Genomic DNA, 116,694 nt, shown 5'->3' on the forward strand with positions numbered 1-116,694 from the left:
CGCAGATATAAAATATAACCCGTCTCTATAGATATTTATAGAATTACATTCATTAATCTATAATGAAATCTTTGTTTGGCATTAAAAAAAAAAAAAGAGATATTGCATTCGACCATTTGATTCAGTCAACTTATGTATAATTCTTTGCGTAAAATGTAAAATTAATTTTTTATTTAAATAAAAAAGTGTAACAATATAAAAATAGGGATGTCGTAACTTCGTATGTACATACTAATTTAGAGATAGATTAATACGAACAGCAAAACTTTTTTTTATACTAATTTTTTTGGATATATAATAAGTCACAATTTTTAAATAAATAATAAATATAGATATTGAGATTTAAATTTAAATTTAAAAATTTTTAAATGTCATTAAGTTTCGGATTTATCATTGTAACTTAATATCAATCAACAATTTTGAGATGAAGCCACCAGTTTGGAATCGGGCTTGACGGGGTTGATCCTTTCGAAATGTGTTGTTTTAAGTCTTAACCCAAGCTGGACCGCTTGACTATTGTTGGTGGCATGTCTATTGCTTGTTTGATTGCTGCTTATGTTTCGTAATTTTAGAATTGAAAAACTGAAAAACCAACTTGATCTGAGTTTAATTTTAAAACTAGAAAGAGACTGCCCAAGTTGACGAGGTAATATCACGAGGAGCGAAACTGAACGTCGAAGTAGGGGTTATTAATTATTTTTGTCTTTCCTCTGTTTATCTTCTACGTAGAGAAGGATGTCAACCCACCAACCGATATACGCCACGTGGCTTCAACTGTTTATCTCAATGTAGTCTTTTTTTTCTCTTTTATTCCTTCTCCAAAATACTTGTCGTTAAATCATTTAAAGGCCGTAATTCCTACTTGAAATGACCAAAATATCCCTAAAAGTGAAGCCTGATTTTGGAGCGCCCTTTCGTCAGTTGGCAGCCAGTTTCGGGAAATGAAAGGAGGGTGTTTGGTAAATTAAAGAAAGCGTGTAGCCATGCAAGCCGCGAGCTGATAGCCGACAACGTGGACTTACGGTTCTTTGGCGGCAACACGTGGCCATGGTTTTCGTTATGCATACCAACGTGGCAGTTGTCAGAAAGTTTTAAAACGAAAAGGCCAAATGGCAAGGGAAATTATTGAAAAATGTAATTTTACCATACCAAAAAAACAACATTAATTCCAATGCCAAGTTAATTAGAAGTGCGCAAATACTTGAAAACAAACAAAAGAAAAGGAGAAGAAAAAGAAACAATTCATAATGATTCTCCATACCAAAAAAAAAAAGAATTAAAATGAAAAAAAAGTAGTATACCCTTTATGATCGAATTTTCTATTTCGAGAAAATATGAATATTAATTTATTCTTGCATGAAAAGCTTGATATTAGGATTTCAAGAACCTAACATATGCATATGAAACGTAATTATATTGAGTCTAGCATTAACTAAAAGCATCTTTTCAACATTGTTACAAGAAGCTACGAACTTATATCCCATGACCATAATTACAACTGAAATTTCAGTGAAAAGAAAAAATAAGGTTTCATGTGCAAGGGAATGAAAATTTCGTGAGATCTTCATCATTTGAAATGTATATCTGTCAATCGAGTTCTTCATTTTTTTTTTTTAACTTTTCTCATTGTGAACTGACAAATTTGGGTCCACTAAGAAAAGAAGAAAGTTAAACGATCGAAATGGTATATTGACTTGTTCATGAAATGCCGCGTAAGGTAGAGGTTAGAGAAGAGGGTAGGAAGCTAGGCATTGACGTAAGCAACTGGGGACAGCTATCAACCATGCGCAATCGAGCGGTCCTCCACCCCACCCATCCCTTCCCTTTTATACGGTCTTCATCTCTATCCCTCTCATTTGTCTGTCTGTCTGTTCTTTAATTCTTCTTCTCCTTCATTCTTCTGTCTCAAACCGAATAATCAACTTAACCACTAGTTCATCCAGGTAAGCTTTTGCATTTGCATGCAAAATCATCTTTGCTTTCAACATTCTATAGTCTCAATATTGTTTAGTACTTTCTCATGTCACCTTCTTTGTAGAATTTTTGCATCAGCTTATTATCGCTTGCCTAGATTACATATTTGGATGTCAAACCCCATTTTCTCTATTTTTCACATAATTTTGTTTGGTCAAAGAAGCCAACTTATTCCACAGAAGTGTAAAATTTGGTAAAATTTTGTTAAAAACTTATTTCTTTACATTTGCAAATTCTAACACTAACCCACCAACCAGTTTTATATATAATTTTTGCTGAACTTTCCAATGGAGATGGAGTCTTTCTTTTTCCTACTTAGCAAATTAACCTAGTTGAGAGACAAGCCTGAGTCGGACTCTCTCTCCCCATCTCTTTTTCAGTACTCTAGCTGGATAGCAACTTGTTGACAAAATAACCTTAACCGATTGACTCTCACCTGTGAAAAAATGAATGCCTACCTTACCAAAATCTGAATAAGTTTAGAAGTCATTTTTTTATATATTAAACGTTTGGAAACTATAGCTATTTGAGAATCGGGAGCCAAACCTTGTAGATGGTTTTTTTATTTATTCATTTTGGGGTCGGCATTTTTCTCTGATATCTGTCAATCAAAGAAAAGAGGTCAGAAGTGCTATGGAAATTCAAGACAAACAGACAAAGTGGACAGTCCATTTCATTCGCAATGAGACACAGCTTCTGCAAGTGCCTCATCAACACTGCTTTTCGTTTCTCTTTATATAGTTTTTATCCCTTAACTCTTTGTCAGGTCTTGATCGAATGGAAACGGTGTCTGTCTTTTTACCTCTCAAGAAGAAAAAAACACTTTTTTTTTGTTTGTTTTTTTCTCTTTCAAACAAACGCATGCTTAATTGTGATAACATCATCCATCTTATCCATTCGTCCATCAATATTCGAAACCAGTGTAAAACAGAAAAAACCCAATCTCAAGTTATAGAGAAGATCTCGAAATCTCAAACTTAAATGTATTTATAGTAACATTTCTTTGATTAATTTATATTTTTTTTGAAAAAAGTAATTTTCATTTGTTTCAACCCTTTTACTAAAACTCACTTGATGAGTTTGAAATCTAGACTTTCTTTTTTTAAAGAATAATTTGTTTATATAGTACTATTTGTTATAATAGTTTAGTAATGGAAACCCCGTTCTTGATGCATCATTTCTACCATTCACCAACACAAGACAACATCATTAGCTCAAACCTCTAGTTGTCCGTTTCCTTGAGAGAGCTGCACCACAAAGAGAGAGAGAGAGAGAGAGAGAGAGAGAGAGAGAGAGAGAGAGAGAGGGCTGTGTTCCAACTTCTCTTGGTTTTCATCAAAAACCCTCATGATTCTGTCTTTTTTCTTTTTTTTTTACTGTTTTCACCTTTTCTCCTTTTATCTATGAAATAATGGGTTTTGTTTTATAACACGCGCTAAGTATAATTTTCTTTCATCAGAGAGATAAAGAACATTGGGGGTGAGTGCTGCTCACTACCAAATGAGCTAGCAATCTGATGATTATGATAACGCTCGTCACCTTTTTAATTGGAGAGATCTCTCCAATTTGTTGATTATGATTTTGAGATGATGAAGTACAAGAGTGGGTAGTGCTAATTGCGGTGGTGAATTTGATGCAGAAACAACAGTTATGATGGAGTCAATGGAGTCATGTGTCCCACCTGGATTCCGGTTCCATCCGACAGACGAGGAGCTTGTTGGGTATTATCTGAGGAAGAAAGTTGCATCACAGAAGATTGATCTTGATGTTATCAGAGACATTGATCTCTACAGGATCGAACCATGGGATCTTCAAGGTATATAACTCACCAACATCCTTGTTTTTTTTTTTTTCTTTTGGTTTTGATCATCTTTTAGGGATTTTGTTTTACTGATCAATTATGCAGTCTGGGTTAAAATCCACAGTTAGGGTTTCACTCTTGCATGAGAACTTAATAACCCAAGGCATGGATGTTAACCTGAATATCTTTTACTCTTTTAATTATACAAATATATTAATGTTGATGAGCAGAGAGATGCCGAATCGGATATGAGGAGCAAAACGAGTGGTATTTCTTCAGCCACAAGGATAAAAAGTATCCAACAGGGACAAGAACTAACAGAGCAACCATGGCTGGTTTTTGGAAAGCAACAGGACGAGACAAAACAGTGTATGATAAATCAAAGCTGATTGGCATGAGGAAGACTCTAGTTTTCTACAAAGGAAGAGCTCCAAATGGACAGAAAACTGAGTGGATCATGCATGAATACAGGCTTGATGAATCCCAAGAGAATGGACCTCCACAGGCAAGCATACATATATATATATTAATATATTTGTTTTCAAAGAAAGAGTTAGGCATCCATTACTATCAGTGATGAAATAAAAAAATTTAGTGTCTGCCTTGTAAATTCTCCACATGTAACCTAACTTTTAGTGACGAAATAGATTTAGTTGAAACTTTGTCGCCGTACACAACTTAATATGAGGAATGGAATCACTTTTTTGCTTTTCATACAAAGATCATTTGCTTTACGAGTTTATATTTGCTTTTCTTCGAATTCCTTTTCTGACATGGGCTTTTCATCTCTCCCTTATTTATCAGTTTGTTAAAAGCAAAATTCCATTTCTCCTCTATGGTTTTCATATGTCATCACCTTTGGTTATAATATCTACTTCTCGTTACCAAACAGAAAGAAAGAAACGCTTGCAAAAGCCAAAAGAACACATATTCAAATTGAAAAAGGAAAAACTTTAAATTATCTGAAAATATAAATTAAAGCAAACAGAAAGCTTTTTTAATTAGTTTCTTAAGTTTTTGCAGGAGGAAGGATGGGTGGTTTGTCGAGCGTTCAAGAAGAGAACCACTGGTCAAACCAAGAGCAATGAAGGAGGGGACTCAAGCTATTTCTATGCTGAAGCAAGTGGTATTAGCTCCGTGGTTGATCCAATCAATTACAAATCGAGGCAACCCAATAGTTTTTTACCCCAAAATTTTTTGTGTAAGCAAGAGACAGACGCAGATAATTTAAACTGTGTCCACTCTGATCAGTTTGTACAGCTTCCTCAGCTGGAGAGCCCATCACTGCCATTAATAAAGAGGCCAAGCACGATATCTCTAATATCAGAGAATACTAATTATGAAGGAGAAGAAGAACAGAATACAATAATGTGCAACACCACCAAGAGAGTCACTGATTGGAGAGCCTTTGACAAGTTTGTTGCTTCTCAACTGAGCCAAGAAGACAGATATGATGGTGATCAAGGACTTTCAAGCTTTGACGCCAATAATAATAATAACTCAGACATGGCATTGGCATTGCTGTTATTGCAGAGTAGCAGTAGACAAGAAGGGAACAAGCTGAGCGAGTTCTCGAATTAAAGTTCAGATTGTGATCTGGGAATATGAATATTTGATAAATGAAGGAAAAAAGAGATCACAAAGAGGCTTTTATCGTTTAGTATTATAAACATTTGATGCATAATGAGACATATATTTGTAAAAATATGGTTGCATGCAAAGTATTCAAATTAGCTGGAATTTTGGGGCTAAGAATTTTTTGTTAATGCAGTAGGCTAAGTTCTTACATGTAACAATATTGTCATGCGATCTCTCTCCCAAATAACGCAAAGGCTTAATTGAATAGGGTTTCTACCAACCATATGACTCCCATCATCCTTATTGGGACAGTGTGGTTGTGACTACAGACAAGGTCTGAACAAGACTTGAAGATAACTAGCATGCTACCATGATTCTTTCATGCTTGCTATTTTTTTCCCCGCATATATCTCTTGCCGGGGTCATGTTGAAGGGAGAAAAGTCAAGGTGAATGTCACAGTTCTGAAGCAGCTTCTCTTTTGTCTCAAGCAGCTATTCAAAGCTTCTACCACATTTTGTTTCAAGCGACTTGATTCTGCGCAATTAGAAAACTTTGGTTAATATGGCATAATACGTAATGAACCCTTGAAATGTTGCTAAGAAGCTGCAAGAAATTTACTCAAGTGCATGCAGACACAGTAACAGCAAGAAACTTTCAAAGAGCCTAGAAAATATAAGCCAATAATGTGAGGCCTGCCAAAGCTCATCCAACTTTGTCATACAAGTCTATTTGGTCTAAACTTTGTTTATATTCAGATTGGTTTCACTTTCATGACATTTTCTTGGCAACTGGATATGTATTACTATTCATGCTTAATTTGATTTTCTTGGCAACCGAACATGATGGAGAATAAAAGTAAGACCAAGGGCAATCTCCAGAAGAAAGTAGAAGAGAAAATGATTGATTTAACTTGATCAAACATAGTCAGCATGTTCGCATCTGGATGTGGGCTTGGTGGGTCCTTGGCTTGTCTAGCATGCGCTGGGCACGGTGGCTCCTGTTGGGCATGCCTTGCAATTGTCGTTATGTACAACTTTTTTTCTTTGACCCCGTTTATGGCTAGCCTTCCCATGTCCTCTTAGTGCCACACATCAATCAAACCGAGCCACAAGAACAACAACATTAATTTTCTTTAATTAACACTTGATAATTACTTTTTCATCATAATTAAGAGATAATTAATTACCTTTTCTCTAACAGTTGCACAAAGTTCTGAAGGGGTACATTAATTTGTCTGCTTTTCCTAATGTGAGTTTGTGACAAAATGATTCTGTGATTGGACAAAGAGAAACGTTTCGGGTGGACCAAACGGTCCTGATCCAACATTTTCCATTCATATTTAGGCCCTAACCTGATCTTTACTGTAATTGTCACGTTAGCATGTTTCTGTACTTTCTGGAAGTTTGTTATTGAGCCAATGGCTCTCCTTAACCCCTCATCATGTCAATGGAGAAGGTTTAATTTGTTCACTCTGGTTATTCGAATCACGTAAACTAATCAATCAAGTGTTTATACACAAAATGTTTTGATTGATGTAAACACATGTTCAATGCATTGGAAATGGTAACAGATCCCTCGACATTGAGCAATACTCCTAAATGAGGTCCCAACAATCAAACCAAATGGGCTGTGTCTGGAGAGTGATAAAATGAACCTAGGCCTGTTAAATTGGAGCTTTATAGAATGCCAAGAGGTTAAAGGAAAAAGTAAAGCAAACCAATGATTCATTCAATAAACCATTCCATGCGCATGATTCAAACAGCCAGCCCCAATTACTAACATCACCGTGCATGATGCATCAGATTATTCAAATATAGAACCTCCAAGATTAAGTCAGAGGAAATCTGACCAAAATTAACTAAGGAGGTCTTTATCAAAGTCACATAGAAAAACCAATAGAATCCACAATAGCATACATGCATCGCATCATAATTTTAGGATCACCGACCAACTTAAAATTCCAAAGAGAACTCTATTTTTTTGTTGGTGATGAGTTGGTGAGTCGAAGGTGATCTGGAGGTCAAGTTGGGACTGGAAGAGACTTACAATAAGAAAGTATGATCAGGGGCATTCAAGTTATATTTTGAGATGCGCTCTGACGCTAAATCAAACAAATATCAAAGGTTTGACGAAGATAATGTACAGAAAGAGGTTAAGGATGAAGGGCTTTGGAGGCTAGCACATGATCGTACCTGAACTTTTTCTTTACTTTATATAAGAATGAAACTTTTTTTTATTTTTTTTAGATAAACTGAATTTTTATTTATCCAAAATCATCAAAAATCTATTATAATATAACTATTTTATAACTTAACAAACAAACAAAAAAACAATTCGTTAATAATTTATTTTAAAAATTATCATCTTCCCTTGCTTGAATGGAACTTTTTCTTTCTTTACTTTATATAAGAATAATGTGAAGGTGATTTGGACGGTTATTAACTTAAGAGTAATTGGTCATTAATAAGAAATTTACGTGGAATTTAAAAAGAAATTACGTGAATAAATGCAGATCGCATTTAATGTGTTTTGACAAGTTGAAAGTAAATTGACCTATTGTGACATATTAATGTAACATTAGCGAAAGATTCAGGTCTTATTTAGGGAGAGAGCCTTAACAGGCGAGCTCTTTATAGGCGAACCTTTGGATATAGCAAAGAGTGTGGCGGCGAATTTCTATGATGATGTCGCCATTAATTATCTTTGACTTGATAATGTAAAGTTCGATTTCATTGACCAAACGATTGGGCATAACCGAACCAAAAGGAACAGTTAATCCTTTGATCATTGGAGATTATTAAGACAACGTAATACTAGTTACAAAACCTCTTCATTAAATATAGAATATTTATCTAACCAAAGCATTACATGCTTTCTCACCAATCGCAAGTTCTTACACCATTAAAATCGTCAATTTATTATCAGCAACCTTGTCAGGACTTGGGACAGAATTAGAAGAAACAAAAGAGACAAAATGCCACTACAGGTAAAATGACAGAGCAAGCAACACAACCGTCAAACATGATCAAGAAAAAATTCAGTCATAATATTACTAATATTATTTTTTTTTAGTTACGTTAAAAAGATAAAACTTTAATACAAATAAAAAAAGAAAAACTTTTGATATCTCTTCGATCGTGAAAACTTGAGAACAAAATATTACTATCATTATTCGTAATCTAGAAAAAAGATCCCACGGGCCCAAACCCAAACCACTGATGGCAAAGATACGTTCAGAATAAATGTACAAAAGTCCTAACGACACAAAACCCAACACCACTAATAATTTACCATGAGGCATGTGATGTGATAATCATGAATAGAATCATGTTCCCATTCCCATTGCCGTGCTTTGATTTTCATCTTATCATTATTTTACTTGATTCAGCACACAAAAATATGGAGAAAACCAAATTCTAAGGCGAATTCAAAGAGTTCCACACATACAAAAAGTCTGTTTTCCATTGCAGATCATAACTGATAAGATCAACCAAAAGCCCCCACCTTTTTTCAAAACCCATATTTAACTCATACAACCAGACTACAACTATATATCCACAAACATAAAACCTAAAGCACTTTCTACAATTTGTTTTAAGAAGTGGCCTTCTTGGCTTTTTTAGCAGCAGGTGACTTGATAGATTTAGGCTGCTTAGGTTTTGCAGGAGTTGATTTCTTCTTAGCTCCAACTTTCTTTGCTGGCTTCTTTGTTGCTTCAGACTTCCGTGGCTTTGCAGCAGCTCGCTTAGGTTTCTTCTCCGTTTTAGCCCTTGTAGCAGTGGCTTTCCCTTCTTTTCCAGCCTCGGAGAGCTTGTAAGAGGCCTTGATCTTTATCAGTTTGCCTCTGGCAGCTGAGTTTTTAAGCTGAAGAGCTAAAATTTTCCTGAAATTCGCTGGAAGCACCGCTTTGTGCTTCTCTTCCATGTACTTGGCTATGGCGTACGGACTCGAACCACTCTTATCGTTCAGAGCCAGGAGCGCCTCCTTAGTCATCTGCACAATAATCAACCGTTTATTGAACTTCAAAAAAAAAAAAAAAACCCATAAAAATAAAGATTTAAGAAACAAGAAATTACCTGGAAATAAGGAGGATGGGCAGCGGTTTTTGGCTGTTTAGGCCTTTTCTCCTTCGGAACTTTTGGTTTTTTCTCCTTTGGCACCGCTTTGCGTTTCCTCTCCTTGACAGGTTTCTCCGCCGGCTTTGGCTCCTCTGCTGCCGACGGCTGCTGCTCCGTAACCGCAACTTCAGGTTCAGCGGTGGCCATAAGTGATCACAGAAACAAAACAGGTACAATTGAGAAAGATTTCACAGTATCAAGGAAGGAACTCAGAGGAATCCAGAGGAAAGGCTTTGCTTTGATATTCAGTGGAAATGACACTCTGGGAATTTAAAGCCAGGGCGGGACCTGCGTCAGACGCCAGTGTCCGTCTATGATTGGTTGATTTAGAGAGACGAGGATTGCGAACATGGACAAAGAATTATTGGAGGCGTACACGTGGAACGAAATCAAAGCTTAGTTAGTCTGGTATTTTTACTTTGTAGTGCCAAAAATGGGATAATTCTGCTGCCTGTGTGGACAGGCTTTCAAAACATGGCTGTGGGTTTTTTTCTTTTTTTTTTTTCATTCCGGGGTGTGTTTTCTGATTGATTTTGGGGCTTTATTTCTTGGGATTGCCTTTGATTTTTGCCACGATTTTTTGGTCAGATTGTAGCTAAAGAAGAGGTGATTATAATGTGATTCAAACGGGGTAAAATGGTTGCAATTTGAAGGTGTGATTTGAAGCCTTTAATTAAAAACAGTTTGCTTCATGATTTTCTCTTTTTTTCCTTGGAAATATTTTGTTTTTCCATTTCACTTTTGAAATACTACAATCTTCAATCGTGTAATGTAGTAGTAAATGCAACTATTCATTAGTTAAACAAGTTTCAGAAATGAAAATATCACTATTTTTTTCCTCTACATCTTTTTTTCTATCCTAAATTGTTATTTTTACTTCTTGAAAATAGTTTTACCGTGTACTTATAACTAGTGTAATTTTACTAAAAAAATCCACTTGATTTTTTTCTTTTTTCTTTTATTTAAAATTACTTCATTTCAATGTTAAAGTATATTGTAGGCTTCAACAAAGACACATTGAATTTACATTAGATTTTTTTTTTTTCTAACTTGTTTAATTTTAGCAGCAGAATTGACTTATTTTTTAGGCCAAATAACGGAAAAACAATTTGACAAAGAAGAAGGTCCCTTGTTTAGAAAACAGCTGATACACCAAATTGAATCCATGGTTTTGATATTTGTTGGACATTTGAAAGGAATCTTATCCACCTGCCAGAAAAAAGAAACGAAAATTGAAACTTTTACTTCTTACTTCTAGCAATGGCTGATATTGTTGAATGCATATCAACGGAAAGCTCCCATTATCAGTCAGCTGGATCACACAGTTTTACTTAAATTAAGTACTTACCAGGCAACTTAGTAACGAAAGATGAACCAGATTTCAACATTAAGATTAATCCAACAATGTAGAGAGAGCAATATTGACTTGATATCTAGCCAATAATCAAGACAAAGTTGACACCAGATGCAATAGATGAATAAAAATGGAACTTAAACTTTCAGGGAATGGATTAAAAACAATAGTGATAACAAATGTAATTCAAGTTTGGACAAATTCATTGTCGGAAGAGATGGAAAACAACACAGAGGTTGCTGACACAAATAGTGTATCTTCAGACCAGAGTTATGCCTACGAATCAAAGTTCAATTTACAGAGAAGCTTAATTAGATTGACACTTTGACATATTCTTTTTTCCTTTATTATATATTGAGATTGATGTTTATTTTGTTCCTGACACCAATACAGATAACAGAGTAATGTTGCTAGATTTGTTTTGTTTTTTGTTTTTTTTTTATCAATAACTATGAATTAAAGACAACTTTCAACTCTTGTCACATAAAGAGAACTGCTGCAACTGCCGACAGAACATAGTTGTAGTAATAAGCCATTTTTTAAACCTTTCTTTTTCAAAAGTAATAATCAGGAATCACACCATTAAATCTTGATTAACAATTTTTGAGGGCATCAATCAAGGTTTTGGTTTTCCCAAGCTTATTTGGCCACTGGCCATGCATGTCTGGACACATCATGTGATCTAATAACTACAAGTACATGAGTAGCAACCCAAACCACTGACACAAACAGATCACAAGATGAACAAAAATTCATGCTCTGATCATGTACAATGTACATGCATTAACCCACTTTTACTTCGAACTGAAGTTATGAGATCCAGATTCCAGCATTCCAAGACAAGAATCAAGCTTAACCGAAAATTTATCATTACGAACTCCACGGAATTTAAAGAATCAAACAACAAAAACCTTCTAAAAGAAAACGTTAAATTAAACTATAAGAATCAAATAAATACCCTCCCCAACTATAAAGATCTAGAAAACCAACCAAAAGCAGGAAATTTTGGATGGCTATAAATCAAGGCTGTTGCTGGGCATCCATATAACCAGCATCAACCAATACCTTCTCCCTCCTAGCCAACTCAATATCTTCATCAACCATCATCTTCACCAATTGCTCAAACCCAACACTGGGTTTCCACCCAAGAATCTTCCTTGCCTTGCTCGAATCACCTTTCAAATTATCCACTTCTGCAGGCCTAAAATACCTCTTATCAATCACAACATGATCTTTCCAATTCAACCCAACATACCCAAATGCCACTTCCAAAAACTCCTCCACCGTATGCGACTCCTCCGTTGCCACCACGTAATCGTCCGGCTTCTCTTGTTGCAGCATCATCCACATCGCTTCGACGTAATCCCCAGCAAAACCCCAATCCCTCGAAGCTTGCAAATTCCCCAAAAACAACTTGCTTTGCAACCCAATCTTGATCCTCCCAACAGCACGAGTGATTTTACGGGTCACGAAATTCTCTCCTCTCCTGGGGGATTCGTGATTGAACAGAACTCCGTTACAGGCGAAAATCCCGTATGCTTCCCTGTAATTCACAGTGTACCAATGCGCAGCGCATTTGGAAACTGCGTATGGAGATCTGGGGTGGAATGGGGAATCTTCAGATTGCGGTGGAGGAGTGGAGCCAAACATTTCCGAGGATCCAGCTTGGTAATACTTGATATGGCTCCGGCCCGTGGTGGCGATGTGGGATCTAACAGCTTCCAACAATCGGAGGGCTCCCGTAGCCACCACGTCAGCAGTATAATCGGGGATTTCAAAAGAGACCGCTACGTGGGACTGGGCAGCCAGATTGTAAACCTCGTCGGGTTGGATAGTGTCGATCCAACAACGAAGCGAGGAAGCGTCGGTGAGGTCAGCGTAATGGAGCTTCATCCGAGCCTTGTGGGCATTGTGTGGGTCAATATAGATGTGATTAATACGCTGCGTATTGAAGTTGGAAGAGCGGCGGATCAAGCCGTGGACTTCGTAGCCCTTGTTGAGGAGGAACTCGGTCAGATATGAACCATCTTGACCGGTGATGCCAGTGATCAACGCGATCTTGCAGTCAGGAGTTGCGTCACCGTTAATGGTGGAAGATTCGAAACCGGCCCTGTCGGTTGCCATTTTTGGAGGTCGAATATGAGGGAAAAAGAAATTGACAACGGATTTCCAGAAACAAATGAAACAAGAACACGCTTCCAGTGATTTTAGTTCTAAGCGATTGGAGGTTTTAAAATAGTGAGAGGAGTTTAGAGAGGGTAAAATGGTCAATGAAGAAGATATAAACATCCTATGAACTTACGATTTTGTCCTTGAGAAGTTAATCGTTCGTCGTGCGGTGCAATTTGATTGGTTGAGTGTGGTGAATTGTCCAACTTGTTATTGGTTGATGACATGAGAGGATTGGACTTCATAGGTTATGCCAAACCATTATGTTTTTTTAATAGAATTTTATTAAATGTAGTAATCTAAAACATAACGTCAACACGATAACGAATATAAAATATAAATGTAATATAATTTAAATTTTAATAATAATTATATTTAAAATTAATAAAATTTTAAAAATATATTTTATATTTTTATATTAATACAAATTATAATATAATTTTTATGTAAAATACAATATAATTATATAAATTTTAATATTTTACATTATATAAATATATAAATTATCAAATTTACTTATTTTATTAACGTAGGTCATGTTAAAATTGTTAGAATGACAAATAAATCCGTTAACCTCACTAAAATCTCCCATGACCCAATCCCAACTTAAACATTTTTTTTTTTTTTTGGTTGAAACTTGAAATGCCTTTTAACTTCCTATCTTTTTCCTCTCCATAAATCAAGCACATAAAATTTCAAGACTCCTTTGTTCCACACAGGGCATTTCCATATCAAATGACCGTGTACAGAATTGTTGAGACATAAGGTCGTTGGTTGGGTTGGAGAGGGAGAAGGAGGAGAAATATATTCATTTAACCAAAGCTTTTATTTACTATAAACAAGCAGACAATCTCACACCAAAACAAAAATGGTTTCAAAATTAAATGTGCCTCAGCACACAAATCGTCCAAGCATTTAGGTCATTGTCAAGTGTATAAAAGCAATCAATAACATTGGCCATAGGCATTGCCGGAAGTAATTTCAGAATATTCTTGGATACATTTTCCGAACAGACTGAACTAATTGCTCAACATATCCAGGCATAATCACCAATAATCAACCGGTTCTCATGATGACGTGAACCCCGCTATCGGTGTCCACAACTTCACTTATCTCACCAACCTTAAGACCATATGTTGCATCCTCGAATGGCTTTTGCATCTGGCCCCGACCAAAAGGACCTGCATAAAAAGTTTGTATGAGGTATTTTTTGGATTATGGCCTGTAATGCTAGTACAAACTAATGCAAGGTCCTGGATAGTTAACAATAATCAGAATAGGGGCAGGTTATTTGTAGGATGTAGCAGTATTCAAGGTCAATAATGACATAAAATATATAGCATGACCATAATTGTAAAATGTCCTAGAATTGAATGATAGGCTAACGTTCTTTGCGGATGAACTAATGTGCCTTGGAACCTTGGGATCAAATCCTGTAGCCAAAACTCCATCATGAATAAGAATTAAGAAGAGTTATTGGGAAAATTCAAATTGTCCATTTTATATATGTATAAAAATCCATTTTTATCTTTATTTCTTTTTCAGAAGCACAAGATACAGAAGAACACAGGAAAAGGGCCTTAACCTAGTAAGACAATTGCTGAAATATTACCACCATGAGAAAGAAAATGAAATCAGATAACAGGCAAAAGAATGTGATGTAAAGGGATTTTGTCAAATTCTAAGCTTCTATGTGTTTAAAGTAAAATAAAATGCCATATCTCAATTGTAAAAACAGAGTCAAAATCTTGACTTTCAAAGCAAAACACAGCCACTGAAATTGATAAGACTTTAATCCTATAAAGCAATACACTAACACAGAAGCAAACTAATCAACAAAACTATAGTTTCTAACATATTGGATATCTCTTAAGCTGATGAATAACTCAGCAACAACCTGTTGAGCAAACCAAGTTGACAATCACACCTCCAATTGCAGGGGATCCCAAAATTCTAATATCTTTAAGACTTGAAACCCTAATTCCCCTTTAACCCTAGTAGTAACCAAAGTGCCCTATTAAACAAGTATATTGAGATTATCTTTTCAATTCTTGTATTAACTCCAAGCTTCCTTTTTTTCCTCTCATAATTCAGCTTCTGGCGAGTTTCTAAACAACCAAACAGAAAATAGAATTCAATTAAATGACAACTAGAGTTCCGAATAGAAGTCCCCTATTCTCATATCTAAAACTAAATCTGCAAAATCCTTAAAAGCTTCAACTTTTGCACAGCAATCAAGTCAACAAACTCACCGAGATCCCCGCCGCGTTTAGCGGAGCTGCAATCGGAGTAGCGAGAGGCAACCTCGTCGAACTTAGCCTTGCCTGAAATGATGTCGTCTCGAAGGGCTTTGAGCTGTGAGACAGCGGAGTCTCTGGTGGTGTTGGAGATGACGCGACCTTCTGGATCCTTCCAAGATGCCTTACGGCGAGAACCTTGATGCTTGATCAGTATGTGAGATGCCCTCACTTGATTGGCTGCCGTTGACGATGACATCTTGCTCTTCTTCTTGTGGTGGTGATGATAATTAGTGGAGATCGAGGATTTCTTCCTCTTATGGCCCGAATCTATACTCACAACGTCCGAGAAAGCAGGGTTTTACCTTCTGACGTGGCGCTCACTCATTGGTGGTAAAAATCAATTTAATTATCTTAAAATCCTATGTAGTTTCGGAGTTTTATATTGGATGAGACGTAAGCATATTAATTCTATTCGTTACATATTATTTTATTAGTGATCAGTCTTAAAAAAGACATCAAGATAAATTTTAGTTTTTTTTTCTTTTTTAATGTAAGATTTTATCCTCCTCGAATGATAAAAAATAAATAAATATTAATTTTTAAAATAAATATTTAAAATTTTAATTTTTTTTAAAAAATTTAATCATTATAATATAATATCATTAATTTATCTCCTTAAATAAATAATATCATCTAATTTATTAATAATATATCAAATTTATTTATTTATAATATATCAAATATAAATATATAATTAAGATATTCTTGTAATTCAATATACATATATATATTTTTGCTTTTTCATAACGATTTTCACAAGTACAAAACGTATTTAATCATTAAAATATTATTATAAATATGCAAAAATATAACATTAAATCCAATTTCCATCCAAACAGTCAACATATGCTAAGATCATATATGGAACCCACAAAATCAAGTCGCCCAGCCTGATGAAGCCAAACTGAGTTCATTCGTCTGAAGCTCGAATCCAATGGCCAACTAAACTATACATCTCTCAAAACAGGCCAACCTTTTCTAATAATTTCATTGATCTTTGCATCAATCTGTTTTTGAGTCCTTGGGGGGCAAAGCTCTGCAGCATATCCGTTTAATTTGGCTGCCAGACTTGACCTCTCCAGCTCATTTTCAGGCAGGTTTCCTATCAGTTGTAGAAGCAATGGATGGCGTTTGAGCTCAAATTTCTGTACATTTAGAAAATTGAAATGTATTAATCATTTTACCAGTCAGTTCCACAAATACGTTGACCTTCTAAATCTATACAGCACATCTGAGCAAGATAGCATACATTTTTCAGTTATCCAAATTCATATGCACATAGAAAACCCGGTTAGAGGATCAGTAGATAATTTTTGTAACACAACAGTCATGCTTGAGCTTGCCAACTACATTGATCTAAAAGCAAAAATTTTAAGCATTGTGGAATAATGGCAACTAAAATGACAAAGATTGCAAATAGACAAGAGGAAAAACAATTCTCTTCAAAACTGGGATGAAATTCAAATTATTTAGTTCTTCATACCGTCCATACCCAGCATTATCCTAACAACAGAAATCTTTAGAATCCTTATATATTGCTAAACAAGAATCCAACCCAATGATCGCGTTATTTCAGGTTAAAATGTACCCAAAAGTTAAAAAAAAGATATTCAAAGGCAAGTTACAACTTTTGAGCAACTTGTGGATCACAAGAAACAACAAACAATACCCAATTACTCAAACAAGAAAAGGAAAAAGGAGAGCATTAAACCTGATGTTCAGGTTCTGCAGGATAAAATGATCCAAGTTGTTGAATTTGAGTTGTCACAATGCTGCTCCGAGACTTGGTTTGTTCCCTTTCTTTGCTCATGGAAGCTAATCTAGCCTCTTCAGTCCCATTGATAAAAATAATAGACCTGGTTGAATTGAGATATGAAAGCTTATCAATAAAAGGTATGAAATGAAGTAATAATATGGTGTTTTTTGGGTCATGATGGTTACCTGTATTGGTTACCTACATCTGGACCTTGGCCAAATACCTGTCTTGGATCATGACTAGACCAAAAAATCTCCAGAAGTTGCCTGAAATTAATCGCCTTGGGATCATATTCAACCTGATCATCATTCACATACCCATATTCTATCAAATTCAAATGGAGATAACAACAAACTGTCACAACTCACAAACCCAGCAACTAACTCAATAACAGATCAGTGTCTACATTTTCTCAGGAATATAAACAAAATTATTCCTGATTAAATATGACCACAAAGTTTTATATTTCGAAACAATGAAAGGAAAATAAATATAAATGGCATTTTAAAAGAGACGAAGAGAAATAACAGACCAACACAGACTCGGCATGGTCGCCCAAACTTCTGTATTCGGGGTTGACTTTGGATCCACCAGTGTAACCAGCAGTAGTTCGAACGACACCGTTTAAACATCCGAAGACGGCTTCCGATCTCCAGAAGCTACCGAGAGATAAAACCGCGGTTTTCAGGGACGGTTCTGATAGTTCCCTGGGAATGCTTGAGATCCGATCCGGAATCCGAATGGAAAAAGCTGTATCGGCACAGAGAATTGACAATGAAGCCAAAGTTAAGAAATTGAGGAGAAGGTTCCTCTCAGCCGAAGCCATTTCTTTTCGGATTCTCTAACGGACAGAGAGAGAGTGTGAAAGAGAAGGAAATTCCGGGTCGGTCAAGTATCCATAGGCATGCTAAGAGTGGGCCACGTTTGTTTTGGAAAGGATGCTGAGCCCACTATAAAGTCCATTGGGCATTTGTGATTGTAAAGATACGCACCAGCAACCAAGATCCATATTTCTTTTTGTTTTTCGGCTCGTAAAACTTAAACCTTGTTCTTTTGACCAATATCAAATTCTTAATTCTTAATTCTGTAGCTGTCTGTAGCTGTCATAGGGAATTACTTTCTGGCACCATTCAGGATTCAGTTATGTTTGAAAACAGCCATTATGAAAGGCTACAGACAGAACAAGGATCTAAAACAATGACATAAAACATTTGAGTAAAAATCCAAATTGAAAACATAGACATCCCTCAACCAACTCCAAACAGTACCATTATCTGAAAATTCAAACAAAATTTCTAGCAAAAATGTGCTTAATACTCTTGAATGCGAATATAAAGGCCAAAAGAACTAAAACAAGTAAAATCATAGGCCTAAGCCTTATCAGCCTTGGCAGCAGTGGCAGCAGCTTGTCCTCTGAGCCTACCAGTCCTCCTTGCAGCAATAAGACCAACCTTCTGTCCAGGAGGAGCGTCACGCCTAACAGTACTAGCATGACCAATGTGTTGATGGTTACCACCTCCGTGGGGATGCTCAACTGGGTTCATAGCCACACCACGCACCTTAGGCCAGCAGTTCCTCTTCACCTTAAACTTGTGGTAAGCATTGCCAGCCTTAAGAAGAGGTTTCTCGGTCCTACCACCTCCTGCAACCTGGCCAACCATGGCACGACAGCCGCTTGGAACAATCTTCTTGGCACCAGATGGAAGCTTGATCCTGTAAAGATTACACACCAAAAGGTCATTGCCAAAACAACTAATTACTCCAAACTTCCACCACCATGTCCATCTATAATTGATCACTACCCAAAATTTCGCATGTAATCAACTAAACGACTAAGACAATAAAATTTAACATGACAGAGGCCAGTGAAAGTCAACTAAACACTATGCTAAAACCTGAATACCGGATTGAAATCAGAATCCGTGTGCTTACATTTCATCCATCAGTTAACACTATAACAACAATTGTATCCACCAATTGCATTAAAGTTCTTTTTCATTACCTAGGGGTACATTTAAGCACAGGCATAGATAGTAAACCCTAGATTGTAGCAAAATATACATATATAGGGCAAAGCAATAACCAAAGCAATACAAAAAAAAAAAAATCAAATAATAAATCCAAATAACAATAACATATAAAACAGATCAAAATCAAAATTTAAATTAAGAGAGAGTAAGAACCAGAAACCTGGTTGTGTCGTTATCAGGGTTGTGACTGATAACAATAGCATAATCACCAGAAGACCTAGCGAAAACCCCACGATCACCAACGTGATGTTCGACGTTGCAAACGACAGCTCCTTCAGGGATAGATCTAAGAGGCAACACATTTCCGACCATAAGAGTAGCCTTCTTACCACAGTACACGAACTGTCCAGTGTACATACCCTCGGCAGCAACGAACAGTTCCTTCTGCTTCTTGTAACGGAAAGGGTGACGGAAGACCACGCGGGCTAAGGGCGCGCCACGGCCCGGGTCGTGGATGACTTCGGTGACCACACCTTTTAGGTAACCATTTCGTTCGCCGAAGTCGAGACTGCGAAAACGGGCGGGACCCTTGCGGTGGTGGGTGTGGGCCTTGAAGACGGAACCCGCACCCTTACGTTGAGCTCGGATGACACGACCCATTCGGTGAAAGTTTGTGCGGCTATGAGGAGACCTCTCTCTCGCAGGCGGCCGATGGCAGCTAGCAGTGAAACGGGGGTTGAAGGCTAGGGTTTGGGGTCTAACAAATATATTTTCCTGATTCTAGGGTTTTAAGGGCTAATTGTTGGGCTTTCTTTGGGCTTTTGAGCTAAAAAGATAGAAATTAAAATGAAGAGGCCTAGATTTAGGCCTAATTACTCTGGGCCGGTCTTTAATTTAGAAGCCTTTAGAGACCCAAAGGCCAATTTCAACCCAAAAGAAATTTTTTGGACATAATTTTTTGCTATTTTACTTTTTAAATTTGCTTATTTCATAATACATTTTAATCTATCTTTAATGATGGTGAATCCAATGTTCAAATAACCCCTAATAGAAAAAATATCAAGTCCTTTAAGGATTATATTTTCTCTTATATTTTTTTCTTTATGTATTTTTTTATTTACTTAAAATTTTCTTTCGAATATTTGTAATTTAAAATAATTTTTATAAAAATAACAAAATATAAAAAATATCAACTTATACTTTTTAAATTTAAAAAAATGAAAATATGTTAAGACATGTAAAAAATATAACTATTTAAAAGATAAATTATATCAATAATTTTTTGAATCTATTCAATAAAATTTAATTTTGCAGTAATTAATTAAAAAATAATTTGAGCAAACATTCCAAGTCATAGGATAAATTAGTGAGTAATTTCACTATATTTTTAACTAATTAAAAATATTTTTTCGCTTAATTACGTCTACAAAATTTTAATCAAAATTAGCTCTTTTAATAAAAAAAAATCATATTTTATCCAATTGAAATGTTTAAAACAAAATCTATCTATTCATTTTAATTTTATAATTATAATTAAGTCAAGTCAAGATTTCACTATATTTTCAATCTTAATTTGTCTCCACATTAAACTCAAAATTTATATTGTGTCAAAAAAACTCAACATTTATGCAAGACAAAGGGAACACCTAACCTAAGGCTTCAATCTTCAATGAGCTTACCATGATTAAACCATTAACCTAAATTTGTACAATAAACCATTTAAAGAGAAATAAGTAGCACATCTTTTTTTTTTTTAAATTTGATTTCATTGAATGACTAACTCTAAATTGTAAAATTATAACATTATGAATTAGGTACATTGTTGATAAAAACCATTAAAATCCATCAACTTGTTGGTTATGAAATAAATTAGATATATGCAACTATTGGGACAATTTATCTTCACTTTATTTGATACAAAGTTGCAATTATTATAAAAAAAATAATAATGAAGGTTTCATAACTTTGAAGCATTAAAGAGGTTAACTAGAGTTGTACTTTTACCAACCATGTGGTGAAAATTAATGTAGTCCTTTCGTAAATTATTGAAAGCCCCACACCTTTGAAAAGAAATAATAATTAAGCTAAACCTTTAAAATAAACTTCAAATTTGATCTTGATTGTTTATAAAATGATATTTATTAATTTAATAATTTTTTTTATTAAAAATATAAAATATTAATAATTTATTTATTTTATATTTTATATAAAAATTATATATTAAGATTCATAATTTATATATTTTTAAATTTTTATTACATTGGTATATAATTTTTATTAAAATTTTAAGTTGTCATTTTTTATATTATTTTATTATATTTTAAATTATTAAATTTAATATTTTTTTACTCTCTCATAAAAAATATATATATTCTTTTAAAATTTAAAATAAATTACTTTATTCTAAAACTTATTTTAAAATAAATTATCTAACACTTTTTGCCCATGCCAATCAAAGATACCTTGTTCAATGGGGTCCCCAGAGAAGCCAAGTAATTATTAATTAATCAGTGTTAGCCCCAAATTTTTGTTCAATATTTGTCCCGAATAGCAAAAACTTTTGAATCTTGGCCGTTAATCGGCGCAAGGCAAACGGCCCACCAAGTGTCCACAATACACCATAGGACTCCGTCTAGGAGGGGAGATGCAGTGTTGCCCAGAATCCACTACCACGTGTCTGATGGTGACAAGTGCGCAAATCATCGGAAAATCAATTTCAAAGCTTTTTTAAAAGTTGACAAGACGCCGTCGCTGTTTCCCATTTCAGGGAGCGTTTTAAAAGTGGGCCAACCCGCTCCTGCCATCGTCTTGTCTCTGTTCTCTCTCCACATTGTGAAGAAGGATAAAATTTGTGAATGATTTTTAACTCTTCAAATCAATTCTGGTTCAGTGATCGCTGATAATCTGCATTTCATCTAGTAAGTTCAATTCAGTTTTTTCTTTTTTTTTATTACTTTCATAGTGAAAAACAAGAGTTTTATCTGTTTTTGTTTTTTTTTTTTGTTTTTCAGGGTATAAAATATATTCCGAAATGGACCGACGAGCTTGGCCATGGAAGAAGAAATCTTCCGAAAAAGCTGGAACTGACAAACAGGCAGTTGTGTCAGATGGAACCAGTGCTCCATTGTCTTCCTTAGCATCTCTTGGAGATCAGGTTGGGTATTTTTAGTTAAAAAGGCCATAAAATTAAACCATTTATGAAACTTGTTCCTGATTATTTGGTGTTTGGGTTTTGTTATGTTTTGCTGTTTGCTGACAGGAAAAATGTAAGAAGGCAAACTATATTCAAATATCCATGGAATCTTACTTACATTTGACGGGGTTGGAAGATGAAGTTCACAAGTTAAAGGATCAAGTCAAATTATCTGATGATGAAGTGAAGGATTTGAAAGGGAAGCTATCTGTAGCTCATTTGGAGATCAAATCTAAGGATGGTTTGATTAGCCAACATGCTAAAGTTGCTGAGGAAGCTGTTTCAGGTATGGGTTGGAAAATTATTTTCACTTGTAATCCTACCGCTAAGAGTTATGATTGAGAACTTTTATGTACTTTTTAGGATGGGAAAAGGCGGATGCAGAAGCTATTGCATTGAAACGACAACTTGAAACTGTTACTCTCTTGAAGCTTTCTGTAGAGGATAGAGCATCCCATCTAGATGGTGCTCTTAAGGAGTGTATGAGACAGGTAAGGAATGTGAAAGATGAAAGTGAGCAGAAATTGCATGATGTGGTTCTAGCCAAAACTATACAATGGGACAAAATAAAGCTTGGTCTTGAAGGGAAAATAGTTGAATTAAATCAAGGGCTTTTGAGGGCAGCAGCTGAAAACCAAGCACTTTCAAAGTCATTGCAGGAGAGGTCAAATTTGATAGTTCAGATTGAGGCAGAAAAATTTAAAGCAGAAGCTGAAATAGAACTTATGAAGGAAAACCTTGTGTCACGTGAGAAGGAAATAAGCTCACTGAAGTACGAGCTGCATATGGTTTCTAAGGAGCTAGAAATTCGCAATGAAGAAAAGAATATAAGTATGAGGTCTGCAGAAGCAGCAAACAAGCAACATTTAGGAAGTGTCAGCAAAATTGCTAAACTTGAGGCAGAGTGCCAAAGATTACGTGGCCTTGTTCGTAAGAGGTTGCCAGGGCCAGCTGCATTGGCCCAAATGAAGCAAGAAATTGGTAATTTTGGTCGAGATTTTAGTGGAACTCAATCAAGAAGGAATGTGATCAAGAATCCTATCCCAAATTTGTCTCCACAGATAGAATTTTCTGCTGACAACTTGCTGCAATCCCATAAAGAGATTGATTATCTTACTATGCGTTTGTTGGAGATGGAAGAGGAAACAAAGATGCTTAAAGAAGCTTTGGCTAGTCGCAATAGTGAACTGCAGGCTACCAGAGACATGTGTGCTAAGACAAGTGTAAGGGTCAAGAGCTTAGAAGCACAAATACAGGCCCTTAATCATAAAACAAGCTCCCCTAAGTCAAGCATTGGGCACCCTGCTGACGACCTTTCAAGTCAATATGCTAGCAATGCACCCAGTATTACTTCCCTGTCTGAAGATGGGATTGATGTGGAAGGACGTTCAGCTGAATCTTTGCTACTGGCAATCTCTGATATCTCTCATTTGGGGATGGAGAAGAGTACTCATAATGTTAACAAGCGAGAGAATTCCAGTTGCTTGGAATTGATGAATGACTTTCTGGAGATGGAGAAATTGGCCTGTCTGTCAAATGATGTTGGTGGAGCTAATGCTGTTTCAAGCAATCCTGATAATGCTGGAAATTATGAAGCAGAAGATAATACATCACGCAATGCAGCCAAAGGTCAGGACATATTCTCTGAGCAAGAGCTTGATTTTAGTCCATCATTAAAGCAGGGTTCGTCAAGCATAAGATCCTCAATGGAGCTTCGAAAGGATGTGGAAAATCTGCCTTTCCTAAAGCTTCAGTCTATGATTTTTACGATTTTTGAGTCTCAAACTAAGGACATGCATTTAGGAAAGGTCTTGGAGGATATCAAATGTGCTATGCTGGAAATACAAGGATCTCCGTCTCAGTACTCAGTCAACTATTTATATGAGGGAGCTCAAGTAGGTTGTGGTCCCTCCAATCAGAAGGGTGTACGTGGAGAGAGTTTGATTTTCTTAGATCAAGAGAATCTTGCAAAGCAAAATTTGGCATCTGCAATATCTCTGATTCATCAGGTTGTACTATCACTTGGCAGAGAAGCAATGGGAGTTCAGGATCCTCATTCTGATTGCCATGGGCTAAGGGAAAAATTAGACGACTTCTCTGCCTATTTGGATAAATTCGTTTTCAATGAGATGGGTTTGGTTGACTTCATCTTGAAACTTTCTCATGTTTTTGCCAAAGCTAAAGAGCTGAATCTTGGTGTCCTGGGATTTAGCGGTGATGATAGAAATGCCAGCAACAATGATTACATAGACAAGGTTTCTTTGCTGGAGAATGAGGCTGTACAAGGTAACCCATCAAAACATGCATGTAGCAGAGCGTGCCACCATATTTGTTATTCCTATCCCGACTCAGAGGTACTTCAGGACAGAATCTTGGATCCAAGTTTTCCACGAGATGTTACATCATGCTCATGCTTATTGAAAGAGTTGGAACAGCTGAAATTGGATAAAGAAAATATAGCTGTGGATCTTGCAAGAAGCACTGAAGATCTTGAAAATGCAAAGTTGCTGCTACAGGAGACACAGAAGAGTCTAACTGAACTGAAGTTACAGTTGGCTTCCTCTCAAAATCTCTACAGCCTAGCTGAAACTCAGCTGAAATGTATGACTGAGTCTTACAAGTTACTACAAGTGCGTACACAGGAGTTAGAAGCTGAGTTAAACCTTTTACAAGAAAAGTCAGCGAAGTTAGATGATGAGCTACTAGAAGAAAAGCGTGGTCATCAGGATGCCCTGGCTAGATGCAAGGATCTTGAGGACAAAGTGCAAAGGTAAGCAATGAACTATTCATATTGCTTGATGATCCTGTGAGCAACGACAATCTGCTAATAAGCAATCAATTGACCAAATAAGGTAAAGGGAATTCATCAAATCAATGACTTAAAGAGCATTCCGAAATGATAAACTATTTGTGAAAGTCATTGATTCTTTTGATGTTGCATTATAAGCTTCGTCAGTTGTTTTATTGGTGGTTATATTACATGAATCACTATCTTGTGAAGCATTATGTCTTCTAACTCTGTAAATAATCTGATTTTGTTAAAGGAACACTGCCTGCTTTGTATGTTCGTCATTAGCAATAGAAGATTCTGGCATGAAGATCAAACAGGTATGTCGCATAATAATAACTTTTTTGGAGAACCTACTCAGACAAAATATTAACAAGAAAATGTGAAAAATGATAATCATGATGGTCTTTCGGATATGCCTTTCTAAGATATCTCTAGAAGTGATCTATATGCTACCTTTTGCACTTCCTTTACATGCTCTTTTGTTATATAGAATGTTATCCGCTCTTCTGGCTTTTATTTTTTTTGCTTGACCTATTGTGTTCATCATCATATAAAGGCTGGAGGTTTGTTAATTGATCAGGATATTCCTTCCTTATTTGATGCTTTCAGAATGACTGTTAGCTTGAAAGCTTTAGCTGAAAGTGTCTGTCCTGTCACTCTCTTGGCAGGAAAGAGAGACAGAAGATGCAGCCCAAAAGCTTGCAGCATGCCAGGAGACCATTTACCTTCTTGGGAAGCAGTTGCAAGCTTTTCGCCCTCAGACAGAGAACCACCAGACTCAGTACAGTGACAAGCTGCTGGGTGAAAGTTCAGAAGGCAGACTGAATCATAGTGGTTCAAAGGCACAGGACATTCACTACTCTGATGATTTTAATCACATTGAGACAGACAGTGTAGCTTCTGCTGATGTGCAATCTGTGAGTGAGGAATCCTTGCGTTTTGGTCATTCCACCTCAAGTCACTGGGATTATGAGTCCAATCTTTCATTAAGGTCGTCAGTGAGCTCATCTCACCTCAATCATAGGCGTACCAAGTCAACATTCTCTGCTTCTACTCTTGAGGAAGTGAAACATTCGCGTAGTTTTGGCCGTCTTTTTTCTTTGAAAGGGAAGAATAGGCAATAGAATTATGCCCTATACTGTTGTATAGATTTCCGGGTTAATGGGATATATGGCAGGGGTCAAGATTGAAATGAATAGTTCATAGATACTCTTGAATTTGCCATAGCAATTGGCTAGCCCCATCCGTTCTAGATAAATTTCCTTTACTTCTCTTTTTCACTGGGATTGTAGTTGGGGTTCTAATTGGAACTCGCACATTGTAGAAATTACAGTAATGAGGAATTGAAATGGCAGATCAAATTACCTTTCTATCAGCCGAAGGAAAAAGTGCCTAGGTCTCTGACTTGGACCTTATATTAGATACAATGAACTAATGAACTGCAATTCTTTCCTTGTTGTAAATGCATAACAGATGCGTACACGATAACAACTATAAATGTAACAAACGGTCAATGCATTATTCACAGAAAAACAAAGGTGTCATCTCTGACATTGTTTGAGATAGCCAAATGCACTAAACAAGGGATGCATTTATGATATAACAAGCCTGATTCTATGGTGAGGCTGAGGCATGAAGAAAGAAGAAAATAGCAATCATTATGGAAACTCAGTTTTGGTTCCTGGAATTTTCAAGCACAATTCGCAAGCATCTCACATGCAGGATTAAACCAATCTGACCAGGAGACATCTCGAAGGTCAAAGCAAACCTGAAATCCTTTGCAAAAGAAAGCGTGCATGACTAAAGAAGCTGGAGGAACTCAAACGTGCGAGGCTGACAATGATGATGTCCTATTAAGCTGATTTGGCAAGTTGGGAAGATTTAAGTCTGGTTTTTTTATGGCATTGTAATCAAAGAAGGCATCCCAAAAAATGAGAACCAGAGTCGTATGGTGTAACCAACATGTCTGCGTTACAACTTAGTTTACCAAACCCACTTCCAGAAGTCTAGTGTTCTGTTTATGTCCCAGCTCAAGTTTGAACCCAGATCATTCTACGAAAATGATAATGGCATTGGCAAGTAGTATCTCAGGCTTCACTAACAAAGAACGGAATAAAGATCAATTTGAAACGAAATATCTATTAGTCCCATACAAGATCAGTTGAGTTGGCAACTAAGTGTATTTTTCAGCTCCAAATTATATTTGTTCATTACAGTGTGTTGGCATGTGAGCTTTGTCTCACATTAATCACAAGGCAGTGGAAGTGCGTTCCTAACTATTTATCACCAGCAGACATCAAATTACAGGCACTGATACAAATGTGAAAGACATGCAAAACAAATCTGAACCGTCAATTTGCAGGACCATCATCGTGAATGCAATAGTCCTAATAGATACTTGCCAATCAATAAACAGAAAAAGGTCTTTTTTGCTTATGCGAGTGGCTCAGGCAATCGAATTCAGCTGCTTCTGGACTGCTTAAATGGAGGGACTGCTTGACAGATACGCTCAATAGCACGTGGAATACGTGCCACTTGAGGGAAAAACTTACGTACATGCACAATATACTAATTTTGAATAATGAAAGAAGAAGAGAATGTCAATAAGTTATGGTTAGAAAAAACCACTCATGCATAAGGGTATATGAATATGACTGCATCATCTTTCTTCAATACCCTGACCAATCCTATGTATCAAGGTTTCTTCATCTGATCATGGCTGTTAGAGAGCGAAAAAAGACTTCTTCACAAGGAATTGTGAGGCCCATGTCGTGGTTAAAGCCAAACTGTTAGTGTGTTAGTGGTTGAAGCAACTAGGTATGGCATTTCTGCTGGAACTTTGTAACAGGTTCTGCCATCTGATCAGTTTAGGTAACATGATGGATCTGTGCATGGTGATCCATACTGTTAGGCAAACAACTATTGTAGTAGTTAAATAAACTTTTGTATGTTTAAAGCCTATATATTAATGAAATGAAGCTCATGATCTGCAAAGCCAATTTACTTCAAGTGACAGATTAGTTTCTGCTGTTTTTTTGTTCTTCCTCTGCTCTAAATCCTTCAATTGGTATCAGAGCATTCTTTAAGGTCTTAGAGGACCTATGAGTTCCAAAAAATTGAGTGAAAAGCCATCAAACACTTACCAGCCAACTTTTGTCAACCTTAAATGGCCTCAAGCAATTGCTCCATACCTCCACCTCCTATTTTTTCTAGTGAGAACTACCAGATATGGGCTGTCAAAATGAAGACTTATTTGAGTGCTTTTGATTTGTGGGAAGTGGTGGAAAATGAGAAGGAATCACCACAACTTCCTGCAAATCCAACAGTAACTCAAATGAAAAATTATAGTGAAGAAAAAGCAAAGAGGTACAAGGCTAAAAGCTGTATAGAGTCTTCAGTTTCTGATGACATATTCATTAGAATCATGACTTGTGAAACTGCAAAACAAGCTTGGGATGTGCTTATGGAAGAGTTTTAAGGCAGTGACAAGACAAGACAAATGCAAGTGTTGAATCTTAGAAGAGAGTTTGAAGCCTTAAAGATGAAGGAGTCTGAAAATTTAAAGCAGTACAATGACAGACTCATGAAGATAGTAAACAAGATTAGATTACTTGGTGAGGAGCTGTCAGACAAAAGAATTGTAGAGAAGGTTCTTGTCAGCTTACTAGAGAGGTTTGAGTAAAAAATCTCATCCCTTGAAGACTCCAAGGACCTGACCAAGATAACTTCAGCAGAATTGTTCAATGCTTTACAAGCTCAAGAGCAAAGAAGGGCTATCAGACAAGAGGATTCAACAGAAGGTGCTTTTACAGCCAAGGAGAAAGGCAAGATGCAAACAGAAAGCAAAGGCAGAAAACAAAGAGATCAAAGAAACAAAGGTTCTAGAAACAATGAAAAGAAAAGAAAGTTTCCACCTTGCTCTCACTGCAAAAAGACCACTCACTTGGAGAAATATTGTTGGTACAGACCTGACATACAATGTAAGTACTGTAAGTAGCTTGGTCACATAAAAAAGGTATGTAAAAACAAAAAACAGCAGCAGCCAGATTAACAAGCCAGAGTTGCTGACAATCAACAGCAGTTAGAAGAGTAAGTTTTTGTTGCAACTTGCTATGGAACCAGAACCTCCTCAAGTGTATGGCTCATTGACAGTGACTGCACACACCATATGGCATCTGATATCAACATGTTCAAAGAACTAGACAAGACCTGCACCTCTAAAGTCAGAATAGGTAATGGTGATTTCATAGAAGTCAAAGGAAAATGAGTAGTGACAGTTGAGACACCAACAGGTACCAAACTTATTTCAGATGTGTTATTTGTACGTAAAATAGATCAAAACCTGTTAAGTGTAGGACAGTTGCTAGAAAATAACTACTCTTTAGTTTTCAAAGATAAGGCATGCATAATTCATGATCCCACTGGCCATGAACTCTTTACTGTTAATATGAAAGGAAAATGTTTTTCCTTGAATTGGCATGAAGCAAACTCCTCTGCATATGCTACTTCACATGATGAATCTTCTTTATGGCATAAAAGGATGGGACACTTCAACTACAATGCATTGAATTTCATGCATAAAAATGATCTTGTATTAAACATGCCTACTGTTGCAGTCAGTGCTGGAGTGTGTGAAGTCTGTCAGCTAGGAAAACAAAGTAAGTTACCATTTGCAATTAACAAAGCATGGAGGGCAACTGAAAAACTACAACTTGTTCATACTGATGTTTGTGGTCCTATGAGAACCTTATCCTTGAATGGCAGTAGATATTTCATTGCTTTTATAGATGATTTTACCAGAATGTGTTGGATTTACTTCATGAAACAAAAGTCTGAAGTTGCAAATGTATTCTGGAAGTTCAAGGCTTGGATTGAGAATCAAAGTGGCTGCAAAATCAAGATCATAAGGTCAGACAATGGTACTGAATACACATCTGACAGATTTAATGAGTTTTGTGAAGTTGCAGAAATTGAACACCAACTGACAACAACTTACACTCCACAATAAAATGAAGTCAGTGAAAAGAAGAATAGAACAATCATAGAGATGGCAAGATGCATGCTGTTTGAGAAGAATCTTTCAAAGAAATTTTGGGCAGAGGCAGTCAATACCTTTGTCTACTTGCTCAACAGGCTGCCCACAAAAGCTTTGAAGGGAAACACTCTTTTCAAAGCCTGGTATGGAAGCAAACCATCAGTGCACCACCTCAGAGTTTTTGGCAGCATCTGTTATGTGTTCGTTCCTGATATCAAAAGGGACAAGCTTGATCAAAAAACAGAAATATGTATTTTTCTGGGCTATAGCAACATCACCAAAGGCTATAGGACTTACAATCCACTTACAGGCAAGATGATTGTAAGTAGAAATGTGAGATTTAATGAGCAAACTGCCTGGAATTGAGAAAAGTCAAAGGGAGAATCAGTCAAGCAAACTGCTACAGACATGATAAGTTTCCAAGATCAAGAAGAATATATGTTTGAAAATGAAATCATTCATCATGAACCAGTGAGAGGAATCAGACCACTCACAGATATTTATCAAAGATCAAATGTTACCATTCTTAAACCTGCAAGCTTTGAAGAAGCTGTCAAATTTTTAGAGTGGAGGAATGCCATGAAGGAGGAGATACAAATGATTGAGAAAAATCAAATATGGATACTGGTTGACAGACCAAGCAACAAAAACATCATTGGTGTTAAATGGATTTTCAGAACAAAGTTGAATGCTGATGGTTTCATCAACAAACTTAAAAGCTAGATTGGTAGCTAAAGGCTATTCCCAGCAGCTTGGTGTTGATTTTTCAGAGACATTTGCTCCAGTTGCAAGGTTGGACACCATAAGGCTGCTATTAGCCTTAGCAACTCAGCAAAGTTGGAAAATATACCAACTTGATGTCAAATCTGCCTTCTTGAATGGTTACCTTGAGGAGGAGATCTACATTGAACAACCTGATGGTTTTGTTGCCAAGGGACATGAAGGCAAAGTCTATCTACTCAAGAAGGCTTTGTATGGATTAAAACACGCTCCAAGAGTGTGGAATTCCAGAATTGATGATCATTTACTGAAGTTAAGATTTAAGAAAAGTCTCAGTGAAGCAACATTGTACATTAAAGTTTTTAACAGTAATGATCTGTTGATTGTTTCTTTGTATGTTGATGATCTTTTGGTGACAGGTAGCAAATCTACTCTTGTGGAGGATTTTAAGCTCCAAATGCAAGAAATTTTTGAGATGACAGATATGGGAGAAATGTCTTACTTTCTTAGAATGGAGATTCATCAAGACCAGCAAGGAATCTTCATTTGTCAAAAAAAATATGCAAATAAAAATCCTGAATAAGTTTGGGATGGAAAATTGCAAACCAGTCAACACTCATTTGGCTCAAAATGAGAAACTTGTTAAGGAAGATGGAGGTAACAAAGTTGATGGTTTTATTTATAGAAGCTTGGATGGTTGCTTATTGTATTTGACAGCAACAAGGCCAGACATCATGTATGCTGTAAATTTACTCTCTATGTTCATGCAAAATCCTAGTGAGTTGCATTTTAAGGCTGCAAAAAGAGTGTTGAGATATGTCAAAGGAACCAATGAACTTGGAATTTGGTTCAAGAAGAATGACAGTTCAAGATTGGTAGGATTCACAGATAGTGACTGGGCTGGCTCTCATGAAGACATGAAAAGCACTTCAGGCTATGTGTTTTTCATTGGATTAAATGTGTTCAGCTGAAATTCAAAGAAACAAGAAACTGTGGCTCAATCAACAGCAGAAGCAGAGTATATAGCTGCTGCAGCTGCTGTTAATCAAGCAATTTGGCTAAGAAAAATTCTGTTGGATTTGAGTCAAAAGCAAGATGATCCAACAGAAATTTTTTGTGATAATCAGTCAGCAGTTGCAATGGTCAAGAACCCTATGTTTCATGGAAGAACTAAGCATATTAAGATCAAGTATCACTTTATTAGAGAAGTTGAAGCTGAGAATGAAGTGAAACTGGTGCATTGCAAGTCAGAAGATCAAATTGCAGATATTCTGACCAAAGCCTTACCAAAGGCAAGGTTTGAAACATTAAGGAAAAGTCTTGGAGTTTCCAACAGAAATACCAAGGAGGAGTGTTAGTGTGTTAGTGGTTGAAGCAACTAGGTATGGCATTTCTGTTGAAACTTTGTAACAGGTTCTGCCATCTGATCAGTTTAGGTAACATGATGGATCTGTGCATGGTGATCCATACTGTTAGGCAAACAACTCTTGTAGTAGTTAAACAAACTTTTGTATGTTTAAAGCCTATATATTAATGAAATGAAGCTCATGATCTGCAGAGCCAATTTACTTCAAGTGACAGATTAGTTTCTGCTGTTTTTTTGTTCTTCCTCTGCTCTAAATCCTTCACAAACTCCTCTTCTGCTCTTTGAAGCGAGCTCCGAAACTCAGGGTGAGCCAACCATGATATTAGAACTATGTATCTGCTTCGGTTTTCTCCAACATGGACAACAAAATGGCCTTTAGGTACATCATCTGGAAGGCTTCCTCCATGAACACATCCATGTTTCTTGCCAAAACTTGAGCACCTTATGAGAATCTGTTTGATAGCTGCCGTTTGAGGTAGTATGTTTGATTTCTTGATAGCCATTTACTCAAGCTTTGATTTTTGGAGGGATAGTGGGGAAGGAATAAGGGAGGCTAAAACTGAGAGAAATGGAAAGAAAGGTGGTGGGGAAGAACTAAGGTCATAGAGGAATTTATATGGGGGAAGCGTGGGAAGATAGAATTTTGTATTGAAACAAAGTAATGTGGTATGTGGGAGAAATGAACAGACCAAGGATGTATTGCAGATGACTGTATGTAAAGGCAAGCAGGCTCCAATCATGGGACTTACCCTACCCTGTTGCCTCTACCAAGGACAACATGGGTCCATTTTTCTCTGTTTTTCCTTCCCAAGTTTTCCACCATATGTATCTTCTGATACATAACTTATTCTAAGGCTGAGAAAATTCATTACCACCATATAATTTCCAGTTGTCATCTTAAACTATGTGTCAATGTCTCTCTTTATCTCTCTCAGAAAAATAAAACAAAAACAAACGTCACTATCACTCTGTTTAGCATGATTCAGAATGTTCAACTTCTTAGCTTGACCATTGGCTTAAACTGCCTATAAGTACTATAAATATTTATTAAATCATTAATTACCACATTTTTTTCTTGAAAGGCATTAAATTTTCATCACATACTTAATTTACACGATTTGGCATGGCAGCTAGCTAGTTCTCAACTTTTGGTAGAAAAGGACCTGAAATGTTAGCTGGTTGCATACTTTCTTTAAACCTTTAAAGGACCACAGGAGACCAGTTCAGTCCCATCTTGTTGTCGTGGTACAATGTACGTGAATAAGATGAGGATTGTAATGGTAGTATAGGCCATAAGGGCATTGAATGCTTGCCTCAATCACGGAATGTCCAAAACTTGGTCCTTTCTTTATAGTCGGAGTTCGTCAGTCTCAAAGGAACTTATTTCCGGTTGTTTATGGACCAACACAACACAAAGCGAGCAGTCTTTTGTCCCACGTAACACAAATTTTGGCCTGTTGAGCAATTAGCTTGGTCGAGCTAAATTTGCGCTGCCTAGTCACAGCTCTTTATTGCTGATCAATTGAAAGTTTCCGGTTACTACAAACAAGGCTTAGCCCCACGTTGTCACAGTGTCATCGAAAGCGAAGCATGGCTTCTCCTCCTAAATTCCTCTTATGTCATCCACATTAGACAAATTTTTTTCATTGCTTTCGGCCTTACATTTCACCAACTCAAAGAGCACAATGTAACGTCACCCCAGGTTTTATATCCGTTACAACATATTTGCAAGCTGTCTCGCAAGGTTAGCTTAGTTGGCAAGCAAATATACTCTCACCATAACGACGACCAACTATTAGAACATCCAGACTTTGTCAGGTGCCAAGGTTAAGGACTAAGGGCAATTCAAGCATATGAGACACAAACTTAGCATATGGGGCTGCCCATGAGCTTCTGCCATAAACATGAAATTCTAAAACCACAATAATCACAATTGAGTACTGAAGCAAATGCATTCCTCCTTGATAAAGCACCACAAATACCTTGTTACAGCCTTTCAATCAGCCAACATGGGAGATATTTCCCATGTTCCAAAGGCCAAAAGCCGGCTTTACAAGCTACATGGTAATCTTATCTGTCTTCTTAAGTTCCTTGCTTCCTTTGTATTCTTTTTCAAATAACAGCTAGCAAACGAATATAATCTTGCATGCCAAAACCCAGAACAAATTTGTACTAATATTATAGCTAACTTCGTTACTTCAAAGTGACAAGGCCGTAACCTGAAGGTGTAAATTTAGAATGAGATGGGCCATGAGGCTTTGAAGTCTATTCTCCATGTTCTGTCAATGAAATAGATAGGCTATTCCATCATTTTCATTGAGGTTAGAGTCATAATAGATAAACTTTTTATGGCTAGCTGATAAAAAATCTTAGGCATTTTTTATGTTTCAGTAATGCGGTGATCCATTGGTGACCACATTCCAAATGATGATATGCATGTGAAGGCCATGTTACTTTTGTCTTGAAAACGCCTTAAAGAGACAAAAATGGTTAATGTAACTACGTAAGGCTGCTCAACATCACAAATTGCCACTGTGCCGGTGATATCTTCAGCTTTGCCAACTTTCCCCATTCAAAACTGCCTATTAATGACAACCTCTTCGACCAAACTCCTTCGTTAAGTCAGCTATCAGTGTTGGCTACAGGGTTAATATTGAAGTTAGTAACTCCAGATGGAGGCTTGATGATTCTTCATAATTCCAACCGGGATAGATACAGTAATTTAACACCAGATATCTAAGATCACACCATTAAGCTTTTGAAGGAATTAGGATAGAATTGGGGTGTGGGGACATTAAGCTTTTGTTAAATAATGGAGTAATAATGCATATCATGCTCTAAGATAATTCTAATATCAAAAGCTCAATGATTGAGTACTAAACTCAAATGACGAAAGGTCAATGGATAAGAACCTAGCATCATTTGTTCCAGCTTCGCTTTCTATTGCCACAGCCACAATCGAACTCCATTTAGATGGACAAGAAAAAGGGTGGCCCATAAAGCTCCATTTAGAAGTCATCGAACACAAAAAGATTTGTGAAATGGGCCCCACGGCTTGACAGGCTGCGGTCACAGGATTATATACTTGAGCAATTCCAAGCAAACTCAATGGCAATACACTGTATTTTTGAGGAAAATGCACACACCAAAGTCCAAACAACATGGAGTCTCGTTGGTGCAACACCTGGATAATCTGTTCCACCTGATCTATCCTACTTCAGACAACTTATCCACATTCCAAAGACCTTTCAATTCCTACATCCTCATTCATCCAAAATCAAGTCTATCTTTACAAGAGTGAAAATGTTTAATATGTTGTTAATGTAACTTAACACCAATGTTCAAACCTTATCTTCCATACTCTCGAACCCTTTCTCTTCAAGAAAGCTTTTGGTTCCTATTTAGCTAAAGCTAACTTCCATCGTCACTCACTTTATATATATGAACAAGAATTGAAGATGTCTGAAGGTAGTAAAAACTTCCAATTTCCTTATTCAAGAGCAAAATTTACACAGGCTAAATGAATCATCATACCATAGTACATACAACAATAGCAATAGGATTCCTAGGACCAATAGCAGAAGATGTAATCACGCACAAAAATACATTAGGAGAACATATGCCACAGCCCACAACAAATGTTAACCGCAATGACCATTGATAGTCAAAGCTAATATTATCAGGTGAGCTTTATTTTTTCTTTTCAGCTACTACCACATCATGGAAAGTTTCTACACTAAAATAGAAGCTTGCATATATATGTTCTCTTTCATGTCTTAGGTTGACAAAGGGCAAGATAATATCATCGACGGTTGTTAACATACTACTTAGGTCTTAGCTACAATCAATGCTCTTAAGGAAATAAGTTACAACTAAATCTAGAAAGAAGGTTGATACAGTTGATATCCACATCTTTACATCTTCTTCACAGTTCACTTTGTCATCCCCAATGTAAACTCGAAAAGTGAACTCCAATAGTAACCTATCATGATCATGTACATTCATAACTGGAGGCTGGTTTCAAAGGTTGAGGCATCCCATCAATCGCACTTAACTGTCTTCTCAGCTTAACAATATGGGCTTGCACCTATCATGTAATATAAACGGTCATAAGATATTGTCATTTGTCCCACAAGTTCATGAAAGATAAAAGAGCGTGAACATCAAACAACTGAATTAGACATGCATAGTGACACATAAAAGCCTGTAAGTCAGGCCAAAAGCTTATGGAGTTGACCCACATTCATGGCCAAGATAGCAGGTTACAAAGTGTGACTCAAAATTTTGTATCAAAATGGCAGAGGACAGACAAAACATCTACAAACCAGGTAATGCTGACTACATTATGGATTAAAAGACGCTTTAACTTGTACATCTGGCTAGACTTCTGTATAAGCATAGCATGCCTATTCATAACTAGTAGTATAACAGCAAATATAAACACCAGAACACTTCACAGTGGCTCAACCAAGTTAATTGCTAAAATGAAAAGCAACTTAGCTATTCCAACCTGCTGACGAGCTGCAGCAAGTTTCAAGAGTTCATCTGCCTCTGAGAAATTCATAAACCACTGACTGAGTGGATGATCCTTGGTATCACCCCTTCCATTCTCATTCATATTTTCAAGTGGTACTGCAGAAACAAGAAAAGTGATCCTCACAGAATTTTTTTGATGAGCAAGAGTCCAAAAAGAAGGCAGAACAAGTAAATTTACCTGGAGCAGGCAAGCTAAACCCAGCAGGCAGCCGTGGCACAAGAACAGCTGGATGATTTTGCACACGAGCAAAGAAACACTCAGAAGGATCTGGAAAAACAATCTCATTGTATGATTCCACAACAACGGGTTTCTTGGTTGACTGAGGGCCAGATTCATCTTCAGGATACAACTTCAAATGGTGATACCTATAAATATTGAAGCCTAGTTAGTAAACAAGGCACCACATCAAGTGAGCGACCAAATAAACAACTCACAAATCCAACTGCTTGTCGCAAACGTCACTGTGGAAGAAAAGGCTAATTCCAATTTCAAATTCACCCCAACCACATTCTGATAACTCAAAAGGTGGCGATTCAACAATTCTTGTAGGATTATTGAAACTGGGATGCAGTTGAAACACAACATGCTTTATCACCGCTCCAAGATCTTCATTTGTAGCCCCACGCACATAAACAGTCCACTTATGCGACTGCGACCTAATTGAAGGGGATAAATCTATTTAACCTTAGTCTACCACAAAACAAGAAAAGAAAAAAGGAAAATTTATATCATCGAAAAACATACTCGCTAGCCTTTCGACCAAGATAAAAAGCAATAGTTCCATATACAATTGGAACACAAATCTCAACATCTTTAACTCTCCTGTTTGTACTCTACAAATTATTCAGAAAACAAAACAAATAACGTCATTACAATGGAGATAGAGCTCAACAAAAACAAAAGGAAAAATCTTTCTAAGCAATAAAGAAACCAAATGCCAGTTCAACATTTCCCAGCTCTTGTTTTCAAATGTTAAAGCAAAATTATGCTTTAACTGTAATTAAGAATAGAAAATTTCAGTTCCCATGGACTTAAAAAACCCCACCAAAAAATTGAATGATTTCAAAAGCGTTAAAAAACTGCTACTACTTCCCTGGTACGATGCAAAAGGAATAATCTTCCTAAAAACTTGAGAAAACCCAGAAAATTTGAAACTTCGTTTTCGTAGGACATGCAGATAAAAGCCGCCAAACATAATTGAAGAAGCCAAAAAAAAGGACCTTTTTGTCGATATCATCAGAGGTTTTGCCAAGTTTGATGATGCGCTGCGGCTTTGAAGCAGACCCACCATCTTCAGCTTGGGCTTCGATAGCCGTATGAGGCATTTTAGCAGACAGTTGACGTGGGATCAAAACCAGAAGCCAATGAAGAGTTTCACTTTCAATTCAGGTATTAGAATTTAGGGATTTGTCTGATCAATTTTGAGCAGGGGAATTGGGGTTTTAGAGAAGGAAGTCTGGGCCATTTTTCATTTTGTTATTCTTGCTACGTCAGCTGTCATCTAGACGGATGTGTCGTACCTTGGAGTCGTCAAAATAACAACAGTGTCATTTGTCTTGTCTTGACGAAGGATATATGGTCAAAGTCCATTTGGTGTTTCCTTGTTTCCTCTTTTTTTTTCCCTCTAAAATTTAACAATGTCAATAAATGGGATGGCATACAATCCAAGTTATTCGACTCATAACCTGAGCTTGGAATCAAAGAATAACCATCATCTTGAATCTTTGTCATGATATGTTTTAGATATGTAATCCAAGTCATCCATCTAAAAAGCATAGAAAACAGTTTGTAATCCAGTGCCAGCCTACAAGGAACAAATTTTCATTGTGTTTATCACAACAGAGCATTATAATTTCATGCTGAAATGAAAAAGGTCAGTGGAGAGGGTGGGATGTTTGACAAACATAGTGACATCTCTACCCCTTACAGAAAAGATGGAATACACCAAATTCGAGTTCCAATAGCACAACAATATGCACCCACACATCATGTTTCAATGTTTGAAAGCACAACAATGGCACTAATTCAAGTTCCCTGGTCTCTTCATAGTGTTACACTTTCAAGAAAGTATCCGTTACAAATTTGCCTTCTCTGGATGGTCATCTAGTCCGCTGGAAGTAAACAACCAGGCACCAAAGTGCGACAGGCAGCAGAACGCAATAGCTAATCAGATCAGATCAAATATTCGAAGCACTTAAGGCCATTACTTTGCATTGTTCATTCATGGCCAAAAGCTGAGCTTCTTTCTTGTCAAGAAGGGCAGTCAACCTCACATTCTCTTCCATAAGCTTCTGAACTTCAGCCTCTTTCTGTTTTTTCTCGCCCTCTAGCTGCGTTGTCTTGGCAACTAGCCTGATTCACATCAAAATAAGGATAGGCTCATGAATAAGATTACCAACTAAAAGAAGCTAGTGTAAAAGAAAGACATTCAATAGTAGTGTCAAATACCACCACTCCCCAGCATATCCTCCTACCTACTCAGATGCAAAATGCAGTTTTGAACATATAAATCAAGTTCACACCTATACTGACATAAGCCCTAAAATTGCAAACTAGCCAAAAAAATACGACTCCTCAAATTGGGTTCCTCGGTAGGACAAAAGCAGAGTGAGCATAGGAAACCTACCGTCAAACAAACACCTGATTGATAGTTGAAAAGCAATGAGTGCAATGAGAGATCCATGCCATAATTTGCCAACAATATAGTAATATATAAATTACCAAAGAGTGTAGTAATAATACAATTAGTGTGGTTTGATACGGACATATATGAAGGAACAAAATTCATATTAATTGCTGGGCATGCTGAGAATGGAACAGACATTTAAGAAACAAGAACAAGTATAGTCAAGGAAATCATAGAACTCAAAAATCATACTGACCGTTCAAAGTGCCTTTCAATGGTTTGAAATTGCTTCTCTGATGAAAGAAGTGTTTCTCTTACACTAATGAGACTGCTAACATAAGATTTCAGGGACTCAAAATCCTGCTTCACACGAGAAAGCTCCTGTTCATTTTCAGCAGCTCGTTGCCTCTGTCTAGAAGTTTCTTCCACCAAGTCCTCAACCCTCTGCCTCATTTCATTAAGAATACTATTTGTACCCAGAGCAAACCTTTCCATCTCTTCCAACTTTATAGACATATTCTCAATTTGGACTGTCTTCTTTTTAATTTCTTCCTCGCCTAAAGTAGCCTTTTCTTTCTCAATAGCAGTTTCAGATTCCGCCATGATGACCCTCTTAACAAGAACTTCCATTACATCCGTGACCATTTGCACAGACTTGATTAATTCACCAATATAGGCTCCATCTTGTTCATCCAAAGAACCTTGTTGTCTACTAATTCCAATCCATGTTTCTTCATCAGTACAATCAAATGAAGAGAGATCAACACTCCTTGACCAACCAGACAACGGTGTACCTTCTTTATCCACAAGCCCCACCCCTTCTAATAGTTTGATGCCACATGATTTATGGGCTAAATCAGGAACAGCCAATACTCTTGCTTTTGATTTCAAGTAAGTCAATAAAGTTGCAGTAGTTTTTACCCTTCGCCAAAGAACATCCAACTCCTTCTTTGATTCCTCCTCCGACCCCTGAATGCATGCCTTTACCTCAACAATTTTGGCTTGTAATACATCTACTTGGCTCTGGCATTTTTCCATCTCATGCTTCCACATTTCATGAGTTTCACTTAGCTGAGACTGCAGAGTTAACAAGTCGAGATCATCCTCAGCTGCCATGCCCTTTCCTAAGTTATAAAAAACTAGGAATGAGATCACGGATGTTCAATGGCATAACAACTCATAATCACAACACAAGCAATAAAGATGCAAGTAGAACACATCATTGTTGCAAAAGGAAAGGGGTTGCAAAGCCTAAAGGGCAAATATTATGTACAACAAGATGTATGCTAAAATCCAATACCCACTCGACCCATCACAACCCCACCCCCCCCCCCCCCCCAAAAAAAAAAAAAAAGAAAAAGAAAGATGCAAAGCTCCCCATGGATTTAATTCACAAATAGGTTTCCGTCACACTTTCCACAGTTTAGCACCCCAGTGATGCAAACTTTCAATGCTATTAACCAAAACTAGACTCTATATCAGACGAAAATTGCATGCCCAGGCAAGATCTAGTTCTCATAGATTGCTATCTTCCAAAATCCAGCATCACGATAGATAGCAGGCAATAACAATGTCCATATCCAGTTGAACCATTTCATTCCAACTATGCTGGTTCAAGATGCTAGGAGAATGTCTTACATCAATCATGATAATATACTCAACCCAAATAATGTTTTCCAAATCTTATCTTCAAAACCTGGCATGAAAATAAAACAACCAGGCAATCCCATTAAAGCTAGCATTACTCTCTTACAGATGAATGTCATGCCTTTTGTAACATCAAGAACATTTGCTACCCATATCTTCAAGTTAATTTTTTAAAGTCTCTTTCAGCTTTCAAAAACATAAATTCACTCCAAGAAATTAGGGTAAGAAATTCACCAACATCATTACCATAAGGAAAGCAAAAAAAAAAAAAAAAACCCAATTCCACGATCTGAACCATCAAAGCCCTAGCAAACCACAATGACATGAAAATAAGCCAGAAAACTGCCAAAAAGAACCCTATTCCAATTACCCATTTACTGATCAAACACAAAAACGCGTTAAGACAAAAATTGAACCCTAACCCATCAACAGAAACGACAACAGTCAAAATTTCCGACCAGAAAAAAAAAACAAAAAATTCAAACTTGAAAGGAAAAAAAAATCACATTTTCATCTAAAAAGAAAAGAAAAATAGAAGGCAATGAAAGACAAACCCAAAAAGCTTCTACCTTTCTCCATTTCGGATTGGATAGAGCTTGAGAGAGAGATGCAGAGAAAGACAGAACCTTGTGATTGGAGGAAAAGGAAAGGAATAGCGTGGGGTTGACTGCACAAGATAATTCCAGGGCACCAGGGGAGAGGCTTTTGTTTTTTGTTGTTATTCTTCGTTCAGAAAAGCCTTTTCTTTTTTTTTTCTAAACTAAGGACATGTTTGGCAGCTGGGCAATTTCTCCTTTCTCCTTTTTCTTCTTAATAAAAAATTGTTTTCTAAAACTAATAAATAATAATACCCACAACACAAACAATATTCTAAAATTTTATTTGAATAATAAAATAAACACTTTCTAGTTTTCTTTCACAAAGATTTTTTCTTTTTGACTTTTTGTTGACGTAATGAAAATTTGGACAAAAGCAAACATGTCTTTATTATTTATTCTTCTATTTATTTGGAAATAAGCTAGCAGTAGTATAATTAGATGGCATGTATGAATACTTGTTAATGGTGAATGAAATTTTCAATTAAAAAAAATGTGAGAATTAATGACATATATCATTTTTTTTTTTGGCATCATTTTACAAGACGCAGATTTGATTTAACTTTGACAAGAAATGTAAAGAACAACGGAAGCTTAATGAAGCTATAAGATTCCATTCAAAAACTAGAAAAAAAAAAAAGAAAAGAAAAGAAAAGGCATTAGGAAAAGCTCTTTTGGCCTGTGAAAGAATCAGAGAGCCCAAGAGGAAGTTTTTCATTTTTTCTCATGTATCTTATAACTATGATTTACAGGCTCAAAACTTGCGAAGATCATCTGGCTTGTAGGAATTCCCACTGCTATATAGTGTTTTAGTCTGTGATTTGAGCATGTATCACTATATATAGCCTATAGCTAGGAATACAGAAGCCACAGGATGCTGCAGTGAGTTCCATTCTAGGATCCATATCAGGCCAACTGCAATGAAAGGATATTTCCAACTATAAAAATAGGCTGCTATAACATACTATCAGAATTAAAACAACGCACAACTTAGTAGTAGCTAGTATATTACCAAACTAGTACATTTCAACTTTAGGTGAAGGGGCCAGGGCTCCAAAAACAGAACCCTAACAAATGGAAGGAGACCTAAAAACTTGCGTGATGATCGGTATGACCTGCATTGTATGGCAGATTATTCTCAAGCATTCCGATTGACAGACTACCAGAATTCTGGTAACAGGGCTAAATGACTCTGGCTTATTGTTTAAGCCTATGCTTGGTCTTGTATCTTTTTCATGTAATCAAATTATTTTGTACCATATTGAACATTTAGTAAATTTTTAGTTCCTGTGAAGAAGAAGAAGAAGTATTTGAGCCTTGGCATAATAGACAGATTACAAATATCAATATCTTGAGAGAAGTTTAAAGCTGGACTTCGGTTGCAAGCTTAGAACTAGACAAGGAATGAAATAGGATTGAATCAGGATTTGGGTCAATAAAATGCTTTCCAAGGTAGAAAAGGGTGGTGAAAATAACAAAGCTCAATCATTTTTTCTTTTTCAGGAAGGCAAGTGATGAACTCCTAAATGGATTTGGCTACCAGGAAAGGTTGTAAAATGTAATATTTCAGCTGGTCCTCTGATATCCTTTAGAAACAATTAGAATCAGTGTTCTCCAAGAAATTTGGAATCAGTTTTCCTGATCAACAGATGCAGGAGATGGATCCCATTTTCCTACATGCGACCAGATGGATCTTGCTAATCTGGTGTTCCACAATTTCCATCAAACTGGTACTTACTGCCCAGGTTATTTTCAGAATAAATAATGTACTTCAGATATCCTACTTACAAATTACAAGAGAGTTTCTAACTCTGGGTAGCAGTAAGGAGGTGTGGATGGGATGCTGTTGAACTTCTTTACTAGACTAATGCATATTTAACAGTGGGATAAAATGAATCAAAGCAGCCCATCTACCAAAGACCTCTCATGGAAATAACTCAATTTTGCCTCAGTGCTTGAGATGTTTTCAGAATGTTTTTGGGTCACAACCTTCATTTTCTGAATTTGGAGGGATTTCTTTTGTAGCTCTGGTTTTTCTGTGTGGCAACTTTCCATCTCTTTCTCCATCTCAATTTCTTGAAGATTTTTCCTCGTCTTCCTTGAGGGTGGAAGAACGCCTGACTAATTGCACTGCCTCAATAATCTCATCTAGTCTCTTATGGAGCCAACTGATTTGCAGTTTGACTGATTCCAAATCAGAAACAGTTGTAAGCAAGGACTGGAGCTCAAGTTCCGTTATGCCTTCCAATTTCACTGCTTGTAGTTTTTGGATAATGCCACAGGCAATCTCAAGGAGAGATGAACGGCATTGCATTGAATTCAATGTGCTGTTGGCAACAATGTCTCCATGCTTCAAAAGAACTGCCCTAAGGATGGGTGCTAGTTCTACCTTTACTGTATACTCACCTACTGTCATTGCATTAGAACCAACAACGGGAAATGTAATTGCATTATGATTTGGAGAGTCACCATTGGTCATATCAGTTTTAGTGGAAGCCTTGCTTTGACATCCTTTCTCCTGCTTGTTATTGTTACCATCTTCTCCCTGTGGCTTTGTCTTTTCTGGAGTTGCCTGTGACTCCTGATGGGGGCAAAACAAGTGCAAAATACAGCTAAAAATGAAAATAGTAATTCACTAACTGCTGCCCGCAAGTCACTCATGCCAAGGGTCTGTCTGATCATGCATTAGACATTGAAATTAAATACTAGTAAACTATGCAGTTAACATATACTATATAGGACAACTATAACTTGGTTTCATTAATCTAAAGTGAACAAAAGTCGCATCCTTTTAGACTAGAAAGCTACCTTTCTGCCAGGCAGGAGACACCAATGATAACAGTCCATGGTCATAGTAAACTCCCATTTTCATATTAACTCACCATTGCTTTCATATTAACTCATCATTGCAACAGTTACAAAGATAGGAACACTAGTCCTCTGCCTGAACATATTTGCTATTATACCATTTTTTTCTGCTGTCTGCGAGGCTAAAATTATTGTAATATAGCTTTGAATTTCAATGAAACTTCCAGATTCTAAACCTGAAAGACCAATTTTAATAAGCAAAATTCCAGTAGTCAATAGGATGACCTGACATCGAATATACCTTGTTCAGAGCAAAGTCATTTTAAAATGCAGATCGGCCATGAAAAGCAACAAAATGCAAAATAAAATATGGGAGAGGGTCATTCGGCTTTCTGCGGTGTTGCTTTATTGACCCAAACCCATGGTTTAACTACATTCATGTGTATGTTATTATGTCAAATAATGATGCAGTGCAACTATGATTCAATGATACAGTTTCTTGTTTTCCTGCACTCTAGCCCCTTTTTCAATTTCAACTATGATGATGCAATGCAACATAAATTTATCAAGCAGCTTAATAATATCAACATGAATTGGCTGAAAATGAAGTTACCTTGCTCTCTAGAAACTGAATTAGGCCCTCTAGACAAGTTTTGGAATCTTTGGACTTCAATAGTTCACCAGCAACTTCAGCGGGGGACACTTTAATCTGTCCTATAATCTTTTCAATCCGAGAAAAAAGATCATGATTCGAAATGCCAAGGTGGATGGCTGCGAGTTGCTTGAAGGTAGAGAATGTGCAATATGACAAGCATATGTGCTTGTCCATGCGACCTGCTCGCAACAGCGCTGGATCAATTCTGTCCTTATAGTTGGTGGTGAAAACAATTATCCTCTCGTCTCCGCAGCATGACAATAGGCCGTCAATGGCATTCAAAAGTCCAGAGAGCGTCACCTGATGAAATGACGATGGAACACATAAAATTGAAGAGACTTAATACACAGGGAAGAATCAAGTCAAGATGATCATGAATTACATATTTTGTCAAACTAACCCTACAGGAAAGCAAATTCATTAGTTCAAAAACTTCCAAAATCTTTAAGAATGACTAGAACAAATAAATGAACAGTCAAGCAGGATACAGAATCATTCCAATATATAACATAATGAAATTCTGGGCATTTCTGTCTTTGACTTTCAGTCAAGAAAAAAGACATTTCCAGAATATAGATATACAAGCATAATAAAAAGCTTATCTCCAAGATCAGATTACTATCTAGTTTATGTGCATCTATATTGAGTTGAGAAAATACGACTAACCTGGAGATGTGGATAACTCGCCGTTTGATCCCCTGCTTCCCTGTTTTGTAGTTTGACTGTACAGTCAATATCTTCAATCACAAGAATGGAACGATTTGACACATGAAGCAACAAATACTCAAGAGATGAGTCCGACTTGACTGCAGATAAATTCAAGTTGAAAATATCAAAGTTCAGATGATTTGCCATGGCTGCAATGAAACTTGATTTTCCAGTTCCTGGTGGACCATGTAGCAAGTAACCTCGCTTCCACACTTTTCCAACTTTCTTGTAGTACTCCTTGCCATTGATAAAGCTATCAAGATCCTCCACAATATCCTTCTTGTGGTCTCCATCCATGGCTAGAGTGTCAAATGTCATGGGATGCTCTAGATTGACACCTTTTGAGCACCAACTCTCACTTCTGATAGTGTGAAATTTCACCATCCGGTTCCGGTCTTTCAGTTTTTTGGCCATGTCAATGACATGAGGGAGATACTCGCTCTCTACCATCTCAGCGTGCTTTTTCTTACAACTAAGCTCGTACCACCTTGATTCAGCTGTCAGTTGAATATTACTATTTGTGTTAACATCGGAATAGTATTTCCATTTCATGGGAACACCGTGGAAGAAATCCACAATCTCCGAGTGTCTATCAAGGCCAAATGTGAACTGCCTTACATTCTCATTCTTGCCTACAGTGAGCCGTTTGAGAGAACCATCAGCAGAAGAAGCAGACAGCACATGGCTACCCAGGTACGCCATGGCAGCCTTGTAAATATGGTTGCCTGATCCATGGTGTGATTCTTCTATAACCAAGGTGAATTCTGGTGAGAAACGGCGAATGAGACTCCAGAAGTACTCTCTTATTTCGTTTGGAAAGAATTCATTGAATGTGCTGCGGATAATGGTGAAAGCAGCCAACACTGATAGTGTTGATGCCATAGCAAGTTTTAGCCTACTGATTTCCTTTCACTAGTAGCAATTCTTTGGGCTAATTTATAAAGGACAGAAGTTATAGAAAAGGAGCTCTACTTTCTATTCATCACCGCCTTCTGGTTTGTGACAGAGAAATTTCCTTGTTTTCTTTTTGATACACTGCCCAGAGAAATTTCCGTGTTAAAAACTCATGATGTTGAAAAAAAGACGATAAAGACATAAAGTTCAGTCCTACATTTTCCCTGTCTGCAAGTCTTATTTGGTCAACAATGGAGATTATAATAGCATCTGAGCGTACCTATCCACGCAGGAGCCACGCTTAGCAAAAATGGAATCAAGCTGATAAAAGTAGGATCAGTTAAATTGATAGAAAGGAATCGAAAGCTCATGCTTGGATGCACGAATATAATGTACTACTATTTTCAAGTTCCAGCTCTTTCTGCCGTGAAAATTCCGTTCGTTAAGTGTCAATCTCAGTCTTGTCCTTTGGGCCTTGGCAATCCTGCCATACAAAAAAATACATCTCTGTTCACTTCACCCTTGTGGAAATTAGAGCATACATTAATAAATCTTGTCTTTAAATTTTTTTATAAAGTTTTCTTTATCTTGCTTTTGACGTTTGCCAACACCTTCGCTTTACGCTGGAAGAAAAAAAAAATTGAAGATTGGATGAATGATATATGAAGTTGCAGCTGGCGGCTATGGTTTGGCAGCTAATGACTCTATGGGTTTCATTCGCTACAAGTTGATAAAGTGCCATTCACTTCTGGTCCAGTTTACCCTTCCTCCTGGTCCCAGCCCAAAAGAAAAAACAAAGGTTAATAGTCCTAAAAGGAAAAATTTCAGATGAAGCAAAGAGTTCCACGGAAAATGCTAAACCTGTCCAAAGAACCTAAAGTGCTACAAAGAAATACATGGGACAAATGTCATAAATCACAAGTAATGCCAGCTTATTCTAACAATGCTTAAAAAAATAAAATAGAGGAGAAAAGCATGCTCTATATAGATAATGAAGTGGATTTGGCAGTCACTAAAGTGTCATTACAATTTAAAGGATCCCTTTTCAATTACTATATTTTAATTACCAGTAAACATCTTCAGTATGTTTAAAAGAGTATTCTGTCGACGCAATCCATCTCCTATTAACCTAAAGATCTCCAAGTTGACCCTAGCATCCGGGAAATATTTAGTGAGTTTCTTATATTTTGGCCATCATCTCAGCCAGTTTATTCAGAATCGGACTGGATTTCTTTTGCAGCAGTGTTATTTCTTCTTTGTAGCTTAATAGCTCCTTCTCCATGTCTTCAATGACTTCTAGGATATTATATCTGGAAGATTGGTCCTGGATCAAATCCTTCTTGTCAAAGTTGTTGCTACCTTCTTCTTGCGGTCTATTCTCAGTTAAATTTGATTCTGTTGTGGACTTCTGTTTATCAGCTGAAACATCTAGGTTGGCACCTGGGGACTTTACATCGTCCATACTAGTTTCATTGGATGCCAAAGGAATGGAAATTGAGGATTCCTGGACTTGGCAATTTGATGGATGAGAATGCCTGGGACTATCTTCAGAATTGCCATCTGCAAGCAACTGCAGAAAACTCCCAATTAATCACATTCAACATGAGGAAGATAACATGAACAATAGATAGAATCCATGTTCTTTCAGAGTAATCGGCACTCATCAAGCCCTAAATCTAGACAAGTCATTATGAAAAACAGTCCAGAAGGGACTAAGTCAAAGTAAAACTACTAATTTTCCTAAAAAAAAAGACAATGCTTCTATTTACCTTTTCCTCAAGATGATTGATCAGGCCCTCGAGAGAAGCCTTAGGATCCCTTGTCTTCATCAGTTCACCAGCAACCTCCGCAGGGGAAACTTCAACCTTTGTTAGAAGCTTTTCAATGTGATTGAAGAGACTGTGATCAGAAATCTCTAAATACTTCAAAGCCAATTGCTTGAAGGAAGAGAAACTGCAGTAGGTTAGGTAGATGTGCATGTCCATGCGACCAGCTCGAAGTAATGCAGGATCAATCCGATCTTTGTAATTGGTAGTAGTAACCAGAATCTTTCCCTCCCCACAGCAGGATAGGATACCATAAAAAAAGTTCAGGAGTCCAGAAAGCGTCACATGTGAGGACAACATGAAAGATGGACATAGCTAAAGTTAAAATTTGGAGTTATAAATCAATTGCTTGCGTACTGCATTTATTGTTTCAGGAGTTAAAAAGAAAAGAAATTTAGCCATGAAATTCAGAAAAGATTTTTCAATTTCTTTAACCAGGACATTCAAATCGTACCCTTGGATCCATAATCTAGAGACTAGATTAGCATTTAGAGTTCATTAGCAAGAATGTGCTCATATGAACCAATCAAACCGATCTAAACAAGTTTAACTCCTTTAAGAACATTGACATTTTAATAGCCCCAATTTCAATGAATTCACAGATTTCAGAATTCTGCATATTAGAGCCCCATTTCCAGTTCAAGACCGTTAATTCTATCCCATAAACATAAATATCCAGTTAAGTTCAAATTTATTTTGGTTATGTAAAATTGTATTATGATTGCATAATTTTGTATTATATCACAGACTAGCCTTGTTCTGCTGCCGATACTTTATAGCTTGCTCTACCCCTGATTCTCTGTTCTGCTGCTTCTCACAGCAGTCTATATCTTCTATCACAAGAATGGAACGATTGGCCATGCTAAGTAACAAATTTTGTAAAACAAAGTCTGAGGATACAGCTGAGAGATTCAAATTATAGATATCAGAATTTAGATGATTAGCCATAGCAGCAATCAAACTAGACTTTCCCGTGCCTGGAGGCCCATAAAACAAGTACCCCCTTTTCCATACTTTTCCAATCTGTTGGTAGTATTCCTTACTATTCATGAACGTGTTGCGATCCTCCACAAGTATGTTCTTGAGATCACCATTCATAGCCAAGGTCTCAAACGTCATCGGATGCTGAATTATCACAGGTTTTGAAGTCCAAACATCATGAGCAGCCGTGTGGAGCTTCACCACCTGGTTTCTCTCTTTGATCTTGTTGGCTTTTTCCAGGATGTGTGGCAAATAAGACCTGGTGACCACGTGCTTGCACTCTTTGTGAAATGACAGCTCGTACCATCCGATCTCCTGCTTAAACATTCCTTGGCTATATTCAGAGAAGTACTTCCACTTCATTGGTACATGTTCGAAGACATCAATCTGTCAAGCCTCGATATCAAGACGTAACATAGTTGTATTATCTTGAAAAAAATCTCAAAGTAATACAAATTTTTTTTTCTTAAACATTCTAAAATTTTTCAATAAAACAATCTACCAAGTAAAATCTATATGTTTAATCCAACTGATAATACATCTTTATATATCCAAATACAAACCATATAAAATACATAACTATCTCTTAAGATTTCATTAGCCAACATATTCTCCGATGACTAAGTAATCTTTTTCATTTCATCTTCTAGCTTCACACAAGACTAACCAAACTTATCACTTAATCATCTGTAAAGAAAAAGTAAAAAGGGAATGAGTAAATCATAGCTCAGTAAGTATAGGCTCACACACTTTATCAGATCAAGCATCGTTTTCTTACACATCATATAGATCATTTAAAACATTCATCAAATCATAATATCAAAACATTTCAAACTCATTGTTTTGTCAAATATTTCATAAATTCATAAATCAATGTCAAAATATGTCACTTCATAAATCATTGCAAAATATGCTATCATTCAAATATCATAATCAAACCAAATCATTGATCAATCATTAAAAATCATCGTAAATCATCATCATCATAAATCATCATTATCATTGGTTTATCGTTAGCTACGGTCACTGTTATAACCCGTGATATTGGTCGTATCGACAATTTCATCCTTATGATCATTGCTAACTATTATAACCCACTAGCCAGGGCCTTATGCTAACTACAATTACCCATTAGCCAGGGTCGTATGATCATGTCTTTGCTAATTACTATTACCCGTTAGTCAGGGTCGTAGAACTAGTTTTGGTGTCGATGATCCCACTTCCCCGGGATGTAAACATCATAAAATCATTTTCTAAACATAAATCATTTTCTCATTTCATTCATAAGCATGATCCATCATTTATATAGAAAAATACAAAATAATCATATGCTAGATTCTATTTTCATACATCGAAAATAATAAAATAAAATATTCATTCATTTAGAAACATACAAACATACATAGAGTCGAAAACAAATAAAGTGTGTGAGATTCTACTTACCTCCATTCGATTCCTCCACTTAGTTTTTCCCCCGAAATAATTAATGGTCTATCCAAGATCATTTTAACATATCAGAATTTAATCAACCCTTTTTGAGACCATTTATACAAAAATCAACTAAGTTACATAAGGATTAACTTAATTAATTAATATTAGCAGCTTGACCTCTTTTCATTAAAACAGTCATATCTCAATATATCCAAATCAGAATTATGATCTCTTTAAAGCGTTAGAAACTAAACTTGATAAGCTTTCTAGCCATATATGGCATACCTCGTAATTCTTTGTAGATTAATTATAACAATTTTTGAAATTCACGTCATATACTGTTACCAAACAGCCTGTATACTTTCTAATAAAAACTATATATTATTCATAGAAAACTCCAAATTCAATTCTGTTTATTTCATTGGAAAGTAGACCCAATAAGCTTTCCAAACATATATGGCTTAATCTGTAAATCCTTGTATACAAATTAAGAAGAATTTCGTAATTCAACCATGATACTGTTGTCTTACAGCCTGCATATCTTTAAGTTAAAATTAGACAACTCTTCATAAAAAAACTCATATTTGACTTTCGTTTGTTTAATTAGAAACTAGATTCAACATGCTTTCTAATGATATATAATAATCACAGCAATAATCTATCCATTAATACAAAATTTTATTTTAATTCATTATTCCGGATCACAACATCTCATTCAAAAATAGAATTTCTCATTCAATCTTTAAAAACTCAAATCCTTACTTTCAGCCTTCAAATTTCATTCAATAATCATCGATAAATCTTAAGAACATGGAATAAACAAAGCCCAATAATTTACTCAAATAGATCATCAAGATTAATGAAGGATTTCATGATTTTTCTCTCAAAACTTCAACTCCAAATAATAGCAATCAACTTGATATTTCTTCTTAAATAAAAAGAGGACATGTACTCACCTTTAAGGGATTAACTTGATTGTAACTTTTGTTTGTGAATCTTCAACTTGATTTTTTTATATTCTCTAACCCTAAGGAAGATGAGGAAGAAGAACTTTATTTCCTTTTTACGATAATTAGGTTTTCTTTCATCTAATACTTCAACCATTTTTTTTTACTAAATAATATTTTAATAAACTGATGGACTTTAGTATTAATCTAGCTCAATTATTATTTGAGCCGGGTATTACACAATCATTTCTGAGTTCTTATCCACGGAAAAGGTAAGATTCCTCACGGTCTTTGTCTTTTCTACCATCTCGCGAGGGGTTGAAATGGTGGGTAGTACTTCTCCAAGGTAAAGATTAGCAGCCTGAGAAAGCTGCTTTGATTGTCTCGAAACACCATTGTCTCCTCTGTGGTGAAATGGCTAGTCCACTCCTCAAAGCGTGAAGAGATGTATAAGCGCAGTGTTTCAGGGAGGTAGTTGTAGAGAGTGCTGCGAATCAGAGTAAGGGAAGCCAAAAACGCCCACAACGAGTTCATATTGGCCTTGCAATCTTTCTTTCACCTGTATGCCCAGTGCATCAGTTCTTTGATGGCTTACAGTTTACACCCCAAATCCACAACCTCACTGTTTTAGAATGAGGAGTTCCAGCCTTCCAGGCTTCAACTAGTATCTAAAGTTTTGGACTTTTAGTCTTTTTCTCTTACAGAAAAATTTAAAAAAAAGGAAAGAAGACAATCAGTGTACCATGAAATGAAGAAAGTAAGTCTGACATCACTAAAAGGAAAGTTGGCGTTTTCCACAATGAGTTTTTCTACATCAGCAGAGCAGATTTGACGGTCCTTTGAGCTTTAGACTTCACTACCAATATCTACTTGGATTGTCTAGTTTTTGAGTCATACTACCACTCAAGCCTTGGCTTTATCCCTAGTGCAGTCCACAGTGCATCTGCAAAGATTAGCCAATTTTGAATTTGCCTCCTCACCTCTCAATATCCACATTGATAGCAAAGTCTAGGCGCGAGCGAACGGTTGTGACTCGGGAATCTTGATTATTGATTTTGAGCACGCGAGCGATTAGCCACTCTTAGAAGCAAGTTTTCTTGGGCCGAAAAAGCAAAATTTTTTGGGCCGAAAAAGATAGGCCGGAATCCTGAAACTAAAACAGAGTCCACATAACCGTAACACCAAGTAAGAATATGAGCTTGATGGCCCTGATCATTGACCTGCTTTAGGCCCTGTCTGAGAAAGACTTTTCTCTTTCACCATATTGATTGAACACGATCGATCCCAACTCCGAAGACTTCGATATAATTTTCAGCAGTTTACATTTTTCTACTGCGTACACCCTCCTTTCTTTGGCTTCTAGAGAAACAAGCTCATTAGTCCTAGTCTCATAGCTCTTGCTATTATTTGAGTTATATATAAACAAACGAAGAAAGGCTACAAGAGAAAGAGAGAGAGGGAGAGAGGAGGAGGAATGGGAGAAGGAAGAGAAGGAGACTGGGAGTGCAGCGGATGCAAGAACAGGAACTACGCTTTTAGATCTTTCTGTAACAGATGTAAACAGCCTCGTCTTCTGGTTGACATCAAAACTCCAGCTGACTCTAAGTGGCTTCCTCGTATTGGTGATTGGATCTGCACTGGTCAGTTTATACTTCTATCGAAAACCTATCTTCCAGTGGTTTTTATTTTAACATCTTCTCTTCTTGGTCGTGTTGACTCAACTGGGTTTTGCTCTTTATTCTTTTTCTTCTTCCTTTATAAGTCAATTATTAAACTCAAGAATAGATATCTAAGATGGGTTTTTTTTTTTTTTTTTTTTTTGGAAACAGTTGGTTTCTGGGGTTTATATGGGCTCTGAGTTTTGATAATAAGTTCGAATTTCATTAGCTGAGATTTAACAATGGGCATGTCAAGATAAGATATTGCTTTTCCCAAGTTAACGTTTGCAGATAACCAAGAGCTTTATTGAACTTGTTTCTGCTTTAGTTTTGCTAATTTGCCATAAAGCAACTGGTTTTACATCAATTGTTGGCAAAGTTGCCATTGCGAAAGCATAACCCTTTACTGATGTCTTTTTACGAATGCAACCCGTTCAATGAATGTTCTGATATGTGCTTTATGAAGTTGAGGTTAGGAAATCTGAATCAATTAGGTTGAGTGGTTTGTGTTTTTTGTATGTGTACTTTGGTATGCGATGAACTGGTTGGTGTGCGTATGCTTGGCTTCCTTGTCCTCTTCGTGGCTGCATTGTATTGGGGTGTGTGTGGCAATGGATCAATAGGTTGCACTAACAACAATTATGCATCAAGAGAAAAGTGCAAAAAGTGCGGGCAACCAAAGGAGATAGCAGCAATGCCAGCAATTGCAATGCCTGGAGCTTCTCTCCCAACTTATTCACATTATTTTGCCAGGGCCCCAGGAGCACTGGAACAAAAGATGAATGTTGGATTTGTAGGCAGCGGTGCTCCCCAACAGTCACTTCCTTTGAGTTCCAACTGGTCTGTACACGGGGCTGATGATTATGGACTTCAATCAGCTTCTACATGGCCTGCAGCTGGAAACCAAACTTCTGGGGTTCCATATTTGAATCCTGGTAATCAGCCTCTTTCTGTTCCCAAAGGATGGCGAAATGGTGACTGGATTTGCAACTGTGGCTTCCATAATTACTCTTCACGTTCACAGGTATTATCTTACTGCCTAAACTGGATTCAGCATTCTTCTTCGTACTTATCACTAATTCTACAAAATATCTGGTGTCATTTCGATTCTGATCCAGTCTGATATTTTTGCAGTGCAAAAATTGCAATGCATCTATACCACCAGGTACATTCTGATTCTGGCCTGTGAAACAATATTTTCTTCATTTTGCTTTTAATGCTTATATTTGATCTGCTGTTGGTTCTGTTTCCAGTAACTGAGTCTTTGCATATTTTTATTTTCCTTTTTTGGGGTATATAGCTCTTGGAACCAAGCGATTAGCATCTGAAGAATTTGTTCATGACTGGGATAACAAAAGATTGAATTCAGGACATGTAAGGAATCAGTGTCTGTCCTGGCATTTATAATTAATGTTATTTTCTCAGCATGCTTTGACTCATTTAACCACTCCTGAACCACTTTATTCCCCTTTCCTGGGTTTGCAGGGTAATGGTCAGCCACAGTTGTACCCTGGATTTGACCAAATGGTAGGAGCCACCAATGACCCAAAACCTGGAGCATATCCTCCCTATCTCAGTCTAAACCCTGGTGCGCCTTCAAATTGGCAGGCACCCTTTCTATTTTCTCATCAAGCTGCAACACCAACCCTTCTTGGAAAAGGGTAAATGCGGATTAAGTTGCTCCTTATCCTTTATCTTGGACAAATTAGTTATTCATTTTGTGAGGATATATAATACTTTATTGTCAATCTATGGCATTGATAGCTTTTTTTTTAATTTTTAAATCCTTTAATCTTTTTGGATCTAGCAACTGACTTTTAACTTCTGGAACTGCTCCTGAGATTAATTTAAGTTGCTTCTAGAGTGATATTTTCAGTTGTCTTACCTCTTATTGATTGTATGCTTGAAAGAAGTATGCTAAAGAGATGGTCACTTTGTTGATACAGCATTATGAACTGTTTTTAAAATCCAATAAGGTTTATGTGCAGTTTTTTGTATTAAAATGCTGTCATATATCTAGCAAAAATGATATTCAGTATGAGATTCCAAGGATTGCTTTTTAGATCTACTAATACTTTGACGTGTTTCGTTTATCAGAGCAAAGCAATGGCGTAGTGGAGATTGGATGTGCACAAAATGCAACAATCACAATTATGCATCTCGAGCTCAATGCAATAGGTCAGTAGCTAAATTAGTGGCTTTTACATGCTAAATTATACAAGCATTGTGATCTGCTGAAATATGATTTGGCTTATACCCATCAATGTTTTGATATCTGAAGCGATTTGCTAGTTTTAGAAATGAAAACTGCTTAACGTATATCTGGTTGCCTGCATAAGATGTATGGCTTTTGTTCTTTTTGTCTTTTGTTCTTTTGTTCTGTCGGTGGTTTCCTGTACAGTGGTTAATCAAATCATTGCATATAATATAAATGACTATCATGGCAGTACTTTTTGATTCGTTATAACTTCCTCTTTTGGCGCATCTCTACAAGGTTAGGGTGAGTCAGTAAATGAACCCTGATCGTTGACCCTCCATGGGAGGGTAACAATCAATAGGTTGACACTGCAGACTTCCCTTAAAGGAAGATCTGTCACTTTGTTTTGGCGAAAACTCACGGCCTTGGTGGTTATTTTCCTTCTACAGGTGTAAGACTCAGAAGGATACCTTGACTCAGCCCGTAAATGCTGCATAGTCATAATTTAATGCAGGTTTTGATTCATAAAGATTTTTCTAGTACATTGGTCGGGTTCTTTTTTTTTTTTTTTCCCGTGTACAACAAAAACTAAAAGCTCGCTATAGGTTTGGTTTTATTATTTATGATAGTTTCCTTTACACAATGGTGGAGAGGTTTATATAACTTTTGTTTAATAGTAAATTTTGTAATTTGACTGGCATTTCTTGTATAAAAGGGTGAAAGCCTTGTGTTGTTTACACTTCAAACAGGTTGGACAGAGCTTTAACTGCTAATGTAGCTTTCTATTTGTTTCTTTGTGTATCTGATAGCAGTTTTGCATGGTTTTGAACCAGTTATGTTTTCACATGCTAGTTGTTGTAATACAAGCCTTTCAATCCCAATAATGTTATTAATTTTCAGCGAAGCAGAGAATATCTTAATGTGTATGCTTATGTGACGAAGAGATGTATTATTAAATTCAAAACTTAACTCGGTTGATTGATATAACTACAGCATCCAACAGATTTGAGTTCAAATTTTAGTATTTACAACCTCTTCTCTCAGCTTCGGAGAGATGATTTATTAGAAGAAAGAGGGCATTGCGAAGCATGTGAGATGAGGTTAAGGGATTAATCAATAACGAAATAATTAAGAATCAAATCTTAGAGATGCTATAGTGGCAATGAGTAAATTTACTCATCTAGACTAGATGCTACAAAATCTTGCAGACTGTAAAAAAGACATATTAATACATTGCATGGTGGTATCTATCAAGAACCCTTGAACATGGAGGTAGGAGACAAAGGAGGAGAATCGAGTTGGTAAAGATTGAGTGCAGGTCCAACAAACCGGAAAAGTATCCAAGCCCCAATGACAATGAAAATGGAAGCATAGGCAAACTTGTTGAGCCAGAAGAGCAAACCCTTCTCTCCCACATACAACTCTATAGCCTTCTCTGTGATGCTCATTTCTTCCCATTTCTTTGGAGTTGGATCAACTGCAGCCTTTGCCGCCATACGTTGCCCTCCCTCAAAACCATCTTCCTGCAGCTTTCTACGCCTCCTTGACCCTCTCTTAAACCGTATTCCAACGGTTTCCGGTGGCCTTATTGGTGGTGGTGCATCGCTGCCACTTGTGCTGCTGCTACCGTTATTGTCAGCGCTGCTGTTCGTGCAACAAACTTTAACAAAACGTCGATAGCGACGTGTACAGACCTGGGTATATGTTCTTGCAGAAGATGAAGCTTTTGGAAGAACAGGGTTGGTTGATGGGGGCGACTTTGAAGCGAAGGACTGGAGAATACTGGTATCCATTGCTTGCTTTCATGTGCTTTTCTTCTCTCCTAGCAGAGCTATGGATATGCTTATCCTTAGTGGCGTCTATCAGGCGGATATCTTCTGCGGGAGATATCATATCTCCTTACTTTTATGTGTTATCATTTCGTGCCATGTCATCAAGGTTTAGTTGAAGTTATTATTTTCAGTTTGAGTTTCCATTGAACTTTTTTAGTTAATTCAATTTAAATTAACAAAAAAAAACACTTTTTATTAGAGTAAATTCAACTAGTCTTGGGCCACAAAAGACACAAACCCAACTAGTGTGTGGTTTGTTGGGAATCATGGGCAGAACAGCAACGATCTAAAGCCCACTATCCAGTAAACCCATGTTGTATCTAAGAATCTTTGAAAAAGAAGAAGAGAGAATCCAGCATCTGGGGGGCATTTTCGGGGACATGGATTTAGCAAATCTAATGATTTCTCAAGGTCAGACTCTGATTTCTGGCTTTGATCAATAAATTCAACCCAATAGAAAAGCAGAAATGGAAAAATGCAAGAGCAGAAGCAAGTTTAAAGTTCTGCATCTAAACACAAATTGAAAAGGCCAAAAATATGATTCTACAACTGCCTGTAAATTTCATACACAAATCTGCAAATCTACATCTTGCACCCCAAATTATACATTATCCAATATTCATACTAAAACCAAAAGGTCAAGCATGGTACCTGAAGTTTTAATATATATAAAAAACTCACATATAAATCATGAAAATGTTTATCACATAACTGGAACCGGCATTACCACTTCACTGGTAGCATCCATATTTGAACTACTAGCACTGGAGTCCCGGTTTTCCTCCCTGGACGCCTTTTTCTTGATGAATTCGATACAATCTGCCACAGCTTCGCTATGGTGCGCATCAGCCGGGTAATATTTTCGCGGGACGACGGATGAGCCTGTGTGATTATGATGATGTGAGGCCTTGGTGACAGCTGACAGCATTATCAGGCGAAAAACTGCTTCTCGGAAGCGTTCTAGCAGGGTCATTGGTGATAAACGTTTGTTTTTGTTGTTGCCTTTGAACCTTGGCATGCATAGGCTACTGCTCTTCATTTTCTTGGGGCTGCCTCTGATTTTCTTCTCCATTCTCTGGTCGTTTACCTTTGAAAATAGAGGGCATATATAGGAGAATCTAATACACCAGAAAATTTTTATATGCATGTATTTTGTTCTGTAGCTTTAGCTTACCAAGTAAACATATATGTATCTCTTATTTATTACATATATGATATTGTAGAATTTCCAGGATTTGTTGTGATGGTTAATTTTTTGATAAACAAATTTGGAGAATTAACTTAATGGCATTAATGGTTGAAAAAGCAAGCATCATCGAGTTTTTCCAGTGGGACCTGGAAACCTTAATCCTTAATAATATAGTGTCAGAAATTTTGCTGGAAAATGGTGGCAATCAATTGGTCAAGTCAATGCTAATTGCAATAGAGCCATTAGGCAAAGCATGTTTTAGAGTAGTATTTTGTATTCTAATGTCTCGTGACAACTCAACCATGTTATGTTAACACACCATCCCAACTTGTACTAACTGACCTTTTTAGGGTCAAGTTCCTGCATGTGTCACAACAACACAATTTATGCAACAAAAATCATGATTTAACATTCACCAAAATCCACAATTGTTTTTAAATTCTTTTCTAATATTATATTAGAAATGAAAATTCCATTTTGTGATTCAAACTCTATGACTAAGTTGTTTCCATTTTCTCTTCATTATTTATATCAGAAGTAACCATCATAATGACTTCAATGTCTGCATACCAAGACATTTTAATCCACAAAACAGGGTAAGGAAAATAATTTCCTTTTGAAAAGTTGCTTTAGTATATCAGAACACGAGAATTGAAAATGGTCCCAAAGCTTAATCCATGGCCTAGAGTTTCGGGTTCTGCTTGTAATTAATGATTAAAATATATTAGCAAAGCATGTAGCAAACTCTCTCGATCTGATAAGGCTCACATGGCTACATGTGCATTGGTTACATAATTTAATGCAATCGTTCATGGCTGACCACAACTATATTAAATTCAATTCAGCCGACTTACCAACCATCAAGAATCCTTTGTTTTACCCTCCTTGAATAAGACATAGAAATGTTCTTCATGCACAATTCTCTGTTTCGTATCCATACTGACATATACTTAAACAAAGGGTCTGTGATAAAATATGGAGCTTGTTCACTATGGTTCATAGTGTTGGAGAGATAAATCACACTTGGAGTTCATGAGAACACATCAGAGAGCCCATACATATACGTTGGATACCACTTGAACCCCAAAAGCTTAAACTATTAGGTTCTTGGGTCTTTTATGCATATATAAGACATCTCATTCAGATTTCCTAATGATGTGAAATTTTTTACTCACAAGTAAACCATATCCCAACAATCTTCTCCATTCACTTGTGAGTTCTAATCAAGTCCCACTTCGGCTTATCCGTACGAGTAAGTCCTATCAACACCTCATTTGGGTCAGGCAACCTCACATTTCTAGTGCGTTTTTGGGCTAGGGCATAGCACTTAATTTGGTTTTCTAGATTATCTCAGTGCTCCCTCAAGCTTTACACTCTAGGTTGACTTAACACATCACCACTTGGTGTTCCGCTTCTGCATATTATCATAGACTCACTACATCCAAGTCGAACCTTTTAATACCAAAATTCAAGCACAAGGAGTTGATGGAAGCGACTAACTTTCAACCTGCCAACAATTTCCCCCTAGCAACACCACTGAAACTTGAACCCGTCATAACCTTGGCTCTGATATTACTTGTTAAGGAGACAAACAACATTTGAAACTCATGAGAGCACATCAAAAAGCCCATACATACATGTTGGACACCATTTGAGCCCAAAAGCTTAAGTTATTAGGTTTTTAGGTCATTCATACATATATAAGACATCTCATTCAGATTTCTTAATGATGTAAGATTTTTTACTCACATGTGAACCATATCCCAACAATTATTGTTAAGAAAATAGGGTCCAACCCCATGTAATTAGTTTTGGACCAATCAAAGGCCATAGGCCTTGGTCTTTCTTGTTATACAAAACCCTAGCTACTTAATAAAAAGATGTGGGGTTGTTTTAAGGTGGTGTTGCAAAACCAAGAAAAGAAAGAAAAAAAGCTAAAAAAATAAAAAGAAAAGAAAAAAAAGAGAATTGGTTGAACGAAAGTTGATCTGTGATCCGATTGAGTTAAAATTTTATCAACAAGTTTACAATTCAAAGTTTTATATTCTGAATGGTGAAGATCAGATTTGAAACCCTCTAAGAATAAATCCAAAGTGTATTTGTTGAGTCACCTATTTGGTGAGATTTCTCTAATTATCTCTCTCTAGTTGTTGATTAGCTCTAGTTTTAGCTAGAGAAAAACTTTGTATATCCATGATTTGATAGTAAAGATTTATCCGGTGGTCCGTGATTTTTCTCTCAACATTGAAAGGTTTTTCACGTAAATCTTGGTGTGATTCTATTTTTCCTACATTGTTGATTATTAATTGTTGTCTATTACTATGGGTTTATTACGATATATTGCTTTTACGTTGTTGTGTTTATTATTTCAAACCTAACAAGTGATATCAGAGCGAATGTTATTTTGAGACATCGATACAGAAGCAGCCTAAGATAGAAATAAATTATGTTTGAGATTATAGATGGTGATACAGGTTTCATAATAAAATTAAAAGTATCAAACTATTCAATTTGAAAGCTTATGATGAAAGATCATTTATGCTGCAAAGATTTGTATGAGCCGGTATTGGGTGATTCGACTAAACTAACAGATATGAAAGATGAAAATAAAAAGAAGTTAGGCAAAAATACGCTGACTATAATCAAAAAATAGGTTGATATTAGCATGTTTCATCATATAGCATTGAAGATATATGCCCATACTATTTGAGAAATATTAGCAGTATTGTATGAGAGAAAAACATGTATGAATAAAGTTATACTTATTAAAAAGCTTATTACAGAGCACTTGAGTGATTTTCAAGATATATTTAATTAGATGACTGCTATAGAGCTTAAGATTGATGATGAATTAAAGGCATTGTTTCTTTTAGGTTCATTGCCAGACAGTTGGAATACTCTAGTTGTGATTGTTCTTAATTCAGCTCCTCATTATAAGATGATATTAGAAATGGTAAATGACAATATGCTTACTAAATAAATAAGACGAAAAGATGTTGTAATACCCTAGCCCAAATAATAATTGAGCTAGACTAATACCAAAGCCCATCAGTTTATTAAGAGATTAATTAATAAAAGAAAAAAGGGCTGAAGTATTAGATAAAAGAAAATATAGCTATTGTGAAACAAAAGGGAAATATAATTCTTCATTCTCATCTTTTTTAGGGTTAAAGAGCATGAAAAATCAAGTACAAGATTCAAAATTGAAGACTACAATCGAGTTAATCTCCTAAAAGTAAGTACATGCCATCTTTTTATTTAAGAAATATACTATGTTGGTTGCTATTATTTGGAGTTGAAGTTCTAAGAGAAAAATCAAGAAAAATTATGAAATCTTTTATTAATTTTCATGATCTATTTGGGTAAATTATTAGGCTTTGTTTATTTCATGTCTTTAAGATTTATTGATGATTTATTGATGATTATTGAATGGAGTTTAAAGGCTGAAAGTGGGGATTTGAATTTTTAAAGATTGAATGAGAAATTCTATTTTTAGATGAGATGCTATAATCTACAACAGTGAATTAAAATAGGATTTTGTATTAATGGATAAATTATTGCCATGATTATTATATATCATTGGAAAGCATGTTGAATCTACTTTCTAATGAAATAAATGAAAACCAAATCTGAGTTTTTTATGAAGAGTTGTCTAATTTTTACTTAAGGATATACAAGCTATAAAGCAACAACATCAGGGTTGAATTACGAAAATTATCTTAATTTTTATACAAAGACTTACAGATTAAGTCATATATGTTTGAAAAGCTTATTGAGTCTACTTTCCAATGAAAGTAACGAAATTGAATTTGGAGTTTTTTAATGAATAAATACATAATTTTTATGAGAAGGTATACAGGTTGTCTAGTAGTAGCATATGATGTGAATTCCAAAAATTGTTATAATTAATCCACAAGGAATCATGAGATGCACCATAAATGGTTAGAAAGGTTATCGAGTCTAATTTCTAATGCATTAAAAAGATTTTAATTCTGAGTTGGATATCTTGAGATATGGTCATTTTATTGAAGGTAGCATAGGCTGCCAGAATTAGTTACTTGAGTTATTTCTTGTTTAACTTAGTTGTTTTGGTATAAGTGATCTCAAATGGGTTGATTAATTACTGTTATATTGAAATGATCTTAAATAGGCCATTACTTATTTGGAAAAAAAAACTAAATGATGAAATTGAAAAGATGTAAGTAGAATCTCACATATTTTGTTTATTTTCAAATATATATATATATGTATGTTTCTAAATGAATGGATATTTTATTTCATTATTTTTTATATATGAAAATATGATCAAGCATATGATTGTTTTGTGTTTTTGCTCTATAAATGATGGATCATGCTTATGAATGAAATGAGAAAATGATTTATGTTTAAAGAATAATTTTATGATAGCTACGTTTTTATATTCATAAAAAGTGGGATCATCGATACCAGAACTAGTTCTACGACTCTGGCTAATGAGTAATAGTAGTTAGCAAAGACATGATCATATGACCTTGGCTAACGGGTAATAATAGTTAGTGTAAGGCCTTGGCTAGTAGGTTATAATAGTTAGCAATGATTATGATGATGAAATTATCGATACGACCAATGTCACGAGTTATAGCAGTGATCATAGTTAATGATAAATAAATGATAATGATGATTTATGATGATGATGATTTTAAACATTGATCTATGATTTGTATGAAATATGTATTTGACTGTGATTTGTGATTTATAATTGATGAATTGACATGTTTTGACATTAATTTATGAATTTATGAAATGTTTGATAGAACGATGATCTTTGAAATATTTTGACATTATGATTTGATTAATGTTTTGAATGATCTGTATGATATGTATTAAAAAATGCTTGATCTGATAAGGTGTATGAGCCTATACTTGTTGAGCTGTGGTTTGCTCATTCTCTTTTTACTTTTTCTTTACAGATGAGTAAGTGATAAGTTTACTTAGTTTTATAAAAAGTTAGAAGATCAAATGAGAAAAATTACTTAGTCGTCAGAGCAATGTTGGCCAATGGGATCTTTTAAAATGGTTTTTATATTTTTATATAGTTTGTATTTGGATATATAGAGATGTATCATTAGTTAGATTAGAGATATAGATTTTACTTGGTAAATTATATCAGTTTATTGAAGAATTTTAGAACGATTAAGAAGAAGAGTTCGTATTACTTTAGGATTTACTTCAAAGTAATATGATTTTGTTGCGTCTTGGTCTCGGGATGTGACAAATGTAGACCCTGAAAATCAAGCTCTGGTTACAAAAAATAGAAGTAGAAACATCGATAAAGGTCAGAACTCAAAAGGTCGTAGTAATTCTAGACATAAATCCAAGTCCAGAGATAAAGTGAAGTATTTTCATTGTGGTAAAGTAGGTCATATAAAATAACACTGTAAAACCTTAAAGTAAGAACAAAAAGATGAGAAAAGTAAGAGTTTAGGTGATGACAATATTACAATAGTGAATTCAGATAGTGATTCAGTTACTTTAATTTGTACACATGATAATTATAATCATGTTGGTGATTCCGATATTGAATGGATAATTGACACAGAAATGTCATATCATTATATTTCTGAGAGAGAGTTATTTATAACTTACAAAATAGAAGACTTTGGTTGCACCAAGATGAAAAATAAGAGTGTGTTACAGATTATTAGGATTGGTGATATTGTTGTACAAATTAGTATAGGTTGCATGTTGACTTTGGGATATGTCAAACACATTCTGGATATGAAAATAAACTTGCTTACTATTAATGTCCTTAATAAAGAAAGATATGAGAGTCGACAAAAGAATGGATAGTAAAATCTTCTCAAAGAATCTATGATAGTTGTAATGAAAAAATTATGCTGCACAATATATAAGACATAAATACAATTGAACAACAATCAGATAAATGCCATTGAGGATTATGCTTCAACAAACTTATGGCACAAGAGGTTGGCACACGTGAGTGAGAAGGGATTATAGGTTTTAGCAAGACAATCTCTCATTCCTTGACCAAAGGTATGTCTCTCGATTCATGTAATCATTATTTGTTTGGTAAGTATTGTAAAATTTTTTTCATAAGAGTTCTTAGAGAAAAAAATAGATTAGAATTAATTTATTATGATGTATGTGGTCCCATTAAAGTTGAGTCATTAAGTGGTAGTAGATATTTTGTTACTTTTATTAATGATGTTTCACGTAAGACTTGGGTGTATATGTTAAAAAATAAAACCAAGTATTACAATATTTTTAAAAATTTCATGCCATGATGGAAAGGATGATAGGGTTACCCTTGAAGTGTATTCGAATTGATAATAATAGAGAATACACATCTAAAGACTTTGAAAAGTACTATTCAAAACATAAGTCGAGCATGAGATGACATAACTTGGAACACTGCAACATAATAGTGTAACTGAAATGATGAACCGCACCATTGTAGAAAAAGTTAGATGTATGTTGAGGATAACAAAATTACTAAAGCCATTATGGGGTAAAGTAGTCAACACAACTTATTATTTACTTAACAAATCACCATCAATTCCTTTGGGTTTTGATATTCCAAAAAGAGTGTGGATAGGGATAGATTCTTCATACTCTCACTTGAAAGTTTTTGGATGTAAAGCATTTATGCATATGCTGAAAGAGCAGAGGTCAAAGCTTATAGTAAAGCTACATAGTGTGTGTTTGTAAGATATGACGATGAGAAATTTAGCTACAAGGTATGGGATCTAGTAAAGAAAAAAATAGTCAGAAGCAGAGATATGATCTTTCATGAAAAAAATCATAGCAGATTTTGAGAAAAATGAGAAAACTACATGGGTTACTGTTGAGTGTGATATTTCAACACTGATAAGAATTTCATAAAAAAGAGCCGCAGATAGTGGAAATGAGTAAAAAACAGAACTTGGGGATATAAATGAGTCAACCATAGTTAATGATGAGCCAGATACAATCAATTTTAAGTAAAAAAAGTAATTATCTCCACTAAAGAGTGTTGAGCAGAATGAGCTACATTCGATATTGTGTGGTATAAAGTTTCAGCCTAAAAGATCTACTAGAGAGTACAGATCATCTACTAGATATCCAAGTTCAGATTTTATTTTAGTTATCAGTGAAAAAGAGTCAGAGAGCTTTTAAGATGTATAGACTACTCTAGATAGAGAGCACTGGTTAAAAGTACTGAAAGAAGATATTGAGTCATTATGAAAAAAATGGTACTTATAATCTTGTTAAACTTTTAAAAGGAAAGAAGCCATTGAAAAATAAATGGATGTTCAAGTTGAAAAAAGATGTGATAAACTAGTGAGGTACAAAACTCGATTGATGGTGAAAAGTTTTTCTTAGAAACTAAACATCGATTTTGATGAGATCTTCTCTCCAGTTATGAATATAGGTTCCATCTGAATGGTACTAAAATTTACAGGTAGTTTGAATCTTGAGTTTGAGCAACTTGATGTCAAGATTACATTCTTGCATGGTGACTTACAAAAAAATATTTATATAAATCAACATAAGGGTTTTGAAGTAAAAAAGAAAGAGCGCTTAGTTTGTAAACTAAAAAAAAAAGCTTGTATGACTTAAAACAAGCTTTACGACAGTGGTACAAAAAATTTGATTTTTTTATGGTGAACCACAGCTATAAAAGAATGGTAGCAGATCCTTATGTGTATGTCAAAAAATTTTCTAATGATAACTTCATTATTCTCTTATTATATGTTGATGATTTGTAGGTTAAAAGAATAATTATCTAAGTCTTTTAACATAAAAGATTTAAGTCTAGTAAAGCAGATTCTCGGTATGGACATTATCCGGGATAAAAAAGCTAGAAAGCTATGATTGTCATAGGAAAAGTATGTTGAATGGGTACTTAGTAGATTTAACATACAATATACTAAATTAGTTAGCAATCCACTTGCCAACCATTTTCATTTAAGTAAAAAATCTTGTCTGGTGTCTAAGAAATAGTAACTAGCTATGTCTAGTATTCCTTATTCTTCTACAATCGGTTCTATAATATATCTTATGGTTTGTACATGGCCTAACATTGCTCATGCAGTTAGTGTAGTGAGCAAATTTCTTTCTAATCTGGGAAAGGTTGACTGAGAAATAGTGAAATAAATTTTCAGATATTTGAAGGGCACCTTAAAAATATGCTTGAGTTATGGAGTTTCACAACTAATTCTAGAAAGGTTTACTAATGCTGATATGACATGTGATCTTGATGGTAAAAAATCTACTTCAGGTATTTGTTCACTTTTACAGGAGGAGCTGTGTCTTGGTAGTCTAAGTTGTAAAAGTGTGTTGCTTTATCAACAACAAAGGTTGAGTATATTCTAGCAACCGAAGCAAGTAAAGAAATGCTTTGGATGAAACGTTTTCTTTTTGAATTAGGATTGAATAAGAAAAGAGTATGTGATATTTTGTGATAGCCAGAGTACTTTAGATTTGAGTAAGAATACCATATACCAAGCTAGAATAAAGCACATTGATATTTGATATTACTGGTTACGTTCAGTGACTAAAGAACATCAAATGCTGTTGAAAAAAATTCATACTGATGAGAAGGTAGCAGATATGTTGACTAAGTACTTCTCAAGAAAAAGCTTGAGCTTTATAATAACTTGATCGAAATGAGTTCCTTGACTAAGATAAGTTTCAAATGAAACTGCTATGGTGATGAATCTCCTCCTAATGGGGCTGGAGGGGGAGATTGTTAGGAAAATAAGGTCCAATCCCATGTAATTAATTTTGGACCAATCAAAGGCCATGGGCATTGGTCTTTCTTTTTACATAGAGCCCTAACTACTTAATGAAAAGAGGTGGGACTGTTTTAAGGTATTGTTGCAAAACCAAGAAACGAAAGAAGAAAAGCTAGAAAAATAAAGAAAAAAGAGAGAAAGGAGAGTTGATTAAACGAAAGTCAATCTATGATCTGATTGAGTTGAAATTTTATCAGTAAGTTTATGATTCAGAGTTTTACATTTTAAATGATGAAGAATAGATTTGAAGCTCTCTAGGAATAAATCTAAGGTATATTTATTGAGTTATCTATTTGGTGAGATTTATCTAATTGTCTTTATCTAATTGTTGATTAACTTTAGTTTTAGTTAGAAAAAATTTTTGTATATTTATTATTTGATGGTAAAAATTTTTTTGTTAATTTGTAATTTTTTCTTTTACACTGAAAAATTTTTTACTTAAATCTTGATATATTTTATTTTTTTTACATTATTAATTATTATTTATTACTATAAATTTATTACAATATATTATTTTTACGTTATTTTATTTATTACTTTAAGTGCAGGAAAGGAATCCTTCTCCTTCTAATTGAATTTTCTGTCCCGTCTGTTTTTGTTTGCAAGATTTGTAACCATTGAGGGGACTTGTTGGATTGACGTTTGTCAGCTAACATGAATGCATCGCCATTTTTCTGATATCAATCACATCATCATTCTCTTGAGTTTTTCACCTTAACATAGTAACTTTCTCAATTTATTTGGATAGACATGTGAGTAGAATCCATAAACATCAATCACAAGTAAAATTTATGAAATACAATCTAATTTATTCCATATTTCTGAATAGCTTTTGAAAATGCTAGTACAATTTACAGCTTCTAAAGCTAGGCCTAAGGGCCGTCTCACAATTTTGTTTTTTTTTTTTTCAAATGAATTGAGGCCAAGAAAACATACACCCGTTACTAGAAAATCAACATTTAGGATAATGATCTATGATTATTCCACAAGCTCCAATAATTTTGGTGTCAACTCCAACAAAATTAATGCCCATTTGCTTTTAGGGGCTGATCATCATCTTGACATCCCTTCTTGGAAAATAGCCATCCAATTATGGGGATTACTGACTTCCTTCTAACTTTCTTAACAGATGCTGGTCTTTCCAGCATTTCCTTTCTATTGACAATAACTTGAGCTAATGAAGGAGGGCTAGCAAATTTAACATATCTCTTCTTTTGGAACGCCTCTGGCTCTTCATTTTGTGTCATGATACCTATTTTGGTTGCATTTTCAATGAACTTGAAGTTTTCTACATCAGGCTCAAACCGCTGCTTCTGGAACTCTCTTGCCTTGAGCTGTTGCAGCTCTTTTTTTGTTTGTTCAAGCTCTTCTATCAGTGTTTTTATGCGATATGACATCAAGTTACCTTCCTCTTTGGCTTTTTGCAGGCTCTGCTTTGTTTCTTCTAGCTCCGCTGTTAGGGTTGCAATCTTGGACTGACCCTGCCCACTTTCTCCTGCTTGAGCTTTCATCTAACAGAGAAAATTAATCAGCCAACATTTTTCGCTTTATCACCAGCAATTTTGTGTTGTTAATAGAGTAATTAAAATTTGTTACTTTAGATTGTCGTTTTTTAAGTTTTCAGATGGTAAAATTACCGATAAATTGTATGTCCTATGTGTTAGATAATGTTATAGCGTAGTATATCCCAACAACTGCAAATCCTTCTTTTATCTAAAAAAATTAATAATCTGCATACCGCAGTAAAATTTGTTTAGACAACCATAGCACAAAAATATGAATTCAATTGTAAGTATAGCTAAAGAGACAACCTCTTTGAGCTTGTTGGCATAAATTTCTCCAACCAGAACTTTTTCTCCAAATAACATGACTGCCTCCTTAACAGACCTGAAGGGTGCTCTCGTATCAATCTCTGCCTGTCCAATGACAATGACGCTGCCTTCATTCCTCTCCATGGCTAGCACTTCCGAAAGCTGCGTCAAGTCCTGTGAGCAAGAGATAGATAGGAGGTGGGAAACTAGAGTGAGTTCTCAGGTGGTGACTAATATCTCCTTTTAATACAACACGAGGAGGATGAAAGTGAATGATAAAGAAAGGTCGTTAGCGATGGAGTGAGATATAATTAGGTTAACTTAGAGTAAGCTAATAAAATTATTATGATTGGGGTTAGTTTCTTCGCGTCCACTTCACTGGAATTTTGTTAATTGAAGTTGACAAGGGGTGGTTGGATCCTCCATCCATGTTTTTCTTTTTGTTGATTCGTTAGTTCTAATTTCTTATTACGACTTGGCTCCTTTCGTGGTGCAGCCACCTTAATTGGGCTCCTTTCGCCATTAATGGACCACAATTTATCTCTCATTCTTATTGCCATTATTATGGATACATGTAATCTCTTTTTCCAAGCGAAAAAGGGTATTCAAGTTTAGTTTAGTACTTTTGTAGCCGATTTAAATAAATTTATTTATATTGGATTTAATATCAGATTCAATAAATTTATAAAAAATTATTTTTTTATGATTTTTCAACGAATTTAAACTCGATACAATCAAAAAAATAAACAAACTCTTCTACCACTTAAACCAATATATGTTACATATATATATATATATATATATATATATATATAACACGTTGAAGCTTTAATTTTACAAAAATCTTAACAAACCAAAAAACTCTAGCTCACAATATTTTTAAACTTATAAAACTCAAATTGATTCAAACATGATTAATTATATTCATAATACAAGCTTTTTAAAACATGGCTTTGGTTTGATTCCATCGTTTATAAAAAAAAAAAAAAAAAGACAAAAGGGCATGACAATCAATTGTACAAACACATGCATATAACGATTAAAGGTTAAAAAGGTTTTAAAACATGAAAATTTTATACAAGTCTAAAACTTGAAATTAGTTAACATATTTTTTGAAAAAAAATAATATGATACTACCAAACTCTAGTATGATCTCATTTAAATCACTTTGGATTGTATTTTATCGATAATATAAAAAAAAAATAAGTTGCAAAACTTAAAAATGAATTACATAAAAAAGATATCTATATGAATATTATAAATTTAAAATTTACATTAAAAACTTAAGATTTATACTTATGATTATGCTTTTCCTTCTCAACCTAAGAATCAATTGAAAAAAAGAATTGTTGCTTAAAAAATGGTTTTAAGACTTGTTTTTTCTTTTGGGCCAAAAGGTAGAACTTTGGGCACCCGTTTGTTTTGGGACCTGGGTGAAAAATCTTGGACTAGGTCCAAATGTTGAAGCCTGTCCATTGAGGTCGGACCCAAGAAAATGGATCCGAGGCGCCAGTAAAGAAAGATTAGGAGGTTATCATGTAATTTACAATCCGCGGACACAATTTTCAGCAGGTTCCCAAAGTTCTTAGGAATTCAAGCAGGCCATATTGGGACAAATTTCACCTGAAGCTGCCATAGATCTCCGCTTGCAAGCAATGCCAAGTGGCAATCATATGTGGGCTTTCAAAAAGCAATTTTCTTCAGCTAGCTCTGTCGAGTTCATGTCTTCCTTGCTATACACAAATGGGGCGAACGTAAAGTAAAAAAAAAACTTTGAATCATTGATAGTGGGAAGGTAAAGGAAAAAAAAAAGAGAAAGAAAAGATCTTTGAATCATTTTAGTCACTTCTTTGGTGATATTACACGGTTCTGTTTTTCCGATGAAGTTAATGAACTTCACAATCAGATGAGAAAGTTACTTGTAAACGACAGAAAAAAAAAAAAAAAAAAAGCCCAGAAATGGGTGTCGTCAAGAAAGACAACCGAATCAGTCATCTTGCTCCTCCATAGGAAAGCGCAGATGCTTCCCTTTTGGTGTTGGCAAGCCCTTCAAGCGTATGATATCAAGGGAGACGCCATCTGAATCCTCATTCTCTGCACACTCTTCAATCTCATCATCACTGTTGTACACAAATCTCGTGTGCTTTCCTGTGAACATATCTTTCATGCATATCTTGCTTAAACCTTCGCAGAGCTCATCAACCAATCCTCCATCATAATCATCATCATCTTCTTCTTCTTCATAGTAGTCATTCCCCATTTCTTCAATTATTTCCTCATCTTCAACATGGGCGCTTGCATTAAGCTGGACAGACCAAATAGAGGCGTTGTCATCATCAGGAGATGTCTTCTCTTTGCATGCATTACTTTCTCCTGTTATCACTCCTTCATCAATCACCACAGAATTGCATTCTGATGAATCTAAGGATTCTGATTTCTGATCAGAAAAATCCAGTAGCAAAGATCTAGTTATAAGACTTTTCTGGGATTCAAGACTCACTTCTTGCTTCATTCCATCCAATATGCCACTCACCGCCTGTCATATACATCAAAGATTTGGTTAGAATATTAAGCATTTCAATCATATTAAGTTCCAACAACGGGCAGTATAAAGTAAAAAAGATCATGCAATGGAAAAAAAATCACAGTAAAAATTAACCTCAGAAATCTTTAACTGATCTTCAACAACAGGAAGAGCCATCACTATTGAACCCAATCCACTGTTGTTAATAGCTCCATCCTCAGAAAGATTTGAGACCTGGGGTGTATTTGCAGGAGTAGGAGCCAGAAGTCCCATTGGGGAATTCACACAGCCTTGAATATGAAGAAAAGGACGGCAAACTTTAAGCTGCTCAGCTTCTTCTTCAACCTTTAGCAAGAGAGTCTTGACTTGACCCCTTAACAAAGCTTCACCAGAACCAGGAGTCATCATCATGTTCTTGGCTCTCCTCTGCTTAGCTATAGCAGATGATGGTGTCTCCATTGCAAGCCCAACAATTGGTGAATCATTTGTTACATCAATAAGAACAGACCTTTCTTGTTGCTGTTTTCCATTTCTTGTTCTTGTTTTCGACACACTCTTCTCAGACTCTTTATTTTTTCCTTCTACAAGAAACCAAAACAAGGAATTAATTTTTTTTTAACATGGAGAAGATAAATAATAAAAACTAAAGGGAAAAAGAAAAGTGAAAAGAACTTACTGGAAACTGGGATACTGTTGTTCAAAGCAGCCAAAGTCTGTGACCTGGTGACTCTTCTAGCAGATGAAGGGGTCTCCATTCAAAATTTTTCAGGTAATCAAGAAAGTTTAACTTTTTTCTTAATCACTATGCAGGAAGATGCTCAAAACCTTGAAGAAGATAAAGCAATGAAGCAAATCAGAAAGGAAAGAAAAAAGAACGCTATAAAGGGCAAAGAGGAGATGGCCTTATATGGAGATTATGATTACGGGATTCAAAAGGTGATATAAAATTCGACCGTTAGAGCGTTTCCAGAAAAGAAAACTAGCCGTTGGACGATTGGATAAATTTTTTTTTCTTGTATTTTCGTCTTCTGGAAATTGGGCTGATTTGGTCTTTTTGAGATTGGGTTGAACCCATTTTATCCACTGCATGATTAGGGGGCTTATACTTCAAACCCATAATTGACCGGTTTAATGAGGCTGAGCCCATTCTTTTATCTTTTTTTTTTTTTTTCTATCTTAGGCTACTACTGAAGTTCGAACTAAAGACCTTTAATTCTAATCCACCAAAAGAAAAAAAAAGACCCTTAATTCTGAAGCTGATTTCAATATTCCTCAGCTAATCATTAGTTTTCTTTATCTTTTGATAATTGGCCAATTGGGCATTTTTTTTATTATGATTATGGCTCATCGAAAACCGGTTGAACCTATTTTTATCTTCTAAAAAATTGGGCTAATTTTGTTTTGTGATAATTCGGTTGATATTCAAGCCTATTATTTACTTGATTCACTCAAACATGGGAGGCCTAACTTACCAAATACATGTTGGAGAAGGAATAATAGACCAAAAACTTGTACTATTTAAAGAGGCTTGACATCAAAAAGAAAAAAGAGAAAGAAACAAAATCCTCAAAACAAAAACTTTGGTTTCAAGAAGAAGATGTTGAAAGTTTGTAAGGAGTTTAGTTTGCAGTTACCTAATGTGAGAACCATGCCTACATTAGCCATAGCAATACCTAGTGTTGATGGTTTGGAAAGAAACTTGTTGCTGCCTGATCAAACTAATGGCATCAACCCTGCATCGGAAGAGGGTTTTCCTGTGGGTATCAGCAGGAGTGCTCAAAGAGATAATCAAGATGATGAGTACTCCAATGCTGGTTTGGAGAAAAGTTCCATCTTTGATTCGGTTAACTTGGTGAACAAGGCTGCAATTAATCATGATGAAAGTTACTCTTACGCTGTTTTTGATGAAAATCTGTTTCCTGATCAAATTTATCATGACTTCGTTATCCCTGCGTTGGAGAACCCTGATGATTTGCTTATTGGTCCACTTTGTGCTTCGATGAATGATCTGACTCTTGTTGATGATCATGAGTCACATAACCCCAAAATCGTTTATGACGCCTTAAATTTTGATGATGAATCCTGGATCGATATGTACCATAACAATCAAAACGTGCCTGCTAAACAAGCCTTCAAGGATGTTTCGACGGCTGGTTGTAACAACCAAGAGATTATTATGTCCTTAGACAATGAAGATTGGTATGAAGATTGGTATGTTATTCAAGACTTTGACTATGAGGCTGATTGGGACGATGAATGGATTATCGTAGAAGAAGACTTGTGGTTTACATTTTACAGTCTGTGGAGAATATTAGCTACATTATAAATGTAAATTAGGCTTATCTTTGTCTAAATTAATGCATGAATTTCTTTAGTTTTAGTATTTTCATTGTTCTATTTGCCAGTTGGAGTTATCTCTATTAGCCATATTGTTGGTTTGAATGTCAAAAATTCCTGGAGATTATTGTAGAACAAGTCAAAAGGACTGTTTGAAAATAATAATAATAATAAATTCCCACTACAGAAAAGGATACAAAAATTAATTTTCTTTTATCGCCTAATCAAATTTTGCACTATATTTTGGGGGAAACATGAAACTTCGTCGAGAATTTGAACATATATGGATTCATGGACACTTGTGAATTTTGTTGCGTGTGGTTAAATTGGCGTAGTAAGGACAGAAGTCATGGTTGCCAGCAGTTCCTGAGGGAACACAGTTGCACTTGGAACAGCAACTCTCACGGGCCCTTTTGCAGAGATTTGGCCTCTTTGATAGTCTGCATCTTCCTTGACAAGCTATTCCGCAATCTGAATACAGAATAATGCCATGAATGAATCAAGAAACATTAACAAATTTTACCATAAGACAATGCCAATTTAAGATTTAATAAGTTGATATGGTGGTACCAATGGTCTGTGCCTGAGGTGCAGGGCTTGCTGCACAACATAACAGATCATAGTAATTAGTTATCAAGAACATAGCTAGCTACTCATAGTAACTTTCACCGATTTTATTAGACTTTAGCTTACAAATTCTTCAGCTTGAGTGAGATGGAAAAGCAAAATAGAGAAAAGAACAAGTGAAGCAGCAATGATTGTGGAGAGGGCCATATTCTTTGTTTATAGCAAGAGAAAGATATTCAGACTAAGATTTCCCAAAGAGCAACAAAGATGTGAAGTAAGATATGAATCTGGTTTGAAAAAAAGGTGTATTTATGTGGTGGAGACAAGGAGCATCCCATCTGCAACATGCATTAAAAAAACTTATTTAGAATGTCTCCAGGAAAGCCATGGGTCAGACTGTAGCATCTTATAAAAGAATCCCATGTGAATTGGCAATTTGGAAGCTTAGGGCTTGTCCCAGTCCTGATGTGATCAAGATCAATAGTCAATTAATGCAAAAGGTATTTTATTTCACTTTGACACGCTTGAGCAGATAGTTAGATACCATTCAACATAAAATTTTAACGGCAGAGACAGAAATTTTCATATTTATTTTGATAAAATATTTTGCAATTCAGGTTTTGGGTAGAAAGCGTTGGTGTTGAAGGCCAGCAGGGTATTGAACATTAAATATATAGTTGGCATTGTTGTTTGACAGATAGTGCGCTCATTCTGAAGGGGGATTGCAATTGGAAATAGTTGAACCAAAAAGAACCAAATTGATCATGAGATTCGAAAATTTTTCATTTGCAGTTCCTCTTCGTGCTTATTAATGGCCCTGAGATCGAGCCAGCAATAAAACAATAATACCAAAAAAAAAAATCCAATTAAACAAAGGAAAAATATGGGTTACTAAAAGATGAACAAAAAAGTGTCAATAAAATCTTATTTTAGTGGTAAGAAGAAAATTTTGAAAATTTGAAATCGTAAGCTCAAATCTTATAATGAGTGAGTTTGATCTAGTTGAATTTATCTAATTATATGATCTAATTTCTTTTTTTTTTTTGTGCCACAATTTCTTAGTTGAATTTATCTAATTATATGATCAAACTTATAATTTATCATAAATGGTTTATGGATGTGTTTAATATGCCAGAGCTAGAGTTGGAAAGCAAGAGAAAGTTAATGATTTCTGTGGCCATGGCTTGGTGGTTAATTTGGAAAGATAGGCGTGCAGTGGTTTTTCAGAAGGAACCTGGTCCTAATTCCAGTATTAGAAAAATTAGTGGTGCAGTAACATGCTGCTCATTCACCATGTATCTCAGGGAATATATTCTAATCACTAATTTGCTGCTCATTCACCATGCATACCACATCCAGCCCATACCATGCATGTAGCACTAGCCAATCACACAATAACAAAGCATGCTCTATAGATTCATTCTCCTTCTTACATATATAAATATATATATTTTAATTTTTAATCTATTTTTAAACTTTCTTACCCTAATACTTATTTGATTGAAAAAAAATATTACGCGCATAAATTTTTTTAAATTTATAATATATAAATATATATTTTTTAATTTTTAATTTATTTTTAAATTTTCTTACCCTAATACTTATTTGACTGAAAAAAAAATATTACGCACGTAAATTTTCTTGAACCTATAATTTTCAAATACAAACTCTAATGACAATGACGAGTCAATTAATCCAATAAATAGTTGACATATTTTTCTTACATATTGGACGGGAGATGACCTCAACTTCCTTTTCTACATATTCCAACTTGTAACAACATAATTTCCACAAACCCTCCATAAAACATTATTTACTTTAGATGACACATTTAACTTCCATACAGGATCCTCGATCACATGAGAAGATGAAGGATTTGGACCCCTACAGATCACTTCTTTGTCTTTCAAGGTGTGATATATTTCCAGCCTTGATTAGGACACTAATTAACAAAATCAAAATTACGATATATCCATGTATACATATATCAAAATTGTTATAATGATCAAACTAATTTTGTTTATGGATCAATTGAAAAACCTTGCTTTCTTAGGCATCCCTAGAATAATCTTGTATTAGTGGACAAATTGAATACTCATTTAGTCAAGAACAAGCTAGGATCTCAAAGACTCCAAGCCATAAAGAAACCTCCTGGGCCAATTAAAATATATTTTTTAATTTGTTCAATAATTAAAACGTTTAATAGTAGTTTATAAAAATAAAAGAATTGAATGCTGTGAAATAAATATTAATATTCTATGAAGCTAAGAAATTGTTAGGCACATGGAAGGTGTCATGGTCAGATCTTGATGTGCCTTGATCATGTCATGACTAACACTGAGCTGTGTAATAGATGAGGTCTTGTACTTGGGACAGTGGTCTTAGAGCTTGCATTGGCAATGTAAGCTCGAGAACATGTTGCTGATAGTGTGTGCAGGCAGTGCAAGCCTTAAGCCTTAAGATGCTAGGCAAATACAAGCCAGTGAGTGGGCGCCCTAAAGTCGAGTAAGCTAGTTGATTGCTATTGGTCGAAGCCGTGTGCGGGGACCCTCGAATGGGTTAGTGGAGCAACGAGTAGAATGCCAGAATTATGGTGACTAAGAGTAAGGTCACTAGGCCCTAAGTTGGCTGAAAAAAGGCCCTAAGATGGTTGGAGAGAAAAGTATCTTTATTTCAAACATTTTTATGGTTATTGGTGGGAAGGCTTACAAAGCGCTTACATTCTTTATAGGGGGATAACTGGTGTCAGCTTTCTACCACCCCTTTAGCTAGCGGACAGACGAGGGCTTGGCTAGTCTGAAGTGAGCTACTGCTAAGCACACATGGTATCTATGTAGATAGGCATAGTCAGGTCACAAGTGTGGCACGGTGTCTCCTCAGGTTATAGTAAATCTGAGGACGGTTAGGGCCAACGAGCCTTTTATTATGTCTTTGTGTTAAACCATAACGTTAAACGATAGTGTTTGCTATGCCCTTTGGTTTCCCTTCCTTGAGCCGGAAGGATTATGAGATGGTGTTTGTATAGGAGGGCACCATCGAGCCTGAAGAATGAGCGAGCTAGCAGGCAGGCAGGCACATTGTAGACCCTTGTGGCCAATTAGTAGAGGTATATTATAGTTGGGGTAGCATACTCGAGTCCCTGAGGCTAGATAGGCATAATGTTGATTGTCCATCATACATTCGGGCAACCCAAAAATGAAGCTAAAGGCTGAGGCTTTAAGATATGAGTTTCGTAGGATGAGATGAGTCTAGTGTGGCTACGAACTTTAACCAGCATTTGGGTTGTGCCTTTGGGATCTTGGCACGAAAGCTTGCATACGATGTGGATAGGCATGGTGTTGGGTTCTAACCATGCTATAATGCAATAGTATTATAAGAACCGATGCTATAGGCCCCTATGAGAATTTGAGAGTCAGTGCTTGGGACCTTGGTGCTTGCGGGCATGAAAGGGTGCTTGCGGCCACCTTAAGATTTGTAGACTACGAGTTAAAGGGAATTGGGTTCCTTCCTATTAAGTTTGGGAATATGTGACCCTATAGGGTCCAAGTTAAGAAAGGCTCATGAATATACGACTTAAAGGATCGATATTGAGCTGTCCATAGAAAAATAGACTTGCGAAAAATTGACCTGACTATGAGTAGTCTTGGTGCCATACTGTAGACATCCCAATCTGTTCGGGGGTCTACATTTAATTTTTCTTAAAAAATAAAAAAAAATAAAAAAAGCTAAAAAAAGGGGAAAAATGGTGGTTGAATTTGGGTAAGATTGGGTTGAGAAGGTTTAGTTGGATTAAAGCTTGGAGTTAAAACTTAGAAAGGATTGAAATCCCATCTAGTTTTAGGGCTCTTGGATTTCATTCTATATATACCCATACTGATCAAAAGCTAAATCACAAAAACACACACAAAAAATTAAGGAGATAGGCAGAAATCAAAGAAAGCAATCAAGAAAATTTTTTGAAGATTTTTTGGGGGGTTTTTAAAAGAAAAAAAGTCTTTGTCTAAAACCGAGCCAAGTCGAGCCGCCTTCTGTTTTGGGTATTTTTTCATTTTATTTATTTATTTTTTTGAGAATTTTTTGCATCATTAAATTTTAGAAAAATAAAAATAAAAAAGGTAAAAAAATAAAATAAATTTTGAGAATAAATATTAATTATCTAATGATAGAATTTATAAAAATTTCAAATGGTAAATTTTTATAAAATTTCTAAGTGAAAAATTTTGTCTATATTTGTCCCAAATATTGAAATAATTTAGATAAAGTTTTAATAATAATAATTAATATTTATTTTTTAAAACAAAAAAAAAGAAGAAGAATAAGAATAAGAATAAAACAAGAAAAAATAAAAATTTTGGAATTAAATATAAATTATCAAAGGATGAGATTCTTAAAAATTTCAAATAGTAAATTTCTTGTAAATTTCTAAGAAATCTCTAGGTGAGAAATTTTCTCTAAATTTATCTCAAATGGTAGAATAATTTAGATGAAATTTCAATAAAAGTAATTGTATTCTTTTCTAAATTTGGGTTGAAAATATTTTACAATTATCCAAAGATGAGATTCTTAAAAGTTTCAAATAGTAATTTTTTAAAAAATCTCTAGGTGAGAAAATTTCTTTAGATTTGTCCCAAATGGTGAAAAAATTTAAATAAAATTTCAAGAAAAATAATTGTCATATTATTTTCTTTCTAAAAAAAATAAAAAAATAAAAAAATTTTCTAAATAGGCCCATATGGTGGAATAATTAGATATATTTTTGACAAAAAACTTAAAAACTAAAACAAAAAAAAATCTTTCTAACAACAGAGCCTCTTCAAGGAAACAAATGGGATCCTTGAATACTCTTGAGGTGAGAAAATATTTTTAAGAATTCTATCAGATTGATGAAAAAATCTTATAAATTATTTTCAATAGTTAGCATAAAAGTTTAAAACCATTAGACTCAAAACCCTATGATAAATTTAAAATAATATGGTACCTTCTTTCGAATGGGCATGTAGAGGTGTTATAACATTCTCCATATGTAACCAAACTCCCAAACCTTGTTCTAGTTTGTAGACTCGAATCTATTCTTTTAAGGACCCTTAGTCAAGCTTAGGAGTTCTTTAAGATGATAAATTTCTTAGGTGGACAATCACACCTAGTAAAAAAGATTAATGGCGACCCCTTAATTTATTAAGTTTAGCTATAGATTTATGGATCTATATATTATGACAATTTGATGACTCCATTAGAGATAGTTATAGAGAGTCAAGCTATAATTTTTGAATTTATCCTATCATTTGGTCTAATAGTTTTAATGATTTGTGTTTATTAACATTTTCCCTTTTTTGTCTTTTATTTGATTTTTGGGGCATGATAATTATATGTTTTTTCAAATACACTATCATATATATTTACATTACATGAGCTCTATACCCGAGCTCTGTCTTTCTTAAGAGAGAATAAAGTACCATGCTCTCATGAGATGATAATCTTCATAATGGCTAATGAAATACTCCCATTCAAATTGAATCATTTTCATTAGTAACCTATGATGGATAAGGATTGGACTACCTTACTAATCTGTGATGAACGATCATGTAAAGAATAATTTAAGAACCTTTAGTGGTGAAAATCTCTTAACCATGCATATAATCAACACCTAAGAGGGCCAGCTTTAGGATAGAGCCTTTCCTACTCGGTGATAGATGTAACTCGAAGATTAGGACATAATAAGGAATAGTTTTCGATCTAACCAGTTTGTTTAACTTTGTGCATTTGCATTATTTCAATTAGCATTTGCATTATCATATCATGCATCATTTTCATTATCATATGTAACATTCTACATCGACATTATTTTTATTTCGTCTATGAAAATGTACATTTTATGCATCAACATATCATGCATAAAGCATAACATATCATTTTTAATCATAATTATGGTATCAAGGTTCAAATATAGCTTCATCAAGCAAGAACTTCACTCACCAACATAATACAAGGGCTTAAGCCAGACAAATAGACCAAGAAAATTTTAATCATATCGAGAGGATAGAAAAAGTTTAAAAGAAGCTAGAAGAAGAGTCGAATAGGATTTTAGAGGCTTTGAACAAATTAAACAAGGAGAAAGGTATAGAATAAGGTACTAGCCAACAAAACCATTCATCACAAGTGGTGGATAACCCATTGTACCCTTATGATTTTGAGTCACATCAAGCCCAACCAGCATAAGATCTACTACCACAACAATTCACTTATCTTGTAAGGTACACATACCTTGAAATGCTATCAGCTTCAAACCCTGGATAATATCAGAGTTATATAAATTTTATCTTTACAAAAAAGGTAGTAGAACCAATTCAAGTCCCTGATTTGAACGATCCAAAGGAGAACGAAAAGTTAAAATCAAAAGGGGTGAGTCACTAATAGACTTGAAAGCTAACCAGAAGATTAATATGCTGGAAAAAAGGCTACGAGTAGTGAAAAAAATTAGTTTTTATGGTTCTGTAGATGTTGTTGGCTCTGTTTAGTCCCAAATGTGGTTATTCCTCTAAAGTTCAAGGTACCAAAGTTCAAGAAGTATGATAGTACAAAGTGTTCAAAAACTCACATTACCATGTATTATAGAAAAATGGTAACCCATGCTAATAATGAAAAACTATATATACATGTATTTCAAGATAGCCGTACAAGCTCTACTATTAGGTGGTATGTCTAGCTGATAGGACTCCTATTTACTCCTAGAGTGATATGGCCCATGACTTTATTAGTTAGTATCGGTATACCATAGACTTAGTCTCAGATCATCTTTTTTATAGAATATGAAAAAAAAAGACTGAATTCTTTAAGGAATATGCCCAAAGATAGAGAAATGTAGCTTCTCAAGTGTAACCCCTTTTGAATGAAAAAAAGATCACTGTATTGTTTGTCAGCACTTTAAAATCTCTTTATTATGAAAAAATAATAAGGAATGCAACAAAGAATTTAGTCGACATGGTGATATCAGGTGAAGTCATTGAGAATGCTATTAAAAATGGTAAGTTGAAAGGAGGGGAAACCAAGAAGGTGCCAGAGAAAAAAAAGACTAAGGTTTAAGTTGTGAGCTTTGGTAGATAGCTCAAGGGATATCAACCCTATCCACCACAAGGTTATTCCCCATACTATACTGCTATAAATAATATCTCACCTTACCTTTATCAACTATATCCACAATTAGCTTACCCCTCAACTTACTAATCAATCTTTCAAATACCTGTATCAGCTTCAAAGCCTAACAATCAAGCAAGTGATTTAAGAAGATCTTGAGATAACCAAGAAAGAGCTAACATCACCCTTATCCTCATGACCTATACTGAGTTATTCTCAAAACTAGTCAAAAATAACTTCATATCTTCAGTTATTTTGAAACCGTTGAAGCCATCCTATCCAAAGTGGTATGACGTTAATATGATGTGCGATTATCATAATGGGAATGTAGGTCATTATTTTGAAACCTACCATGCTTTCAAACATAAAGTACAAAGTTTGATCCAAAAAGGCTTAGTGAGCTTTGACGAATTATGGGGCAAGGTGTCAACAAAAATTTTTCACCTAATTACACAAGGGTATAATTTTAAGAATGACGTTAAGGTTGGTTGGAAGCTGCTTGCCATTTTAGGATTTCTTTTAGAGTAATGTTAGGATTTCTTTTATGCAATAGGATTTAACTTATTATCATTTCAATAAAAGATAAGTTGATACATTTCATTACATTTTCTCTTTCATTCAAGTCATTATTCCATGCTTTGCTATTTGCCACATCTTTTTATTTCCTTTTTTAAATTCCAAATAATGAATGTTTAGATAATGATAACAATAATTCTAGAATTTAATTTTGAAAACTTATTCATACTGATCTAAGGAGACTATTTGAGCAAAAAAACCAACTACTAGCAGATGTGAAATTAATGTCTTGAAGATGTGAAGTCATTTATAAAGATCCATGAGCTTGTTTTTGTTCAATAGATGAAGTTCAAGGAAAGCATTCACATTTGAGATGAAAAATGACCATATTTCTTTTACCATTTGAAAAACCATTCATTGCTACCTCTTTAAGCTTATTATGATTTTTTAAAAAAAAAATCCTGATCAATGATCACTCTTTACACTAAAAAAAATTTTTTTTTTTTAAAAAAAGGCAAAAGATCATAAAAGGTCTTAAAGAGAAAAAGAAAAATAAAATAAAATAAAGAGAGAAAAGAAAAATGCAACAAACAAGTTAGGGCAAAGTAATGAGAATCTTTTTGTGAGGAATAAGATAAAAAAAAGTAAGAAAATGATGTGAAATGGGGCAAAATGCCAAGTTGTTTCGAATGACAGAAAATGATCCTTTGGTTTTGAACTCTTTAAACACATGTTTTGAGCTTATTTTACCCATTTCTTTCATAACCCCTCACCATGACCTACATTACAACCTTTAAAAGTCCATTTGAATCAAGTGTAAATGCTCGAATTGAATGATCATTTATTAGACTAAGGCATACTTATGATGAAATAATAGAATCGTGCTACATTACTTTAGAGATTGATGTGAAAGAGATATCAGTAATGGGTGAAAGAATGAAAAAAAAAAAAAAAGAAAAAAATGAAAAAAATGAAAAAAAAGGGAAAAATGAAAAAAAAAAAAAAAACATAAAAAAGATGAAAATGAGAGAAAAGAAAAACTCAGATTGAAAAAATGAAAGGGCAATTTGGGTAAAAAAAATTTTGAGTTGAGACTTGGATACATGGATGAAAGGTCAAAGACATCTGAAGATCCTTCAAAGTTGAAGCAAAATTTGATGAGCTCAAAATGATTTTAGCAATTAATGGAATGAGTTTTTGAAAGAGAATCTTGAATTAATTGTTTGAATATTCATTGTTTGGATATACTATTCATCCCAATGGCATGCACAACTTATTTTTCTTTCTATTTATTTTTTTTGCCAAACTTATTCTTCATTGATTATCTTTCTCTCAATTCACCTTATGCTCCCTTATTGTTGTATCCACAAAATGAATCGAGAAAATATATGATTGCATTATGTTTGTCAAGAATTGAAATGATGATGAATCAATGATAATGTTCAAGAAAGAGTCTTGCATTCCTTTGAAAGAAATCCAAGATGATAAGGAAAAAAATGAAGAGATGGTAGAAACCTAAAAAAAATGATTTGAGATGATGCATGGTGTGATCAAATGATGAATGTGGTGATAGGTTGGTCAATAAATGAAGAGAGTGCAAAATCTCGAAAAGGTGACATGACCAAGTGATGAATATGAGGATGAATTGGTCGACATAACCTATGAGTTGTGGTTAAATGGTGAGAATAATATAGATCAATGGGCAAAATTTGTTCTAAAATAGTTAGTGTTGAGAAACCTATGATTGGTGACCAAGTGATAGGGGACAAAATTTATTCTAATATGGCTAGTACTGAAGGGCCTGTGAGTTCTGCGTAAATGATATTGGGCAATAAACGAAATCTATTCTAGAATTTCTAGTGTTGAGAGGTCTATAAATTGTGATCAGGTGATGAAAATAATGAGGATTAGTTGATGAAACTTGTTCCAAAGTGTTGAGAAGCTAAACAAGGAAAAAACATGAGATGGTGGAGTCTTGAGGTTCATATTATCAAATTTTGATTAGAATTTCATGATATTGACGTCTGCATTACATGCATTATGTTTGCATTATTATTTTTAGAATGTTTAAAACTTTAGTTTGGATATGCATTTGCACTATACAGTAAATATTTGAATCATGGTTAAGAAATGACATTATGAGAATCTAGATTGTTGCATTTGCATCATTAGGAAAGCATTTGCATCATTGATTATGACATTCAGTACATACAAAATTTTAACTCTGGTGAAAGTTTGAAGTTCATCTAAAAAAAAATTTTGAATATTTTGATGAAGTCTTGATTCTCAAATGAGAATATTTGAGTTTCAAATGAGAATATTTGAGGTGTGAAACTCAAAATTTGTCGAATGTGAATCTTCGAACTCAAATGAGAATCTTTGAATTTCAAATGAGAATATTTAAGGTGTGAAACCCAAAGTTTGTCGAATGTGAATCTTTGAACTCAAATGAAAATATTTAAGTTTCAAATAAGGATCTTTAAGGTGTGAAACCCTAATGTTCATTGATGTGAATCTTTGAAGTAGAATGAAAAGTTTTAAACTTTTGGATGTGAATATTCAAAGTTCGAACGAAAAAGCTTAAACTTTTTGGATATGAAAATCAAATTTGTCAAATATGAACCTTTAAACTCGAATGAGAAGTTTTAAACTTTTGGATGTGAATCTCTAAAATTCAAATAAGAATCTTTAAATATTGGATGCAAATCTTGCAATTTGCAAATGCAAATCTTGAGATCTTGTAAATTTGAATCTTTATGAAACTAAAATTTTAAAAATCAAATTTCAATGAATTCTTGAGAAGCTGAAAGGTTCTTGCTAATCTGAATCTTGGGATTGTGAATCTTTAAGTTTCCATTAGATACGATCTATGACTCCTCTGGACATGATTGTCAATGAGCTTTTTATTTTTCAAAGTTGTGATGCCTCTGTTTAGAGGAGCAATTTATTTTTAAAGTTGTGGTGCCTTTGTTTAGAGGAGAAATTTATTTTTTCAAAGTTGTAATACCTTTGTTTAGAGGAGCAATTTATTTTTTTCAAAGTTATGGTGCCTTTGTTTAGATGAGCAATTTATTTTTCAAAGTTATGGTGCCTCTATTTAGAGGAGCATTTTATTTTTTCAAAGTTGTGGTGTCTCTGTTTAGAAGAATAATTTACTTTCCAAAGTTGTGGTGCTTTTGTTTAGAGGAGTATTTTATTTTTTCAAAGTTGTGATGCCTCTATTTAGAGGAGTATTTTACTTTCCAAAGTTATGGTGCCTCTGCTTAGAAGAGCATTTTATTTCTCAAAATCGTTGAGCCTTTGTTTAGAGGAGCTTTGTTTAATTAAAAAAATAAAAAAAAATAAAAAAATATGTTGAGTTGATTGGGGTTGTCTACATTTTTGCATAATTTCTATTCCACAAAAAATGTGCAAAGAGGGACAGCTGTAGACACCCCAATCTATTTGAGGGTCTACATTTAATTTTTGTTAAAAAATAAAAAAAATGAAAAAGCTAGAAAAACGAAAAAAAGGGTGGTTGAATTTGGGCAAGATTGGGTTAAAGAGTTTTAGTTGGATTAAAGCTTGGAGTTAAAACTTAGAAGGGATTGAAATCCCATCTAGTTTTAGGGCTCTTGGATTTCATTCTATCTATTACTATACTGATCAGAAGCTAAATCACAAAAACACATACAAAAAATCAGAGAGAGAGATAGAAAACAGAGAAAGCAGTCAAGAAAATTTTTTAAAAAATTTTTAGGGGGTTTTTAAAAGAAAAAAAGTCTTTGTCTCAAGCCGAGTCAAGTCGAGCCACTTTTAGAGCCATTCTAGCTTTTCTTCCTGCGGCTGAGCCAAGCTGAGCCGCTTCCTATTTTGGGTATTTTTCACTTTATTTATTTATTTTTTTGAGTATTTTTGCATGATTAAATTTTAAAAAAATAAAAATAAAAAAGGTAAAAAAATAAAATAAATTTTGTAAATAAATATTAATTATCCAATGATATAATTTATAGAAATTTCAAATGGTAAATTTTTATAAAATTCTTAGGTGATAAATTTTGTCTAAATTTATCCCAAATTGTGGAATAATTTAGATAAAATTTTAATAACAATAATTAATATTTATTTTCAAAACAAAAAAAAAGAATAAAAAAATAAAAAATAAAAATTTTGAAATTAAATACAAATTACCAAAGGATGAAATTCTTAGAAATTTCAAATGGTAAATTTTTTTGTAAATTTCTAAAAAATCTTTAGGTGAAAAATTTTCTCTAAATTTATCTCAAATGGTGAAATAATTTAGACGAAATTTGAATAAAAGTAATTGTATTCTTTTCCTAATTTGGGTTGAAAATATTTAACAATTATCCAAAGATAAGATTCTTAGAAGTTTCAAATGATAATTTTTTAAGAAATCTTTAGGTGAAAAATTTCCTTTAGATTTGCTCCAAATGGTGAAAGAATTTAAATGAAATTTCAAGAAAAATAATTGTTATATTTTTTTTTTAAAAAAAAAGGAAAAAATAAAAGAAATTTTTAAATAGGCCCAAATGGTGGAGAATTTAGAAATTTAAAAAGAAAAAATTTTCTAATTTGGTCTAAGTGATGGAATAATTAAATATATTTTCGACAAAAAAACCCCAAAAATCTTTCCGACGATGGAGCTTCTTCAAGGAAACAAATGGGATCATTGAATACTCTTAAAGTGAGAAAATATTTTTAAGAATTCTATCAGATTGATGAAAGAATCTTATAAATTATTTTCAATATTTAGCATAAAAGTTTAAAACCATTAGACTCAAGACGTTAGGATAAATTTAAAATAATATGGTACCATTCTTCGGATGGGCATGTGGGGGTGCTATAACATTTTCCATATGTAAGCGAACTTCTGAACCCTGTTCTGATTTGTAGACTCGAACCTATTCTTTTAGGGATCCTTAGTCATGCTTAGGAGTTCCTTAAGATGATAGATTTCTTAGGCGATCAATCACACATAGTAAAAAAGATTGATGGTGACTTCTTCATTTATTAAGTCTAGTTATAGATTTACGGATCTATATATTATGACATATACGTATGCTTTGTTTCTGTCTAAAGAATGCATGACCTATGACAAATTAGTATCAGAGCATAGGTTATCTCAATGATGGGATTAAAGTGACCCTAAATGTAGGCATGTAGCAATAAATCAAAATGATACTAAGCTCAAAGAGACTTATTGTGGCGAGATCATGATAGAGTGGATATGTGGGCTTGAGAATGAGCCATCGATACGATACATGAAAAAAAATGGCCTAGGTGAAAAGACTTCAAGTAGGCTCTTGAATGCCAAGCAAAAGGGCACGGAAGTCTAGCCTCACCTAACAGAAGGTGTTGATACATGCGGGTATATAATGTCCTTACAGTGGGAAAATAATGGTAAGAACAAAATGCAAAAAAAGCATACACTATGAAATATTGTTGAGTAAGGCCATGAGGTCTGAAACGAGTTTTATCCTAAGGGACATGAGTTGAGCTATTCACATCAGTTACTAATGTCTACATTTGTTGTATGATCAAGGTGCCATAACGAAGGTACGAGTTTAGTATTTTGGGTCTAAGCATGGAGCCATTTTGTAAAAGCAGATGAGCTTGAGTTGGCTGAAGATTAAAGCCATGAGTTGTGACAGTCGATGGACCATGAGTTCTTATGGTCAGAGGATCACGAGATTATGTCGGTCAGCAGACTATGCTTGTGTTGGTCGAGAAAGAAGGCCTTATGAGAGGTGGTGGTCAGCGGACCACGACAGTGTATAGTTCAGTGAAATGAATAAGTGAGAATTGGCTAGTTGACAAAGCCTTGAGATGTATGGGTTAAAAGATCAATTGAGTTGAGCAAAGTTGATGGTATTAGCGTTCAAGTTGCATCCAATTAGCGGACTAGATGATTTTAAACAAGACAAAATTGAGTCAATTGGGTTTGAGTAAAATGGTTGCCTATGGGATGGCCTTGAGTCTAAGTGGGTCAATAGAGCTTAAGTATCGAATGGGTTGGTGAACCCTAGAGTCAAACAAGTCAGCAGACAGTTTGATTGATTGGATCGATGGATCCTTGAGTTTTGTATGGGCTTTGAGTTATCTTTTTTGAACGATGCCAAAGTTAAAGTAAATGAGTTATAAACCATCATGAAAACATGGTTATGTGCAGTGTCAAGCTGAGTTTGAGTAAAATTGAGGAATAAGTGTTTTTCCCTATGGAATTAAGCCAAGGCAGTAGAGCTTGAGTTTATTAAGCCTTGTGTTTGAGTTTGAAATTGAGTTTGAGATAGCATGCATTAAAGTGCCATTATGAAGGCGATTGGGTAAAGGGCCATATCTAGATAGGTAACCTTAAAAAAGTCAAAAGAACTTAAATTGTGAGATGATTGAAGTGTTTGATTGCCATCATGTTAAGGTTTATTGTAGGTGATGTCGTATCAGTGCAGTTGACCTAAGAACCATGTCCATAGAGGTATATCAAATAGTTTGTGTCGTAGGCGTATGGTTGGTGTTATGGGTTATGTCCAACAGGGCGCACCAATATGTGACAAAGCAGGTGGTCATTCATTTTACTGAGGGTCAAGATCAACAAGGGTACCTCAAGGTCGCAACATTATGAAAATATGGAGAAAGTCGTGCGGTGGCACATATTGAGTAACCGAGATAGAGTCTGATGATCTAAGATGAAAACTGCACAGAAGTGTAATAGAGTTGAGAAGAGACCCATCTATATCGAAAATGAACGAGTACTGTGGATGATGCCTTATTTGATGGGATCTTGACCTAATCCTTGAAAGCACAAGTGAGAGACATGTGAGAAAATGTCAACTGTGTGCAACAAAAGAGTTAGGTGTGGTCTTGGCATGGATGAGGGCATCAACATAGTAATGGGGGGAAAATGTCATGGTCATACCCTAGTATGCCTCAATCTTACCATGACTGACTTTGAACTAAGCAACAAACGAAGCCTTGTGGTCAGGACAATGGTCCTGGAGCTGTGCGCCAGTAGTGTAAACCTGGGAACATATTGCTAATAATGTGTACTGGTAGTGCAAGCCCTAGCCTCAAGATGCACAGGTAAGTGTAAACCAATAGACAAACACCCTAGATCTAGGTAGTCAATCGAGTGCTATCAGTCAAAGCCATATGTGGGCACTCTCAAATGGGTTGGTGGAGCAATGAATGGAATGCCAAAATTATGGTAAACAAGAGAAAGGTCATTGGGCCTTGAGTTGGCTAAAGAAAAGAACTTAGGTGTTTGGGAAGAAAAATGTACTTATTTTAAACATTTTTACAGTTCCTAGTAGAAAGGTTAAAAAGCCCTTACGTTCTTTATAGAGGAACAACTGGTGTCAGCTTTCCACCATTCCCTTGGCTAGCGGCCAGACGGAGGCTTGGCTAGTCTAAAATGAGCTCTTCCTAGGCACATATGGTGTCTAGGTGGGCGAGCATCATCAAGTCACGAGTATGGCACAATGTCTCTTTGGGTCATGATAAACCCATATACGGTTAGGTCTAACAAGCCTTATATCGCACATTTCCATTAAACTATAAGGTTAGACAATAGCGTTTGCTATGCCTCTTAATTTTCCTTCCTTGAGTTGGAAAGATCATAAGATGGTGTTTGTGTAGGAGGGGCTCCGTCAAGCCTGAGGGATGAGCAAGTTAGCAGGCAGGCACACTACTAAACTTTTGTGACCAATTGGTAGAGGTGTGCTATAACTAGGGTAGCATACCCAAGTCCTTGAGACAATATGAGTATGATGTTGAGTGTCCATCATGCATGAGGGCAGCCTAAAATGAGGTTAAGGGCTGAGGCCCTAAAATATGAGTTTCGCGGGATGATATGAGCTTAATGTGGTTCTGGATTAGCTGCTGACTAGCATCTGGGTTGTACCTTCGAAATCGTGGCATAAGAGCTTGCTTATGATGCGGGCGAACATAGTGTTGGGTTCTCACCATGCAAGAATGTAATAATATTATGAGAACCGGGGTTGCAAGCCTCTATAAGAATTCAAGGGTTAGTGCTTGAGACTTTGGTGCCTGTGGGCATGGAAAGGTGCTCAGGGCCATCTTGAGATTTTTTGATTGCGAGTTGAAGGGAATTAGGTTCTTCCCTATTAAGTTTGGGCACATGTGACCCTACGAGATTCAAGTCACGAAAAGCTTATGAATATGCTGCTTGAAGGAATAATATTGAGATGTCCATAAGAAAACGAACTTGTGAAATACTGATCTCGATTATGAATAGTTTTAGTGTCACACAAACGCATGATTTAGGTCTAAAGAACATGCGACCTATGACACAAGGCTTGACTATAATGAGTTAGGTAAAATCATGTGAGATAAGAGAGTTTATTTATACTAAGAGAATTTCATTATCACGTTAATAAGTCAACATTTACGTTAAATAAAAGAGATAAATTAATTCAATTAATAATTGGACAGACCGTAGTTAACTCATAGTCAAGATGGGTCTTCAATTAGCTTCATCCATATATAATTCACTTACAAGGCTAATTAGCAAGACTTTAATACTCTTCTGTTCTTTTTTCGGTACACATTGAATAACCGGTTTCGTTTTCTATATGTAGATGGTGGGATCCAAAATAAAGCACCCAAGTGGCATGCAGATGCACCACATATTACATGTCTGTCTGTGTCCGTGCTTCTTAGTTAGTTTGCCTTCACCTAGTAACAAGTTCCATGAAGTCGAGGACTTAGCCACCACTTGGACAGTGATGTCACTTGACACTTTAAAAAAATACCATTGTATTGATTTTTTTATTTTTTCAATCTTAATTTTTGATTGTAATGATATTGTTATTATTTAAGAATTTTGTATATAAAATTATGAAAAATAAATTTCAAATATAAAAAAATAGGAATGATAAGTTGATAACTGTTAAAAAAAAAAAGAAAAGAAAAACATAATTTTAAATATAAAAATAAAAATATATTATATTATATTAATTTATTGACCCTGCTTTAAAAATTTGCTACGTGTGACTGATTATTTTGACTGTTGCCGAATGACGTGGACTTGGTAAGTTTGAACCTTGGATTTCCTTTGGTTTGTTGAATAGGATCAAGCAACTAGATGCAGCTTTGGCTTGGCTTGGTAATGGTGTAGGATGAATACTTTGTTATGGTGTTGTAGGAATCTTTTTTAGCCTTTTTAATCTTTGTATTCTGTTAAAAACAAGATCATTTTATCGACTTCGAACCTTTGTTTTACTACCAGAAATAAAGTATTCGTGTGCGCGTGTGTGAGTATGCATAACGGCAGGCTCTCAGGGGAGGAGAGGTCGTCGGCGATTGATAATGGCGGCGGATGCTGACGGCTTATGGGTTTAGGGAGCTCCCAGGCTTTGGGATTCAAGGGGGTAGAGAGAGGAGATGAAAAGAAAAAAAAATGGAGAAATAAAAAGAAATCGGATCACACCTTAACAAAAAATTTCACTTGTCCAAGAAAAAGTTTTTACAGCTACAAAGATGGCCACGCGTTATTATGGTGGGTCAAAGTTTTTTTTTTTTGGTCATTTTTATTTATTATTTATTTAATTTATTTAATTTTTTAAAAATAAAATAAATAAAAGATAAAAAAAGAAAATAACATGTAGATTTTTTAATTGGTTTCATTTTCTCATAAAATTTATTTAATAAAAAATAAAATTAAAAAAACTAAAAAAAAAAAAAAAATTTCATAAAAAATGTCACATTAACACCTTTATTAAGCCTAAAATCTTAATTTGTTAAATTAAGGTAAAAATAATTTTATTAATATAACACAAATATATTTATAAAATTAAATAAATAGTAAAATATATATTTGTATATATATCTTAAAATGTGTTGGGATAAACTACTATATTCATGCTTTTGATTCGATATTGTTTCTCTTTAAAAAATTTTACCTGTCTCAATTTAAATTCGATTTTAAAAAATAGCCCTTGACCAAATTAAGATTGATTAAATTCTATTGGATAGAAATTATTTAAGCATATTTATCAATGGACATATTTCATTTAAAATTTATTAAATTAAAAAATACAAAAAACTCAAAAGGCAAAAAGCCAATGAGATGTCACTTGAACTCCTCCCTTGGTTTTTTTTTTTTTTCAAAATTGCTTTAATAAAAAAGCATAAAAACTATAAAAACATGAAGAGGGAAAAAAGAAAGAAAAAACAAAAAAAAACTCATTGAGATATTACGTTGTCATTCCAATTAAGTGAAGACTAATTAGATAAGAACTGTTTTGTCATTATTATCCATCAACTATTTTTTTTGTAAAATTTTTAATTAAAAAGCAAAAAAAAAAAAAAAAAAAAGCCTACCACATATTTTTCACAAATTTTATCTAAATTAAAAACAAAAAAAATTTTAAAATCCAAAAAATTGAAAAAAAAAAGAAAAACAATAAATAAATAAATAAATAAAAGATGAAACATTAAGACCTTGAATGATAATCAAATAAAAGTTAAATTGAGTAAAATTTATATAATGAATGGATAGATGAATTGAATGCATTTTAATTATGTATAAATATAATAGTTTTTATTAATTTTAAAACCCTAAATAAAGTAAGACAAAACATCATAAAATGCTTTCAACTCAGACTTTGATTTTTAAAAAAAGATCTCGATTCAATTCAAATTAAAAATGCACTTTTGGATTGGATGAATTAAAATCAATTAAATACGAATTATTTTATCATTTATAACTTAATTGACATTTAAAAAAATTATTTATCTATTTTTCGTTATAAATTACCTTAATAAAAAATAAAAAAATAAAAAAGAAAAAAGTGAAATAAGGTAACATGTATACACATCCGTTTGATTCCTTTCAAAAATTTTATCTAATAAAAAAAAAGAATAGATAAAACATAAAAGAAAACTTTTATTTTAATGAATTTATGTATCTTATTTTATTTTAGTTTATTTTTTTCCTTTTTTCTTCTTTTTTTCTATATTGAATAAATATCTTTTATATTTTATGCATGGCTAATTTGATTTATTGATTTAAAATATCATTTTCTAATATTTTTTTCTTATACCTTAAAACAAAGAAAACCTAAAAAAATAAATTCAGATGTCACGTCGGTACCTTTGTCAATATATTTTACTTACAAAATTATCTAATTACAAAAAAAAAAAGGAAAAAAGATAAAAAAAAAAATTGTAATTAGTTATATAAAATTGATCCCACACATATAAAATATAAAAAATAAAAAATAAAATAAAAAGGAAAAAAAAACTCAAAAATGGAAAAAAATAAAAAAAGGCAAAAAGTTAAAGTTGGTAGGCAATATCAATAATGATAAGCTTTTCTTGAAAAAAAATTATATAATGGATTTAAAAAATATAAAAAAAAGACTTAAAAAACAAATAACCAAAAAAATTAAATTCGGATGTGATATAGACACTTTTGTTAATATTTATTTCTTAAAAAATTATCAAATTAAAAAAATAAAAAAATATATTTTTAATAATAATATCCTTGGGTATGACATTTGAAAAAAAAATTAAAATATGTAAAACTATTTATTAAATAAAAAAAGCAAAAAAGGAAAATAGAAAAAAAAAGAAAAAGGAAAAAAATGAATTAAATGGTTTAACACATGAAATACCTTTAATATTAAGTACGTAATAATAATATATTAAAAATATTTATTAAATATATAAAAAATAAAAATTAAAGTTAAAGTTAAAGTTAAAAATGTAAAAAAATATAATATACTTTTGGTATCAAATATGTTCAATAAAAAATAAAAAAAAACTAAGAAAAAGAACAAAAAAATAAAATTTGAATATTACATCGACACCTTCAATTATTATGTATTTCTTGAAAAATTATAAAATTAAAAGGAAAAGAAAATAAAAAATATTTTTTAGTAGTAATATCAAATGAAAGCTAAACATTAAAAAATTAAAATTTTTAAATGTATTCTTCAAATTAAAATAAAAAATAAAATGTAAATAGATAAAAATGATATAAAAAATCAAATATTCAGCACGTGACATTTTTAATATTAAATAAGTTTCACAATAAAAAATAAATCTAAATTTTTTTATTAAATATATAAAATTAAAAAAATTAAAAACCAAAAGAATGAAATATGTGATATTACATTCATAGGAAAATCCAACGCAAAAAAATTAAAGTATTAAAAATATTTATTAAGTTTCTTAAAAAAATGAAACAAATTTGATATTAAATGAATTCCATGAAAAAATAAAAATATTTATTAAATATAAAAATTAAAAATGTAAAAAGAACTTATGGCACTTAAATAAAAAATTTTAAAAAAATAAAAAATGTGAGTCTCACTAAAAATAAATTATAAAAATTATAAAAATTATAAAATATAAAATATAAAAAATAAAGAACTCCATTGAAAAAATAAAAAAGAAAGTAAAAAACTTAAAAAAAAAAAACGTCCGGCATTTATCATTTCGTACATTTACAGCAATTACATAAAGGATATTATATTAATACCTCAATGACGTAAAAATCACATCAAAAAGCATGAATAAAACCAAAATCAGGCATCGACGTGGCATGTAGTTGCACCACTTGCCCTACCAAACACTAATTGTACTACATATGGTCATTATTGGAAATATAATTTTTTAAGTTTGTTTGATAAACTAAGAAAAAGTAAATGTAAAATTTTTAAATGTCTTGAGAATTGTTAACTAAAACCTATTTGGCATGCAAATAAAATGTTAGATTTTTTATGAAAATATAAATTATTTATTGATTTTATAATGTTAATTGAAAACGATTAACAAAATTAAGTACAAAAAGGAATATTACAAATTATAAAAAAATTTTAATTAATAAATCATTTTTTAAAAATTTGTAAATTAATTACATTTAATAAAAATCTATTTTATAATCTTAATAAGAATAAATTAATCAGATTAAAATAAATTAATATGAAAGAGTTCGAATCTTTTAAGAATATATAAAATATAAATTTTTTTTAATATTATTTGAGATTTAATTGATATTTAAAAAAAATTCGAAACCTTTTTCAATATAATAAAATTACTATTTCGTCCTGACCCATCTATCTAGAAGCGAAAAATACATAAAGAAGAAAAGCCGGTAGCTGGCTGTGATTGTGAGGGCATTCACGAGCCGTGAGGGGTAGCTGGAGCTGCCCACATCCCCCAGATGCCTCCACCTTCCCAAACCCACCTATTATATAAGCCTCCCTTCCTTTCCCCACAGCCATGCGCTTAATTTGTAAGAAAACGCTCATTTAACGTATTAAACCAGGGAAACGTTTCAGGTCGTCAGCATTAATGGCTCCTTCGACTCTGACTGCTCTTGCAGAAGAGAGAACCTTACAGGCTAGCTTTGTTCGTGATGAAGATGAGCGTCCTAAGGTTGCTTACAACCAATTCAGCAGTGAAATCCCCGTGATCTCTCTTGCCGGTATCGATGATGTTGATGGCAAGAGGGCTGAGATATGCAAGAACATTGTTGAGGCTTGTGAGAATTGGGGTATCTTCCAGGTTGTTGATCATGGTGTTGATGCTAAACTCATTTCCGAGATGACCCATCTTGCCAAGGAGTTTTTCGCTTTGCCTGCAGAAGAGAAGCTTCGGTTCGATATGTCTGGTGGCAAGAAGGGTGGCTTCATCGTCTCCAGCCACCTTCAGGTATAATTGCCTTTAATTAGCCCTGTTTTGTTGACTATGGCTATTGGCTAATTGATGTTGACTTAAGTGGTCTTCTTAGGAGCACATATTATCTCTCTTTGTCTAATACTAGTACTAAATAAATACAGCTTAAGGTATCTCATCGGCTATATATGACTATGAATTGAGGTTTTCTCTCCTTCCAGTTGCGGTGTTATGAAACTTGAAAATTCATGTGAAGTCACACATGGTTGATTAAAATAAAGGTGAATCTTGTTGAAGACTAGAACATGAAGCGTTGAACAGCGAATCACAGAGACATGAATTTTTTTTTTTTTATGATAGCATTCATCTGATAACATTGAAATTTGAATCAATATATAAAAGATTGATCTTTATTGCAGGGAGAAGCAGTGCAAGACTGGCGCGAGATTGTGACATACTTCTCATACCCACTTAAGACCCGGGACTATTCAAGGTGGCCCGATAAGCCAGAGGGGTGGATAGCAGTGACCAAGGAGTATAGTGACAAGCTGATGGGTCTAGCCTGCAAGCTTCTTGAAGTTTTGTCAGAGGCCATGGGCTTAGAGAAGGAAGCTTTGACTAAGGCTTGTGTTGACATGGATCAGAAAGTGGTGGTTAATTTCTATCCTAAATGTCCACAACCCGACCTCACTCTCGGACTCAAGCGCCACACCGACCCAGGGACAATCACACTGTTGCTTCAGGACCAAGTTGGCGGGCTTCAGGCCACCAGGGACAATGGAAGGACCTGGATCACTGTTCAACCTGTTGAAGGCGCCTTTGTGGTTAACCTTGGAGATCATGGCCATGTAAGTATAACTTCAACTTCACACCCCCTGCCCTTTTTTTTATTTTTTTATTTTTTCATAATATGATTAATGGCATTTAAATTTTAATGTGGCTCTATTTTTTTTTCAATTAGCAACAAAATATTTCGTTTTGTTCTGGTCAGAGTCTCAGATATAGCAACAAAATATTTCTGCCTTGTAGAAAGGGAGTCTTTTTCGAAAAGAAAAAGAAAAAGATAATCAGGAAAAAAAATAACAAAAGCACCCTTTACTCTCAAATCTTATTGGATGTGAAATAATTTAAGTATATTTCAATGGCTCTGTCCTCCCATTATTGATTAAAAGGACAAATGAACCTTTAGAAAAGAATAATTTAGTTAGGGAAATCTCTAGCAAAAAGGAAGTTTTCATATATGAATAAATTGCCATTTTGGAGTGTGGACTAATCACACAATGACTGAATTTACTTGTGTTGAGCAGTATCTTAGCAATGGGAGGTTCAAGAACGCTGATCACCAAGCTGTGGTGAACTCAGACTGCAGCAGATTGTCAATAGCCACATTCCAAAACCCAGCACCCGATGCAACAGTGTATCCACTCAAGATCAGAGAGGGAGAAAAACCAATTCTTGAGGAGCCCATCACATTTGCTGAGATGTACAGGAGGAAGATGAGCAAGGATCTTGAGCTTGCCAGGGTCAAGAAGCTGGCCAAGGAGCAGCAACAGTTGCAGGAGATGGAGAAGTCCAAACTCGAAGCAAAGCCTCTGGAGCAAATCCTTGCATAAACTTTATTGTACTGGTTATGATACAAGTGTTTTGTTTTCATTGTGCCTGGTACTTTAATGCTATTGTACTTTTCTTATGGCAGTGCCCTTTTAATTTGTTGTAGCAAAATGTTGGGCTAGTCATGTGCCCACATCTGATGTCTTTATACTCAACTACTAGCAATCAATGAAAAATAAATTGCCACTGCCTCGCTTCTTATGGGTGTGACAGAAGAAAGGATCTCAGATATCTTTTGTTATGACCTTCAAATTGAATATGATTCATTTTCTTTTCAGGTAATGGATGTTTCCCATTTGCAGAATTCCCAGATCTGCAAAGAGGTACTCTGATAATTTTTAATACTAATAAAAGCTCTTTGGAGAGTTGGATTAATCGTTTCGCTTTCAAAGATTAAAGCTAACTTTGCACAGCATGTAGAGTAGTGGATAGCATAGAACCGGGATTGATGAACACAACTTCAAATGATTAGATAATTAGATGTCTGTGGATATAGTCTTTCGTAATATTGTGAATTGTTTTGATATTTATGTTAGCATTAATTGATATGCTGATATATCTCGTCAAAATATGTGATTATTTTTTTCTCTAGGACTCAAGAATGGTAGTTGAGATATGCTCCATTGAACAAGGGAAAAATAAATTACATAAGCTAAGAGTTTCTGTTGCATGATTGTTGATACTTGACCATATCCAGACGCATTCAGGAGGGACTATTCCGACTGTTAGCAGGTGAGCTCGGTCTGGTCAGGTCCTAGCACTCGGGGTAAGTCCTGACCCAACCGAGCCATGATAAATCTGCCGAGAAAGCCTTGCTAACAGAAGGGCTCTGTAGTGGATCACTATCCAACACGCCCTCTTACCTATGCTTTCTGTCCACATGACTAAAATTGGGCCTGAGAAACAACGTCTATAACTGATTCACCAGCCCCAATGGAAAGAGGATAATGACTTGATCAGGCTACCCAAGATCCATTTCTTGGGCTGTAAGTTCATTCAGGCCCAATTTGAGCATAAAAGAAGAAGGAAAGAGATTATAGGGTTTTTTTTTTTTTTTTTTGAAAAAGAAACCTTCTAGAATTATGAAGTCCAAATAGATTATGGTCACTGAATTGAGTGAAGAAAATCAAAAGTAGGGATCACACGCTAAAATTTACTAATCATACATTTAGAAGATTAATTTACATTGGAGAGTGCATACGACCAACAGAACAGCTATTCTAATTTGACCAGGCAAAGATGGCCTGATAGAAAGATGAAAGATTATTATTCTAGTATAAATTATGAATTATCAACAATATTCTCTTACACCCTTTTACAGCCAGTGTCATACAGGATAAATATTTTAATAGGTTGGTTGTTAATGCAAGGGTCCATTGCTGCTAGTCAAGGAATAACAGCTTAAGGATGATCAATAGCGATCTGATCTCAGCTCTTTGTTTCAAGGAAAAAGAGAAGTATGTTTTTCGCCAGGCAACACCTGCCTCCGGCCATGCGTAGTGGCTTACTAGGGCTGTGCAATGCTATTGATTGTTTGCTATTTGGTTGAGTCTTACCGGAGTCTGGCAAACTTAAACAATTTATCAAGCCTTTTTGGGCTCCATGCGGACCATGCCAATAATCAGGTGTCCAAAGGGAGAAGATTCTATAATTTGTCTTAAAATTAAACCTTGTTTTCTAAACTTTAAATGTATTCTTGTAATCCTTGGAGACTTAAATTTCCTCAAACTTTTCTGTAATAAAATATTCATTTTGTTAGAAAAAATAAATAAAAGAAGAGAAATAAAAAAAAAAAATTTTGGTTTTGAGATGTAAAGAATATTTTTTTAAAATTAATTATGTTTTTAAAATATAACAAAGTCCCAAACTCTTCAATCAAAAATAGTGAAAATAGTTATACTTAAAGATTTTTTTATAATAAATGAACATACATAAATTTTTATTTAGATAGTTATAACTTTCTATATAATCATGACTTTCATGAATAATAATTTATTTATATTCAAATAATTATGATTATTTATCATATGACAATTGTTTCTGTTCAAACATAATTATTTAAAATATGAATAAAATTAATACAAAAATTAATTTTATTTATCAATAATTAAATCATTATATCCAATATAAGATGCATCATATTCTAAACTACTAACAATCTCTCACTAGTTGGGAATGTTGGTGCTTAATTTTTACCTTTCACACAAATAAATATTATGAATACAAAAAGATATATCTTGATTTAAACCTTCAATTAGCGTATATAACTTAGAATTCTAATGAAGTTGATGATGTTCGTAGATTAAACTTCAACTTTTAGTATTAAAATTGAAGATATAACACATATAATACTTGTTTATTTTTCTGTTAGAGGTTTATAATCACTTTTAGTACTATTATGGTTATATGCTTATCATATTCATAAACATTTATAAGAGAGATCGTAATTATTCTTATTGAAACGACACTACTTTTATGTTTATATAAGTAGAGTTTTCATTATATCTCAATTGTTTTAAACGTTTATTAAAAATATAAAAACTTATCCTCCCCACGCAATGGATTATACTAGTTTCTAAAATTTGAATTGATTTTACAAGTGTTTAACAAACATATAATGATAACTTGTTTTTACCCATTAAATTTTATAATTAGAGGTTACTAATTCAAAGTTGGGTTTCCATTATTGGTATCTAATAGTAAAAGTTTAAATCCATTCTACTTATAATACTATTAACCAAATATCTTGAAATTTAATTTTCTTTTATGGTAATTACCCTTATTTGAGAATGAATCTTTAATACAATCACTTTAGACTAATATGTTTAAACTTTTTATTTTACATATCATTTATATGTTCTAGACATTATTGCATCGTTCTTATCATTTTAAAAAATAGTTAGTTTTGGTTATGGCTACAACTTTATACTCATAACTTTCAACCATTCTATTTTCATACTTTTATATATCTTTAATACAATTATACTTTTAGTACAATTGCAAAAACTCGATGAATAAATCAAACTATTTTAATCCTTTTAATATTTTTAAAGATCTTATTATAATTTTATTTTAATAAGTGTCTAAACTTATTAGCTTGTATAATTTGCTCATAAAATTATACTAAAATCTTACAATACTATGGTGGTAATTTTTATTTCTTTTGATTTTTATCACCCCACCATTTATAAGTATGCATTTTTTTATTAAAGAAATCTCATTCAATTGTTAAGATATCATATATAATTAATCAAGTTACCAATTCATTTATTTTTTCACTATTTGGTGGTTTTTTTTTTAAGTAGGAGACCTCCAAATCCATCATTAGTGAAATATAACTAGCAAATATTGTAATATTTCTATAAAAGTTTCAAATATAAGATAACTTTTATAGAACTTTTATAGTTTGACTTAATATAAGAGTTTACATTAATAAACAAATTTCAAATATAATCATGCTTCTATAGTCTTTTTTTAAGACTTTTTATGTCAATTCATAAATACTTATATAAATCTATTTCATTATGGATACTATTAATAATTTTTATTACCATGAACAAAATCATTTTCATCATCCAAATGTATCAAATAACATTCTTTTTGTTATTATAAAAATTTTCATATTCACAAGATCTTTGAATCATTTATCACTTTCAAAGTAAATATACTTTGAAATTTTTACTATATAAAATCATAGATGATAAATCATTTGTACAATCCATGAATTAAACTATATACATAACAAAAAATTACCACAACGTGATCAAGATTGTGACATCAATTTTGGCTTATGGTTATTCTAAGCCAACCATAATAATTCACATCATACCTACAAATCATGTAGATTTGCTATTGAAGTTATCTCATTTATAGTTATGACTTTTAGTGAAAACCAACTATCTCAAATATTATCATGAGTTTTCAATGCATAATTAATTGCCAAATTGCCAATTTCAAGTTCATGATTATTAAAATCTCTAAACTTGATTTCAAAATTTTATAAAAACTTTATTTTTCCACCATTGTGCACCATATATATCTTTGTTATTTACCACTTTTAATTGGTCATGACATTTTGGGATATGTAATAAATTCAAACTTTACTTATAGGACAAATATACCTATGTATAATAAGAGTCCATAGTATATTTAACTTCAATTTCAAATACTTTCACTATCATTTTATGATCAATATATTCATATCTAGATCACCATATCAACAAAGTCATGAAACATGAATCCAAAGAATAATTTTCATAAAATAGTATAAACAATAATTATTATATGAGTTCTGTTCATATTTCATGCAAAAACTTGGGATGAATTTGCATTGGTTAAATTATTAATTGGCTAACCTTAAGGCTTACGACTTTCACAAATAATATTATTATCTAAGCCCATATGCTAATATGGTATATAACTAGCCACATCCTTACCATTATCATAAAACTATTGAAAATATCAAAAGCTTGTTTACTTTTTATTTTAATAGCCTACCAAAGGCCATTTTTTCGAGTACAAGAAGCAAAAATACATTCATCGTTTTAACCTATAATATATTAATTGAATGATGGCATTCTATCTCTATAGTTCATATCTTTTATATATATATATATCTATAAGAAAGAAAATTTCATTCTATTAAGTACATTTTCGTAATATATGGTAAACTGTACTAATGTTTTCTATGCCATCACAAAATAGAATTAAAAACATGCATGTGTTGATGCCTTTAGAACATTTAATTTGCATTTTCTTTTCTAATTTATAAACATGCTTAATTAGACATTGATGAGCATACTTCAAAATGTTAGTAACCAACAAATGCTTTAATACTTTTTTATGACATGCCTTTTCTTTTAATCAATTATCTAATTAGCCAAAATTGTTAGCTAAATTTTAGTTAGTGATACTACCATAAAATTTACAAAATATAAAAATGCCATAGATATACATACTTAATGTATTTTACATTACCACCAGCCATAATTCTTCATGAAATTATAAATTCATTCCATATAATAAACTTGTATTAACTTATTATATTATAAATTCAAACAATTTATAAATGTTATCATTAACAGAAATAATATGTCAAAACCCAAACCTGTATAAACCTTATAGTTATAAAAGTTTGATTTTTTTTTAAACAAATATCTCTTTAATCTCCTACCTTTTGTAAGCTAGTTACATCGATTATAGCTATACAACAGGAACATTTATATTTCAAATTTTTAAGTTTATTTGTCTTACTTGTTTTAACCATTAAACACAAATTGAATTGCACCTTAAATTTTTTCTTTGTGATTATTTACAATAAAATTTTATTTTATAAAATTACTTATAGTGTAATACATTTAGTAGGTAAAATACATGTCACATTGTCGATGCTTCTGATAATAATAATTATTTGGTTGATTATCCCCCAATTAATCCATGAAATATCATATCTTAATAACAGTTATTCACATATATCAATTTAATTTTAATTGATTTTTATGAAAATTGAACACTAATCAAAATTTGAACTAATAATAAATTAATATATATATATATATATCAATCTTTGATTTATAAACAACTAACAAAGATAGACCTATACAAATAGCTTAACTCAATTTATTATCTCAAATTTAGTGCCATGATTTAAAAATAAAACTAATCTTGCAATCAAATCTTATTTTTTGCATATATTTTCCACTTACATCTAATTTTTCATGGTAATTTTCTTTACCCATTTTCAATTATTTTTCATATAAACCATGGGACAATTTGCCTACTTTATATATAACCAAGACATGACAATTAAATACTTGATCATTCCATTATAGCTTAATTTAATTCGTTATTTGATAATAAGCGATAATTCTTTTGGTTGTAGATCAATTCATATCTTTCTCTTTTTATATTTTCAGGCTATTTCTCATCTCAATATTTATAAGCATTGATTTTTCAAATATATATAACACAATTCATTAAATCTAATTGTGGAGTCAATTTCAATATATGTATAAACTTATATAATATAATTAATATTTTGCATATTATGTTTTGACTTTACATACTAATAAAATTAATTATTAACGTGTTTATCTCATTTAGTCAATCTTTTTACAAGCAATTATGCAAAAAAAATAAAATGCATATCTCTAATAAAGATCTTTATGAAAATTAATATTTTAGTCCATGAAAATATATATTAATCCTTTGATACCTTGAGCTTTCTCTAATATTGATATTCAAGTCATGTCAATTTCTTTTCCTTATATCTTCATTGTGCAAAATATAAATTTCTTATAATTACCTTTAAATTGTTAAAAAAATAAATAAGAGAAGAGAAATAATATAAAAAAATTTTGGCTTTAAGGTGTGAAGAACACTTTTTTGAAGTCAAGTATGCCTTTAGAATACAACAACACCTCAAACTCTCCAATTCGAAGTAGTAAAAATAGTCATACTGAAAGATTTATTTATAATGAATGAACAGATATGAATTTTTATTAGTTATACTAAAAGATTTATTTATAATAAATGAATAAATATAAATTTCTATTCAGATGATTATGACTTTTTGTATAATCATGACTTTTATAAATAATAATCTATTTATATTTAAATAGTTATGACTATTTGTCATATAATAATTAATTTTATTCAAACATAATTATTTAAAATATGAATAACCTTAATATAAAAAATAAATTTATTTATCAATAATTAAATCTTTCTATTCAATATGAGATGCATCACATTCTAAATTACTAAGATATTTTTCGTGTGTCAAAGATATTCCATTTCCTTCACAAGTTACATATGTTTATTACAAGGCAAGTTTGCAGACAAAAACGTTCCGGTTTAACTTGTCAATCAACTTTGCATTTTAAGAAGAAAAATACGTTTCCGCAACAACTCGATTTACTTACAGGTATGATAAAACTATGGGCGCAAAAACGTGGCTTGATGAATCGACGTCAAAGAAGGAAAATGACCCAAAGCCAACATTTCACCTTTAATTTCCAATAAGGTCTAACACATGAGCCAAACCAAGACATACAAATCAGTACTGGCCATATATATCATACAATGAAAAGCTTCATGATGAATTGATGATAATGGGAGAGAATTAATTGATTTTGAAGATTGATCACATTCACATGTCGTTTTGCTTGAGAAAACAAAGTGATAAGATTTTTGAGAAGTTTCCGTAATTCATCACTTATAGTTTGTCCATAGAGTGAGTGAAGGAAGATGTCGTTTTCTAGGCTTTCACTAAATCCACTAATCTTTTTGCATTTGTCACTCATAGTTGGTGGGAAATCGTTGCTAAATACTCCTTTATGACCAAGTCTTTTAGAAGGTTGCAGAAGAAATTTCAAAGTCCCCCTTAGCATCAATTATTGGATAACTTTTTATATTAAAAAAATGGAAATTGGAAGACCTCTTGTTGGATATTTTTTACCCATTCTAACTGACTCTCTTTTCTTAAAAAAATCTGGAAAATAAGAGATTCAAACACGTTTTTGAATTAAGAAACCCATGCATTTATCAGAGCTCTAAAAACAGTAAAGAAGAATGGACTGCAACCCCAAAACTAAAATGGTCGCATTTGCTATAGAAACACATTATGATATAACTGTATATAGAAAAATGGCACATGTTCATCGTGTCCTTCCAAGTGATTATCAGTTGGGTCAAGTCATCATCCCTTTTCTAACGTTTCTTCACAAGAGTTTTCTGTTTTCTCCTTAGTGTCTTTTTCGGACAAATTAAAACAAGCAACACATGAAATCTACATTAATTCCTTTCATTCCATGATCTGGATTGGAAATTTTCAAATTGAAATTTTAATAATTTAATAAAACTAAAAATATTATTACGATTATAATAATAATTTTTTGCATCCAAATATATAATTCAAGAGTGATTAATATATCTATTTTTTTAACATGTAATAAAATTTGAACTTTTTTTGAATTAAAAAAGAATTTATTTTTATACAATATTATTATGATTATTATCTTTTAACTTCAAAAGTAAAATTAAAAAACTGTTACATGCTTCATTTTTTTAAAATTTAATTTTTATTTTTTTATTATACTTTAAAATATATATATATCACTCTATTAATCATGATAATAAAATTTAAAAACTCTAATACCAATGAATGTGATAATTAAAAAAAAAAAAACAAGGGATTTTGTATTTTTTTTTTTTTATGTCGGATATACTTAGGAATACCAACACGACACAACTAGATATCCATTGGACCAAGACGTGTATATCCCCTTATATAAAAAACGATAGTGGGAATGCTAAATTATAATAAACTAAACAAAGAAAGAAAGGGATGGTTTATCAGTTTATACCATAAATATAACTTGTTTAATAAACTTGTGCTATAGTAACGTGTTCCTCACGAAGTTTCACAATATCTAAACAATATTTTCATTTAGATATTGATGGCATATGCCTCTCCCAAATCACATATATATATATATATATATATTATATGAGCTTATTTTGCACCACTAAGATTATAATTTCTTCATAATATATATTTATCCGAAGACCAGGTCATCACTGACTTCTGAATTCTTGAGATCCCCCAACATGAAACCTACCTTGTATTTTGCCTTGCATGCAATAAAAGTCAACCAATTAATTACCATGAAATTGTGTGTAGAAATTATTCTAGGAGCTTTACGAACTTGATCGTGTTTCGGTGTATAAAACTCCGACACCTCTAACTGTTATGGTTTTGTATGTCTTTCGGTTGAGCATCATTATGGACAAATACTGTAGGCTTTGATCTCAATACAGGCCAAATAGCGTCTTGATTCTGCAGATCCTGGAAGTATGAATGATGGCAATTCCACCATTGGTATTTTTTGTGTTCAGCGATCTTATATATATGATGATCAAATGAGTTTCTAAACATGCTTGTTTAAAGCCCTTTAACTAGAATTATTAGTTTTATCAAATACTCGTTTTTAATTTGAGTTAATTTTTCCTGATCACCATGTATACAAGGGTTTTGGTGTGTGACAATAGATGGTCTTTTCCACGCTCTTTTTTGAACTCGATATCATTCACATAGATCGTTTCACACTTGAGAACTCAAAGATTTTCACAAGTTTGCGATTGTCATAGGTTGAAAAGTCAGAGAGTGGTTTCTTTTCACTGCTTTTGAAAATGGAGATTATGACTTGAGATTGAAAGCTACCGAGTGTTATTTCAACACGTTAAACAGTTGAATGACCTAAAAGAACTGATCGAAAAACACTAATGACTATATAAAATCTTTCCAACTACTACTATTTCTTTTTCGCTCTGTCATTATGATTAAGAAATTGGATTCAAATTCAATGCCTGGGAAACTTCGACTAAAATCCCAAGCAAGGATCAACTAAGAACTCATACAACTTTCTCCCCTGGTTATGACTGATTAATTTTTGTCATTTTCCAGGAAGGTGAAAGTTCTTGGGAGAGCGAGAGATTATCAGGGAAAACAGGTAATATTAATACGGACGGATCATATACTATGAAACTTATCAAAGACGGAGGCAGCTGCATTTTGGTGATGAATGGTGCTATACAATTAGACGTGGAGAGTTTTGACTAACATATTTTGACACACCGACAACTTCGTAACATACAACAATCTTAGACTTTTTGTTTTCTTCTTCATTTTTTTTCTTTGTTTGTAGTAATAATTAATTGGTTTTGATTTATGCTTTATTTGCCTTTTTCTTTCAAATGTGAAACAAGAAACTTCATGTAAAGTTTCTTAGTAAGATAAAGTACTTCTCTTATAAGGTTAAGGTTCAATTTTCGTTACCAGTAATCTCCCTTAATGTAGGCTATATTGTAGACATTTGCAATATACCTTGACTTTAAAATAAGATAGCTTCCTCTAATCTAAATTTTTATGCAAAAAAAATGTGTTTAGATTTGCAATAGATAATTGACTAATCTTTAGATCATTATATTAGACCCCTATCTTCTTAATAAGAGGATATTTTAAAAGTAATTTTAATGTGTAACCCATTTAATATTGAAAAAAAGAAAATTTGGTTCTAGTAGTAGCTATGTCTTTTGATGCTTATTTGACTAGTATGAACCAAATAATCTTTAACACTAGAAGCTTGCCGATGTTAATATCCTTTAAGTTTGTATGTTGCTATCCTTCATTATTTTATTGAATGTTAGGTGCGTATTCATATGCAATTGTTTTAGGGATATATATTGAACGACGGAGGTGGGGGGAATGAGAGCATCAACAATAATAAATCAGGGTTTTTGGTTTTCATATATATTTTTTTTTGTTATATCATGAGAACAAAGCTCTAATAGAAGTAAAGGGGAAGGGGAAGGTTTAATTCGAAACTAGATCGTTGATGTCCTTTCAAACGACTTTAATCATTAAACTAAAAGCTTAAGGACATTGGCTTTCACATTTTTTATTGTTAATGCTCTCATTCACAAACCAATTCGAATAATTTATCAAATTATTCATAAATTAATTTAAATTAAATTAAATTATTTAATATTCCAATCAAAATGAAATCAAATAAGAAAAAAATTTATCCAAATTGAATCATTCAATTTGATTTGTTATTTTAAAATTTTTCCCCGTGCCTATAAACCTTACTCCACCCCTAATATAGGATGAGAGCTAATCTAAGGTCTTATAAAGTCAATGCTTTGTCTTGGCCAAAAAGAGAAAAGGTGAAACTTATGTACTAGATTTAAAAATAGCAAAAACTTCATCATATAACTTCTTTTTTAAATTATATTCTCCAATATTTTTCCCTTAAGAAATTACTTCCAATAAATTTTACTTAAGAAAGATAAGAATAGATTACCAACTTAAATCCCAAAATCAGAAATGGTATTTTTATTTAGTAACAAGACATAAATATAAGAGATGAGACAGATGATAAAATAATTTCAGTTAGTAAAACTAAAAGGTGAAATTTAAAAAACTTGACAGCATCTAGATATTAATAGATATAAGCAGTTAGTTTAGGTACTGGAATCAAATGTTGTCAATCAATCAGACAGACGATTCTGTTGGGGAAACGGAAAACCAACAACCAAACTACGATGAAAATAAAATCACATTGTTCTATTTTTTATTTTGTTTTGGTCATTAATTTAAAATATTATTAACTCATAAATAAATAAATAATCTCGTTTGACCATAGCAGCAGCACCAGCCTTTCTTCCCAGGCCCTTTCCTTCTGCCCTTCTTCCTTCCGTGTTTCCTCTCTCATTTCCTCCCCTTTTCTTTCTCTTTGGGGGCTTAATCATTTAATTTTTTGCTATTTATTTCGTTACTCCTTTTCTTTTCTTATGGAATTCTGTCTCTAAAACTCATTCCTTTAGTATCCTCTTCTTCTAATCATGGGAATCTGTCTCTCCACCACCAAAGTCAGTGGCTCAAGCAGCAACGCCAACGCCAACCATCGCAAAGAACAACAATCCTCCGCCACCACAACAACAACCAATGAGAAGAAGGCGTCTCGAAAGCCAAATGATCGACAGGTTCAGCAGCAGCAGCAACAACAACAGGGGAAGAGTTCTCAGCCTTTAAAGGTCAAAGGGAAACAAAGTACGAGGAGACAAAGTGGGATCATCCCATATGGCAAACGTACGGATTTTGGGTACCATAAGGATTTTGATCAGCGTTACACAATTGGGAAATTGTTGGGACATGGGCAATTTGGTTACACCTATGTTGCCACAGACAAGGCAAATGGGGATCGTGTTGCAGTTAAGAAAATTGAGAAAAATAAGGTATTTTTTAAAATGTTTTTATAATCATTTGCTTGATTGTGCTTCTGGGTTCTTGGGATTATTTTGATTCACTTTTCTTTTTGGTTATCTTCGTTGTCTATCATATTCAAGGTGGAAATTTTTTTGGGCAAAAATGGTGGGATTTTTTTTGTCTGATAACATAAAGGTGGGAATTTGTAGGGTTAATTTGGATTGGAAGCTTTGATAATGGTGGGGGTGAGGGAATTTCATTCCTTATTGGTTATTTTATATATTAATTTACTTTATCTTGGATATGAAGCATGGTTATGGGAACCTTTCTCTTCTCTGTTTTATAATCTAATGTGGAGATTTTTCTTTTAACCCTTCTGGTTGGTTTTAATTATAAGCATCATTATCACAAATATGGAAATTTTTGGTGGGGCGTCCGCAATAACCTCGTTGAGCTATTAGGATTTTGGATCTATTCTTCTTCGGCTTGACGATCTTATTACAGTTTTAAGGTCTTGGTATGGCAAACTTGCGTCATAGCAATTTCTGAATACAAGTTTGCAGTAATTGAATTTCATTGTCACCATAATTGAATTTGAAGTTTCAATGTGAAGCTGCAACCTATAATCTGCATATATTTTGTAGTTGGAACTGACAATGAATTCGATAGAAGCAAAGTGGGAAGGTTGAATAGAAGATGATGTAGTTTCTCGAAATTAACTATTCTAACGTTAATAACTTTGATCTCACTTTGGCTTTGCTTTCATGGTGGGATATTGCATTGTTTTATTTTCATCTCCGAATGCCAAATTTTATAAACAGTTCCTAAAAGGAACCGTGTTCCTTTGAGCCAGAAAAGTGTTCCAGTGTTGGCAATTTTCATTTCTTTATTGCCTGCTAAACTTTCAAGCTTGATAACAAATCGCTTAATTTCCTGAACTCAGTAATCTAAAGGAGGTTAGGCAAGTGAGAGGCTTTTTTGTTTTCCTATGTTGTTGTACAATATATACTTCTGCCATTACCATAGAGGCATCATGTATAAGGTTTAAGTGCTTGGCTGATAAAACAATCTAGATGCATTAGATTCTTTTCTTTTCCATTTTGAAATGGGACTATTTATTTCTTTTTCTTATTTTAAATCCCTTGGGTTGGGTGCAGATGGTTCTTCCTATTGCTGTTGAGGATGTCAAGCGAGAGGTCAAGATATTGGAAGCCCTGAAAGGCCATGAGAATGTGGTTCAGTTTTATAATGCATTTGAGGATGATTCCTATGTATACATTGTTATGGAGTAAGTTTTATTAATTTTTATCTCCTTTTCTGGCGGTTCATTCAGTTCTGATTTTCTCTTAATTGTGTCATTTCCTTTTTCTTGTCTTCTGATGTTCACTTTTACCCAAAATAGTTTTTTTTTCCCCCTCGTGACACATCTTTTGCCTTGGCCTGCACTTATATGCTTTCATATCAATCATTCTATATCTTGACTCTATTACGTGTTGGCTCTGTCTGATGCTAGGTTATGTGAGGGTGGAGAACTGCTGGACCGGCTTTTGGCCAAGTAAGGATGCTTGGTTAATTAATTTTGGAACACTGTTACTGCTAAATAACATGTATTTATGGTCCAAATATTGTACTTAGTACTTTCTTTCTGTTGATGTTTTCAATAGTGTCACAACCAGTAGTAACACATGCTTGTCATCTTTGCAGAAAGGACAGCCGCTATAGTGAAAAAGATGCAGCAGTAGTTGTACGGCAGATGCTCAAAGTTGCTGCTGAGTGTCATTTGCGTGGCTTGGTGCACCGTGACATGAAACCTGAGGTATGCTTGATTACATTAACAGGGCTTACTTGTAAACTTCCTCTTGAGGGAGACATGCTGCTTACTTATGGTTCCCTTGCTGTTTCTTGTCTGTAGAATTTCCTATTTAAGTCAACCAGAGAGAACTCACCTCTGAAGGCTACAGATTTTGGTTTGTCAGACTTTATCATACCTGGTGAGTTGCATTTGCTTCATGTAGAGATTTTGTCATTGCTCATGAAATAACTATGGTTTTTAAAACTACTGGATCCATTAATCCATCTATTGTGTATTTTGATTTTTCCATTTTTTGTTGTTTTACTTACTTTCTCTTCAACTTGCTAGTGTTATAATCCTCATACCACAAACATTCAAGTCATACAATCCTAAACTATGACTACATGCAGGGAAGAGGTTTCGAGATATTGTTGGAAGTGCCTACTATGTTGCTCCTGAAGTATTAAAAAGAAGGTCAGGGCCTGAATCAGATGTATGGAGTATTGGTGTAATTACCTACATTTTGCTCTGTGGGAAGCGGCCTTTTTGGGATAAGACTGAGGATGGTATATTTAAGGAGGTGTAGTACATTGTCAAATCACGGATCCTGATTTTTTTTCATTCCTTTTATAGGGTTTATTCATTTTATTTTATTATTATCAGCTGTAGAGAGAATTGTTTCTGCACCACGTGCATTTCATATGAACTGATGACCATACTTGTGGAAACCTTTGCTCTCCATTTAATCCTTTATGCTTTAGTTATGTATAGGTTCACCTTCCAAGTTACCTTAGCTGTCTTTCGTTTTCCCTGAATAATCATGCTTTTCCTTATGAAATTCACTTTGCAATGTGTGTCTAAGATGTGTTATTTTCTGTTTTTATTTATTTATTGCATTTATTTTCTGGAGAATTCATATGCAACTGTCTATAATTTCAGGTTTTGAAGAACAAGCCTGATTTTCGTCGTAAACCATGGCCAACAATTAGCAATAGTGCTAAAGACTTTGTGAAGAAGTTATTGGTGAAGGATCCTCGGGCTAGATTGACAGCTGCTCAGGCGCTATGTATATGTTTACATCATTTCTTAGTAAATTTTTGTTTACGTGTCAAGTTTGCTATTAGCTACTAAAATAGATCTTCTATTGCATTGTCATTTTATCCTCCTTTTATTTCTAGAATATCTGATTGATTTCAACTTCTCCAGCACACCCATGGGTTAGAGAAGGAGGAAGTGCATCTGAGATTCCTGTTGATATATCTGTTCTGAAAAACCTGCGGAAATTTGTTAAGTATAGTCGATTGAAGCAGTTTGCTCTGAGGGTAACGTAGTTTTCCTTCCTCTTGAAACATTAGTGGATTATTTTATTGGCATATAATAATTATTATTATAACTGTTCCCTCCTTTCATTGCTCGTCTCTTTATATATAATTATTTTTACCTTGTAGGCGTTGGCTAGCACACTTAATGAAGAGGAGATAGCTGATCTCCGGGATCAGTTTGATGCAATTGATGTGGATAGGAATGGTTCTATTAGTCTTGAAGAGATGAGACAGGTAAACATTTCTATCATACCTAAAATCTATGAGGTTGCACAGAGCTTCTTGGATTTTGTCCTAATGAGGATGGTTTCAGTGCAGGCCCTTGCTAAAGATCTTCCTTGGAAGCTGAAGGAATCACGTGTCCTTGAGATTCTTCAAGCAGTGAGTAAAGTTTTCCTGTTCTTCATCTGAATGTCATTCTTTTTCCCCTCTCTTGTAAATAGTATTTCCTCTTGTGGAATTATTTATTTTCTTTGATTGCAGATTGATAGCAACACAGATGGGCTAGTTGATTTCACCGAGTTTGTTGCGGCAGCTCTACATGTGAATCAAATGGAAGAACATGATTCTGATAAATGGCAGCTGCGGTCACAGGCTGCTTTTGAGAAATTTGATGTAGATAGAGATGGGTTTATAACTCCAGAGGAACTTAGAATGGTGAATTTTGTTTCCTGTTGATCATTTTTCTTCTGAATTCACGTGTTTGGGGTGTCCTAGTACCCCAAGAGGCCTATGTTATTGCTGTCAATAGTGTTTTTCCATCTAAACTTTTTTACAAAGAAAGCTACTAGTGCCATAATTATGTTCCCTTCTTCACAGTTGTGCAATTGTCTTGCAGCACACGGGCTTAAGAGGTTCCATTGACCCTTTGCTTGAGGAGGCCGACATCGATAAAGATGGAAAAATAAGCCTTTCAGAATTTCGCAGACTTTTACGAACTGCAAGCATGGGATCACGGAAAGTACCAAGTCCATCTGGTCAGGGGAATACTCGGAAGTTATAGTTTAGAATTGAATTTTTGAGGGTTGACAACTGGAGAGACAAAAAAGAAAGCAAGAACAACGGAGCATTTTTCCAGATTTTGCTGGCTTGGTATTTGTAATGGATCCCAACCATGCATCCATCCACATGTCTCCATCAGCATTCTAGTGACCCTTTTTGCCTTTAGTATTTCTTGATGCCATCTGCTTTTGTGAATTCACTGCAGTGAGAGGTCTATAGGAGTTGATGTTGGCTCTCTTGGATTGAATATGGTATCATTCTTTGGTTGGGTATTTCTTGTTTGTACCCTTCAAATTTGTAATATGTGACTATAAAATAATTTTATCAATGAAAATATGGTGCATCCAAATTTATTCACCTCTTATTGTCACTACTCTGCCCACTGTACTTTGGTTCTCCACCAGTTCCGACCACGTGCCGATCCTGTTCCAGGGGAGGTCGGATTTAATTCAATTCACTTAACAGACAGATTTTCAAGTGGTTCGTAGACCACCATAATTTTGGTAGGATCCTTTGACTTTTTTTAATTGGCTCCAAATGTCATGTCTGATTTACTAGCAAAAGCCCACCCAAAGGCCCAAAATTCTAACTGGGTTTCAATTATCTCAGAAAACGAAGTTGAACCTCATCCTCAGGCCCAATAAACTAACATAGCGATAGTTGAACCAAGTGAGCATCTTCTTTGGGAATGAAAGGATAATTGAACCAAACGATGCAACAAGAAGTTAAAAGAGAACTAAAGCAAACATCCATTTAATGGTAAACCAATGCCAAGCAAATCACAAGAGCAGTCTAGAGGAGAGTAGTAGTAATTGGTACAGAATACAAACAAATTCAAATGGCCGCATGCATGTTAATCATAGTTTGGGTAATTTTCCATAATAAGACTAATGTGTTGTTTCCAGGAAACAGCTATGGCTAAATCATTTACCATACAGATTATAGGGAGTAACAATTTCGAAAGATTACTGCTACCTTTCTTCCACCTCAGCCTCACATTTTGCCGATGCTTATCAGTTATCACTCGCCAAAAACCATAAAATCTACGGGAGGATTTTACTTCTTGGAGGCTAACAGCAATTCATCTTCCTCGTTTCTCTCAGTCGATCCCCTTCATTGATCCTCTCTGAACAAGCAAAATGAAGCCAGACAAAAATTTGAGTCACATAAGTCACAGGCTTCTCCTGAGAGATCATATCCAACTGACAATGACCATTAGAGAAACATAACAGTAGAGCGCATTATGTTCACAATCATGGCTGCAACAGTAAGTCTTTGTCTCATCGTTTTCCTAATCTACAAATGCTTTCACCGATCAAACCACTCTTCTGACGAAAATCCCACCCAGCCAAAACCATCTATAGAGGTCGAACTCGCATCCATTCCTGTCCTTGTATACGGAGAATCAATGCCGCCTTGTTATTCTGTCATCTCTTTGGATCTTGGAAATTGCGCTATATGCTTGGAATACTACGTGCAAGGGTTTTGCCAAGGTGTAAGGGTTAGCATCATATCCATCAGTGCTAAGGAATTTTACCTAAATTTTTCTAGCATTTTTTTTTTTTTTTGCAGGTTACTTTTTGGCTTTAGAATGAAAAATCAAGCATTTTTTTTTACTTAATTACTTGAGTGACAGTTAATCTAGGGTTCCATTAAACAATTTTGTTATTGAGTGAGGTTAGTTAATTATGATTCCGGCTTGATTTTTCCCCTTCCAATTTGCTCTTAGCCCTTATGTAATGCCTTTTTTTTTGTTTTTTTGTTTTTTTTTAATTTTCATATTAATTTCTTGGTGCAGTTTCCATGACACAAATCCTGATCACAAGTGCGGATCAATATGGTTGCCATTGAAGAGAAAGCAGATTTCATTTGAAAACAAATTGACGAACACAAATCCTGAATCCTGCACATAAGTCTGCCAAATATTGGTAGACTTCAAATACTTAATTAACTCTCTTTGCAATTATTTTGGTTGGAAATTGACAATCACAAGAAAAAGAAAAGCATATATTAAAAAAAATTCTGAACTGTATTTACTTAATCACAAAATTTGCAAGCTGAGCTTTTTTTTTTTTTTTAATAATTAATTTATCTTTAACTCTTCAATCTTTATTTACTTAACTGAGAAAGATATTATGCGTTTAAGTATTTGATCAATTAAATAATACATTGTTTCTTTTTATATTTAATAAACTAATGCTTTAAGTGTAAAAATCTTTTCTATACTAAGAAAAAGCTTATAGCAATTTCATGCCTTAATTGTAAAAGATTAGACAGTCATCATTAGATATAAACAAAGAAAGTGTTGCTGATATGATAACTATCAGATAAAACCATGTTGGACCAATTAAAAGGTTAATAATGGACGATATCTTTTTATTCTTTGTATAAGGATAAATTTTGATTATTCAAGCATGTTGGACCAATTGAAAGGTTAATAATGGACGATGCAAGTGGAGAATTGCCAGATACAAAAGCCGACCCCGATGTTGAAATCTGTAATGGAAGGATAACTTCTTTAGGGATGTATTACTTTGATGTTACATCATGCCAAGTCGTGGAATGACTAATTGCATTTGCTTTGCACATAATTGGAGCCACTTGGAACCAATAACAAACGTTATCCTTTGTTTCATGTCTATGGAAATTATCGGCAGCCAGCCAGGCACAGCACTCAAATTAGGAAAAACATAACCCAAACCGATAGTGACCCGGAGACTATGTTCAACTGGAATTTTCAGCAATTTCTTTGCCAATTACTGAAAACATTTCTAGCCTATCATTACCTTTCACCAAGCTCTTACAATTACCATTCATTAGCTTTTTTTTTTTTTTTTTTTGTTTTCTTTTAACACATGATCCAGACCTCAATAATGTATATATGTCGGAAAAAGAAAGAATCTGAATGCTTCTAATTAAAACACCAGTGTGAAAAATTATATATTTTAAAATTATCAGAAAAAAATTAGAGTTGGACAAAACTTAAACTATACCTAATTATCTTATTAAAAAAATGACTTCAAAATATATAGAAGGATTAAGAGAGGGACAAATGGGAAATGGGAAGCACGTTTGACTTCTATTATTATTTTTTTATAAGGGAGAAAGCTAGACCGAAGAGATGATGGGTTGAGGTGAAAATGAGTGGCGTGTGATGACAAATAGAGACTGGTGAGTGGCCACTTCCCATAATTTGGGTCTCCATTTCGTTGGAAAGGAAGGACCGGCAACGATG

General features: G+C 34.1%; 15 protein-coding genes and 5 pseudogenes across 22 annotated transcripts; 5 read left to right on the forward strand and 15 right to left on the reverse strand.

Annotated features, from left to right (window-relative positions):
* The first annotated feature begins 1,863 nt into the window (after positions 1-1,863).
* LOC111316256 (NAC domain-containing protein 37-like) lies at positions 1,864-6,187 on the forward strand. Of its 2 annotated transcripts, XM_022918276.2 has the most exons (4): positions 1,864-1,943; positions 3,614-3,790; positions 4,006-4,280; positions 4,799-6,187. In XM_022918276.2, exons 2-4 carry the CDS (start codon positions 3,625-3,627, stop codon positions 5,354-5,356), a joined length of 999 nt encoding a protein of 332 aa, XP_022774011.1. In that variant the 5' UTR covers positions 1,864-1,943; positions 3,614-3,624; the 3' UTR covers positions 5,357-6,187. The 2 variants fall into 2 exon arrangements, with proteins under 2 accessions (XP_022774011.1, XP_089609486.1); XM_089753360.1 differs by lacking the exon at positions 1,864-1,943 and having other exon boundaries at positions 2,959-3,790.
* Positions 6,188-8,798: 2,611 nt separating this feature from the next.
* LOC111316257 (histone H1-like) lies at positions 8,799-9,715 on the reverse strand. The gene is made up of 2 exons (XM_022918277.2): positions 9,431-9,715; positions 8,799-9,347 (listed from the first exon to the last, which is right to left on the reverse strand). Exons 1-2 carry the CDS (start codon positions 9,617-9,619, stop codon positions 8,949-8,951), a joined length of 588 nt encoding a protein of 195 aa, XP_022774012.2. The 5' UTR covers positions 9,620-9,715; the 3' UTR covers positions 8,799-8,948.
* Positions 9,716-11,672: 1,957 nt separating this feature from the next.
* Positions 11,673-13,138, reverse strand: LOC111316258 (GDP-mannose 4,6 dehydratase 1 pseudogene; annotated as a pseudogene). Its single transcript, XR_016333056.1, has one exon. The product of XR_016333056.1 is annotated as a GDP-mannose 4,6 dehydratase 1 pseudogene (transcript).
* A 664-nt stretch (positions 13,139-13,802) lies between these two features.
* Positions 13,803-15,551, reverse strand: LOC111316259 (peptidyl-prolyl cis-trans isomerase Pin1). The gene is made up of 2 exons (XM_022918279.2): positions 15,248-15,551; positions 13,803-14,176 (listed from the first exon to the last, which is right to left on the reverse strand). Exons 1-2 carry the CDS (start codon positions 15,489-15,491, stop codon positions 14,052-14,054), a joined length of 369 nt encoding a protein of 122 aa, XP_022774014.2. The 5' UTR covers positions 15,492-15,551; the 3' UTR covers positions 13,803-14,051.
* Positions 15,552-16,064: 513 nt separating this feature from the next.
* LOC111317234 (peptide methionine sulfoxide reductase A5) lies at positions 16,065-18,007 on the reverse strand. Its single transcript, XM_022919674.2, has 4 exons — positions 17,584-18,007; positions 17,237-17,349; positions 17,007-17,151; positions 16,065-16,440 (listed from the first exon to the last, which is right to left on the reverse strand). Exons 1-4 carry the CDS (start codon positions 17,875-17,877, stop codon positions 16,243-16,245), a joined length of 750 nt encoding a protein of 249 aa, XP_022775409.2. The 5' UTR covers positions 17,878-18,007; the 3' UTR covers positions 16,065-16,242.
* A 287-nt stretch (positions 18,008-18,294) lies between these two features.
* Positions 18,295-19,788, reverse strand: LOC111317233 (large ribosomal subunit protein uL2-like). Its single transcript, XM_022919673.2, has 2 exons — positions 19,242-19,788; positions 18,295-18,764 (listed from the first exon to the last, which is right to left on the reverse strand). Exons 1-2 carry the CDS (start codon positions 19,679-19,681, stop codon positions 18,422-18,424), a joined length of 783 nt encoding a protein of 260 aa, XP_022775408.1. The 5' UTR covers positions 19,682-19,788; the 3' UTR covers positions 18,295-18,421.
* Positions 19,789-21,826: 2,038 nt separating this feature from the next.
* On the forward strand, positions 21,827-26,381 carry LOC111292231 (filament-like plant protein 5). Its single transcript, XM_089753395.1, has 6 exons — positions 21,827-21,939; positions 22,033-22,175; positions 22,281-22,500; positions 22,578-24,984; positions 25,259-25,322; positions 25,674-26,381. The coding sequence occupies exons 2-6, from the start codon at positions 22,053-22,055 to the stop codon at positions 26,127-26,129; spliced, it is 3,270 nt and encodes a 1,089-aa protein (XP_089609521.1). The 5' UTR covers positions 21,827-21,939; positions 22,033-22,052; the 3' UTR covers positions 26,130-26,381.
* A 5,774-nt stretch (positions 26,382-32,155) lies between these two features.
* LOC149512040 (auxin-responsive protein SAUR50 pseudogene) lies at positions 32,156-32,715 on the reverse strand (annotated as a pseudogene).
* Positions 32,716-35,854: 3,139 nt separating this feature from the next.
* On the reverse strand, positions 35,855-38,174 carry LOC111317236 (transcription initiation factor TFIID subunit 14b-like). Its single transcript, XM_022919678.2, has 6 exons — positions 37,884-38,174; positions 37,408-37,496; positions 37,098-37,319; positions 36,841-37,028; positions 36,637-36,758; positions 35,855-36,213 (listed from the first exon to the last, which is right to left on the reverse strand). Exons 1-6 carry the CDS (start codon positions 37,986-37,988, stop codon positions 36,118-36,120), a joined length of 822 nt encoding a protein of 273 aa, XP_022775413.1. The 5' UTR covers positions 37,989-38,174; the 3' UTR covers positions 35,855-36,117.
* Positions 38,175-38,474: 300 nt separating this feature from the next.
* Positions 38,475-41,721, reverse strand: LOC111317235 (uncharacterized). 3 transcript variants are annotated; one of them, XM_022919677.2, is made up of 3 exons: positions 41,563-41,721; positions 39,546-40,413; positions 38,475-39,015 (listed from the first exon to the last, which is right to left on the reverse strand). In XM_022919677.2, the coding sequence occupies exons 2-3, from the start codon at positions 40,403-40,405 to the stop codon at positions 38,841-38,843; spliced, it is 1,035 nt and encodes a 344-aa protein (XP_022775412.2). In that variant the 5' UTR covers positions 40,406-40,413; positions 41,563-41,721; the 3' UTR covers positions 38,475-38,840. The 3 variants fall into 3 exon arrangements, with proteins under 3 accessions (XP_022775412.2, XP_022775411.2, XP_022775410.2); XM_022919676.2 differs by having other exon boundaries at positions 41,506-41,704; XM_022919675.2 differs by having other exon boundaries at positions 41,491-41,646.
* A 1,557-nt stretch (positions 41,722-43,278) lies between these two features.
* On the reverse strand, positions 43,279-46,737 carry LOC111317237 (AAA-ATPase At3g50940-like; annotated as a pseudogene). Its single transcript, XR_016333052.1, has 3 exons — positions 45,662-46,737; positions 44,954-45,295; positions 43,279-44,113 (listed from the first exon to the last, which is right to left on the reverse strand). The product of XR_016333052.1 is annotated as an AAA-ATPase At3g50940-like (transcript).
* A 932-nt stretch (positions 46,738-47,669) lies between these two features.
* On the reverse strand, positions 47,670-52,423 carry LOC111316260 (AAA-ATPase At3g50940-like; annotated as a pseudogene). The gene is made up of 4 exons (XR_016333246.1): positions 52,024-52,423; positions 49,177-49,791; positions 48,367-48,708; positions 47,670-48,167 (listed from the first exon to the last, which is right to left on the reverse strand). The product of XR_016333246.1 is annotated as an AAA-ATPase At3g50940-like (transcript).
* A 576-nt stretch (positions 52,424-52,999) lies between these two features.
* Positions 53,000-56,438, forward strand: LOC111317239 (zinc finger (Ran-binding) family protein). The gene is made up of 7 exons (XM_022919680.2): positions 53,000-53,422; positions 54,064-54,464; positions 54,575-54,605; positions 54,741-54,814; positions 54,926-55,101; positions 55,538-55,618; positions 56,087-56,438. Exons 1-7 carry the CDS (start codon positions 53,257-53,259, stop codon positions 56,133-56,135), a joined length of 978 nt encoding a protein of 325 aa, XP_022775415.2. The 5' UTR covers positions 53,000-53,256; the 3' UTR covers positions 56,136-56,438.
* A 300-nt stretch (positions 56,439-56,738) lies between these two features.
* Positions 56,739-57,537, reverse strand: LOC111317240 (uncharacterized). The gene has a single exon (XM_022919681.2). The coding sequence runs from the start codon at positions 57,428-57,430 to the stop codon at positions 56,888-56,890; it is 543 nt and encodes a 180-aa protein (XP_022775416.1). The 5' UTR covers positions 57,431-57,537; the 3' UTR covers positions 56,739-56,887.
* A 486-nt stretch (positions 57,538-58,023) lies between these two features.
* On the reverse strand, positions 58,024-58,703 carry LOC149512041 (uncharacterized). Its single transcript, XM_089753662.1, has one exon. It carries the CDS (start codon positions 58,614-58,616, stop codon positions 58,173-58,175), a length of 444 nt encoding a protein of 147 aa, XP_089609788.1. The 5' UTR covers positions 58,617-58,703; the 3' UTR covers positions 58,024-58,172.
* Positions 58,704-68,244: 9,541 nt separating this feature from the next.
* Positions 68,245-69,469, reverse strand: LOC111316477 (WEB family protein At2g17940-like). Its single transcript, XM_022918417.2, has 2 exons — positions 69,247-69,469; positions 68,245-68,946 (listed from the first exon to the last, which is right to left on the reverse strand). Exons 1-2 carry the CDS (start codon positions 69,388-69,390, stop codon positions 68,458-68,460), a joined length of 633 nt encoding a protein of 210 aa, XP_022774152.2. The 5' UTR covers positions 69,391-69,469; the 3' UTR covers positions 68,245-68,457.
* Positions 69,470-71,042: 1,573 nt separating this feature from the next.
* On the reverse strand, positions 71,043-72,649 carry LOC111316261 (uncharacterized). The gene is made up of 3 exons (XM_022918280.2): positions 72,447-72,649; positions 71,906-72,351; positions 71,043-71,782 (listed from the first exon to the last, which is right to left on the reverse strand). Exons 1-3 carry the CDS (start codon positions 72,523-72,525, stop codon positions 71,234-71,236), a joined length of 1,074 nt encoding a protein of 357 aa, XP_022774015.1. The 5' UTR covers positions 72,526-72,649; the 3' UTR covers positions 71,043-71,233.
* A 1,747-nt stretch (positions 72,650-74,396) lies between these two features.
* On the reverse strand, positions 74,397-75,106 carry LOC111316262 (gibberellin-regulated protein 1-like; annotated as a pseudogene).
* Positions 75,107-95,566: 20,460 nt separating this feature from the next.
* Positions 95,567-97,770, forward strand: LOC111316263 (naringenin,2-oxoglutarate 3-dioxygenase-like). The gene is made up of 3 exons (XM_022918281.2): positions 95,567-95,998; positions 96,382-96,810; positions 97,270-97,770. The coding sequence occupies exons 1-3, from the start codon at positions 95,639-95,641 to the stop codon at positions 97,573-97,575; spliced, it is 1,095 nt and encodes a 364-aa protein (XP_022774016.2). The 5' UTR covers positions 95,567-95,638; the 3' UTR covers positions 97,576-97,770.
* Positions 97,771-108,928: 11,158 nt separating this feature from the next.
* On the forward strand, positions 108,929-113,816 carry LOC111317241 (calcium-dependent protein kinase 28-like). 2 transcript variants are annotated; one of them, XM_022919682.2, is made up of 12 exons: positions 108,929-109,372; positions 110,501-110,631; positions 110,857-110,898; positions 111,048-111,159; positions 111,256-111,334; positions 111,546-111,715; positions 112,075-112,201; positions 112,342-112,457; positions 112,584-112,691; positions 112,776-112,838; positions 112,941-113,114; positions 113,296-113,816. In XM_022919682.2, exons 1-12 carry the CDS (start codon positions 108,980-108,982, stop codon positions 113,458-113,460), a joined length of 1,680 nt encoding a protein of 559 aa, XP_022775417.2. In that variant the 5' UTR covers positions 108,929-108,979; the 3' UTR covers positions 113,461-113,816. The 2 variants fall into 2 exon arrangements, with proteins under 2 accessions (XP_022775417.2, XP_089609517.1); XM_089753391.1 differs by lacking the exon at positions 110,857-110,898.
* Positions 113,817-116,694: the final 2,878 nt, after the last annotated feature.

Source organism: Durio zibethinus, chromosome 24 (genome assembly GCF_047325235.1).
Source record: "Durio zibethinus cultivar Kanyao isolate XHJ-2024 chromosome 24, ASM4732523v1, whole genome shotgun sequence".
Taxonomy (NCBI): domain Eukaryota; kingdom Viridiplantae; phylum Streptophyta; class Magnoliopsida; order Malvales; family Malvaceae; genus Durio; species Durio zibethinus.

Excerpts from the sequence above, each read along its gene's own strand:
- LOC111317236 (XM_022919678.2), bottom strand. The coding sequence starts at position 37,988 with ATGCCTCATACGGCTATCGAAGCCCAAGCTGAAGATGGTGGGTCTGCT. Across the intron at positions 37,320-37,407 it reads CTTGGTCGAAAGGCTAGCGA|GTCGCAGTCGCATAAGTGGA; the intron begins GTATGTTTTTCG and ends CCCTTCAATTAG. Across the intron at positions 37,029-37,097 it reads TGCGACAAGCAGTTGGATTT|GTATCACCATTTGAAGTTGT; the intron begins GTGAGTTGTTTA and ends CAATATTTATAG.
- LOC111317234 (XM_022919674.2), bottom strand. The coding sequence starts at position 17,877 with ATGGCTTCGGCTGAGAGGAACCTTCTCCTCAATTTCTTAACTTTGGCT. Across the intron at positions 17,350-17,583 it reads ACCATGCCGAGTCTGTGTTG|GTTGAATATGATCCCAAGGC; the intron begins GTCTGTTATTTC and ends AATGATGATCAG. Across the intron at positions 17,152-17,236 it reads GATGTAGGTAACCAATACAG|GTCTATTATTTTTATCAATG; the intron begins GTAACCATCATG and ends CAATTCAACCAG.
- LOC111317241 (XM_022919682.2), top strand. The coding sequence starts at position 108,980 with ATGGGAATCTGTCTCTCCACCACCAAAGTCAGTGGCTCAAGCAGCAAC. Across the intron at positions 111,335-111,545 it reads GTCAGACTTTATCATACCTG|GGAAGAGGTTTCGAGATATT; the intron begins GTGAGTTGCATT and ends GACTACATGCAG. Across the intron at positions 112,839-112,940 it reads TCCTTGAGATTCTTCAAGCA|ATTGATAGCAACACAGATGG; the intron begins GTGAGTAAAGTT and ends CTTTGATTGCAG.
- LOC111316261 (XM_022918280.2), bottom strand. The coding sequence starts at position 72,525 with ATGGAGACCCCTTCATCTGCTAGAAGAGTCACCAGGTCACAGACTTTG. Across the intron at positions 72,352-72,446 it reads CAACAGTATCCCAGTTTCCA|AAGGAAAAAATAAAGAGTCT; the intron begins GTAAGTTCTTTT and ends GGTTTCTTGTAG. Across the intron at positions 71,783-71,905 it reads ATCAGTTAAAGATTTCTGAG|GCGGTGAGTGGCATATTGGA; the intron begins GTTAATTTTTAC and ends TGTATATGACAG.
- LOC111317240 (XM_022919681.2), bottom strand. The coding sequence starts at position 57,430 with ATGGATACCAGTATTCTCCAGTCCTTCGCTTCAAAGTCGCCCCCATCA.
- LOC111317233 (XM_022919673.2), bottom strand. The coding sequence starts at position 19,681 with ATGGGTCGTGTCATCCGAGCTCAACGTAAGGGTGCGGGTTCCGTCTTC. Across the intron at positions 18,765-19,241 it reads CCTGATAACGACACAACCAG|GATCAAGCTTCCATCTGGTG; the intron begins GTTTCTGGTTCT and ends TAATCTTTACAG.
- LOC111316263 (XM_022918281.2), top strand. The coding sequence starts at position 95,639 with ATGGCTCCTTCGACTCTGACTGCTCTTGCAGAAGAGAGAACCTTACAG. Across the intron at positions 95,999-96,381 it reads TCGTCTCCAGCCACCTTCAG|GGAGAAGCAGTGCAAGACTG; the intron begins GTATAATTGCCT and ends TCTTTATTGCAG. Across the intron at positions 96,811-97,269 it reads ACCTTGGAGATCATGGCCAT|TATCTTAGCAATGGGAGGTT; the intron begins GTAAGTATAACT and ends TGTGTTGAGCAG.
- LOC111316477 (XM_022918417.2), bottom strand. The coding sequence starts at position 69,390 with ATGGAGAGGAATGAAGGCAGCGTCATTGTCATTGGACAGGCAGAGATT. Across the intron at positions 68,947-69,246 it reads ATGCCAACAAGCTCAAAGAG|ATGAAAGCTCAAGCAGGAGA; the intron begins GTTGTCTCTTTA and ends TTTCTCTGTTAG.
- LOC111316257 (XM_022918277.2), bottom strand. The coding sequence starts at position 9,619 with ATGGCCACCGCTGAACCTGAAGTTGCGGTTACGGAGCAGCAGCCGTCG. Across the intron at positions 9,348-9,430 it reads CCCATCCTCCTTATTTCCAG|ATGACTAAGGAGGCGCTCCT; the intron begins GTAATTTCTTGT and ends ATTATTGTGCAG.
- LOC111292231 (XM_089753395.1), top strand. The coding sequence starts at position 22,053 with ATGGACCGACGAGCTTGGCCATGGAAGAAGAAATCTTCCGAAAAAGCT. Across the intron at positions 22,176-22,280 it reads TAGCATCTCTTGGAGATCAG|GAAAAATGTAAGAAGGCAAA; the intron begins GTTGGGTATTTT and ends GTTTGCTGACAG. Across the intron at positions 25,323-25,673 it reads CTGGCATGAAGATCAAACAG|GAAAGAGAGACAGAAGATGC; the intron begins GTATGTCGCATA and ends CTCTCTTGGCAG.
- LOC149512041 (XM_089753662.1), bottom strand. The coding sequence starts at position 58,616 with ATGCATATAAAAATTTTCTGGTGTATTAGATTCTCCTATATATGCCCT.
- LOC111317235 (XM_022919675.2), bottom strand. The coding sequence starts at position 41,515 with ATGGAGAAAGGTAGAAGCTTTTTGG. Across the intron at positions 40,414-41,490 it reads GAAAGGTAGAAGCTTTTTGG|GAAAGGGCATGGCAGCTGAG; the intron begins GTTTGTCTTTCA and ends TTTATAACTTAG. Across the intron at positions 39,016-39,545 it reads ATTGAAAGGCACTTTGAACG|GCTAGTTGCCAAGACAACGC; the intron begins GTCAGTATGATT and ends GATGTGAATCAG.
- LOC111316256 (XM_022918276.2), top strand. The coding sequence starts at position 3,625 with ATGATGGAGTCAATGGAGTCATGTGTCCCACCTGGATTCCGGTTCCAT. Across the intron at positions 3,791-4,005 it reads CGAACCATGGGATCTTCAAG|AGAGATGCCGAATCGGATAT; the intron begins GTATATAACTCA and ends GTTGATGAGCAG. Across the intron at positions 4,281-4,798 it reads AAGAGAATGGACCTCCACAG|GAGGAAGGATGGGTGGTTTG; the intron begins GCAAGCATACAT and ends AAGTTTTTGCAG.
- LOC111317239 (XM_022919680.2), top strand. The coding sequence starts at position 53,257 with ATGGGAGAAGGAAGAGAAGGAGACTGGGAGTGCAGCGGATGCAAGAAC. Across the intron at positions 53,423-54,063 it reads TGGTGATTGGATCTGCACTG|GTTGCACTAACAACAATTAT; the intron begins GTCAGTTTATAC and ends ATGGATCAATAG. Across the intron at positions 54,606-54,740 it reads CAATGCATCTATACCACCAG|CTCTTGGAACCAAGCGATTA; the intron begins GTACATTCTGAT and ends TGGGGTATATAG.
- LOC111316259 (XM_022918279.2), bottom strand. The coding sequence starts at position 15,491 with ATGTCATCGTCAACGGCAGCCAATCAAGTGAGGGCATCTCACATACTG. Across the intron at positions 14,177-15,247 it reads TAAACGCGGCGGGGATCTCG|GTCCTTTTGGTCGGGGCCAG; the intron begins GTGAGTTTGTTG and ends CTTTTTATGCAG.